The sequence below is a fragment of the Cynocephalus volans genome, chromosome 3, assembly GCF_027409185.1.
Source record: "Cynocephalus volans isolate mCynVol1 chromosome 3, mCynVol1.pri, whole genome shotgun sequence".
Classification (NCBI taxonomy): Eukaryota; Metazoa; Chordata; class Mammalia; order Dermoptera; family Cynocephalidae; genus Cynocephalus; species Cynocephalus volans.
In genome coordinates, this window is record NC_084462.1 from 15,432,711 (window position 1) to 15,554,606 (window position 121,896).

At 52.7% G+C, this 121,896-nt stretch overlaps 1 protein-coding gene across 5 annotated transcripts; it reads right to left on the bottom strand.

Moving 5' to 3' along the window:
* Nucleotides 1-62,220: 62,220 nt before the first annotated feature.
* On the bottom strand, nucleotides 62,221-121,445 carry PDGFA (platelet derived growth factor subunit A). Of its 5 annotated transcripts, XM_063089818.1 has the most exons (7): nucleotides 121,118-121,445; nucleotides 119,562-119,658; nucleotides 114,140-114,244; nucleotides 111,665-111,852; nucleotides 103,969-104,095; nucleotides 102,535-102,605; nucleotides 100,256-101,222 (listed from the first exon to the last, which is right to left on the bottom strand). In XM_063089818.1, the coding sequence occupies exons 1-6, from the start codon at nucleotides 121,178-121,180 to the stop codon at nucleotides 102,541-102,543; spliced, it is 645 nt and encodes a 214-aa protein (XP_062945888.1). In that variant the 5' UTR covers nucleotides 121,181-121,445; the 3' UTR covers nucleotides 100,256-101,222; nucleotides 102,535-102,540. The 5 variants fall into 5 exon arrangements, with proteins under 5 accessions (XP_062945894.1, XP_062945889.1, XP_062945890.1 ...); XM_063089824.1 differs by lacking the exons at nucleotides 100,256-101,222; nucleotides 102,535-102,605 and adding an exon at nucleotides 62,221-62,748; XM_063089819.1 differs by lacking the exons at nucleotides 100,256-101,222; nucleotides 102,535-102,605 and adding an exon at nucleotides 81,885-81,966.
* Between the last annotated feature and the right edge of the window lie 451 nt (nucleotides 121,446-121,896).

Below are 121,896 nucleotides of genomic sequence, written 5' to 3' on the forward strand. Positions count from 1 at the left end.
CAGTCCCACCAACAATGTATGAGAGTTCCTTTTTCTCCGCAGCCTCGCCAGCATTTATCGTTCATAGTCTTTTGGATTTTAGCCATCCTAACTGGGGTTAGATGGTATCTCAATGTGGTTTTGATTTGCATTTCCCGGATGCTGAGTGATGTTGAGCATTTTTTCATATGTCTGTTGGCCATTTGGATATCTTCCTTAGAGAAATGCCTACTTAGCTCTTTTGCCCATTTTTTAATTGGGTTGCTTGTTTTCTTCTTGTAAATTTGTTTGAGTTCCTTATATATTCTGGATATTAATCCTTTGTCAGATGTATATTTTGCAAATATTTTCTCCCACTCTGTTGGTTGTCTTTTAACTCTTTTAATTGTTTCTTTTGCTGTGCAGAAGCTTTTTAGTTTGATATAATCCCATTTGTTTATTTTTCCTTTGGTTGCCCGTGCTTTTGGGGTCGTATTCATGAAGTCTGTGCCCAGTCCTATTTCCTGAAGTGTTTCCCCTATGTTTTCTTTAAGAAGTTTTATTGTCTCAGGGTGTATATTTAAATCCTTAATCCATTTTGAGTTGATTTTAGTATACGGTGAGAGGTATGGATCTAGTTTCATTCTCCTGCATATCGATATCCAGTTATCCCAGCACCACTTGCTGAAGAGGCAGTCCCTTCCCCAGTGAATAGGTTTGGTGCCTTTGTCAAAGATCAGATGGCAGTAAGTGTGTGGGTTGATTTCTGGATTCTCTATTCTATTCCATTGGTCAGTGTGTCTGTTTTTATGCCAGTACCATACTGTTTTGGTTATTATAGCTTTGTAGTATAGCTTAAAGTCAGGTAGTGTTATGCCTCCAGCTTTATTTTTTTTGCTGAGCATTGCTTTGGCTATTCGTGGTCTTTTATTGTTCCATATAAATGTCTGAATAGTTTTTTCCATTTCTGAGAAAAATGTCTTTGGAATTTTGATGGGGATTGCATTGAATTTGTATATCACTTTGGGTAGTATGGACATTTTCACTATGTTGATTCTTCCAATCCAAGAGCATGGAATATCTTTCCATCTTCTTGTATCCTCTCTAATTTCTCTCAGCAGTGGTTTGTAGTTCTCATTATAGAGATTTTTCACCTCCTTGGTTAACTCAATTCCTAAGTATTTTATTTTTTTGGTGGCTATTGTAAATGGGCAGGCTTTCTTGATTTCTCCTTCTGCATGTTCACTATTGGAGAAAAGAAATGCTACTGATTTTTGTGTGTTGATTTTGTATCCTGCTACTGTGCTGAAATCATTTATCAATTCCAACAGTTTTTTTGTAGAGGTTTTAGGCTGTTCGATATATAGGATCATGTCATCTGCAAACAGGGACAGTTTGACTTCATCTTTTCCAATCTGGATGCCCTTTATTTCCTTCTCTTCTCTGATTGCTCTGGCTAGTACTTCCAACACTATGTTGAATAGGAGTGGTGAGAGTGGGCATCCTTGTCTAGTGCCTGTTCTTAAAGGAAAAGCTTTCAGCTTTTCCCCATTCAGGATGATATTGGCAGTGGGTTTGTCATATATGGCTTTAATTATGTTGAGATACTTTCCCTCTATACCTAACTTATTGAGGGTCTTTGTCATGAATGAGTGCTGAACTTTATCAAATGCTTTTTCAGCATCTATAGAGATGATCATATGGTCCTTGTGTTTGAGTTTATTAATATGGTGTATCACATTTATTGATTTGCGTATGTTGAACCAACCTTGCATCCCTGGGATGAATCCCACTTGATCGTGATGAATAATTTTTCGTATGTGTTGCTGTATTCTGTTTGCTAGTATTTTAGTGAGGATTTTTGCATCTATATTCATCAAGGATATCGGCCTGTAGTTTTCTTTTTTGGTTATATCTTTACCTGGTTTTGGTATCAGGATGATGTTTGCTTCATAGAATGAGTTTGGGAGATTTGCGTCCATTTCAATCTTTTGGAATAGTTTGTAAAGAATCGGTGTCAATTCCTCTTTGAATGTTTGGTAAAATTCTGCTGTGAATCCATCTGGTCCTGGGCTTTTCTTTGTTGGGAGCCTTCTGATAACAGCTTCAATCTCCTTTATTGTTATTGGTCTGTTCAGATTTTCTACGTCTTCACGGTTCAGTTTTGGGAGCTTGTGTGTGTCCAGAAATTTATCCATTTCCTCCAGATTTTCAAATTTGTTGGCGTACAGTTGTTTATAGTAGTCTCGAATGATTCCTTGTATTTCAGATGAATCAGTTGTAATATCGCCTTTTTCATTTCTAATTTTTGTTATTTGAGTCTTCTCTCTTCTTTTTTTTGTTAGCCATGCTAATGGTTTGTCAATTTTATTTATCTTTTCAAAAAACCAACTTTTTGATTCGTTGATCTTTTGAATTGTTTTTTGGTTTTCAATTTCATTCAGTTCTGCTCTGATCTTAATGATTTCTTTCCGTCTGCTAACTTTAGGATTGGATTGTTCTTGTTTTTCTAGTTCTTTAAGGTGAAGTGTTAGGTTGTTCACTTGCCATCTTTCCATTCTTCTGAAGTGAGCATTTAATGCAATAAATTTTCCCCTCAATACTGCTTTTGCAGTATCCCACAGGTTTTGGTATGATGTAACATTGTTTTCATTAGTTTCAATAAACTTTTTGATTTCCTGCTTGATTTCTTCTTGGACCCATATGTCATTAAGTAGAATGCTGTTTAATTTCCATGTGTTTGTATAGTTTCCAGAGTTTTGTTTGTTATTAATTTCTAGTTTTAATCCATTGTGGTCTGAGAAGATACATGGGATAATTCCAATTTTTTTGAATTTACTGAGACTTGATTTGTGACCTAATATGTGATCTATCCTGGAGAATGATCCATGTGCTGATGAGAAGAATGAATATTCTGAGGTTGTTGGGTGGAATGTTCTGTAGATATCTGCCAATTCCAATTGGTCTAGAGTCTTGTTTAGATCTTGTGTTTCTCTACTGATTCTTTGCCTAGATGATCTGTCTAATATTGACAGTGGAGTGTTCAGGTCCCCTGCTATTATGGTATTAGTGTCTATTTCCTTCTTTAGGTCTAATAGAGTTTGTTTTATAAATCTGGCTGCTCCAACATTGGGTGCGTACATATTTATGATTGTTATGTCTTCTTGATGGATCAGTCCTTTTATCATTAAGTAGTGTCCCTCATTGTCTCTTTTTATGGTTTTTAGTTTAAAGTCTATTTTGTCAGATATAAGAATAGCCACTCCAGCTCGTTTTTCTTTTCTGTTTGCATGGTAAATCTTTTTCCATCCTTTCACTCTTAGTCTGTGTGAATCTTTATGGGTGAGGTGGGTCTCTTGTAGGCAGCATATAGTTGGGTCCTGTTTTTTGATCCAGTCAGCCAGTCTGTGTCTTTTAATTGGGGAATTTAAGCCTTTAACATTAAGAGTTGTTATTGAAAGGTGTTGATTTATTCCTAGCATTTTATTGGTTGTTTGGTTGTCTTAGGTGTCTTTTGTTCCTTGCTTTCTGATTTACTGTTTGGTTTCTTTGTTTGTTGGTTCCTTAGGTTGTAGATAGTGTTTTTGTTAGCTTGTTTTCTCTTCATGAATGCCATTTTTATTGTACTAGCGGGTTTAGATTTTTCTTAGGTTTTTATGGCAGTGGTAGTTATTTTTCAGGAACCAAACCCAGTACTCCCTTGAGGATTTCTTGTAAGGGTGGTCTTGTGGTAGTGAACTCCCGCAGTTTTTGTTTGTCTGAGAAATATACTATTTGCCCCTCATTTCGGAAGGATAGCCTTGCAGGGTAGAGTATTCTTGGCTGGCAATCTTTGTCTTTTAGTATTTTGAAAATATCATCCCATTCCTTTCTAGCTTTTAGGGTTTGTGATGAAAAGTCTGATGTTAACCTGATTGGGGCTCCCTTATAGGTGATTTGACGCTTCTCTCTTGCAGCTTTTAAGATTCTCTCTTTGTCTCTGAGTTTTGCCAATTTGACTATGACATGTCTTGGAGAAGGCCTTTTTGGGTTGAATACGTTTGGAGATCGTTGAGCTTCCTGGATCTGAAGATCTGTGATTTTTCCTATACCTGGGAAGTTTTCTGCCACTATTTTTTTGAATATGTTTTCAATGGAATCTCCATTTTCTTCCCCTTCTGGAATACCCATGACTCGGATATTTGAGCGCTTGAGGTTGTCTGATATCTCTCTCAGATTTTCTTCCATGTCCTTGATTCTTTTTTCTTTCTTTTTGTCTGCTTGTGTTATTTCAAACAGCCCATCTTCAAGTTCAGAGGTTCTCTCTTCAACTTCGACAAGCCTGCTGGTTAAACTCTCCGTTGTGTTTTTTATTTCGCTGAATAACTTCTTCAGTTCAGCAAGTTCTGCTACATTTTTTTTCAGGACATTGAATTCCTTGTATATTTCCTCTTTCAGATCCTGTATACTTTTCCTCATTTCATCATGATGTCTAGCTGAGTTTTCTTGTATCTCATTCAGTTTCCTTAGAATTATCACTCGAAATTCCTTGTCAGTTATTTCAAGGGCTTCTTGTTCTATAGGATCTAGAGTATGAGATTTATTAACTTTTGGTGGTGTACTTTCTTGATTTTTTGTATTTCTGGTGTCTTTTTTTTGGTGTTTATTCATTGTTGCAGGGGGTTTCACAGTCCACCGGTTTAAGACTAATGACTAACTAGGATGTTGCTGTGGTTGCCAATTTGGTATGGCTCCCGCCGTGACTGCTCAGTTGGCCTCTAGTGTCTTGTGTGTGTGGTTGCCTCGGGTCTTGGGCTTCTCCGAGGATCCACCTTTCTGGTCAGCTTGTACTCTGCTGGGCTGGTGGATCACGTACCACAGGGTGTGTGATCTCTGTTGAGCTTTCACTTTCTGTACAGGACTTCTCCCCTTTCCGTGTGCTCTGGCCCAGGCTGTTAGATCGTGCAGTGGCGACCCCACCGGGTGTGTGGTTTCTGTCGAGACTCCGCCTCCCTGGCCGCACGTCTCCCCCCTCTGTGAACACTGTGCTGGGCTGGGGCGTGTCTTCTGCACCCCTCGTCTATCAGCTGGGCCTTCAAGACCCTGCTCAGCACCGCCTCGCCCAGGAAGTCTACCAGGTTTCTGCTAGGCACAGACGACCGGTCTCTTTGGGTGCCTTTGTAGCACTGTGTAGATCTTTCTCGGGACTTGTTCACCTTTGTATCCCCCCGGTATAAACCGAGTCTAGTGCCCGCCTGCAGCCTGCTCTCCGGCAGGTTCAAGCGGACCTGGGAACTCTCCTACCGCACTATTCCCAACCAGAAATTCGTTAGGCTTTTTTCCAAACTGGTGGTCGCAGAGATGGTATCTGCCTCCCAGTAACAGGAAGTTTACCGGGGCCGGAGTCCAGGGTGTGGTGGAGTGACAGTCGGCCCGCCCGTACTTCCTAGCCCTCCCAAAACTGGTCGGGACGCCCCACACCCCCAGTCCTGCCAGAGAACCGCGGAGGGAGTGGGAGAGGAGGTCGGCCCGCAGGGTCCGGAAAGCCCCGCGCCAGGCCAAGCAAATGGGCTCAGTGATGGCCGAGCAGGGCGGAGCTGCCCGCACCTGGGAAAATGGAGGCAGCACCGGGGTAGTGAGTGGCCTGGTGGTGCAGGCGGAAGCCGCGTGGGCATTCACCCCCCGAACAGAGCTGTGCCAGGGATCACTCACAGTGCTGTGCCAGGTCGGGCGCTCGCTCTGTCTCTGGTTTGTTGCCTTCCGTGTTCTCGGCGCTGCCGCCTCGGGCTGTTCAGTCGCGGCGCCGCTCGGGCGCTCCCAGGAATCTTCTTTAATGCCGGCCTGAAACCTCGAATCCTGAATAGGGCAGCTGGCCGCCTTCAGTGCGGCCCCAGCCTCCGGGATCCTGGCTGCATCCACAGCAGCCCTGGCGCCGTGTTCCCTGTTTCAAGACTCGCTTTTGCAGCTAAGAATCAGTTCTTTTCCTGCTCCACACTTCAAAGCTGTTGCCTGTAAATGAGGCAGCCTCTCCTGCCGGGGGCAAAGTGGCGTTGAGCCCCCACGACCGGCCAGCAGCAGCAGTCCTCCCTTAAGAGATGGCCAGAGAAAGGTCCACAAGTTTCCCGGCTGCCTGAGGCCCAGTGGCCACCTTTTCCACCTCAGCTACTCCGCGCCAGCCGCCGCAGCCGCCGCCATCTTGAAACCTCTTAATCACCTTTTAAAGAGATTTAAATAATAAGAGTAAGTCTTATAAATTTACCCTTGTGTTTGCCATTTATGCTGCTTTTAATTTCTTTTGTGCAGATACATATATATGAGGGTACTTCAAAAAGTTTGTGGAAAAATAGAATTAAAGTATAATGTAAATTTTTCCATAAACTTTTTGAAGTACCATCTTGTGTTTATATGTGTGTGTGCAATATCATTTTCCTTCTGCCTGAAAAGCTTTCTTTAACATTTTCTATCATACAGGCCTGCTGATAATAAATTCTTTCAGCTTTTGCATGTCTGAATAGTCTATTTCACCCTTTTTAAAAAAGATATTTTCCTTGGGTATAAAATTCGAGGTTTACAGAGTATTTTTTATCAATATTTAAAGATTGTGTTCTACTGTCTTCTAGCTTGCATTATTTCCAGTAAGAAATCTGCTGTCATTCTTCTATTCTTTCTCTACATATGATGCATCATTGTTTTTCCTCTGGCTGCTTTTAAGATCTTTTTATTTATCACTAGTTTTGAGCAATTTATGATGTTCTTTGGTGTGGTTTTCTTCATTGCTCTCGTGCTCAAGACTTTTTGTGCTTCTTGGATCTGTAGATTTATTATTATTCATCAAATTTGGAAATATTCAGCCATTATTTCTTCAAAATTTTGTCTGTTCCCTTCTCCCCATCTATCCTCTCCTTCAGAGACTCCAATTACACATGTACTAGGCCACATGTATATTATCCCAAAGTGCACTGATGCTTTGTTCATTTTAAAACTTTTCTCCCCAAGTATTTCAATTTGGATAGTTTTTATTGACATGTCCGTAAATTCACTAAGCTTTTCTTCCATAATGTCTAAACTGTCACTTTTTCTCTTCAATAATTTTTTTTTATCTCAGACATTGTAGTTTTTCATCTCTGACAATTCAGTTTGGCTTCCCCTGTCCCCCCCCATGTCTTCTATATTTGTAACTTTTTACACATATAAAAAGTGGAATAAAGTGTTAATAGCTATTCTAATGTCTTTGTCTGCTAATTTAACACCTGTGTCAGTTCTGCGTCAGTTTTAATTGATTAATTTTTCTCCTCATTATGAGTCATATTTTTGTGCTTCTTTGTATGACTGCTATTTTTTTTTTTTTTTTTTTTTGCATGCCAGACACTGTAAATGTATTTTGTTAGTAATATTTTCCACTCTTAGGACTAGAACTTCTGAATAATCTCTCCAATGCCATGAATACTGGAGTGTTCCAGTTTGGCTGGTAAAAACAAGTTTCATTTCTGACTCTGTGAGTGCTAGGTACTGTTCCCTCTAATCTTTCCAGGTAGTTCTTTTCCCTGCCTTAGGTAGTTTTCTTATGGCCGTGCACCAACCAGTCCTCTCCTGAATATTCAATGAAGACCATATGCAAATTTATGGAATTTTATCTTCTTGCAATTTTATGTCCTGAGAACTCTAGCCACCATTGTCTCCCCAAACTCTGCTTTATCCCCTCAATTTAGGGAATTCATTGGGTTCCATCTCAGTTCCTGCTCCCTGTGCCATGGCCCAGAAAGCCTCTCCAAGCAGTATGCTGGAGCTTCTACGGGGTTTACCCAATTTGCTTTCTTTCTCCTAATGATCATTGTGTTTCACTACCTGATGCCCAGTTTCTTGAAGACCATCATTTCATATATTTTGTCTGTCTTAGATTGTTTCTGGTAGAATAAATCTAGTCCCCTTTTTAATTCATCTTGGCAGAAGTCCTCATGCCTATATTTAGTTGTGCAGAAGAAATATGATTCCTCTATTTCTCTGTCATTAAATGATCTCAGAGCAGGGGGATGTTGTATATTTTTTCTCTCACCTTCCCAGCACCTACAACAGTACCTGCCATGTAGTAGATGCTCAGTAAATGATTGTCCCCACTGTGTGATTGGAAGTTGTTTTCCTCACTTAATTTTCTTCCATCTGTCTTGGTATTAATGTGTAATGGAGAGACTCCTCAGGGCAAGTGTGGATGTACAGAGGTGTCAAGGCTCCACCCTCAAGGAATAAACAACACAGGGGAGATAAGACAACTCACCACTAGCTGATGCAAATAAGGACCACAGCAGGGAGGGTGTGACTGGGAGCGAAGGGTTCTTTTGATAGAAATTGTGATCTCACTCTCAGGCCAGCGTAGAAGACACATAGAGAAGTCATCAATGGCTCATTGTGTCATGGGCCATGGGGCCAGAGGAGCCCAAAGGAAGAGACTAAACCCCATCCAGTTTTATGAGAGCGAGCGGGTCTTCTCAGGGGACTCCATGCTTGTGAGGAGAAGGAGGAGGACTCAGCCAGGGGGGCAAAAGAAGAGAAAGGAACAGAGGAAAAAGCACATACAAAGGTCAAGAGGCATCAGAGGGTTGAGCCATACAGGAAGCTATTAGGTTGAGCCATATGAAATTGCCACTTTTGTACACGAAAATTGTTGAATGCTGGCAATTTCATGTGCTTTGACCTCATAACAATTATTGTATATGAACTGCATGTACAAAAATATTTTGTTCTGTTTTGTGTTTTTTGAACTGTAATTTACAGTAAAGTGCACTAATCTTAGGTATACAGCTTTATGACTTTTTACATATATGTACAGTTGTGTTACCACCACCAAGATATGGGACACTTCCAGCACCAGAAGCATCTCATGCTCCTCCTAGTCAGTACCCTCCCTCCAGATAACCTCTCTTCTGAGGATTGGCACCAGGAAAAATTGTTGCCTACCTTTGAAATTCATAAAAATAGAATCATAGGGTATTTTCTTTTGTGTCTGGCTTCTTTCAACACTATGTTTGTGAGATCCATCCCTGGTGTTGCAAGTAGTATGCAATATTTAGTGGGTTTTTGCTTCATGTCTGCTTCCCACCAATTGGCAATCTCCCCAAGGACTGGGACAATATCTGTCTTTTCTCTGCTGCACCCTCTGTGTCTAGAGGTTGGAATAGAGGAGGTGATCAATAAGTGTTTGCAGGATGGATGGATGGATGGATGGAAGAAATAAGCAAAAGGTGAACCCCAAGCCAGGTCACAGACACTCTCACATGATCCTCTAAAGGAACTGGACATTACACAGGATGGTGAGGAGTTGCTGTGCCCTTAAATCCAGGACCCATGGTCTAAACATTTTTTAGTGGACATCTCCAGCAAAGATTTTGAAAAAGCATGAGTCCCTTGTACATATCAAAGTTGATCTCTAAAACATTTTATCATAACTTTAATTTTTTATTAATCCAGGGGCTGGCCCATGGCTCACTTGGGAGAGTGTGGTGCTGACAACACTAAGTCAAAGGCTAAGATCCCCTTACCAGTTATCTTTAGAAAAAAATTTTTTTTATTAATCCATAGCTTTTATGAACAATTCAACTTTTTATAAAGTGAAATAAGATTCAAGTTCAACACAACCTGAATTAATATTTTGTGCATAATTTGATTAAATTGATTTTAATGAAGATGCTGGAATAGACAGTCCCCAGCATCAATCTCCCACAAATCAACCAGTTTACAACTGTTAAAAAGCATCAATAGCCAAGCTGGAGCTGCTAGAGCTCAAGGGAAGAGGAGGAGAGGCCTACGGAGTTCTTGAAGGGAGAGAAGCCATGATAAGAGAAAGAAAAAACCACTCCAACCATTTCGTGCCATGGCAACTGTAAGGCTGGAGCTGCTGAGTGCATGGAGCAGGAGCTGGCAAAAGCTGTAGCTGTACCCTTTGGATGAAGTTGCTTGGAGGCAGCAGGGGAGGAGAAACTTGGTGGCCCCCAGGCCAGCAAGACCACTAATAGGGTTCCCGTGGACCCACATAGGAGCAAGGAGCCACAACAACTGAAAAAAAGGAGCCATTCAGAGGCTGGTGAGTCATCACAAGGGACTAGCACACGGCCAGTCACATGGGAAGTGTTTGGAGCACAGGCAGTGGGAGAGACGGGCCCACCAGGAGAACACTGGGGCACAGCAAGGACAGCTGACCAGCACCCCAGTCAGCACAGGACCACTCAGAGGAGACGGGTCAGGAATGCAGAATTGCATGGGGTGCAGTCGGATGAAAAGACTCAGGCCCAGATCAGAGTTTCTACACAACCCAGGTGCACCGGGTCTCTGGAGAGCCGGAAGTACCTATAAAGTCAACCATTAAAACCTGAGCTGCACAAAAAGCCTTCCCTAGGGAATCAGCAGCAAAGCAGAAATTTAGCTCAACTACACAGCTCAAATACTGGTCCCCACAGGAAGTCCCCCCATTTTAGAAGTAAGCAAAGGACAAAAAATTAGATCCGGCCCAGGCATACTGCCAGTGACTCAAGGCCACCCAAGTCCAGAGGCATGGAACCGAGGACGGGACCCCACCACAAACAAGAACACCGCCAGTGCTAAGGAGCTTGCCAAAAACATCACCTCCATGTGGGTGGCCCACCACAGCCACCACAATAACCATGGCTGCTGCCAAAGCAGCTAGATGCCACAACACCTGTGCAGATGGCCCACCAGCCACTCAAGTGCATTGACACAAGGAGAGTCACCAGCAGAGACTAAAGAAAAGAAGAGGATGTCTCTCTTCACAAAGCCCATTCCAGAGTGACAGAAGAAGCATCTGCTCTATGTTAATACTGAGGGACCTGAACACACCTCTCAGCATTGGACAGATCATCTAGGCAACAAATCAACAGAGTAACCATTACTCTTTCAGAAGGAGAGAAGAAATCTAGTTTATGGGGGGGGTGAGGGAGGGGGGATAGGGAGAGAATGGACAAGGGGCATAAAGAATAAGTACAATTTGTAACAATATATATGCTAGTAATATTGACTTGATCAACATATGTCAACGTTGAGCTCCAAAAATATGTATAATCAATTATGGTTCAATAAAAAAATTTTTAAAAATTGATTTTAACCACCTTAATGATTAACACACACCATTTCTGGAAGAAATCATAAACAAAATGTTAACCATGGGTGTTGTCAATTATGTTTTGGAAGCCAAGGAGAACCAGGAATCATTCTAGTGGAGAACAGAACCTGCGGCTCTGGTTTACCCAAGAACAGCCTAGGTGAGGGCCTGGCATGTGGGAGGGCTCCATGGGCCACGTAGGCCCTAGGGAGGCAGCAAGCAGGGCAGCCTGGGGGAGGTCACTGGAAGCATCTGAGCAGACCACAGCGTCGTTACTGGACAGCTACACACTGAGGGTGATAGTGAGCTTCAGAGACCACACACTATGAACACTCTCTGCATCATGGGAGAAGTGTCGTGGACCACCAACTGCAAGGATTCTGGGGCAAGTGTTTCCTCTTGATTCCAAAGTTTGGAAAAGTGGCCCCGTAAATGGTGCGTGCCATAGTTGTGGGACAAGGAGAGCCCGTATTCTGCTTCCCAGCCTTCCAGAATAGCTGAAACTGGCTGAGCATCTCCACACATACATGAACGTTCCCATGTACACATGTGTACACATGTGCACGTGCACATGCTTGCCAACCAAGGGACCGGTCTAATTTCTGGGATTTATTTCTCCTACTCCTCTACTTCAGACAGCCTTATTACATAAATAAAGCCATGTGTTCGATTCAGGGCATTGGTCTATGGGGAAACGGAAGCTATTTGCTCAAGTCTTGGTTTTCACCCCTGAAAACCAAGCACCAACAAAAACCTAGGTATTCATTTCCTTTCAAACTGTCTATCCGAGGGAGAAGGGAGGGAGGTTTTGGTGATGGGGAGCATTAATCAGCTACAATGTATATCGACAAAATAAAATTTAAAAAAAAAAAAAAAAAAAAAAAAAATTGTTATTAAAGCCAAAAAAAAAAAAAAAAAAAAAACTGTCTATCCATTTATCATGCATTTAAATATTGTATTAAATTATTTCTAATAACATTAGTAATACTGATGGTAAAACAATTTAAGCAATACAGGAATGTGTAAAATAAAAAGTGGAAGCCCCTTGTAAGAAACACATACATGGCCTACTTTATAAGGGTACTTCAAAAACTTCATGGAAAAATAAAATTAAAAGATAATATGACTCTTTCCATGAACTTTTTTTTTTTTTTTTTTTTTTTTTTTTTTAATTTTTTTTTTTTTTTGTCTTTTTCGTGACCGGCACTCAGCCAGTGAGTGCATCGGCCATTCCTATATAGGATCCGAACCCGCGGCGGGAGCGTCACCGCGCTGCTAGCGCAGCACGCTACCGAGTGCGCCACGGGCTCGGCCCTCCATGAACTTTTTGAAGATCTCTCATATATATATTAAACTACACATGTACATACATATACACATAAACTACATATAGATCAACTACAGTTGGTTGGTTTTAATAAAGTGGAGATAAAACTACATCTATAGTCCTGCACCTGGCTTACTCTTTTTTTTTTTTTTCCTTTTTAATGAAGTATAACTTACACAGAACAAAGTGCACAAACCTCAAGTGTCAGAGATGTCAGAATAAGGCCACATCAGTCTGGGCAGGAGGAGGGGAGCCCGCCAACACCTACAGCTGACCTGAAACTTCTAGACCCTTCCATCTAACCTTGACCACAGCCTGGCCCAGAAGCCTCTGTGTCCAGACCCCACTGGTCTGACCCAGTGAAGGTCTATCCACCACCCTCAGGCAGACTGTTTTTGGGTTAAAATCACTGTCTTTCTGCCTTATAAAAGAGCACTCTGGCTGGACAAATAGAGGGCCAGAAAAAGGCTTATCTCCCAGCAAAGGTCATAACAATAATAGTAATAATAATAACTGAGAAGACAACAACAAAAAGAAGGCACCGAAAGCACATGGAGAATGGGGGACCCTCCCAGTGGCTGAGGCCACAGGCCGTAGTAAGAGACAATAAGTAGAACCAGACTCGGGCAACCCACCGCCCCAGCTGCCAAGATGCTGGTCACTTTCTGGGTTCAGACAGCAACTCCACTGGCAGAGCTATAAGGAAATGCTTTGACTGACAAAATTGGAGATCCCTGCAGCAGGCTCGGCTTTCAGGCATGGCTAGATCCAGGGGCCCAGATGGCGTCCTGGGTTCTCCATTTTTCTCTGCAGGTCTCAGCTCTCTTTGATGATGACTTCATCCTCAGCCAGCCTCTGCCTAGTGGTGGGAATGGCTACTCACCTGCAGGTCCAGGTTGACCCACCATCCCAGAGGCAGGGGGACCATCCTCCCCAGTTGCTCTGACCAGAGTCCCCGAGAGGTCACTGATGGCCTGCCCGATGCTTCACCCCTGAACCAATCCTGTAGCCAAGAATATGGAGAACTCGGCCTCGCCAACCCTGAGTCAAGGGCTTATGCCTGGGTTGAAGGGAGGAGGAGTCAGACTGTCCCAAAATCAGACCCCCTTCACCCTGCAAAGAAAACTCATGCAGAATGAGAGAGCGATGTCGGAGACGGGTGGCTGTGCTTTCTCCAGGAAGTGTGCGGGGCAGACAGGTGCCTATTGTCACCTCTGCTGCTTGAAGCAAGTCTTATGGCCTCTCTGGGGCTCAGTTTCCCTTTCTGCAGGAGACTGACGGTGAGGCTGCCCCGTATTCCTCACAAAGGACATTGCAGATGAGCAGTGCCTGGAATGGCCTGCAGGATGAACAAGGGTGGGCAGGATGGTGGGTCTCACTCTCCAAAGTCTTGGACGCTGACCTTCGGGCCCCACACACGACCCCTCCCACCAAGGGACCTGAAAACATTAACGCAGAAACATCTGAGCAGTTTAAGAAAAATGGTGGTGGCTGGGAGCAGGGGGCAGAGGCAAGGAGACCTAACAACATCTGAGAAATAACAAAGCCACTGCAGGAAGCAGGTCTTCATGCCTGCAGAGGAGGGAAACAGACACACTGAGCTTCTGAGGAAACAGCACCCTGTGCTGTCGGCAGCAGCCAACTGGCATCCAGACTGTACCTGAGACCCTCGGCCTAGCGGGCCCTCACTGTGGTGTGAGGTTCAGGACAGTTTTACATTAGAAATAGGCCTGGGGGTGGGGGGTGGGGTGCAAAATGATGCAGCGACTTTGGGAAACCATTAGTTGATTTCATAAAAAGTTAAATACACATCTGCCCTCCAGTCCCTAAATCCCGCTCCTGCATATTTAACCAAGAAAAATATAAAGACAAATGGCCACAAAAACTCTTGCACGAGAACGCTTGCAGTAGCTTCATTTATAAGAGCCCAAACGAGGAGGCAACACAGATGCCCAACAACAGAATGAATCAGTAAACTGCAGTGTATCAGGAGACTGGAATACTACGCAGCAGGAGAAAGCAGCGAGCCACTGGCACGTGCAATGGATACAGGACTCCCAAGAACATCACGCCACACGGAGGAGGCCACATGCATTGACGTCAAACTCTAGAATAAGCAAAACCAACTGACCTAGGAATCAGCTCAGTGGTTGCTTTGGGAGGGGGTGGTGACCAGGAAGGGTCACCAGGGAACCTTTGGGGATGACGTAAGTGTTCTGTCTTGACATGCTTTTGTCAAAACCAATTGAACGGTTCAGTTAAGATCTGAACACTTCACCACATCTAAATTACACTTCAAGAAAAGACTTCCAAGCCAGCGGAAAAAAATCAGGCCTCACTAAATTAATTAGCAGGATTAGAAGTCAGGATAGAGGCTACCCTTTTACAGTGGTGGGGGGTGTTTCTGGGTGTTGCTCATGTTCTGTTTTCTGACCTGGGGTGCTGGCTCCTCAGATGGGTTTACTTTGTAAAAAATGATCATTCATACACTTAAGATGTGTGCACTTTTCTGTGTGCATGTGATACATGGATAAAAATGCCTTAGGCTGGGAGCCACTTATGTCCAGGGCAAAAGACATTTCCAACTCCTGCCCACAGCACCTCCTGAGCCGCCATTGGCCACCATCATGGCCACTGTCATGGCTACCCCATTGTCACCACCCCAGATCTGTGATCTAGCCACTCCATCTACTGGGGGGGCTCCCCACAGGTGTGAGGGGTGAGCCCCAGCTTTTGAGGGGAGTGAGGGGTCTGAGGGGCAGTGGACACCCACATCTCCAAGACCTACTTTCCTGTCCCCTCCTTTTTGGCACTCTGCCCAAACTCCAACCTCTCCCACCCTGCGGAGGGGCCACTCCCCTTAGGGGCTGTGCCTGCCCCACCCAGAGCATCTGTCTCCTTGTCTGTGCCTGTCCCTCCATGAAGCTGAAGCCCAGACATCTTTGAAGCCCCCACACCCCCCTCACTCAGGGAGGGCCAGGGCCCAAGATGGGCAAGAACCAGCTGTCTGAGTTTCTGGAACCCAGCAGGAGAGGGGGAAAGAGGTTGGACTACCAGCTGGTGTTTTGAAAGGATGAAGACCCACAGATCCCAGGAGGAGGGGCCGGCTGGGCCAGCTGCCAAGCTACCACCCCCTCACCCAGGAACCCCATGGGCTGCAGGCCTCCCTCGCAGAATCTCCCTCCCACCTCCAGACCACCCAGCATTCACCCAACCTGCCTTTGCCCAACAGCTGGGGGGTGACTCTCACGGGACTGGCCCTGGGCCTCCCCCAGGAAAAACCGGCACCCAACACCTGAATCCTCCCTTCAATAGTGGGGATGAAACAGTCTCATAACAGGTCTTCAGAGAGAGCAGTGTGGCAAAGGCCTGCTTTGAATATCAAGGTCTTCCAAAGATCAAAAAAGAAAGGAAGGTATTTTGGAAACATCTAATGTGCCAACTAATTAAGTGTCTGATTATTAGCAAGCTCCCTCACAGAGGAAGAGAGAAACAGCCGGGATCCTCAGCCATCCTTGATAAAAGTCAGATGAAGAAAGAGTTTCTCACACCAAAAGCACAGGCAACAAAAACAAAAATACAAATGGGACTACATCAAACTTAAAAACTCCTCTACGGCACCGGAAACAATCAATAAAGTGTAAAGGCAACCTACAGAGTGGGAGAAAATATTTGCAAATCATATATCTCAAAAGGGGTTAATCTCCAGACTATATCAGGAACTCCTACAACTCAGTAACAACAATTTGATTTAAAAATGGGCAAAGGACTTGCGCTGACATTTCTCCAAAGAAGATATATAAATAGTCAACAAACATGAAAAGATTCTCAACATCACTAATCCAATGCAAATCAGAACCACAATGAGATACCACTTCGTACCTGTTGGGACAGCTACTACCCAAAACACAGAACATAACAAGTGTTGGCGAGGATGTGGGGAAACTGGAAACTTGTACGCTGCTGGCAGGAATATACAATGGAGGATCCGCTATGGAAAACAATGTGGAAGTTCCTCAGAAATTAAAAATAGAATTGCCCCGGGATCCAACAACCCCACCTCCAGGTACACATCCCAAAGTAGAAATATTTGTACATCCATGTTCATCACAGCGTTATTCACAATAACCAAGAGGTGGAAGCAACCCAAGTGTCCACGGATGGATGAATGGAAAAAGAAAGTGTGGTTCGTCCATACAATGGAATGTGATTCAGCCTTTAAAAGGAAGGAAATTCTGACACATGCTCCAACGTGGGTGAACCTTGAGGACACTATACTAAGTGAAATAAGCCAGTCACGAAAGAGCAAATTCTGTATTATCATATTTATATGAGGCCCCTAGAGTAGGCAAATTCCTAGAGGTAGAAAGTAAGATGGTGGTTGCCAGGGGCTGAGGGGAGGGGACATGGGGAGTTGTTATTTAATGGGTGCAGAGTTTCAGTTTGGAATGAGAAAAATGTTCTAGAGATCTGTTGCACAACCATGTGAATATAGTTAACACTACTGAACCCTACACTTAAAAATGGCTAAGATAGTAAATTTTATGATGTGTCTTTAACCACAAAAATGAAAAAAAGAGTTTCTCCTTCTCCCACATCCTGAAACCTAAACCCCCTGCAAAGGGTCCTGACTGCCACTAATGTCAGTAGTGTCACTCGTGGCACTCACAGCTGCTCTGTTGACCTGGGTGGGCTGCAAAGTGAGCAGTCCCAAGGGCACAGGCTGTGACAGGGACGTTGTGCTCAGGACCCCTGCACCCAGAGCTGTGGCCGTCCCTCTCTGGGCCTCTTCATCCCTTCTCTAGAACATGACACTGTTCCCTCCTTCTTCACAGGGGACAATCAACAAGAAGCTCCTGGGAAGGGGCTCTCCGACTTGTGGGCTCAGGATGACAATAGAGGACACTGAGGTCAGAGAGAAGAAACCCCATGATCCCAGTGATCCAGTGCTTGTTACTGACAGAACCACAGCTAGAGATCAAGTCTTAGGAAAGCTGACAAACATTCATCCATTTCCCCATCCATACACCTGCCCACACATTCATCCATCCGTCCATCCATTCAGCCTCCCACCCATTCACCTATCCATCCATCCGTCCATTCACCCATCCATCCATCATCCACCCACCTACCCATCCAGCCATCCACCTACCCACCCATCCATCCATCCATCCATCCACCCATTTCTCCACTCATCCATCCTTTCGTCCACCCACCCATCCACCCATCCATCCACCCATCTACTCACCCTTTCATTCATCCATGCATTTGACAAATATTCGACAAATGCTTATTCTGTACTGGGAGCATAGAGAGGAGAAGGCAGAAAAAAAAAAGTCCCTGGAGCTCACAGCCCAGGTTCAGAAGAGAGACAGATGATGGACAGATATATAACAGATAGATAAGAGGGAGAGAGAAAGAGAGAGATGATAGATAGGTAGACAGATAGATAGATAGATAGACAGACAGACAGACAGATAGACAGTTGCACAAACGACAATAAACAGGCTACCAGGATCAAGGGTGAAGGCTGCAGTGGTTTTACAAAAGCAAAGCAGGGTAAAGGGGTGGCGAGGGGTGGGGGAGACTCTTAGGGGGAGGGGACCCTGGAACTGCTACCTGAAACAGCTGTGGGGGCTCAAGATCGAGGGAGGAAGCTTCCAGCCAGTGACATGGGAGGCGGGGCCAAGTCTGAGGTGCAGGAGACGCCCGGGTGGCTGGAACAACAAGGGGGTGACAGACCTTGGAGAGTGAACGGGGCTGTGTAAGTCATAGAGGGTAAAAAGGAGGTGTCTCGACGCCCTGCTCAGGGCCACACCTGGGGACGAGGGAGGGGAACTGCCCCTTCATCTAAGCCCTGATGCAATGCATAACCCAGCTCAGCTCAAAGCTCAGTCTGGACTTCCTGTCCTCGAGGGCACCTCCTGCACCCTGTCTGGAGTCTGTCCAGCTGGACTCAGGGAGGCTCTCTGGGGTCTTCCTGCCAAGCTGGAAGAGGCACGGAGGCAGCCTGAGGCCTTTGAAGGCCCCCAGAGATAAATCTCTTTGCCTGGACTAATTCAGTCTCAGAGGAGGCCTAACACTTAGAGGTGGCCCCGGCATGGTGGCAAGGGCACTTACCTGGAGGAGGGGGCCACTGGGGCCCAGCTAATCCCCACCAGGCAATTAGGGGCCTGATCAGGTTTCCCAACCGCTCAAGCCAGCTTCCCCCGGGGCCTGAGTGTGCTCAGGACCTTTGAAGACCTCACCAAGGTGCTTTCAGGATTGTTCCGATCACGCTAAGTGCAGAGAAAAGGGAGAAAGCTCTCATCCCCAAGCTCTGGCTGGCAATTATCTAGGATTAGCCACAGCGTCCCTGGCGAGCAGGCCCGCCGCTCACTCATGCGTGCCCTGGGGAGGGCAGGGAGGGATGCCTGCCCTGCCCAGCCCCACCAGTCGCTCTGGTTGGGGGGCCCTGGTGTCCCCTGGATGCCTCCCGCCTCCTTCCTCATCCTTGTCTCGGATGGACAAGCGTGTCCCTTCCCAGGATCCAGCATGTAAGCCGTACACTCTGTTTTTGAAACTGTCAAGCAATCTCCTCTTTGGCGTCAGATAAAACAGGAGAAGGGACTGTCCTTGTTTTCATCTCAAGAGGCCTGGCTTCACACTTGACTGACTCTGGTTCGGGGTTTTCAAGGCGCTTGTCTGGTCAGCTGGAGGTGGCATCCCAGGAGGGTCAGGGGGCTGAGGAAACAGCCCATGTTTGTACACGAGCTGGTGGGGCTGAGTCCACGGGTACTGAGAAACTCACCCACAGGAGCCCCTCAGCACAACTGACCCCACTGGGGGTCTAGGGCTCTGTTCTGGAGACTCAGTGTGCCACCGTCATCATCACATCATTGTCACCACCATCCATGGCCTGGAGGGGCTGCCTCAGCAGCCCTAGCTCTGAACCCACACTGCCCAGTCCTGCACTGTGGGTCTGTTCAGCCTTGTGGGTGAAGCTGACCCCCTAGCTGTCCCTGCAGCTGTAGGCTCATCCAGACCTGTACACAGGCAGGGCCAGCTGCAGGCACTGGGGGACCACAGCTCACGGGTGGATAGGGACCTTGGTGTAAGGCAGGTAGAGAACAGACAATTTGCAGGCCCCTCCCCCCCCATTTGATGAAGGTTCTGGGGAGGGAAGCCAAGGGGCTCGAAGGCAAGTACCTGCTCAGAGAGGCAGCTTCTGCCCACACTGCAGCCCAGAAAGCAGCGCCAAGCAGGGCGTGAAAACCCCATGTCCACTTCCTGGAGGAATGAGGCACTGGGTGGCTGATCCTGCAATGATCTGAGGCCTGCCCTGGCATAATCATTGAAAATCACCAATTTCTGCTGCAAAGCAGTCGCAGAGAGCTTCAGAATTGCAACTTCTTAGTCTTCAGGAGGCTCAGCGAGGGGCCGGCTCACCCAGGACCTACAGCCCTTCCAGTGCCCATGTCACACTCACATGTTTCCTGCCATGACAGGACAAGACATGCCACAACATGCCACGATGTGCTATGACACACCACATGACATGCCATGACATAACATGACAAGACACACCGTAGCAAACCATGATACACCGTGACATGCTGCATCCCTGTAGACATACCTAGGCTGAAGCAGGACATAGATTTCCTGAGGAACTCCCATGTCCCACCAGGTCATCAAGTTCAACAAGAACATGACCTGGCCGCCATAGCTGGGTCCTGTACAGATCAAGTTTGCCCATTACCTGCTCTTAATGCCACCAAAACAGCTCTTGCCACTCCCCAAATTTAGCGGAGATTTGGAGGACTATTTGGAAGACCCAGAGTTTAAGCAGTTTTCCTGGAAATTTGAGCTTCTACCTTCCTTTTTTCTCTCTAACCTCCACTGCAGCAAGCAAACACACTCTCGATCTTTCCATCTCTTTTTCTGAACTAGCCCAGCATCGGCAGGGAATCAGTTAAGGGCTTCACTCTTTAAACATTAGCCAGACACTAGCAGCCTGCAGTCTGCTCAGAGGGTCTGGGGAACGAGGGATTTGGAAGGAAGAGCAGCCAGGAGCCCTTAGGTGACTGTCCCCCAGGACACCTTGTTTTGAAAGATCTTGTCTACTAAGCACACTGTGCTAGTTCAACAATAGTTTATTCATGTCCCCACTTTTTGTTAACCAACAACAGCAAAAAATCAGGAGCCCCAATCCACATGAGAGTCTCCTCACCCCACACACAACACACTCTCGAAGCAGAGAAATCGATGCTTTGGTTGGTCAGGGGCCTCATCTGAAAGATCCTCAAAACACCAGCAACCTCAAGAAAGCACAGTCATTGAAGGGCTGAAAGGCTCGTTGTGTTTGTCCAAAGGCTGTAACAGATACTCATTTTGGAGCCCCTAACCCGGGGTATGTAATCTTTCAGCTATGTAAACATGGGCACGTTATTTCACCTCCCCGTGCCTCAGTTTCCTCAGCTGTGAAATGGAGCTTGCAAGTCTACCGTGTAAGGCTGTTGAAGTTTCACAGATTGTTGGTCCAGATGTTCCAGGAACCATTGCCACAAGGAGAGCTACTGAGTGGGCAGGTGGGTTTTGTTCTTGTGTTTAAACCACGGAAGACCCCTCCTCCTTATCCTTCCCACTGTCGGATGCCCACCAGCTCCCCCCACCACCTGTACCCAGAGGCCCATTTCTAACCCACAGGGAGGTGAACTCTTGGGCGAGAAGGAGTTACTGGAGCAGCTGCTGGGATTTCAGGAACACCAGGCTATGTTTTTAGGATAATTGCCCAAGGACTAGGTGCTACCTCACCTTTCCATTGGGCTGAGGGTGCTTGGGGGTTATTTTTAAACCACGTTTGACTGTGGGATGGAACTTTCTCCTCCTTGGTGAGTTCTGTCCAAACCCCTCAGGAGCCAGGCCCTGCCAGGAAGAGCCAAGCCCAAGGGAAGCCAAGGGAAATACAAGGCCACAGCTGTCCCACATAGCCAGAGCGGCCCCCAGCCCAGGCACTCCCTCTCAGAGGGCCCCGGCTGAGCAGCCCAAGCAGCTCAGGGGCAAAAAGGAGCCGCAGGTTGTGCAGCTCCCAGTGGGCTCCCACTTGAGCATCTCAGAGCTGGTGGAGGCCCAGACTCAGGGAGCCCCCACTGGCCTGAGTCAGCCCGCACCTGTGAAAGCACGCCAGGAAGAGCCAGTCCATCTGGATCACTGAGCCTGGCTGCCCCGCAGGGAGACCCCAAGGCAGGTTCTCAAAGTGCAGCCCTTCCCAGGCCACCTGCACCAGAATCTTGGGGATGCCCACCCCAGACCTACAAAACCAGAGTCTGGGGGTAGAGGGACCCGGAACTGGCATTTACCCAGAGTCAGGCTCTCTTGTTAGTGTGGAAGAGGCCTGGGGCTGACTGCAACTGGACTGAGGCTGGTCTGGAGCCAAACCTCACCCTTCCCTTCTCAGGGTGCATGGGAACCCCAGGCTTACCAGCCCCCACATTCACCTCCTTTACCACTCGGCTGTCCAAGCGGTGTTGCCCAAAGGCCCTTCAGAAGGCCCTGGCTGCCCCCCTCAATTCACACCAGCCAGCACTTATTGAGCACTGACTGTATGCCAGGAGCTGTGCTAGGTGCTATGGTAACTAGAAAGACTGTCTATTTACTGCCTATGTGCAGAGGAATCTGAAAGACATAGCCCTCTCCAGCCAGTCATGCCCCTCCCCATGAGCCGAGATCATGAGGGGCTGCTGACTTGATTCTCTGCACAGTTAGAGCCCAGAGGCCATGGCGGCGCACAGTGCAGAGAGCAGCATCCAGCACTGGGTCAGGTAAAACTGGCTTTGAGGCTCACTTGGGCCTTTGCTTCTGGGTGACTGTGGGCGAGTTACTTAAACCTTCTTGACCTCAGTTTCCCCATCTGTGAAGCGGGAATGCTGGTCATGGCTGTATCCCAGGCTTGAGGAGAGGATTGGTAGGCACAGAGTTGGGCCAATAGGTGTCTGTCACCAACATGGTCCGGTCACCAAGTGCCCTCCCTGTGTGCAAGTTGCACTCAGTATTTGGTGGTGGGGCTCCGATGACTCATGCCCCCCCACCCGCCATCCCTTGCAGTGGCCCTGGCGAGAAAGGAGCTGATCAAACACTTTCCACAGACAAAGGTGATCCAAAGTCATTTCAACACTTTATAACCACGCGGGCACAAGCCAGCAAACTTGTGCAATCTTGACCACACAGGCATTGCTGTGATGTCTGTGAGTCTGGAAGCTTGGAGGGAATTAGCAAACCTAGAATAATGGAGATTTTCTCTGCTCCTAGAATGGGGGTCCTGTGCACTGACAAATGCTCAGATTTTGTGGGCACTTGCTCTGCAGCAGGCATTGGCCTGAGCACTTTATGTATATTACCTAAACCAGCTGCAGGGTCTGTTTCTATCTCCACTTCACAGATGAGAAAACCAGGGCGCAGAGAGGTTGTGCAGCTCGCCCTTGATCACACAGCCAGCACGCAGGGGCAGCAGAACCCTGTGAGTGTGATGGAACGAGGTGTCTGTGACAGGAATGAGACCTTGAGCAACTGTGGGGGGAACTGGGGAGGAAGATCCAGGAGAGGAACTGGGGATCAGAGAAAGGCACTAGCCGACTCTTATGGTGAACTGTGTCCCCAAAAATAGATATGTTGGAGTCCCAACCCCAGCAGCTCAGAATGTGACCTTATTTGGAAACAGGGTCTCACAGAGGTAGGCAAGTTAAGATGAGGTCATTAGGGTGGATCCTAATTCACTATGACTCGTGTCCTTATAAAAAGGGAAAATTTGGACACAGACACGCACACAGAGAGAACACCGTGTGACGACTGCAGTGATGCTGCTATAAGCCAAGGAACTACCAGGAGAGGCCTGGAACCTTCTGGAAAGATTCCTTGTGCTGATTTCTGGGGACACAGAGGTGGGCCAACAGGTGCCTGCTCTGGAGAGGCACCCAGCAGGGGAGAGAAGAAAAGAGCAGAAATCAGTCAGAGAACCACACCCACACCAGAGGATCAGACAGGTTGTTTCTTGCTACACCAGGAGACACGGGTTTTGAAAGCCAGAGAGGTGGCAAAATGCTTCAGCAAGCTCAGCTGAGCCTACGGGCAGCCCAGCACAAAGATCGCGGAAGTATTAACCCCGGAGGCCTCGAGGGAGAGGAGGCATTTGATGCCTGAAGGGGGTGAATGAAGCGCTGTAAACAGCCCCACCGGAGCATGGCTGGGTCTCCCCTGCGTCTGTGTCTCAGCATGGGTAGGAGGGACCTGGAGCTTGTCCAGGGAAAGCCAGCAGCTTCCGTGTGGGGACCAAGCCGTGGCCAGCATGGCACAGAGGCTCACTTCCACGCCTACCTTCCGACCAGCCCCACAGGGATCCCTCTGAAGGTAAGCACTGGAAAGCCCATCTCCTGCCTGGAAAGCTCCCCTCCCCCCCCACCTCACCCACTTTCTCATGTGATAAAAAAGCATGTAAAGGAAATTGGGACTGAGGTCTGGGGGCAAGAGGGGAGCTAACACTCAAGGAAGGACACTGAGCAAAAGGGAAATGATTACCCATTCATTTTGATGGGAAGAAAATAGCTGGTAATAAGAGAACGATTTAGGTTAGCTGGTGGGAAGGATGTCCTAGACTTTGAACAGTCGAGATGGCCCAGTCGTGAAACAAACCGAGATGTCCCCAGACTAGAGCCAGTCTTACTCTGTTGTGTCATTTCTACCCTAGGGGCATATTATTGCCCTGGGGGACTGGACCACTGCGGACCCATATGCTGATCTACTGAGAAATCTGCAGAATGGATTGTTCTGAGGACTGTAAGGACCGTGAGTGGTGTTGTAGGGGTGGGAGGAGGGAACGGGGTGGTCCCCATGGAGCCTGTTGGCTCCCCCATCTTCCCCTCAGCCCTCCTTGTGGTAAGTAAAAGACCCTGGAATCTGTTCCTGGCACTCCTGAGTCAACCTGAAATCGACAGGAAATCCCTCTGGCTTCAGGAAAAGTTAGCAGCCACTGCTGAAATGCCATCCCACAATTATATACCCCTCAGACTTCCTCAAAGGACTGAACTACAACCCAGGCTGCAAAATGTCCCTCTGTGAAAACCAGTAGAAATCCTCTCCTTAGAATCCCAGTCGGTGCCTTGGCCCTGACCTGTTTGCCTGGGTACAGCCAGCCTCAGAGCCCCACTCTCACCCAGGAGCCTTGCCCACCTCCCTGGACCACTCCTGTTCCTGAGATCCTCCTAGCAGTTATCTGACAGGTGGCATTTGCCCATTCTACAGATGGGGAAACAGAGGCTCAGTTGGCTGAACTCAGCCACATCCCTCAGAGGTGGGCAGGCTGGGCCTCACAGCCAAATCTTTAGCTACCAAGCCTGGAGCAGTATCCCCTCCCCCATGCCACGGTTTTCTAACAACCTAGTGCTCTGGTTGACAGCTTCATGAACATCACATGTGAGATGGGCTGGTGTCCTCAAACCAGGAATGTCTGGGCTCAGTGCATCTGCTCACTTCCCATTTGGGGCCTCCCAGCTCCACTGTTGAGTCTCAGTTTCTCCATCTGTGAAATGGAGCATGTGGGATGTTCTAGATAAATGCTGTGACCCATCCCTATCAAATTAGGTAGGGCCTCATCACATGCTCATAGAATCACCTAAAGTGAGCCCAGTTTGCACATCCGTGCATTCTCTGAGATGAGGATAAAAACCTTAAGGTCCAACTCTCAGTGGGCTTGGGAAGACTGAGAGAGGTAGAGGCCTGCCATGAGAAGAAACCCAACAAACAGAAGGAAGAAAGTCTCTGAGCCCAGCTTGTAACCACCCACTTGACCATGAATTCTCAAGAGTATAGACCATATTTGTATCATCTTTATCTCCCCAAGACATGATCAGGGCAAAGCATACAAGGGCTCAAAATTCATTTAAGGTAAAAACATTAGGGGAGAGCACACCTTTCTAAAGACATTGTCTCCAGCCACACACTGTGACTCCTGACATTCCACTGTTAAAGTGTTTCCTTTCCCCATAGGCAGGGCAGGGCACAAGTGTTTAGTCCATTTACATTTATTGTAAATACCAATACAGCTGGATTTAAGTGTGCCATTTTGCTACCTGTTTTCCATCTGTTCCATACATTTTTTGTTCTTCTGGTGTTTTTTTGTTTGTTTGTTTTTTCTTTTTTCCTGCCTTCTTTGTTGTTAATCAGATATTTTATAGCAGCAGTTCTCAAAGTGTGGTCCAGGGACTCCTGGGGCATCCTGAGACCTTTTCAGGAGATCCATGGAGTTGAAACTATCACATGGGTATGTCTTTTGGACTCTCATTTTCTCATGCATGTACAGTGTAATTTTCCAGGGGCTACATGACATGTGATATCACAACAGAGTGAATGCAAAAGCAGGTACTAGAATCCATCTGCTTTATTTTAAGCACAAACATTAAAGAAATTTGCAAAAATATAAAACGATGCTATTCTTCTCACTGTATTTTTTATTTTGGAGACTATAGTTAATTTTTTTTAAAAATACTATCTGTGTATATGTATAATGGGTTTGTTATTGTTAATAATAGTTTTACAGAGTTGGCCATTAGGGTTTTTATTCCCACCTCTGGGACAAGCAAGTAGCAGGTCCCATCCTTCACCTTGGTGTGACCTTGGGCTGAGCTGCTGTCAGCCCTGGCCTCAGTCCTTGACCCAGGACAGAAGTGTTGTCTCTTCCCCCCTTGGCCACTTCTTGGTCTTGGCAGTAAAAGTCTTTGCTGGCCCCTCACCACCCCACCCACCCAGTCTGTAGGAGGCCAAGTGGGCAGTCCAGTTGAGGCAGGAAAGAGAGCAGGATGTTTTTTGGAATCCTATTCCAATTGGCCAGGGCCAACTCCAGTTTGTCCAGGGAACCCTTGGCTCCATCCTCCTGGAATCCTGCCCCTCTCCATAGTTTGCGTCCAGGCCTAGAGGGGCAGCCAGGAGTGAGTGGGAAGGCTCTGCGCCAGGCGCGTGGCCTGGGAGGGGCCACCAGAGCTGACTCTGGAAGCCTGGATGCCCAGGGGCTCCCTCCTCACAGGTTTGTTTCCCAACTTCTAGTAGCCCCAGGAGAGCCCTTCCCATCCCCATCCTGTGGACAAGCCTGGGGTGTCCAAGCCCTGGCACTGGAAGCACGACCCCACCCAGGGCCTCCATGGCCGCCCTCCCAGTCCTATTTCTCTCTAGCTGTCCAGGGTGGCCCCAGGCTCAGTTGATTTCAAAGGCCAGAAGTGAGAGCTGCGGGGACCCCCAGGACTAGCCCAGTCAGCACAAACACACAGGCTGCCCACTGCTGTCAAGGTCTGTGATCAATGCCCTCTCTACCCAGGGGGCTGCAGCCCATCCCTCACTGCAGATCCAAAAAAAAAAAGGTGTGCCCTGTGTCCCTGCCAGCGGCTGTGGACCATTGTCTCAGCAGCTATTTTTGAGAACAAGGTGGGTCTCCACACCTCACAGGACACCATCTGAGCCCTTGGTGTTTATCCTCAAGTTTCTGCTTTGAAAGTGCTGCCCACCATTGCTATAAACCAAGACAGAAGGAACCCAGAAGCCAAAGCCTCCAGGTGGCTGCAGGTTGAGCTGCCACTTGAAAAGGGTTAGGGCATCCTCACCGAATGGGGGCACCAGGGGAGGAGCAGCACTGTGTGCAAGGCCCACCCACCCACTCTCCCCCACGGCCCCCCATTCCCTCCAAAGTCTCAGTGGGTATCCACAGTGCATGTCAGGGGGACCACTGGAGGCTAGACCAAGAAACAGCCACCCCTTTCCCCATAGAGAAACACCAAACAGTGAGACCCCCAGGTACAGGCTTTCCTGAAACAATCTACAGTCAAACGACCCCTACCCCCAGGGGCCTAAAGGCCACCAGGTGGTGACCACCCTACAAACAGCTCATAGGAAAACAATGTACTCCAATGTGCCTGGGCCCAGTGAGGCACCATCAGTAGGAATCTCTGAGTCCTCCTGCTTTAGTACCTGCCAATGTACCTGGAGGACTTTCAGAGCCTCCTGCCCCACCTTCTTTGCAAAGGACCCCTAGAGGTTCTTAGTGTTCTCTGGGTGGTCACCTCTTCTCAGAGGCCTGTGCTCTGGGTCCTCACGGATTCAGGCGCTTGTGGCTCCCTTGGCAACACTGGGAACCCTCTGCAAGATCAACGGCTCCCTGCCAATGGAACAGCAGCAGTAGCACCACTCTGCTGCTTATGGCACTTTTCAGTCTCCATACAGTGTTTTATTGCATTAGTAATTTGACCCCACGGCAACCTAGTCATTAAGGCATGTGTACCATCCCCATCGTCACAGGTGAGAAAACTGAGGCCCAGGGACCTGGGGTGTTTCTCCCAGGGTCCCAAAGGTAGGTAGTGGAGGAGCGGGGATTGGACCCTTTTCTGTCTGATTCTAAGGACAAACTGTCACCACCCCAGCTTCCCACCCATCCCTCCTGGGCCTCTAATCACTAAAGTAGTTCCTCATCAAAGTAAGCTTGGAAAAGAGACAATATCTCAAGACAGTGTGGTATCAGCGTAGACAATAGATAGATAGGTGGATCATGGAACAGAGGACAGATGAGAGGCATAACTGAATGCATAGTCAAATGGCAAGGGCACCAAAGCAGTTCAGTGGGGAAGGAAACTCTTTTCAACAAATGGCACTGGAAAAACTAGATATCCACATACAGACTTGATATAGAATGGAGGTGGATGGAGGCGGAGGTGGATGGAGATGGAAGTGGATGGAGGTGGATGGAGGTGGACGTGGAGGTGGATGGAGGTGGATGGAGGTGGAGGTGGAGGTGGATGGAGGTGGAGGTGGATGAAGGTGGATAGAGGTGGATGGAGGTGGATGGAGGTGGAGGTGGAAGGAAGTGGATGGAGGTGAAGGTGGAAGGAGGTGGATGGAGGTGGATGGAGGTGGATGGAGGTGGAGGTAGATGGAGGTGGATGGAGGTGGATGGAGGTAGATGGAGGTGGATGGAGGTGGATGGAGGTGGTTGGAGGTGGAGGTGGATAGAGGTAGATGGAGGTGGATGGAGGTGGATGGAGGTGGATGGAGGTGGATGGAGGTAGAGGTGGATGGAGGTGGATGGAGGTGGATGGAGGTGGATGGAGGTGGATGAAGGTGGATGAAGGTGGATGGAGGTGGATGGAGGTGGAGGTGGAGGTGGATGGAGGTGGAGGTGGATGAAGGTGGATGGAGGTGGATGGAGGTGGATGAACGTGGATGGAGGTGGATGGAGATGGATGGAGGTGGATGGAGGTGGATGGAGGTGGGTGGAGGTGGATGGAGGTGGAGGTGGATGGAGGTGGATGGAGATGGATGGAGGTGGAAGTGGATGGAGGTTGGTGGAGGTGGCAGTGGATGGAGATGGATGGAGGTGGATGGAGGTGGAGTTGGATGGAGGTGGAGGTGGATGGAGGTGGATGGAGGTGGAGGTGGAGGTGGATGGAGGTAGAGGTGGATGGAGGTGGAGGTGGATGGAGGTGGATGGAGGTGGATGGAGGTGGATGGAGGTAGAGGTGGATGGAGGTGGATGGAGGTGGATGGAGGTGGATGGAGGTGGATGAAGGTGGATGAAGGTGGATGGAGGTGGATGGAGGTGGAGGTGGAGGTGGATGGAGGTGGAGGTGGATGAAGGTGGATGGAGGTGGATGGAGGTGGATGAACGTGGATGGAGGTGGATGGAGATGGATGGAGGTGGAGGTGGGTGGAGGTGGATGGAGGTGGAGGTGGATGGAGGTGGATGGAGATGGATGGAGGTGGAGGTGGATGGAGGTTGGTGGAGGTGGCAGTGGATGGAGATGGATGGAGGTGGATGGAGGTGGAGGTGGATGGAGGTGGAGGTGGATGGAGGTGGATGGAGGTGGAGGTGGAGGTGGATGGAGGTGGGTGGAGGTGGATGGAGGTGGAGGTGGATGGAGGTGGGTGGAGGTGGAAGTGGATGGAGATGGATGGAGGTGGAGGTGGATGGAGGTGGGTGGAGGTGGAAGTGGATGGAGATGGATGGAGGTGGATGGAGGTGGAGGTGGATGGAGGTGGAGGTGGAGGTGGAGTTGGATGGAGGTGGATGGAGGTGGATGGAGGTGGATGGAGGTGGGTGGAGGTGGATGGAGGTGCATGGAGGTGGATGAAGGTGGAGGTGGAGGTGGATGGAGGTGGAGGTGGATGGAGGTAGATGGAGGTGGATGGAGGTGGAGGTGGATGGAGGTGGAGGAGGATAGATGTGGATGGAGGTGGATGGAGGTGGAGGTGGATGGAGGTGGAGGTGGATGGAGGTGGAGGTGGATGGAGGTGGAGGTGGATGGAGGTGGAGGTGTATAGAGGTGGAGGTGGATGGAGTTGGATGGAGGTGGATGGAGGTAGATGGAGGTGGATGGAGGTGGAGGTGGATGAAGGTGGATGGAGATGGATGGAGGTGGATGGAGGTGGAGGTGGAGGTGGATGGAGGTGGAGGTGGATGAAGGTGGATTGAGGTGGATGGAGGTGGATGGAGGTGGATGGAGGTGGATGGAGGTGGATGGAGGTGGATGGAGGTGGAGGTGGATCGAGGTGGATGGAGGTGGAGGTGGGGGTGGATCGAGGTGGAGGTGGGACGTTGGACAGCCAGTCGGGTCCGTGTCCAGGTGCTGGGATCACCACTTGCTAGCAACCAAAGGAACAACTTCAACAGGCACTCCACCAGCTCTGCCAGGGCGGGTGAGGTTCTTGCAAGGGGCTGTTCCTGGCTCCCAGTGTTTGGCTCTAAGCACACATGTGGGAGAAGGAAGAGAAAAGCTCAGAAGAGCTCAGAAGCTTCCATGAATGGAGGTGAGTGCCCTGGAGCCACCTGCTGGGGGTAGGGGGGAGCCTCTGCACGCTTCCAGGGACTTCCAGCCTGCTCTTCCGCCCCAAGGGAGAGGCTGAGTCCATGCAGAAATCTGTACATGTTGGACAAATATCGGCCAGGTTCTTGGTAGGGGCTAGGCCTCTTCCAGCTGTTTACAAAATAGGAGCTCACCTAAAGTTCAGATAACCCAGTGACCAAGCGCTCTGCTCCACTCTCCCTCCCATCTCACAGATGCAGCTGCTGAGGCCAGAGAGCCTCCATGACTCCCCCAAACATTCCCAGGGGGCAAGGGTCAGAGATGGGGCTGGAGCCCAGGTTTGACCTGGGGTCCCTGCTTTGTCCACTGCACAGCTCTGCACACTCAGCCCCTCTCATTCCTCCCATTCCCATGCTCCATGAGTGGCAGCCCCAGTCTGTGGGAATAATGAGAACTTTGGCATTCACCCCCAAGACCATTGCGGACCCTACACGTCCCTATGGGGCCTAGGCCACCCCAGGTGAGGAGATGGTGCCACGGTGAGGCCAATGGGAAATCCAGGGGTGAAGGGCACACCCAATCGAGGCTCCAGGCTTGGATTTGAGCCCCTGTGGGCCCACCTGTTCTTTAGGAGAAACATGCAGGGGTGGGGGCATCTCTTCCTGTTCTTAAGAGACTCTTTGAGGGTTCAGCAGATCACTGCTCTGTGGCCCCACATGACCAGCTGCATAGGACCAGCCCACCCCCGCAGCAAGAAAGCAGAGTGGGACCAGCCACTGAGGATCTTCAGGGTGCCATAGACTAAATATTTGTGTCCCCCAAAACTCATGTGTTGAAACCCTCCCTCCCAAGGTGATGGTAATAGGAGGTGGGGCCTTTGGGAGACCCCAGACAGCTGCCTCTCCCCTTCCCGCATGTGAGAACACAGAGAGAAGGCACCATCTGTGAACCAGGAACAGGCCCCACCAGACCCAGAATCCACCTTGATCTTGGGCTTCCGGCCTCCAGAACTGTGAGAAGCAAGTTTCTGTTGTTTATAAGCTGCCCAGTCTATGGTATTCTGTTATAGCAGCCTAAACAGACTGAGACAGGGGTGACACGGAGCTGGTGATGAGATGATCCAGTGGGGGCTGTGGGGCCTCTTCTGGTCCCAGCATCCACTCCCTGCCTGGGCGACAGTCCTCCAGCGTTCCTCTGGGAAATCCTCCTCAGCCGCGCGTCCATGCATCTCAGGAGGGCTGATCGTGCTGCCTGTCTCCAGGGCAAGGGCCTCAGCAGATCTGCCCAATCAGAGGCCCAGTGATGGCTGACTATGGACGTGACCCATCAGGGCCAGCCCAGGCTGTCCACCAGGAATCCTGGGAGAGCCACCGGCTCTTGAAGCCCAGCGGTGGGAAGAGAGGTCAGCTTTGCACACAGAGCCAGAGCGCCTTCCTGTGGCTGCAGCATCCAGAGAGCAGCACAACAGAGGGGTGGGGAGTTGTTGAGTCCTTGGATCTCGACTTTGCAGTCATGTGGCCGGGGTGTTTACATTTAGCCTGAGTTGAGTTTCTGTCACTTGCAACCCCAAGATCCCTGACATCTGAGAGCTGGAGGATTCTCATGGCTGATCCTCAGAACTGTAAGACAATAAAAGTGTTTTGTTTTAAGCCACTGAATTTGTTACACTGAATTTGGGGGGAGCTGCCAAATGCCTCCCACCCTCCAAGGGGGAGGGGCACAGAGTTTCAGACCCTGCCTCATGGGCTCAACAAAGTTTCCATGAGAATTCTCCCCTTCTTGAAGAGAGAGCCCAGAAACGTCTTCAGGCTGGGCAGCAGGGTCCTCCTTCCTTCCGGGCTTGACTCAGGTGCAGAAAGCCACCCAGATGACGTTATGATAGACGGGGCTTCTTCCTGGCCTGGCAAGGTCAAGCTTCAGACCCCCACAGGGTGTGGAGGAATGTCACCTTCTCTGCATCTACACCTACTTTCTTCCCTGCCACACTGGTGGAAAAGAGAACCTGGGTCGTCCTTTCTCCCCACGTTTCCCTGGAGTCTGTACAGTATTCTGATTTTATGCAAAGCCGAGGCCTTGGGGAGAGACAGGAAGGTTCCAATCCCTGCTCTTTGGTCCTCTCCATTGGGTTCCTCCCACCTGGGGAGACTTGGCTGAGGCCCGGGACCTGGACTGGGGTGTCCACCCCAGGGACACCTCATTCTGGGACTTTTCTGCTTTATGGAGGGCTCCCAGGACGCCAGAACAGCACTCTGCTCCAGAACACTCTCTATTTTTTTTCTAACCAGGAAAATGTCTTCCTAGTATGGCAGGGAGACCCCCCTCCTGCTGCCAACCTCTATAGGACCCTGAGTCTCCACTGCAGACCCCTCTTCCCTCTGCTGCTCCTCTGAGCTTGGGTTTGCTTTCCCGCCTGCCGAGGCACCCACTCTGCCAGAACAGGGAGAAGCAGGATCTGCAGCTCCACAGAGTCAGCCTCCCCACTTCGTAGGCCTCTGTGATTTTCTCCTCAACAACACTTCTAAGAGCCCTGCAGGGAGATACCCCAGGGCCACCCCCACCCCGGCCTCCTCAGCTGACCTGCTCAAAGGCTCTGACCGGGCTATGGGAGCAACCACCCTCTGAGCCAAGGAGGATCCCCAGGTCTGGGGATCTGGCTTTCCCGCTCCTCCAGGGGCACTTGAAGGATAGGAGGGCACTTCTCTGAACTTGTCCCTGAGTCTTTACAGGTGATATCAGAGGACCTGGAGCCTCCTTCCACCCCAGACCTGGGAATGGACCAAGGACAAGGCTGGAAGACATCCCCCCCCACCCCGCCGCCATGCAGGGTGGGCAGGAGCAGAGGCCGGGGTGGGGGAGGCTTGTGGGGCTCCAGGCTTGACCTCTGGCCAGCATGGCACCAAGGCCTCAAGTTCCAGGAGATGTGCACCTGCAGCACCCCCAGCAGTGGGAGGTAAGATGTCCAATCCAATCCCCAGGGGCCTCAGAAGAAGGGAGCCAAACCAGAGGTGGGCAGGAATCACAAAGCCCTCTGGCCCTGTGAGACTTCGGCTCCAGCCGGGAGTCACCCAGGAAGCAAGTCGAGGTCGGCCTCCTTCCTCCTCCCATCGTGGGCTCACTGGCTCAGGGCTGGGGGAGGCAGAGGGGGTCTGTGAGGAGGCAGCGTGCTGTGCCAGAGCCTGATCCTCGCATTGGGACCGCCTGATGGAGTCAGGGAACCTGAGCGCACGTCAGCACATTTTGTCAACAGGATGCAATTTTGCTCTGAGCACTCAACAGCCAGGCGGACAGGGCCCACGCATTCCCTGGAAGCAGCGCACCTGGAGGCAGCTCTGACCACGAGGAAGGGGTGGCAAGGATGCAAAGTCCTCTCACAGTGGAGCTGTGCTGAGGGTGGAGAGAGATCACCACCCCAAGTCCACACCCTCTCCCCACGTCAGAGCCCCCCACCCGGCCCCGTGGAGTCTGAAGGAAGCAGGAAAATGTTCCCAACAGTGGACGAGTTAGGGTGGCAAAGATCTCAGGGGGATAGGGCCCCAGGAGAATCTCACAAAGCCTGAGACATCCCATGGGCGCACATGTAAGCTGACCTGCAATCCCAGAGTGATGGACCGAAGCTGCCCACGTGAGTGGAGAAACTGAGGCCCGGGAAGGCAGCCAGTGCCTGAGTCTCTGCTGGGCTGGAGCAAGCCTCTTGGCCCCTTTCTCTGCCCATGACTCAGTGTCCCCTGGCACAGTCTCCCCACAGCCTGGTCTCCTGCTCCCTGGGTAAGTGGCCGCCTGCTTCCTTCTTGGCCCTGGCTCGGTTCATAAACCCCTTTCAGCATGTACCCAGCCCTCAACCAACAAGGGCTTATTCAGCACAGGCCCCATGTCCCCCGTGCTGGGGAGGGCGGGGTGGGGGGCGGGGCAGGGCAGGGAGAACAGTTTCTAAAAGTGTAAGTCACGCTTGTCTCAAAGGGCAAGAACAGGCACTTCCCAGAAAAGGAAGCACAGACTGGCAGCACGTATGTGAGGAGATATCTAACCTCACCCATAGTTGAGGACGTTCAAATCAAAATCCCAACAAGATGTTACTCTGACCCATCAGACTGGCAGGGCATGAAGGCTTCATGATGCCAGTCTTGGCCTGGACACAGGAAACAGGCTCTCAGCCCCTCGGGGTGTGGGTGGGGCAGAGGCTCATTAAATGTGAGTCCCCAGTTCCATCCGTCCAGCTCGGGACAGAGGAAATGGGGGCCCAGGAGCCACAGGTGGGGCTGTGCTGAGTGTAGTAGCCTCACAATCGGCCTTGAGGGTGGGACCACCAGGTGCCAGGGCTGGGGTGTGGGTACGACGTGGCAAACACCTGCAACAGGTAACGGGCAGTGTTCCAGCAGACAGGTGTGTGTGTGTCGACAGGAAGACAGGAGCTGTGAAAGGTGAAATGAGTAAGTGCAGACAGAATGCACACAAACCACTTTATCTAAACAATGTGCACATGCATGAGCGCGAGGGTGCAAGAGTGTGCGGGGTGTGCATGTTCGAGGGTGAGTGGGGGGTGCGTGCATGCGTGCGTGTGACCGTGGTGCTGCTGTGTACACACACTTCCGTCGAGCCCAGGCCACGTTACCACACAGTCACCTCTGGAAAGTGACTGGAACTTTCCATTCTTCCTTGTACATCATTTGGGTTTTCACCTGAGCCTGTCTGACTTTGTGACCGTTAATTTTTAGGGGAAAGCCTCCCCAGCACGTGTGAGTGTGCTGATCAAGTGCGGCATCCCTTGCGATGTGTCCCCTCTGCAGCCTCAGTTTCCCCCCCTGTTCAGTACTTGCTGTGGATGCAGCCGGACCAGGTGGGCAGAGCCAGTGGCCTGAATGTCCACATCTCCCTCTCCCTGGCCAGGTTGGCTTTCTGCTTGCTCCTCCCACGGACGGCCAGGCAGCTCCCACCCCGTCCTGCACACTCTCTGAGCAGATGATGGAGCCAGCAGGCTGTCCTCTCAGAAAGACGGAGCTGGGACCTGGGGTCAGTGTGGGGAGGAGAGTCCCCAGTACCGCCCTGCAGTCAGTCAGGTAAGGGGGAGACAGCTGTCTTCTAGCAACTCCTGAAAGAAGGGCCTGCATCCCCCTCAGGAGCACTCTCCTCAAGAAACCAACTACCCTGGAGGGAAACAAGCTCTGGGAGCCACAGGGAAGCCAAGGCAGGTGCCCACGGTCAGCTGCAAGGCAGCCCGATGCTGGCAGCCAATGGCACCGGATCAGCCCCAGGTGGGTGCTCCCCCTGAGGTGAGGAGCTGGCTGGCCCAGCCACATAAATCATTCTAATCCAGTGTCTGAGACTCCTAAAAATAGGTCCAGGTCTTCCCGGGGGTCCAGAAGACCCATGTGCGCCCTGACCCTCACGCAAGCCCAGGGGCGCCTCACTCAGCATCTTCCAGGCTCAGGTGCAGAGGAAGGCCGGGCTCACCTGCCTCTGCCGTGGGAATGTCCAGAAGGGAATTGGGGGCACATGGGAAAGGCTGGCTGGCTCTCTGCCCCACACTCAGGCCTGGAGGACCCCTGAGGCCACATGAGCGGGCCTGTCAGGGTGTTGTCCATAGGCTCCGAGTGCCCCCAGCACCTGGACTCACACTCCCTCCCGGCTCTCTCCGCCCTGGAGGTGGAGGGAGAGCATCCACGTTAGCAGGCAGGCCTGGGACGCCGTGCCTGGCACGAGTGGGGCAGGCCCCCCTAGTGATGGCTCTGCAGGTGCACTTTTAACAAAGGACTTAAGACCCTGGCTGGGTGCACGGAGTGGGCAGCTGTTTCCCAGATGTGGGGGCAGAGCCAGGTTGCCAGGGAGCATGAAGCTCTGAACCACTTGCCCACACTGGCTCTGCTCCTGCCTACATGCAATAAGGCGCTCACATGGCAGAAGAGAGGGCCCCCAGACCCGTCACAGCCTGCGGGGGTGAGGGCAGCCTCGAGATGCGAAGGGAAGCAAAGGACTGAAACCACAGCTCCAGGGAGCCCAACGGTCAGGACAGAAGTGGACGCTCCTCCCCATGGCCCGCTGGCGAACTGGAGCCCAGCGGACACATTACTGCTTCCAGGATTTGTCTTAAATGCTCAGGGAATAGTGAATTGGCTTGAGGGTGGCCGCTAGGGGCAAAGGTCATCCCGAGCTGCTCACATGGAAGACAAAGGAAGAAACGAGTTTGGCCACCTGCTCCTCCTGGGTAGCTGAGGACATGTCCCTTCTGGGTCTGCAGAAGAGGAAGCAAACTGTAGAGGATGGTGAGCTGATTTGCAAATGGCCATTGCTACAAAGCAGATGCCCTTGAGTCATGTGCTGAATGACTGGCCCTTCAGCCGCTGTCCCTCAGCTGGTGGGTCGGGGGCTCAGAAGCAACAGTGACTCGGTCTAGGAACAAGTGCAGTCTTCTGTAGAGGGCAGAGAAGGCGGGAGGAGAAGGGGCACCCCAGTCTAGGCCTGGACACTACAATACACCTGGAACCCCCTCACCCACTCCGACCCCAGGCTAGCCTCTCTCCTCTCCTCCACCCTTCCTCACATGCACTGTCCTGGACCTGTCCTATCCCACACCAAGTCCACAGTCAAGGCTGCCCACCCACTCTGTGCCGGGCCTCGCACCAGGTGCCAGGCATCTCATAGGAATCCATGCAATCCCTGTTCCCAGAGACTTAGGGGATGTTAAACTGGTATCTTCCTGCCACTTGCCAGTGGTGTGCTGGTAGATGTTTAACACCAGCAATCCAGGGGGGAGGCTGTGATTTGTAGTGACTGCCAACCCCCGCAGTGTGAATACTCTCACCGTGGCCAATTTCAGGCTGCCCACAGGATGTCACTGATTGTGAAGTTGGGGAAAGAGCCCAGTGGCTGGGATGAGCTGGTGAGAGCTGGCTCCACACGCCATGGCTCCTCTCATGTTTCTTTCCAGATTCTCCTAATGGGGGAGATTTACTTCCCCCTCCCCCTCCCCACAAGAGTAATAAGAGAACACTATCTCTGACCACATTTGGAGTTCTTTTCAACAATTTATCATGAAACTCTACATCCACTACCTAGATTCTGCAGTTGACATTGGCTGTATTTTCTTTACCACAGATGCACTTGTCTATCAATCCTCTACCCGTCCATCAACCCATCTTCATTTATTGGGTACATTTCAAAGTAAGTTGTAGACATCGTTATACTTTAATCCAAGTTTTCATTAACTCGAGTTCCACATCTGTTTACAGTTGTCTTGTTTTAGGTAAAATTTACTCACAGTGAAATTCACAAATCTTAAAGGTACCAGGAGATGAATTTGGACAAATGCATACACCTGTGTAGCCCGAAGCTTATCAAGAATGTTGCAATTAGCATAGACTCGCACTGTCCAGTATGGTAGCCACTAGCCACATGTGGTACCTAAGTTTAAATTTAAATTAGTTAAAATTAAATAAAATTTAAAAGTCAGTTTCTCAGTTGTACTAATCACATTTGAAGTATTTCATAGAAACATATAGTGGCTACTGTATTAGACAGACATAGGGTATTTCCATCAGCACAGAAACTTCTACTGGACCATGTGCCCTAGAAAGTTTCTTCAGACCACATTCAGCTGTTAACACTGGGGTTTCTTGCTTCATTTTGCTCAAAGCCTTCTTAAAAGGCTCTCCATGGGGTTCCCTGAGCACCCCATGCCAGGTAACTCCCCTCACTGCCTACAGTTGAAGGCAGAGTCAAGCGGCAGCTCTCGGAACCTTGAAGCAGAACAAGGTCCCAGTTTCCTTGTTCCCCTGAGAAGGGTTCAAAGTGTCTGCACCCTGTCTGAGGCACCTCACACAAGGGAGGGCCTGCCTTTCCACTGGCGACGTGGCACTGGGTATATCGCATTAAAACCCAGCCCACGGTGTGTGGACTCGTGCCTGGGCACTGTGCAAACTTCTCAGCTGTTTCCCAACACCGTTATGCATTTTTCATGCAGGGCAAATGGTTCTTTGAACATTAGTCTTCCTAGATGGGGCTCGATCCTGACACAGCAGCTACGGGACCTTTGAAGTACTTCAGCCCAATATTAATAAATCATGGGGCACAGATTGCAAGGAGACCGTTAATGTTACAGGCAGCACCAGAGCACTGCACTCGTGCAGAACTAGGGCTGCTGCTGCTGCTGCCAGGAAAAGAGAGGAAGGGAGCTGGCTTCTGTCCTCAGGCACAAGCGGACCCTACCCTAAACTCCCTTATGTGCTGTGTGGCCTCAGCTAGGCTGCCTGACTTCTCTGAGCACCAGAATCCTCCCCAGATCACAGGGAGAAGACAGCCTGTTGGCTCCCATCACCCTCAGGGACAGAGTCCAAATTCCTCAGCAGAACCCATCAAACCCTGCATGATCTGGATCTGCCAAAGCCTGGGTCCACCCCCTTCTTCACCCCGTGCCCTCAATCTGGACTCTTAGGAGACTCCGGGACAGGGAGAACTGTCTCTTCTCTCCTCCAGCCTTAACTCCTGTGTGATTTCCACTCGGAACACCCTTGCATTGGTCTGCATCTGACCTCAGCAGAGCCGGGAGTGCGGTACCTGCAGCAACATCACTCTGCTGAGTGTCATCTCAGCTCAGCACGGTGGCGTCCCATTGGTAGCTTGAAGTCAGCCGTGGTGGGAGGATTCACACCACACAAATTGGCATCACTGTCCACCAGGGCTTTTTCTTCCAAAGCGCCAGTTGTCAAAGTCAGCTGCACACACAGAGCTGTGCGGGCCTCCTGAGCTACCTGCAGACAGACTAAACCGTGTCCCCCCCATTTGTCTGCCTTTCCGAGGAAGACACTCTTCTGACGACGAGAGTGCATCCTCCTTGAAATCATTACTTGAATACAGGAAATATTAGTTCTTAAGAGATCCCCTGAGCTAACAGGGAGGAAAGCTGGAGCATCCTTTGTGTAGTTGTGTACTTTCCTAAGTTCTTCTGTGAGAGCTAGGAAGAGGCTGGGCACTGGCCTTTGAGGGGTCCTCAGCTTGCCCAGTGCTCCCTGTGGCCACTCGCCTTTGACAGAGAAGGCTGCAGTCAGCAAATGTCCCAGGGAAAGGACCTGGGATCAGGCCAGCTGCCGTGAGGTCAGGAGAGGCCTTGTGGCCACAATGGACATTTTCCTCCAGCCTCGAGTTGGTCAGAGAGTTTTGCTGAGAAGGCCAGCCCCATACAGTCAGGGGTGTGGGGGGGGACCTCAAACAAAGGAGCAGCTGGGCTGGACAGCCTTGGCCTCATGGCCAATGGCTTCCAGACACATCCCTGTCCCTGCATTTGAGTGCTGTGTGGCCTTCAAGGGAGGCCGGCGCCCGCTGCCTCAGACTGGGCAGCCGCTCCTGGTCCCGTGGTCCTCGGGAAAGAAAGGCTTGGGCTGAGGACACAGAGAGAGCCACAGAATTGAAAAGAGACACAGGCCCCCAGGAGCAGCTGCGGGGTGGAGGCAGGGGGTGGGGGGCTCGAGGCCAGCAGTCAGGGGATCGGGGAAACAGAGGGTTAGGTCCTGGGGGGTTGGGGGCTGGAAGATAGACAGAGATAAACAGTGGGGGTTAGCATCAGCTGGAGAGCCAAGGGCCAGAGGTCTTGGGGGCTGTTCAAGCCATCAGGTTGTGCAGCCAGGAAGCTAGAGGTTGAGGGTATGGGGCAGAGAGCCAGCAGTCCAAGGGACTGAGGGACAGTGGGCCCCAGGGCCTGCACGTAGGAAGCTGGCCAGAGCAGCCATCCACAAGCAGGTGTGTGCAGGTGGCTCAGCCTGTGGGCATGGAGGCTCCAGTCAGCCTAGGCCATGGGGACCCGGCACAGCGACACGTAAGCTGCACCCTGTGTGTGCTCAGGTGCCCACACCAGGCTTTGGAGGAGCTGGGGTCCTCCCACACAGAATGAAGGCATAAGACCAGCTTCTTCCTCCATTTCCTGGAGCTCCTCCCACCCGGGTCCAAGCCCTGGGCCTCTGACAGGATCTCTTGTGGCCCTGTGCATCCTCCATAGCAGGTGGCATGAATTCCACAGTGCGGGTGGTCAAGGATAGACCGCTGGTTTTGCAAAGGAGGCAAGTGCTGCTTGTCCCCACACAGGTGGCCTCAGCACGCGTAGGGCTCAAGGATCCCAGGGGAGGCTGGTGTCTGACCAGTGCCTACAGACAGTGTCCTTGTCCATAAACTGGGGCAACAGGAGCCCCTGCCAAGTAAGGAGAGGGCCCGCAATGGAAAAAGCCTCCTTGGAGGTGACGAGCTCCCATCGCAGGAGGTAAGTAAGTGGAGCTTCTTATCTGGCTGTGGTGTCTGCTCACCAAGCTCCCACTTCTCCTTCAGCTGGCCCTCTCTGATTTTCCTTTGGGAAAACCCCCACTCTCAACCCATGTGGTTTGGGGGACTCCCTCACCCTTGGGCATCCAGTGAACCCATGACCCAGGGCTGGCCCAGACCCCAGGGACTTTCTCAGAGTTGGGCAGGGGACCCAGATGAAGTCACAGACTCAGTGATGTCCACACGCTCAGAAGGAGGCTCTCCACTGCTGAGCAGGGCCGTCTGCTGAGAATCTCAGCAGTGTGGGGGGGGACCGGCCTGGCGGTGAAGCCAGCACAGAGGAAGCACAGCCGGAGGACGCAGGGACCATGCCCTGAAGGCGTTGTCAGAGCACCTGAATCCAACCGTACCCAAAGCCCATAACCCTGTGCTTTTTGGTATGAGCCAGTAATATCCCCCTTGACCTAAATTGATTTGAGTGGAGTTTCTGTCACTTGGAACCGAAGAGTCCCTGCTAATGCCCCCTCTGTCCAGGTTGCTGTCCCAGCCCCTCTGCAGCTCCCATGGTCAGCCTCCTGATGTGCCCTTCGGCAGCTGTGAGCGAGCAGAGCCTAGGGTGTGTTTCTTTTTCTTTGTACCTGTTTTCCCTTTGTCTCACATTTTTTTAGCATGGGCTCCTCCTGCCTTTCTTCCCTCCCCAAATCCTTCTCACCCTCTGCAGTCACCTCCCAAGGTCACAGCACCCCCACTGTAGTGATTGAGGAAACAAACCCAGAGACCACACAATTAACCCAAAGGAAGGGGCCTACAAGGTGCAGAGCTCTTTCCACCAGGGGAGGACGTTCCCACCTCTCCCCTGTCTTGCCACCACAGAGGGAGGTAGGACGGGGAGAAGAGAATCACACACAGACCTGAGGTCAAACCCCTTCTCTCTTGTTTCTAGCTGTGTGACCTCAGGCAAGTCACTTAACTTCTCTGAGCCTCATGGGTTAAAAATGGGGCCAAAATACCCACCTCCTAAGGTTGTCGAGGAAACACAGGAAGGTGGAAATAACAAACCAGCACAGGCAGGCCCGGTGCCTGGGCTGCCTTCCCGGCCTGCTCTCAGGCAGGGGGTGCTAGGCAGGGTCCCAGGGGCTCTTTGGGCCAGGGGTTGGGCTCAGCTCTGCCTCGTGATGCAGCCTGGTGTTCCAGACAGCTCTGTCCTTCGAACCGACTCCATAAAACCCACTAAGAAAAACCATGCACTGGCACCTCCCATATGCACAACTGTTTAATAATTTCTCACACTATAGCATCCAACCCAGGAAGTGAAGGGAAGGAAGGAAAGAGGAAGGAAGGGAGGAAGGGCCCCCAGCTGGGGCAGGGGGGGTATGGAGGTGGGGACAGGGTATCCTAAATCCCAGCAGGGGGTGGCAGGATGTGGGCACCAACCTGGAGCCAGCTCTCTGGGAGGAACCTGGCTCTCCCACTGCAGTGAAACACGAGGCGCTGCTTCCTCCCCAGGTCACCCAGTCCTGGGCATAAATCATCCATCCAGGCAATAGATGGGCTCACCTACACTCCTGCCTGGGTCAGCTGCAGGTCAGCGGGGTCCACAGGTCTGCAGAGAGTGGCAGGTTTGGTGCCTGCCGGGTGGGCCTTGAGCCTCGGCATCCCTGGAGGGGGGAGGGCAGCAAGGAACCAAGGTGGGGGTTGGCCTCTCGGTGGGAGGCCAGGGGTACATCTGGTGTGGAGCCCCAAATCTTGGCATGCCCTTGGTGGTTCTGGGCACTGCCCAGATGGGTGGACCAAGAGACACTTCATCTCTGTTGTGCATAGCGGGTGCCAGAGCTGTCCTCACGGGACCTGGGCACACAGTAGGCCTTCCCCACGTGTTCATTCCCTCCACCTGCCGGGGAATCTGGCTTGGGGCCAGCAGCCTCCCTGAGGCTTCCTGCACCTGGCTCCCTGGGTATTTGTGCTGAGGGACACCTGCAGGTGATAGATCCAGCCTCCTGGACCAGGCCTGCACAGAGGCTGAGGGGCAGGCAGGGCCTTGCTCAGCGGAACCGCTTGGGGTGGCCCAGCCCCTCACTGAAATGAGAGGCACCCAGGTTTCCCTTTCTAGGCATCTAATCCAGCTGGACGAATGCCCCCAGGAAAGCAGAGCAGCAACCCTCACCAGGGTGCGTGGAGCTCTGACTCCAAGCGGAGTCTCAAGTTGCTGGGTCACATATTTTCCAAATGACAGCTGCTGCCGGCACAGGCCAGCACAGGTAAAGGAGCAGCCAGGCTCTGCACCGTGTGGAAGAGCCTCCCCCTCCAGACACCCCAGGACCGCCCGAGCCTGCCCACTCCTCCCAGCCCAGGCAGCCAAGGAGTGGGGACAGAGAATGTCCAAGGACAGCACATTCATGCAACAAATCTTCACCGAGCGCCTCTGCCACAATGCTCTGCAGTGCTGGAGGAAAGACAGATCCAGTGCAAGTGGCTCTGCCTACATTACCTGGAACCAGGGATCATGGGCCCCACGTGTGGGGTTGGGGGAGACTCCGTTGGCCACACACCCTCTCGCACCCACACCCCAGCCCTGGCGTGTGGCTGGACCCTCTTCCCAATCCCACATGCAGGGACGTGAGTCCCTCCAAGAGCCCCCAGCGGCTGTTTGTGGGGCGGAGGGGAGCTCGAGGGGGAGGGGTAGTGGAGGCGGCTCCCCCACCCTCCAGGACATGGGCATCTGGGAAAGGCCCTCTCTGCTCTTGGTTCTGGTGGTCACGTAGCCCAGAGCTGGACACCCAGCAGCCCTCGCAAGAGTTCTGGGTGGACTCCTCCAGCCCCACCCTGGCCATCCCACACAGACCCCCAGAACAGGTACCACCTCTCAGAAGGCCCCAGAGGTCCCAATTCCCAATATTCTTCCCCCACTGTCTTTCCATTTAAGTAGATTTCCAAATCTCTGCCTGCAGCCCACTCTTCCCCCAGACAAACAGTGCACTCACTCATCCACGGATAAGGCAGCCAATTTTCTGAGTGGGAACTGGGTGTTGGGGTCAGCTGAGAGTCACCTCGGTGCACAGGTTGAGGGGCCAGGCTTTGGGTCTACAGAAGCACCTTTGAGATCTCTCTGCCCCGGCTGAAGGTGCAGCCTCGGGCAGGCTGCTCCTCCACAGGGTCGTCATTGCGACTGTGATACCTACTTTTGGGGATTGTAAGAATTAAATACAAGAAGTATCATAAGATGCTTTCCCCGGGGGCTTCACTCAATAAAGGCCATCTGTTATTGTTATTCTTATGATTATTATTAGTGTTATTGTCACCTCACAAAAGGCGCCTCACACCTGCTGCTCCCTTGTGAATTCGGGGCTCTTCTTATAGCCCCCAAAACACTGGCTGGAGGCGGACAGCACCTAGACAGAGGGGAGCAGCCATTTGGTGACAGTGTCAATGATAAATCGAATGCTGCCACCCAGGGAATTAGAAGCTGCCGAGGCAGCAGCTGCTTTTCTGGGCTTTGTCATCCTGCGGATCCTGGAGAGATCGGCCAGGGTTGGCCTCCACCTTCCGGAAGAAGGCCCGGGGCAAGGGATGTGTTGAAGGGGGAGACAGGGAAGAATGTTGACCAACGAAGGAAGAAAAACAAGCTTCAGACAGAATCCAGCAAAGCCGCCGCCACCAGAGCAGGGAGGCGGGATTTTGCAATGTGTGCTCTGTGCAGGTCGAGCCGGCCCAGGGGGCTCACAAAGGCCCTGGCTGCTCCATGAATTGATTTAAGGCTCCGCTCCTGATCTCTGGTGACATGTTATTTGTGTAACCTGCAGTTTTCTATTCACATAGTAATTTTCACCTCCCTCCCTGTCAAACAGAAGACAAGTTTTCACCTTAAGTCGTAGCTGATGAGCAACCAAAATAGCAGGAGAGCCTGTCTGAATGAAAGTCACTTCACAAAGAGGCTTGAGTGACGTGTGAGCACAATGAACGGCGGCACGACGTCCGGGTTATCACAGCAGAACCAGGTGGGCAGGCGAGAACGGGCTTGTTCCCCAGGCAGGCCGTGGGGCTGCCTTCCCACCTCAGAAAGACCCAGAAGCATGAATTAACAGGCACGGTGCTCATTGGCCCGGCACATTTCTCTGTAAAGACTTTCTAAATCCTAACAGAAGTTTGATTACAGTTTCATTGAGATGGAAAATGAGAGGAAAGAACTACAATATTCAGCAATTAGAATCACCTTCCTCCATGAACAATCATTTTTCACTCCTTTGCTTCTGCCCTTTCACCATGGATCCTGACTCATGTCTGGCAGCTCGTGAACAAGATGCCCCTTCACGGTGACGGCGAATGCTAATGCAAAGCATGACCCCAGGTGTCAGGCCCGCAGCTCCAAGGCTTATTTGCTGTGCCGCCTTGGCCAAAAGAGCCACGTTTTTCTGAAGCGCTGTTTCCTTGCCTATAAGGGAAAGCATTGAACCTACTTGCAAGACTTGTGTGAACCCATGAGAGAATTCTGCTGCACAAGCACAAAGTGACAATCATGAGTGAGCATCTGTAGCACTGTGTGGAACAATATACCTTGCACCGGCAGCTCAGAGACAACCACACAGAAGAGCCCAGAGCCCTCAAAACCCCCCAGATCCGGCCTCTCTGTCTGGCCCTCTATGAGGGGGGCCCACCTCCTTGCTCCTCCAAGCCACATTCCTGCATTGGGGATCTCAAGGGGAAGAGAATGGGGGGGGGGGGCTTGCTGGGTGGCCTAGCAATAAATCCTGAACAATGAGGTGGCTCAGTTTCCCTCCTACAAAATGGACCGAGCTACCTCCCCAGGCCGTGGGAGGTTAATGAGTCAGTGTTTATAAAATGCTTTGCACTTTGCGGATCAAATGAAAGAGCTCCAGGAGGGGGGCTGCCATCATGAGTGCACATGCCCACACCCCAACGAATGGGAGGCCTGGGGCACGGAGGAAGCCACAGCCAGACCTGTCTGAGCCACCTGCTCCCAGCACAGAGCTGGAAGGGACAAAGGTCCTGGGGGCTGCTGCAGCAGGAGCTTGGAGGCCCTTGGGCACATCTGTTCAGTGACCACTGCCCCTGGCAGGTTGGCCAGAGGGAAATAAGGCAGAAGGTAGCAGTGCCCAAAGGGTGGTGCTGGGTTTGAACACGCACACACACCCACTTGAACTCCCCATGTTATCCTCCTTCCCCGAGTCTCAGCATCCTCATTTATAAACAGGCAGCCTGCCAACAAGGGAAATCTATGAATCTGAGGACATGGACACACTCTCATGCAACCTACACCTGCTCCATTCCAGAGCCATGCCTGAGAGTGGACGAGGGATGCCACCCCACCACAGCCCTGGGGGAGCATGGCTTGCCCAGACCACATAGCCCAGGGGACAGAACCAGATGAGAGGCTAGACCCCCTCCCTGGCCTCCGGACATTGGGGAGCACAGAGCCCATTGACTAAGGGCCCCTTCACTGTGCATTCAGGAGAGCCCCCAACCCCAGCTCTGCTCCCGCCCCAGGCCCCCTCTCATCTGTAGCTCCAGTCCTGGAGATCTCTGCTCTCTCTGGCCAGGCCTCCACTGCACCACCTCGGAGACTGAGTAAGACCTTTTAGAGATGCAAAGATTCTTACAGAAGGTCAAGGGCTATGCTGTCCAGAACAGTGGCCACAGGCCCAGTGTGGCTACCGAGCACCTGAAGTAGGTGAAGCCCAGCTGAGACTAGCCATAAGTGTAAAACACACACAGATTTCAAAGGCTTAGTGCCAACCCAGTGAAATGTCTCATTAACCGTGTTTATATGGACTGCATGTTGAAATGACAGTGTTTGAATTATTGGGTTAAAATATACAATCCAAATTAAATTTCACTTGTTTCATCTTACACATTTTCATACAGACACTAGCAGATTTAAAATGACGTATGTGGCTCACGTTCTGTTGTCATTGCACAGCTCTGACCCGAACAAAAACCTTATTTCACTAGTGAGGATACAAGTGCTGAAGAAGAAAATGCCCCGGCCTCTGCAGGGGCTGAATGAATGAATGAATGAATGAATGAGGGAATGATTGAGTTCCTTGGGAGAATCAAATTCTGAAGGCAGGTGACCTGTGGGGCAGGTTACAAGTGCCCAAGGGGCAGGAAATGGCAGTCTTCAGGTTTAGGGTTTTTATTTAAACTGTGCTAACCCAGTCCTTCCATTCTCAGGAGACTTCACCATCATCCATGAGGGAGGCCAGTGGGAGCAGACTGGCCATTAGCAGGCACAGCAGTGCCCAAAGCTTGTTCTCTTTCTCAGCAGGACCCGGGGTGAGGGCAGAGGCATGCCAGTCACTCACTGAAAGAACTACAGAAACGCCAGACTCAGCAGAAACATCCACCTGCCCAGGCGCTGCTCCGGAACTCCCTTGTCCAGGACACGGGGCTGAGTCCAGCTTCTCCCATGGCCTGAGTAAAACCAGCTCACCCCTCACCCTGCAGTAACCCAGAGTCCCTCGCTCATTCATCTCAGTCAGGGTCCAAGACCAGCCTGGCCACAGCCACTTCTACCACACACAAGGAAAGAAAAGGGGCATCTGAATGGGGCCAGTGCCAGCAAAGGTGTCCAGGTCAGGCTGGAGGGTGCCCGGCCCAGTGCACACTCACAGGCCTGCTCTGGCTGGAAGCCTTGCCTCCTTCTGGGGGTCACATGGCCAGACAGAGGCTTGCTGAGTAAGGGGGATCTTCTCTCTGTCCAGCCTCAGCCAGATGGAAGTGACTGGTGACCAGAGCCAGCCCTGAGCACCCACTGAGGGCAGGACTCAGGGATATGTGGTGGGCACCGGCCCCCAAGACCTCATTTGAGAGTTTTCTCTGTGTCCTTTGTCGCTGTGCTGGCCAGAGCTGCAGGAAGCCCTGCCAGGGGAGCTCCCAGACACACTTCTCTATGAGTGTCTGCTGCCCTCTGAGCCTGCTCCCTCCTTGGAACCCAGCAAGCAGGAGGTGGTCAGGGTGGGAGCCACACCTCCCCTGCCTTCACCTGGGGTCATGTTTATTCCTTCGTCTAGTTGAGTGTGTCTGCCCTCGAGTTATGAAGCTCGTCCTCCACAGGGGCCTCACTGCTCCCGGCTGCAAGCACAGAGCCCTGTGCTCAGAGACCAGGAGGGGGTGGTGTGTGCTTCCCCTGGCGGGCAGCTCCCACATCTTCTCAAGTGTCCACAAAAGGCTGCAAGGCTGAGGGAGGCTGTCCCATCCCTGGACGGAGAGAGGCAGCCCTTGTGTTAGGTTGGGAGCGGGGGGGCTGCCCCCAAGGGCTCCTTCACCTCCCCTTTCTTCTATAAACTCTTTTCTCCTTCAGAGTTGTCTTGGTCTAGGGCCCCCCACAAATAGACCCTGAGTAATAGGTTTATTTGGGAGGCGATCCAAGGAACCTCTGGTAGGGAATTGTGGGGGAGGGGGAAGGACAGTGAGGCAGGGAAGGGGCAGGCATTACCACCATGGAAGATTAGAGCCCAGCCCCACCAGGAACTTTGGGACAGCATCAGACCCTCAGAGTCGTCTCACCCACCCAAGGGGAAGACAGCTAGGTTAGAGTTCACCTGCTTTCTGAAGTCAAAGGCTACTCCTGGGGCTGCTAGTTCTCCAGAAAGAGCCCTTGGCCAACAATTTGCAGATGCCAGCAGCTGGAAATCAGGCCGGTATTCTCACCACAGTGGGAAACAGAAGACAGCCTGGGCACCGTGTCAACTCGGCCAAGCCATGATGCCCACTTGTTTGGTCTGACGCCTGTCCAGGTGTTGCCATGAGGGTATTGGTCTGACGCCTGTCCAGGTGTTGCCATGAGGGTATTTTGTAGATGTGACCAACATGTACCATCTGTTGACACTGTGAAAAGCAGATCACTTCCACCATGTGGGTGGGTCTCATCTGGGAGCTGAAGGTCTTAAGAGCAAAAACCGAGGATTCCCAGAGAAGGAATTCTGCCGCGACTGCAATGTAAAAATCCTGCCTGAGTTTCTAGCCTGCCCTACAGATTTCAGACTTTCCAGTCCCCACAATTCCCTGAAGTCAATCTCTCGGTGTCTCTGTCTCTGTCTCCCTGGAGAGCCCTGAGTCATACAGGCACCCACAGCATTTACCACCAGGGCCAGGCTCCAGCCCTGACAGCCCTAAACAGCTCTGCCTCTTTACCAGCATCAGCAGCCCTGCCTGACATGAGGATCCTCCCTGCTCTTGGTTCTGTCCATGTTATGAGCTTATATGACTGTGCCCCTAGGACTGGACCCAAAGGTCTCAGAAACAATGCCTTGTCTTTCTGCCACCCCCAAGCATTCTTGGGGGAACAGCACACATACTCAAGACCATTTACTGAACGAAGCTTGAAGGAAACCCATGGATGATGGCAAATCTCCTTGCAAGTGAACCTCAAACCCTAATGATCTCAGAGGGACCCTGGCAATGTTCTCATCTGATGGCCCATTCTACAGATGGAGAAACTAGGCCTAAAGAAGGCCTTGGGCTCTAGGACATGCCCTCAATTCCTGACCTAAACAGAAGCGGAGGGCTGGATTTCATCTCCCTAAGATATAGAGGAGAGAGGTCCATGATATCCAGGCAAAGGTGACTGTGCTAAGAACTTCAGCCGAGCAGTCTGGAATTTGGCAGTACTGAGTCTCTTCTGCACACACCAGGAGCAACCATCTTAGGGACAGCAGTCACTCAAAGTCAACCTTCATTTGAGCCCATTGGGCATTCTCTATGGGTCACAGTGCCCCTCAAACCCCAGGAATGTAATGGAGAGAAGAGGGTGAAAGAGGATGTCAGGTCATCCCTTTTTTATGGTCCAGGACCCAGCTTGGATCTCCTCATGTACCTGGCCTTGTTCTGTGCCTTGAGATTATACTGCTGTCCTCACCAAGACCAAGAAGCTAGAGAGGGTCTGGCACGGAGGAGCTCATATAGATCATTCAGTCCAATGTCCCCATCTTATGGTAGGGAAATGTAGGCCCCAGGAGCAAAAGAGACTTGTTCAAGGTCACGCAGTCATCCAGGGGCCCAGGTAGGCCTAGGATGTCCAGCTCTGGACTCTCCACAGCCCCCCCTTTCATTCCCCTGCTCCTCAAAAGCAACATGAAACATAGCTCACATTGCCAGGGGATTTAGAGAGTGTTTTAGTGTACTAGAGCTGTCATAACAAAATGCCACAAACTGGGCAGCTTAAACAACACAAATTTATTTCTCACAGTTCTGGATGCCAGAAGTCCAAGATCAAGGTTCCCTCAGAGTTGGTTTCTGCTGAGGCTTTTAGACGGCGGCCTTCTCCCTTCATCCACACATGGCCTTTCCTCTGTGCATGCACAGAGAGATTCCTGGTGTGTCTTCCTCGTCTTATAAGAACACCAGTCCTATCAGATGAGAGGCCCACCCTTTGACCTCATTATACTCTAATTGCCTCCTTAAAGGCCCTATCTCCAAATACAGTCACATTGGAGATTAGGGCTTTAACCTATGAATTTGGTAGGATACAACTCCATCCATACAGAGTCAAATGCTGGAATGGAACTACTCTATAGAAGAGCTCCAGTGTATCCAGCCTGCAGTGCATAACAGGGTGGGGAGAGTGGGAGAAGGCCCCGCTGGCCACGGGAGCTACCTGTCTGCTTTGCTGACAGTTCACCAACACATGAGCCCCTGAGAACCCAGCACCGACCTGCATGTTGTGTCTGCCCATAACCAGGATGGGCCTGGCCATGTCCCCAGCGGAGGGCCCATCCTGCCTCTGGATTGCTGAGGGAGAAAGGAAGTGGGAAGAAGGAGAGACAATGCTAGTGAGCTCTACCTATGTGCCAAGGCCTCTGTACCTACCAGTGTTCTCCTCACTGAACCCCACCATGATCCATGTTGAGGCCTCATTGGCCCATTTTTCAAAGAAAAGTTTGCCTGAGTTATACTGACTTGTCTGATTTGCACCCAGGGCGTTCTGACTCCAGGTCCCATGCTCTTCTGTCCCCCGACCTTTGCCAGCCCCACCCAGGCTGCCAGCCACAAGGAGGAGGGGCAAGCCCCTCCCAGAGCTGGTGGGGCGATGAGAGGCCCCTGGCTCCTGCTGTCGGCTGTTCCCGTGGCTGATACTTGAGCCTTGGACTTAGTTATTTTTTATCCATTAAGTAATCCTGGCAGAAGCTTGAAGGAAATTGAGACCCACCTCAGGCCTGGGCCAGAAGGACTGCTGAGATAAGGTCACACTAAGTGTGACTGCCCTATCCTGCTGTTATCCCAAGCCAACTTCTGAATGAAACCAGGACTCAGGGAGACAGACGCTCAGGTGTTTGAGCTAGACGCGTTGCCACCTCCCACCCCTTGAGGCAGGTCCTTGTTGAGAAAGGCCCCCAGGGAGATAGACCACCCAGGTGCAGACCCCTGATGGCCTCTCCCCAGCCCCCAAGCTCTTTTCTTATCTGCAAAATGGAATCTCCCTTTAGGTGAGATCATCACTATGTGAGGAGCCTAGAAGGTGCTGGGCACACAGCAGGTGCTCAATAAATGTCGCTCCCAGCCTGGTGCCTACTGAAGGCCTGAGGGCTCTGTGGGAAATGTCTGGCTCTCAGAAACTCCTGCTGTCAGGGCCTCTGAGACCCGCCTAACAGAGGCCTCTCCCCTGCCAGTGCACCCAGCTGGATAGAGCTCCCAAGGCACGTGGACATGGGGGCCCTTTACTTCTCTAGAAACTCCTAGTTGAGCATGAAACCAAAGCAGCGGCCAGGGGTGGCTCTTTGATCTATCCCCATGCTCCCTGGAGGCTCCTTCCTGTGGAGACACCCATAGCCACTCAGCCATGCCCCAGAGGGGAACTCCAGGGGCAAATGACTTTGTGAGCTCTGGTGTTTCTGCCCTCTGTTTTCCCCACACCTCAAAGTACTAGAATGTTAGTTTCATAAGGACAGGCTGTGTCCCCTCACCTAGAGCCACATCTGACCCAGAGAAGGTAACAACAGCTATTTGTTGGATGGATGGATGGGTGGATGGATAGATGGATGGATGAATGAGTAGTTACATGGATGAATGGATGGATAGAAGGATGAGTGGATGAATGAACAGAAGGGTAGGTGGATGGATGGATGATTACATGGGTGGATGGGGATGGATGAAGGGATGGGTGGATGGACAGATGGATGGATGGTTACATGTGTGGATGGATGGATGGATGGTTACATGGGTGGATAGAGATAGATGGACAGATGGATGAACAGATAGGTGGATGGGTGGATAGGGATGGATGGATGGATGTGTGGATGGACAGATGGTTACATGGGTGGATGGGGATAAATAGATAGATGGATGTGAACAGACTGGCACAGCCCAGATGGGCTCTGGGCACTGACGCAGCTGACCCTTCACCTGAGCACCTGGAGTGAATATCTCAGCCAGGGGATCCTAGCCTCAGTTTCACTGATGAGTCCCATGTCCTCTCTTGTAGTTGGGAAAGTCAATTCCCCAAGACCCTCCTCCTCCAGTATCTAAACTGAGCTGAGTCCCCTTGAGGGAAAAAGGCCCCAGGTGATGCAGACATCTCCCGTCCCTCTACACTCTTTCCAGTGGCTCCACCTCCCCCGCTCAGCTATAGGAGGGAATTCCACACACACTCCCTAGGCGCCTGCTGGGTGCTGGCCATGCCACAGGAGTTGGTGCATTATGCTCCTGCAGGGGCTCGTGATTATCTCGTTTACAGGGTGGAGGTTGAGTCCATCCCACAGCCACCGCCTACCTCCTTGGCCACTGGATTAGGGGTTGGGGCAACTCAGAGGCACTCCCCAGACTCCCTCAACTTTGAAACAGGGTCTTTAGGCCACTCGTGGGCTCCAAGAGACATCTCCCCCCTTCCCTACACCTAATCCTGCCAGAGCCCTGTAACATTATACGGACATTCAGTGCTCCTTTTCATCTGAGAGAGACCAAGAAGCTTATGAGGCCTGAGCTGTCAGCCAAGGGTCAACTCAGAGCTCCCCATAGAGCCTGTGTCCCAGACCCCCACCAGGTCCCTGGCCCCCCAGCCCTGATGCAGGGGTCCAGAGTCTGAGCCCATGCCCCAGCCTTCCCCATACACCAGGGTCAAAGCCAGACCCTGACCCAGGAGGGCCTCCCCTGGCTTCACGGCCTCCGAGCTCCAGCTCTGCAGAGCCACGGTGCAGCCAGCATGAGCCATGAGCGGGGTGTGTCTTTACCCTTCCTGGCAACTTTCAGGAAACATGCCCCAGGATTAAGAAGGCACTGAGGCCTTGTCAATTTTCTCCCTTTTCTATCTTCAAAATGCAGTCCACTAGCTTTCACATCCAGCAGCCTTTTCTGAGTTACAAGGTATTTTTCCCTCAGCCAGCTCAGACTGTGTGTCTTGGCCCCCAGAAAGGGAACGTGTCTCAGTCCTTCTTCCTGAGGCCCCCCCCTGGAATCCGAGGTATGTGACCCCCAGCCAGGGTCCCCAGGGTCCTGACGCCACCCACCGTACACAGATGCACAGACTTTCAGCAGGGAAACAAGGCCCCACATGCCTCCGGGGGCAGCAGCCACTTGTTTGGGGAGAGCTTCGGGTCCGCAGAGGAGGGCAGGGTCACCCACCCCCTGTCCAACTGGCCTGGAATCCAGGAGCAAAGCACGTCGGGACTAGAACAAGCTTCAAAGAGAGGCGGCAATGTCCACTTCCCCCTGCCCAGCTGCAGGCTGCGGACAGAGTGCGGCAGGCGCGAGCTCCTACTGTGTGCTGAAGAAAGACTGGTCAGAGAGAGACAGCTCATCCCACCAGTCAGCACCAACATCGCTCTGGGTCCCCTAACAAACCCTAACACTCTGTCCCCTTAGGACCCTCGCCACTCCACATACAAGATGAGCTTTCAAATTCACGAATGGTTCCCTTCACATTTAGAATGACATTCCCACCTCACCCAGCCAGCCAGACCCGCCATCATCCTGGTCACCACTCTCTTCCCTCCTGCTTGCCCCTCTGCCCCCCACGCTGTCCTGGTCACACCCTGGAACCCTAGTCCCCAACGCTCACAACCCATGTCCTCCTCGTGCTCCGGCCTCAGCTCAGATGTCCTCAGGAAGCCCCACCCCCACCCCCTTAATATGTTTGTGCTGCTGTAAGAATTTCCACAGGCTGGGTAATTCTGAAAGTTACAGTTCTGGAGTCTGGGAAGTCCAATATTAAGGTGCTGGCATCTGGTGAGGGTCTTCGTGCTGTAGCCATCATCCATGCAAAAGGTGGAAGGGCAAAAACCAAGAGAGGTCAAACTCGCTTTGATAACAAGCCCCCTCTCATGATAATGAACTCACTCCCATGATAATGACATTAATACACTCATGAGGGCAGAGCCCTCGTAACCTGCTCACCTCTTATTAGGCCCCACCTCCTGACATGTTACACTGGGAATTAAGTTTCCAACACATGAACTTTGGAAGACACATTCAGACCTAGCATGGCTCGCTCCCTTCCTGGCAGGGCTTGATTTGTATACTTGCTTATTGAGTGGCCACTTCTGTCATGGCCACACTGTGGCCCAGTGTCCAACATACCACACAGCAGGAATGTAGTCTGCCCATGGGTGCAGAAAAGAATGAGTATTAATGTCAAGGAACGAAAAGGGGAGTGGGAAGGGAGGACTAGTCCAACAGAGGAGGCGCCTCTCTTCCCAAGGGAGCCAGGGGACAGCTCAGCTAGGGGAATCCGAAGTGGCTGGAGGGGGAGGCCCCACCGGTGGTAGGAACAGCCCTGGCACAGGAGCAGAGCAGGGACAGTGATATCCCTGCCTCAGTGTGCCTGGATGTGCAGGGAGGAGTCTGAGGCCCGCTCACCCCAGGATGCACAAGCCTCTTGAGCAAAACAGATCCCTTGCCCAGGCACCTCCCTGACCTCCAGGTCAATTGGAATGTTGGACCTGAGAGGGACCTAAAGACCAGCTGTCCACCTGGTTCTCCCCTTCTCAGGACACTACCTGGTTCCCCATTGTCCTCACAAAATCTCCAGCCCCTTGGTGAGGTAGGGATGTCTCCACACCACAGCCTCTGCCTCCGTCCACCCCAAGTCCAACCACCCCCGGTACTCCAGCCTTGCTCACACCCCCTCTGCCACGAGCACCTCATCCCGATTGTCTCAGTTGTATAGTTTCAGCCAGATAATGTCCCCCTCAGAAGCCTTCCCTACCCAGCCACCCCTACCCTGCACTAGCAGAGGAGCCCAAACTCCACCAGCCCAGCATCCGCCTAGCAGCCCCATCACTGTGTGGTCACTGTGTGTGTCTGCCCGGCAGGCACCAGCTCCCTGAACACTCAGTGAGGCCCAGTGTCACCCAGTTCAAGCTGGGCACAAAAGAGCCACTGCCCCAGGACTGAGTAAGTGACGGGTGAGCCTGATGAGCACCCCGAATGAGCCCAGGCTCAGACAGTCTGGCTTCTTCCTCCTCGTGGGGCTCCTCCCCCACCTGTCCCCATACTGGCCCTGTGGCCTGATAGTTTATAAGGTTTTGGAGGAGAACTGCCCGGGATGGCTGCCACAGCTGCACGCAGCTACTGAGCTGTGGAAATGTGGCTGGAGCTAATGAGGAGCTGCACTTTTAATTTTAGTTAATTTTAATGAATTTTAATTTAAATGTAAAAACTTAAGCAGCTATGAACATCCGTGAAGTCTTTGTATGGATGTATAAAGACCTGTACACAAATGTTTGTCAGAGATTTTTTTTGTAGTAGCCAGAAACCAGAGCCAACCCAAATTCCCACCAGTGGGTGGGTGGATGGACCGTGCTATGGCCATACCGGGGACCATCACTCAGCCATGAAAAGGACAGACTGCTGATATGCTGAGTAAAGAAGCTGGACAGGAATATGATTCTATTTGCAGAAAATAATTTTTTAAAATGTCAACTAATGTAATGTGACAGGCCGAGAAGAGATTGCCTTCGGATGAAGAGGTGGGTGGGAAGGCGGGAAGGATTATGAACGGCGTGAGGACACTTTCAGGGGGGGACGAGCATGTTCATTATCTTGATTTTAGTGATGGTTTCACGGGTGTATACTTATGTCAAAACTTATCAAATTATAGTCTTCAAATATGTGCAGATTGTGGTTTGTCAATTTCACCTCAATGAAGCTGACTTTTTAGTAAGAAAGAAATGTGATATTGGGATAAGAAGCTAGCCATATAAAAAAAGATTAAATCAAATTTATTCCTTACACTTTACACCAGAAATAAACTAAAAATGGAGCAGAGATATAAATGTAAAAGAAAAAAAAAAAAGAAAGCCATAATGAGGGAGAACGTTGTGGGGGTGACAGTCCTGTATCTTGATTCTGTGGTGCTTACGGGAACCCGCACAGAAGATACAATGGCACAGAACTACACACTTACTGTACCAGTGACAATTTCCTCATTTTGACATCGCTCTATAGTCACATAAGATACAACAGTCGGGGAATGGCATAAAGGCACAAGGGAGCTCCCCATACTCTTCGCAACTTCCCAGGAATCTATAACCATTTCCAAATAAAGAGTATTTGAAAGAAAGAAAGAAATAAATCATAAAGGCCTAGAAGAAACATAGATGGGTTTCTCTATAATTTCTATATTTTTTTAAAAAAAAAACCTTTTGCTTTGCAAAAAAATAATAATAATAATTAAATAAACAACAAAGTGGGAAAATATTTTCAAATTATACCATCAGCAGCAAAGGGTTAATAGCCCTGATATATAAATAGCTTCTACAAATAAAGAAAAAGGCAAATGCTATAGAAAAAATGGACCAAAGAAATGAATACAGAACAGAAAAAGGAAATGCCAATGTCCTTTAATCATATGAACAAACACTCAGAAAATAGCAAGCAGAAGAATGTAACACTGAAGCAGTTTTGTCAATGGAAATGTAAATATCGAATAAAAATGAATTTTGTGGGGCTCGAATCAATTAAAACACTTTTAAGTATGCTTCAGGCAACCCAGCTAAGTGATCTGCTTTTCAACTGCAAATTTTATGAAATCTAAATACAGAGAAAGTATTTCCTGTGAAAAATGTATTGTAAAAATTTGGATTTTCTGTACACGTAAAATACACATCAGATTTCAAAGACTTTGTATTAAAAAATGAAAATATCTCATTAATAAAATTTTTATTGATTACATGTTGAAATAATAACATTTTGGCTATATTGGGTTAAATAAATATATTACTAAAATTAACTTTACTCATTTCTTTTTACTCCTTTTAATGTGACTACTACAAGATTTAAAATACCCTATGTGACTCGTATTTTATTTCTATAGGATGGCACCAACCTAGGTCTTCTCTCTCATTTTTCCAGGTAAGAAAACTGGAGCCCAGAGAGGGTGGGGTATCAGCAGTTATTTGTGAAAGGAAGGACGCAGAGGCCCCCCTTTGTCCCCTGCCCTGAAGCACCCAGCATCCCAAGCTGTCACGTCCACACCCATCTCCCATGTCCCCCACACTGGCACTTTGGGGACAGAGCAGCTGCTTCTAGAACCTGCAGGTATCAGCCCTTGTGAGAAGTAACACTCACCACTCACTCGCTGCACGGTCCCTGTGCTCCTACTGTGAGCTCCCCCTGTCCCTGCCCTCCTGCTATGTGCTCCTTCTACTGTGTGCTCCCTGGTGCCTGTCCTCCTGCTGTGAGCTGCCCCTGATTCCTGTGCTCCTAGTGTGACCTTAGCTCATGCTGGGTGATGCTAGGACTCTGGGAAGAATCAGCCTGGATCTTTGCATTTGAGGAGTGACCAGACTGGTAGGGTAGGAGGACAGGGACAGGCAGGGCCAACCACAACAGTCTGGAGTGATCTGCAGAGTAGGGACGAGGCCAGCAGTGGGAAGATACTGGGGTCCTGCCTGACCCTGGGAGTGTGTTTGCCTGAACTCCCTTCAGCGAGTGCTCGGCCCATGCCTGCCTGCTCACCTTCCGCAGCAGAGTCATCCTGAGGCCTGTTCCATCTTGGAAGATGAGAGGAAGAACGGCAGCCCCTGTGGCCCAGGCTTTGAAAAGTCAGGCCTCTGTGGCCCTCTGCCCGGTGGCCAGGAGGGCATAGCATTGTCACAGTCTCAGGGGGAGGTCTGAGGACATCAACCCCAGCCAGACCACAGCCCCAGGAACCCCCGCCTGTGACTCAGGTGCCCCTAGTAGCTCCTGGGCCTCAGGGGCAGGCTCTCTGAGCACCTGGATCAGTCATCTATTGCTGTGTAACAGACTGTCCCAACCTCAAAGGCATGAACCACAGCAGTCGTTACTGTTAGTATCAGCCATGGTTCTGGGGGTAGGAACTGAGCTCGGCCCAGCAGTTCTTGCTCAGGATCTCCTAGGCAGTATCGAATGGTGGCTGGGGCCGGAGGCCCCTCTAACGTGCCATTTGGAGTCCTGGGGCTGTCCCGCTCAGCCCACCCTCAGCCTCTGCTGTGGCTTGGGCTTCTGGACTTCCTCACAGCATGGCGGCAGGGAGCCCAGGAGAGGGAGCCCAGCAGAACCTGAGTCGCCCTGTGCCCCGGCCTTGTGAGTCCTCCAGCATCTCTTCCAGCACATTCTTCTGATGGTGACAGTCACAAAGATCTGTCCCATTTTCAGGGAGAGAGACATGGACTCTGCCTCCTAATGGGCAAGGTCATATGGCAAGGGGAGAACATGGGTAGGAGAGATTGCTGCTCCATCCTGGGAAAACACAAACTTCCACAGCATCCTTGGCCTCCTGGGCTGGAAGAGGTCTAGGGTCAGAGACTCACCTTTGACTCCAAAGAGCAGCACTGGCTTCATGGCCTGTGTCCTTTAGTGGATGGACTTCCAACTATTGATCCAGATCCAATCAGCCTGTTGATACAGAACCAATCAACTTGTTTTAATTCAGACCTAGTCATTCTGAGGAGAGAGACTTATCTTCCGAGCTTGGGGAGAGGGGACCCTTTCTCTTGCACATTCTTCTGCTAAACTCAAATATGGAGTCATGTACCACCAATTGCCATCACTGCTGTTTTGTGGAAGGCAAAGCAGAGAGAAGGACTGTCATGGGTCTTTGATGAGACCGTTGGGAGCTGACCCCCTGGAGCCCACTCCATCTCTGGATTCTTCTTTCCTTACTTAACAGTCTTCTTTATTTGGCATTGGATTAGCTCATTTTGGTTCCTGCAGTCAAAGCACTGTCTCTGATCCCCAGTAATTCTCACAATTAGAGAGGGACCTGATTGGGGGTTGAAAGATGATTTTAGGAGGTACAAAGATAGAGCGAGAGTGAGAAAGTCATTCCCTTTCTAACTCTCTTTCATGGTTCTTATTCAAGGAAAAAGTCCCCATCTGGTGTTAATCGGCCACTTTAACACTTGCTAATCTCTGGAACAGAAAGTACAGAGTTCAAGCTCAGAGGCCCTGCCAAACAAAGGTAGCTAGCTAGAATTTGCTGCTGTTGTTTCATTCTGTCTGTGGGTATTGTTCAGGTTAACATCAATTTAGGGCCAGCGATACTAGTTTTTTAATTGGAGATATCATTTCTTTTCCATTATATAAGTTTGTAAAAAGTGATCTGATTTTATACTCAGAGGGAAAATGCAATTAAAATGTAGTCTTACAAAAAAAGAAAAGGAAAAGTGAGTTGATTTGAAGAAAAATACCAAGTAAACGGCAAGGCAGTGGAAGATCAGGGAAACAAAAATCATGCTGGCACTAGGTCACAGTGGAATTCAGGGACCCCCAAACAGGGCAAATGCCTTCATTGCACAGTGGGGTAAACTGAGGCCCAGCATGGAGAGGCATCTCTCCCAAAGGCACACAGATGGGAATGCCCAGCCCCAGCCCATCTCTATCAAGCCCCCGTCTTGCAGCCTCTCCCCTCCCTGCTGGACCCTTCTTCTCCCTAAAGCACCTCTGCCTTCGGCCCTTTTCATCAGACGCCAGAATTCCCACATGGTCCTCTCACCCCAAGGGCCCCAGCACCTTCCTACTCTGAGCCCCCTGCTCTGCCCACTCCACTTCCCCATGTCAAGCCCACTCGTAGCTGCTGTGTTCCTCCTGCGGGGCCCAACTGGGGAGGTGAAGCCAGACAGTCCTCTCTCCTGCCAAGTGTCAACAGTTGACGGGATTCCTCCCCCACCCCCACCCACTCTGCATGCAGAGAACACTGGCAGGTGCCAGCTGCCGGCCTGGCACTGGGCCGCGTAGGCGAGCTGCATGGTAACAGGAGTTTTCTGTACCATGACCCCACAGGGACGGAAAGGGAGTTTCACATCCATTGGGGACAGAGGCTGGAGGCTGCGTCCAGTGCCCAGCCCACAGCAGCCGGCTGCTCAGGGGATGTTTGGTGAATGAATGAGTGAGCACGCTGTGCTTCGTGGGCACCGGCTAAGGGGCCGGCTTTCGTCCTCTTTCCTGCCTGTTCTGAGTCTGGAGGGCCTCTTGTTGCTGTGGGACCCCCTTCATGGGTGAGAGGGTCCTGAGGCCACAGGTCCCTGTCTCCAGTGCTGTCTCTGAGGGGCCTTTGCTCACGCTCTCTGCTTCCTTCCCTCTGTTGTCTACCTCTGCTTTTGGTTCTCTCAAGCTCTCTCAGTCTTTTGCTTTCTTCCTTCTTCCTCTCTATTTCTCTGTCTCTGTTTCTCTCTCCCTCTCTCTCCCCGTCCTCTTCACCCCTGTCTCAGGAGGAAAGCTCAGGGGCCCTTCACCTCATCTCAGTCCCCAGCTGAAGCTCGGCTGCTCCTGTGGGAGTTGAGTGAGATTTCCGAGCTGCTGGAGCCCAGCTGGGGCCCTGAGCTGCTGCTTTGTTCTGCCCCTGGGGGTGGGTCACAGTCTCAGGGACAGGCCAGGAGGTGCCATTTACAGCATCACTCAGCGGGGGCAGCCGGGGGTCTCCTCCGAGCTTTGTCTGGGGGCTAATTAAGAGCTTGGATTACCCAGTCTCAGGGGCCAGGATGGGACCTGCCACCCTACCCCTCAGCTTCCTCCACCTGTGTGGGGGGGGGGCTGCTTAACCCCCTCCCTTCTGGGCTGCAGCAGAGGTCACCTGCTGGGCTGGGCAGGGCTGGGGCCTCCCTGGAAATGACAAAGGCTGATTTAGTCATATCCCTGGAATGAGAGCCACATCCAGCTGCCCCCATCCTAAAGAAACAAACATTTTGCCCAGAGTTTCTGATTTTCCCAGATGCACACTGTAGCCTGAGTGGCTGCAAGGTCTCTGGAGGGAGCTCTGAGCCCAGAGCCCAGGAGACAGGTGATGGGCCTGGGGTATCCCAGACCCCAGCAGGGCACTCAGGGCCATGCCCTCTGACTACTCAGCCCCACCCAACAGAGCCCCTGTAATTTGGGAGTGACATCACCCCCTCCTCAGCCATGTGTGATCAAAGTCCCCATTCAAAGGAGGGTGAGATTTGTGGTGATCCTGAAATAGCCCCAAAGAGCTGCCTGCCACGCCAGGAATGCCCAGAAACCACGCCCAGCCAAGGACAGAGGTCACCAGGCTCCAAGGCCTTTGATGCTCAAGGGGGTATAAAGGAGGTTCAAGAAGAGCAGCGGGGTCACGGCACCTCCATGGCTGCACAGGAGCCCCAGGAGAACTCCAGCTCAGAGAGAGACAGAGAAAAAGGGAGCAGATCCTCTCCTAGAGCCTGCAGAGGGTACACAGCCCTGAGGACACTTCCAGCCTCCAGAGGTGAGAGAACACATTTCTGTCCCTGTAAGCCCCCTGGTTTGTGGCACTTCATTACGGCACACAGCGAGCCTCTATTAGATCATGGCTGTTGTTACCACTGGGTGCACTACTCAGCAGGGCCCATCTCCGAGTCCTGCCGAGCCCCTTCAGGAGTTAGCAGGCCTCGGCACAGCCATGGCCAGAAGGTTTGGGGCTCCATCCCTCCCTCTTCCTTCTTTCCTGAGCTGGGCCCTGCCCTGGAGCCTGGAAAGAAGATTCGGGGTTGAAGGTCCCTCCCCTCTGCCTTCCAGGACTGGAGGCGAAGGCTGAGCCCAGGGTCGCATCAAGTCAGGACGGAATTCCCACCAGCAGCGGCTTCACCCTGAGGAAGGAGGGCATGGAGAGGCTCAGGAAATGCCTGGGCAGCGGGAGGAGGGCAGGTGGTGGTTGGGATAAGGCTCCAATCCCTTTCTGAGGGCCTGCAGCTATGGTCACTTACTTTCCAGGTAGGCAGAGAGAGGACCTGGGGGGGTTGGGGGCCGGAGCGCCGTTCCATGGGGAAGGCGTGTTTGCAGCCCCCAGGGACCACTGGAAAGCATAGGGTCTCAGGGGCCTCAGGGGGTCCTGGGATGCCTCTAAGGACATCATGCAGTCCCTCCCCCAGTGACATGTGATGCCTCCCCTCTGGACTGAACAAGGCTCTCGTGCGTGTGCAAGGGATGGAAAAAAATGCCCTGGGGGGCCCAGGTGTGGCCCTGCCCCTGGGTCCACCCCAGGATCCTGGAGAGGAGGAGGCCCCAGCGCCCAGGACATATGGTCCTGCCAAGTCCATTAAGGCACAGCAGGTGCCTCGTACCAGGACCGGCCTCACAGTCTCAGGTGGGTGTCATCAGGGTGGCTACTGTGCACAGGCCATGCTCTCCTGGCAGGATGGGAAAGGGACAGCAGGTGACCCCAGTCCTTGGTCTTATTACTGCTGCACTGAATCTGCAGCCAGCACTAACCCTCTGCCCACATGCCTGTGTTCATTCATCCAGCCAGAGCCCTGGAGGGAGGCTGCAGAGGTGGCACAGATCGTCACCTGATCGGCAGATCCAGGGTACATGTGGGCACAAACACACAGAGACACACAAGAAACACCAAAACCCCAGAAAGAACCTATTGCAATTTCAGAAGACTTGTAGGTTGTGCATTATGTTCAAAGAGAATAAAATTTATTTATTGCACATTTAAGGTAATGCCAGACATTGCTCTATGGGCTTGATATCGATTAACTCATTAATGCTCGCGCTACACCCTCCAAAGAGGTTATGTGATCACTCCATTTCATAGATAAAGTAACTGAGGAACAGATAGATGTAGGCAATGTTCCCAAGGTCACATGGCTGGTAAAGAAAGACTCAGAAGGGCCCCAGGCAGCCCGACTCTTCATCCCACGTTAGGCTCTGTAGTTGTTTAAATTATAAATTTTAATTTTATGGCCTCCTGTTGTTCTCATTTTGAGTTAGTTATGGAAGGCCAGGGATGGGGGTGGATGGTCCGGGCACATAGTCTTCTGGGGACCTGGGCCTCTAAGGTCGTGATCCAGCAGGAGGTGACAGAACCACGTGGAGTCTCCAGCATCTTCCCAAGGAAGGGCACTTCTGAGTGGCATTGCTGTTCCCAGAATAATGACGCTTGTCCAGTATGTCCATGCCCAAGGCAAGCCTTCCTCAGGCTCCTGTGGGAAGGAAGAAAAGAGGGGCAGGAGGACAGCACCACCTCCTTCCTGCCCCCACCCAGCATAGCAGCCATCTACAGCCCCTCTTGGTTCTAAGGCCCCCTTTCCCGACTTCCTGCAGTGATAAATCTTTGACATTCCCTTCGCCCTGTCACCAACTAGGGGGAGCATGTACTCTCATGCCCATTCCACAGCTGAGCGGACCAAAGCCCAGGAGGGTGAAGCAGTGTTCCAAAGTAGGTGTGGAGCCTGGCTTAGTCCCACAGACCCTGTCTGAATTCTAACCACTAGGCAACATGGTGACCTAATAACGCTGAAGGAATTCCTGGACCTGGCAGCTTCCTTTCACCCAAAAAAAGCCTCCCTCTCCCTGCATCTCCCAGCTCCTTGGTCTTTCTGCCCTGGGCCTTGCCTTCCAGCCATGCTGGAAGGAAACTGTGTGGCCTCTAGATGCCCAGGCGACAGTGCCAGCTGGGCCTACCGGGAGAAGGAGGTGGGTGGTCTTGAGTCTCCTGCACCTGGGGCTCCTGGCCCCACAGGCTGAGCCAGAGACTCTGTAGGTTGCAGGAAAATGAAAACTTCAGAAGATTCAGCTTTGGGTTCTCAGTGCCTAAAATGGGAACTCAGAAATGTGGCTCCCCAGACTCATGGCCTGGAAGGCCACAGCGACTGGGACAGCGCAGCCTCTAGCTCTGGACACGCTTCCTTCCACCAAAGAGACTTTTGTGAAGGGTCCCTCCAGAGCTCATTTTGTCATGTTGCAGGCAGGCCTGCGTTTCCCTGCTTGTAAAAGAACAGGAGAGAAATGCCGGACGACCTCTGATGGTCTTTCCAAGGCCAATGTCCCCCTCCCAGCTTCCTGCCCTGTAGAACATCAGCTCCTAGGTGCTTGGATTTGGCCAGGTGCTAAATCCTTGCCTCCCACCCCAGACGGCCCCCCCAGATGGCCTCCACAGACAGCCAGAGGTCACTGAACCAGGGCCACAGTGCCAGGGAGAGGAGACCCTTCCTGGTGGAGCAGCCCACTGGTCCTATGTCCAGTGAGGTTTGGGCCTGCCAATTCATCTGTCTGTCCCTCTGAACCCCGAGGTCAAGACCTCTTCTCCGGGGCTGGGTCGGCATCTGCAGGACGGTATCTGCTGTCTTCCATTGACCTTCTGTCTGGTCCTGCCCAGGGAGGCAGGACCTCACAGCAGCCAGGAGCAGAGGGCATGAGCCCAGATCAAGCATCCTGATCAAACATCTCTGGCGTCAGTTTCCACACCAATAAAATCGGGGCAATAGCCATGTTAACTCAGAGAGCTATTGATATAAAGTTTCACAAGAAGTGCTTTTCACACAGTGAGCTTTAGCCATTCCTTCCAGATGTGCTGGGCCTGGGCTACACTACAGGGGACAGATATGTCCCTGTCCCCAGGGAGTGCGTGTGTGATTGTAAATAAGATGTAATCATTGTTCCCTGCTCTGGGCCACAGTTTCCCCATCTCTGAGTGGGGCCCACATTAACATACCAAGACTCCTTCTGGCGTCACTAGCCCACTGCCTACTTCCACGCACGGTGGATGAACTGAGCTGGCTTTCCAGTGCAGTGGTGGGTTGAGGTCTAAAGGAAACTCCCCCGTGGGCTCCCAGGAAGGAGCCTGTTCCGTGGGCTCCCCGCCCGCCTGCACACCCACAGGGCAGCCGTAGGGACGCTTCCTGGCCACCGGCCAGCTCCCCGGCATGCCTGTGGGTGATTCCTGGAGCCTGGCCAAACACTGTCACACGCCCCAGGGGCCCCTCGACATTCTTGGCTTTTGTTTCCGATGACGCTGGGTCCATTGGGAAGGAAGAGTCCAGGGCAGAGAGGGGGCTCAGGGAGTCGCTCGTACCCACTGCAACAGCAGGACTCTTGGGCCTCCCCACCTACGCCTGGACCCCCACAGCCTCTGTGACAGTGAGGAGCAATGGCAGGCTGAGGCAGTGTGCAATTTCCAACAGGAAAGTGGTGTGTTGGGGGGAGCGCTTGTCCCACTGAAGATGCCCCAGGAAGCAGGGACGTTGGGTACTGCTGGGCACTCACTGGACGCAGGGGGAGCAAGATGGACATGGCGCCAGCCCTCAGAGGCACAGCAAGGGGCCAAGGGATAGCTAGCGCTGGGAGGGGGTGTCCTCGGACCTCCAGCCTGCTGGCCACAGCTGCTGGAAGGACCGGCAAGAGGCTTCCTCCCAATGTCGAAGTGAAGGTGGGTGGCCTTGTCCTCCTGCTGACTCCCAGATGGGAGAGGGTGAGGTTGAGAAGGCTGCAGGCGGGGGTCCCACCAGGCCCTCCCCGGCTGTGCGGCCCCTCTGCTGCCTGTGCAGACGGGGCCCATCTGGGTTAAGAGCAGCAACAACTGGCCCCTATTTATATCGTCCAGCTTCACCATCCACAGGCTGCAGCCACAGAACCCATCCAGGAATTCCACAGCGATCGGTTTACATTTAAAATAAATGTTTCCTTAACTCACATCGGATTGCCGGCAGTGAATTTCGGGAATCGGTGAGCATATGTCCAGATGCCAAAAAAGGACCTCACTGCTGGGCACTCGGGGCAGGGCCCAGCCCAAGCTGTCCATGGATGGCAGCACCTTGGCAAACAGGAGCAGAGAGAGCGAACTCCCACCCTCAGCTAACCCTGCAGCTTCCTGTGGGTTTGCCGTGCCTCAGTTTCCCACCTGACCAGGCAACCCTGAGGCAGGCCCATGTCCAGGGGCTGGCAGGTTCAGGACCTGGCTGTGGGCTGCCCTGGATCCCCTAGGAAGGAGCCTTTGGACAGAGCCTTAGAGTGTCAGCAGCTCCTGGCACAACGCCCCCCAGCTGTAGCCCCCGCACTTGACTCCTTCCACTCAGAGGCTCTCCTCCTCGTCCTTCAGATGGGAAGTCTCACCCAGCTCTGCCTGCCTTGCAGACTGCTCTGGGGACCCCCAAGACCAGCTACAGGAGCAGCACGAGCTGGACACAGGGGCCTTGGTTTCAGGGGCACCTGATAGATGTCAATGGGACGAAGTGTAATTCCACAAGTTACAGCTCTTGGGGGTTCTCGGAGACTCCCCTGACCTGCTCTTGAAGCAGGTGGGATTTTTAACAGAAAGAGATTTTCAAAGTTCTCTGAGGATACACAAAATCCAGATTCCTCACCTGTGGTGGCTGCAGCCAGCACTCACTGTCTCTCTGGGATCCAAGCCTCTCTTTCCCCCGAAGGCGGATGAGAAAGAGGGACTGGAAAGAGCCCTGGCCGGGGTCCCTAGCGAAGGCACATTCACACCTGTAAGAGGTTGTGAAGCTGCAGCCCCCCCATGGATCCAGAACCTAAACCTGCTCCTTTGAGCAAAGACCCCCAAGTAGGGAAACTCAAAGAGTCAGCCCTAGCCCAGGACTATCCACAAAAAAGCTATCCAAAAAACCCCTGCCCCAGACCCCATTAATAAAGGCCTTCAAAGGAGACTCATCAACCACCTCTCAGTCACAACCCAAAAAAGTGAAAAATTCTTCTTTTAAGCCAATCGAGGGCTCCTGGATGCTGGGGTCCCTCTGGGCCCGTGCTCAGAGGAAAGCAGGGAGGGGGTCATCATCCCCTGCCTTGGGAGCCAGAGCTGGGGGCGAAGAGAAGAGCCAGGAGCTGGATAAGACAAGGGAGCCTACCACGGTCCGAAGGCACTGCCCGCTGTCCATGCCCTGTGGCCCCGGAGGAGGCCAGCCAGCCACACTGTCCCCTCAGGGCCACCCAGCCCAGTCTGGGAGCCCAAACCTGACACATGTCAGAACGGCTTGGAGGTCAGTGTCAGGTGAGGGAGACGGGCCAGAGCTGCTGCAGTCCCGTGAGTGCCTGCCGGCCGGACACATCCCCTCACAGGGCCCTCACAACCACAGGAGTGGGCACCTGCCATCCCACTTAGAAGATGGGAGACAGAGGCTCACGGGGACTCACTCTGGGGCTATGGGGGCTGGAGCCAGAACATACGCTGCTTCCCTCCACACAACCTTGGCCATCCTGGCCCCTCCCATGAGCCGGCCCATGGCCCTGCTGCCCAGCCAGGTAGGAGGGAGAGGCAGGAACATGCCAGGTGGACAGAGAAGCTGGCCAGCCAGGCCAACAAGGCTGGACACAGGGCTGGAGGGAGGGGCCTCTTCCTCCTGAATTTGGGCAGGTTTCTTCTCAAAGAAATAACAGTCTTAATATGCACCAGAGACTGTGCCAGACACCCCCCCAAATCAAGTGCCCTGGGGTCTCTCTCAGAGCTCCCTTGGCGTCCCCACCATGGCACTGACGTGTCATCAATACATATGTAACTCTTTATTTATTGCTATCTTCTCCCCCAGAACATATGCTCCCTGAGGGCAAGTCAGCGCAGTATCCCACGTGCTAGGATGGGGCCGACCCACAGCAGACAGGAAATAAACACAAATGAATGAATGAATGAATGAATGAATGAATGAATGAATGTGATGTTTTGAGGAGGATTGCTTCCATCAGCTGAGCACCCACCCCCAGAGGAAATTTAGAAAAGAAATTCACGCTGAGCTGGCGCCTACCAACCAGGACAGCCACCATGCGTGGCTGGGGGTCCTGCAGGGAGCAGAGAAGCTTAGCTGGTTCTGGGGAGAGCTTGCGGAGGAGACAACTGATGCAGCGTGGCAGGCTCAGATTCACCCAGGGCCAACCACAGCGGGAAGCCCTGACCCCTAGTAAGAGGGGTCAGTGGGCAGGAGGTGATTCTTAGAGAGACAGCTGCTGTGGGAACCAAAGCTCCCGCAGCGACAGCAGAGGACGAAATACCCCAACCTCTCTCTCCTCCCGCCCTCCAGTCTCTGATCAGTGCCGCCTTTGGCCAGCCTCAAGAGGACAAGTGCGTCCCACTGGCTAGCCTCAGCAGGAAGCCAGCCCCTGTGCACCTGTGGAGAATGGGTCTGGGAGGCCCAAGGAGAACAGCCCGCACACCTGCCCTCCAGAAGTCACTGTCCACCTGGCTGTGCCTCTGGGCTGAACACCTGGGCTGTCAGAGGGCAGTCACCACCATCGCCCCAAGGGCCATTCCACAAGCAGGCCCACCCTGGAAGTACAAATGTGGCACCTAGGCAGGTGACCCCAGGGCCACCAACCTGAGCAAGCCTGTCTGTCCCACTGCATCCACCGGAAGAGGTTGCTGACTGTGGCTCCCACCTGGATTCTGCTGAATCCCTGGATCCCACCCAGACCCCACTGGATCCCACTGGCTCCTACCGGCTGCCTCCCGTACCCCTACTGCAGGTGACCTGAACTGCGATCAGGACTGAGTTATACCTAGCTGACCTCACCAGGCTCTGAGGGTGAACCAAACCACCCCGCCCCCCAACCACTCAAGGGCAGCCCTGCTGCCAAGCTGCCCTGAGGAGGACCAGCAGCTCCCACAGGAAAGGAAAAGCTGTACCCGTCCCCACTCACCAGAGCCAAGGGGCAAGGTCAAGGGTGGGTGGGGCTGGTGGGGGAGGCAGGAGGCTTTGGCTGGCCTGAGGAAGCCACTGAGCATCTGCGGGGTGACTCTAAGGAGCTTGCTGCTCTTCCAAGACTGGAATGCTAATTACCTCCCCCGCTGGGACAAAGCAATCCTGCAAAGAGGGCAGCCCAGGCCTAGAAATCTGACATCGCTCAGGGCTCCGTCTTTCTTCTCTGCAAGGCAAGAATGCCTCTGACGGGGTGGATGAGAAAAGATCGCGTGACTGAGCCCCTATTGGGTGCCAGGCTCTGCACTGAGGGATCTTCATCACTGTGTCTCCCACATCCCTCTGCAGTGGGTGTGTTATCATGCCCATTTTACAGAGGAGAAAGATGAGGCTTGGGGAGCTGAAATACAGAGCTGGCAGGTGGCAGAGCGGGGTTCAAACACAGGCTTCCTGACTTTTCATGCTACGGAGGAGAGCGTGATGTTAAGAGCAGCGGAGGTGTTGGGTGAAGACTGAGTCCACACAAACCCCCCAAGAGAGTGGAAAGTGCGCTCTGATCCCAGCGGCCATCCCTGGGCAGCTGAGGGGAAGTTCGCTGAAACTACGAGGGCTGCACTTCCAAGACTAGCAAATACTGGATGCCAACTGTGTGTCCCACTGAGTGCTGGGGTGTGCTAGGGACACAGTTAGACTGGGCCTCTGTCCTCAGACCCCACAGTCTAGTGGGGGAGATAAAGGAGTGGGTGGGCGGCCCCCAGTGCAGGGAGTCTAGGCTGTGAAACTGTGGGAGGGGAGGGGACATAGCACCTGTGAGGGTGGGATGCTTCAGGGACAGCTTGATCCAGGAGCTGCTGCCAGAGCTGGGTTTTGAAGACTGAATAGGAGTTTTCTATTGGAGAAAAGCATTACAAGGGGAGAAGACAGTACGTGCAAAAGCACATAGAGGGCTGGTGAGGTTGGCAGGACCAGTTCTCAAGGGCCTTGTGCACCCAGCACAGAAGCTGAGAGGGAGCCCCACAGGGGTGGTAGCAGAGGAAGGACCCCACCGTCCTGGCTCCAGTTCCCAGTTCCTCCACCGCCTCGTGGCTCCCTCTATTTCCAAACTTCCCCCTAAAAAGCCTCTAGCTGGGAACCGGAGGTGGCACTGGGCAGTCACCCACCCAGAGGAGGCAAAAGCTCCTCCGGCCAAGACACCAGGCACTTCCTGAGTCTGGGCTCAGATCTCGAGGGGGGGCACCGAGGGGGCGGCATTCCAGCTGGCATTCCAACTCCTCCTCGACAATTTGTCCATTTCCTGCCCTGGCTGCAAATTTCAACCATTTCCTTCTCAGGCCACCTCCGGCCTCTGCCCGCTGCCTGGCCCTGCCCTGACCCTGGCAGGGGACAGAGGACAGTCCTTGTCCCTGCCAGCTCGAAGTTTGGAACCAGCCCTGCCCTCACTTGAGCACCCTACCAAGAGGCCCAGGGGTGCAAGGACAGGGCACCCAGCATGGTGGGGCAACCTGGGGCCCAGCCCCGACCCTGCCATCCCCAGCCTAACCTTGGCAGGCACATATGCAGCACCTACTGTGTGCCTGTATAGGATGGTGCTAGAGAGCCTCTAAGACATGAGACATGGGCCAAAGGCAGGACACCAGCACACGCTGAGTGCCAAGGATGTGCTCTCCTGAAAACACTTAGAGCACAGACACACTCTCTTCTTGGGGGCTGGACCCACTGGGGGACTCAATGGAGAGGGAGGCTCCCAGGACATAAACGGGAAAGATACTCCAGGAAGAAGACAGTACAGGCAAAAAGCCTGGAGGTGGGACCCAGCCCAGATCTGAGGCACCGCCAGTTCCAGGTTCCCGTGCTCAGATGCCCAGCTCCCCACCCAGCCTGAGAAGGCCCTGGGAGGGGCTGGCAGGGGTCCCTTCCAAAAACTCCGCAGAGTACACGTTTTTCTTTGTAGGGAACCGTTCCAAAGTTTGGAGAATTTCCCACCTTATGAGAGCCGGGATCCCTGAGATGAGATGAGAGCTTCCCCAGCCTCCCTTGCAACTAAGGGGCCATGGTTCCTTCTGGGCTCTGCCAATCAGAAGTCCTGAGTGAGGCTCTCACAGGGAAGTAGGCGCAGGAATCTCACTCTGGTGAAGGTGGCAGCCCCAATGTCCCCTTCCTGAGGTTTATGAGAGTGTCCATGGCCGGGTGTTGGCTGTGCATGCTGTGGAGCTTCAGCCAAGCAGCCTACAGAGCACCCTGCAGGGTATTTAGGGTTGGTTCAAGCCCCATCCACAGAGTCTGGGGACTGCCCTTGACAAATGACCCTTAATAAATGTCCTTTCAGCTTTAACTGGCTGGAGTGGGGTCTGTTACTTGTAGCTAAGAATCCAGGCTGATGCTCAGGAGGAAGGTAGGCCCCCTGGTAAAGAGGCCTTCCAGCCCTGGGGCACCCAGCTTCTCAGGAGGGTGGTGGCCAAGTGCCCACCTGACCTGGGGCACCTTCTGCTCAGCTCTGCAAGTGCAGTACCCGGCCTGGGCCTGTGGGTGCTGAGAAGGACACTTCCCTGACATACAGATGAGGTTGAAATCTCTGCCCTAGGGGAACAGGAGCCCAGCTGAGTCCCAGGAGACGAGGAAGGAGACCCCCTGCCTCCCACACCCACAGACAGCACAGCAGGGCCTAGGAGCTTCCCAGGAACGTGCAGTGGACATGGCCTGTGACAAACCCCTGAAAAGGGCTTCCTCAGCCCAGATTGGGGCCCTAGACCTGGGCCAGAACTCCAGCCCTCATCAAATGCACTTCCCAGAGGCATGTTACCCCCTCCAAGCTTCAGGGGCCTGAGGAAAAGCTGTCAGAAGATGTCTCCTATCTGGGGACACTCCACCCTGTGGCCACCACGCAGTGCTGGCTAGGCCCACAGTCTCCTGGGGTTGGCCTCATGCTGAGGTTCACATGGGGAGCCCACAGGGCCCAGGGAGACATGGCCACATCTTTAAAAGAGGAATGCTATTGCCCTTCATGGAGTGTCTGTGGGTTTTGAACCCCCTACCATCAACCAGTGACCTTGTCCCAACCCAGCATCATGGCAACGCCTCTTCACGAGGTTAAGGAAGATGCCTAACTATGCAGAGGCCAGGGAGGGACGGGAGCCCCAGTTCACCCAGCAGCCACACCCAAGATGCACCCAGGCAGTCTGTTCTTCCTGCCGTAGCAGCGACTGAGCGCCAGGCCTGTGCCCTCCCTGCCCAGCTGAGTGGCGGCTTCGGGAAGAGCAGGGAATTTCCTGTGACCTGGCCCCACTGCGGGGGAGCCAGGAGAACACAGAGTGCAATGTGGGGCTGAGGCACATAAAGGACACGTTCATCAGCACACGGGGCGGGCGCCCTCCAGCAGAAGCGGTGAACCCAGGCGAACGAGCACGGGCACGGGAAGATTTTCCATGCTGGGGCCCAGTGGCCCGGCCAGCCAGCTTGTTAATAGAACTCGGGGAGGCTCACCCGGCGCCAGCTTGCAGAGACCAGGACAGCGCCTGACACATTCTCGCATTATGATTTAACAGCCGGAGCATTCGTGCAATATTTATGCAATAAATCCTTCCATTTGGGGGTTTTAATATGTCATAGGAAGTTCCTCCCAACCCCACCCCATCCCATCCCCCTGAAAAAAGAATCCTGAGAAAATCTCATTTCACAGTTTCCCATAAAACCAGGTGCACGGCAGCTGTGGCATGCGTGGAGGGAACAGTCCTAAGGAACATCCCCTGCTGGTGCCGCAGCCAGAGAGGGAGCGTGAAATGGAGGATTTCGGCAGGCCCGGCTGTGTTCAGGCAGGCAGGTGGGTGGCTGCTGCTCCCCGGGCTGGTGGGTCTCAGGTTCCTGGAGCCAAGAAGACTGTGGGGCCAGCTCGTCGGCGCCCTGAGGCCCGGGACACCACACCCTCTGCCCCCAACCCTAGGAAGGGCACCAGCTCCCCAGGGCCAAGGCCAAATCCAAACCAGAGGACGTCCAAATCCAGCTTGCTGAGTGGCATCCACGCACATGTGAAAGCAGATACTTCATGTAAAACTTAAAAATCCACTTCTGAGTTAAATATTCAAATAAGGTCCTTGGACCAAATTTCAACCCCAGTGTCAGAGCAAACTGTGCTAATTTGATGCCACCACCCAAACAGCCCACCTTCACCCCAACCTACCCTGGAAAATAAACCAAAGGGCTCCTAGTACTTGGTTTAGGGCTGGGGGGTGGCGGGAAGCATAAGGAAACATCCTCTTCAAAACCATCACAGATCAGTGTGCAGATCTGAGCAGACGCTTCCTCCAGATGTACGGAGGAAGCTGGGCTTGGAGCCTCCAGAAGGGGGCTCATCCCCCAAATCTCTGGCCAGGCCCTTGGCAGGCAGTAGGAGGTAGGGGTCCATCTATGGGTGGGTCCCTCCTGTCCACTGGCTGCTGTGACCTGCAGCTGGTTTAACGACTAAATACCTACTAGGTGACAGGCTTGTCACACACAGTGGCTCACCCCCATCCTGTGAGGTAGGAATGACCATTTCCTATGACAGATGAAGGCACAGGACCCTAGGAAGTAGCAGGATTTGACCAAAGCCCCCAGCCAGAAATGGAGACAGGGCATGGAACCAAGCTACCCCTGACAGCCCAGCACCCCACTCCCTGCCCCCTGAAGCCTTAAGGGCCCTGCCTCCTCTACCATTGCCCTGCAGAGACGATGCAAGTCATTGACAAGGGGTAAGGGGTGCCGGGTGGGGTGGGGAACAGCTTCCAGCAGATCCATCCCCTGGGCCAGCTATGTAGAAGAGACAGGCAGATGTAAGCCTGGCTCTGCCAATGACCAGCAAGGGCTGCCATGTGCCTGTCCCCAGGAGGCTGGACCAGGCCAGTTGGCTCTTTCTAGAACCCCCATTTGGCTCAGCCCTGAGCTGGGCTGACCGGCCACAGTGCACCAGTAGCCCAATGCCCCAACCATCCATAAGTACAGAAAGAATAAACCAGCTGAGGCCGTAGACGGTTTCCAGGAGTCCACCTCCCTAGGGCCCCAGGGCTGTCAGTCGGTAGCAAATACGACTCTCCTCTAATAAAACAAATCATCTGAGGCTGTGGAAGCCACAAGAGGAAACAGCTGTGAGCTGCTGGCTGCGAACACGTGTTTCTACGCCCATCTCCCAGCTCGCCCGCTCTCGCTCCTCGGAATTCTGCATTCCTGGCCATTTTCTGACAGTAGAATGCTCTGGGCTATGGAGAGGAGAGCTATGGAGCTTGGAACGTGTGCACGTTGTCACGCATAAACACAGAAGTCACAAGTCAGTTCAGCAGACCACCACTCAGCAGCCACTCTGTGCCAGAGACCATGACGGGGGCATAAAATGAGTCCTAGATCCTCACACAATCCTAACCCTCCCAGGACCTTCACAACCGAGATGGGAAAAAGATCAGAGGTGTAATGACTTACATCCAAAACAGACTGATGCAAGAATATTCCTATCAGCCCTACTTATAATGGTCCAAAACGCCAAATGTCCATCAGGAGGTGTGTGGGTTTTTTAAAAAGGTATACAATGGAACACTATACCACAATGAAAAAGACTAAACTATTGATAAGTGCAACAACATGGATGACTGTCAAAAGCATTATGGTGAATGAAAAGTGCCCAGACCAAAAGAGTAGACACATATAATGCTATTGCTGTGACATTCTAGAATAGGTCATTGTGATCTACAGTGACTGAAATCAGAATAGTCGTTTCCTTTGGGTGGAGGGGTGGTTATAAGGGATGAGGAAACTCTCCGGGCACTAGGACATGTCTATAGTTGATCTGGGCAGGTGGTTACCCAGGTGAATACATGTGTGAGAAGTGGGAGCCACACACGTGGATTCACGAATTTCACTATGTGTAAAATCATGTCTCAATATCATGTCTCAATAAAGTACCAGGAAAAAAAAAAAAGTAAATGCTGAGGAACGTCGGCACCTTCCCTCACTCTGATCCCTCCCCCTGTTGAACTTTAAATCATAGGAAAGCAGGAGGCAGAGGCGGGTCTTAGAATAAATGGTGGTCTCTTGCCTATGGAAGCAGAGGGGTGAAGCAGGTGTCTCCCCAGGCCAAGTGCAAATGGGTGTCTACCTTGGGCCCCAGGCTTAGTGTGTTGTGGTGGGTCTTTAAATACTGAGGCCCACCAAGATCTGATCCCAGCTCTCTCTGGCCTTGTGATGTTTGGGGAAAAAAAAATACTAGGCCCATCTTACCAGATGGGTTCCCCCAGGCTGTTGCTGACACTGGAAAAACAAATAGAAAAGTCTAAAATATCACCAAGGACCTTGTCCCTACTTTGTGATCACCAACATCTACTCAGGACCACCACCTCCTCACAACCACACCTCCGTCATCCCCACCCCTGTCGTATGACCACTGACACACCACCATCATCACCACTATCACCCCCTCTCGGCTCATTTCCTTCAGCAGTAAGATGTGGGTACATTGTTCTAGTATCTGGGGACCCCAGGCAAGTGGCAGACCCGGGACTCAAACCCAGGTCTTTCAACTCCTACTGCATGCTCTTTCCCCTCTGCCCTGGGTCCCAAAGCCCCACCAGGCCCCTGGCCAAAGGCTCCATGCCCGTTTGCTGAGGCCTGGTCACTGAAAGCCCAGCGAAAAATCAGTTCTGAAATTCTGTTTTCAAACCTTTGCACAAACCACATGTATCTGGAACCTCCTTGCTTTTCCTAATGAACCCAAAGGTGTCAACTTTATAGTAATGACGTGACTCTAGCAAAGCACCCTGGCTCCCCACAGAGCCAACATAGAGGCATTTCCCACTCCCAGAACCCCAAACTCACTCTTATGTAACCCTTGGAGGAAGTCTGACCTGATGAGCGGCCCGCCGAAGAATGACTACACCAATAAAACTTTTTATGGGGTTGGTGGTAGAGTCTATATTTAAAACAATTCTGTTAATCCCTGGGAAGTGAATACTCACTACGCTCTGGGGCAGCTTGCAAAGTAAAGACGGAGGTTTCAGCAAAGCCCTGGGGTATTATAATCTGAAGAAAGAAAAAACTGGATGTCAAGGAAGCTAGATCACTTCCACAAAGCCCAGCCGAGGACTTTTTCTGTCCTAGACACTGCCTGAGCCTGAAGCACAGATATTATCACAAAGGCCAGCCTGGGGGAAGCTCCCAGCCTGCCCCACTTACCAGCACACACAGTGACAAGTGCTGTAGAGAATGGAAGTCCCCAGCACCACGTACCCTTCCCATGTGGGCACCTCGCAAGCCTCAGGGGGCTGACTTCCCTGCACAAGTGTGTCTCTCAGAAGAGAGACTATCTCCCAGAGACTCAGCAGCCACAGAGGACTCTAGAGCTGCCTGGTCCAATGTGGTAGCCACTAGCCACACATGGGCACTTCAATTTAAATTAAAATCAAATGAAATGTTTAACATTCAGACCCTCAGCTGTACCAACCACATTTCAAGTGCCAGTAGACACACATGGCCAGTGGCTATCTTATTGGACAGCACAGATATAGAAGACACTGCAGAAAGTTCTATGGGACAGCACTGGTCTGGAGGCAGGGAGCCCAACCAGGGATTGTCATGGGGTCCAGGACTGAAGGTCTGGCAGCTATATCAATCTGCTTGTGCTGCCTTAACAAAGTACTGCAGGTTGGGTGGGTTAAAAAATAGACATGTATTCTCTTATGGTTCAGGAGGCTTAAAGTCTGAGATCAAGGTGTCAGCAGGGCTGGTTCCTTCTGGAGAATCTGCAGAAGAATCTGCTCCAGGCCTCTCTCTGGCTTCTGATGGTGGCTGGTGATCCTTGGCTTATAGACAGCTCTGCCTCTGTCTTCACATATCCCTTGTGTGTGTGTATCTTTTCTGTGTCTTAAAAGGACACCAGTCATCGGATCAGGGTCCACTGTAACCCAGGATGATTTTATCTAAGACCTCACCTTAATTGATTACATCTGCAAAGACCCTATTTCCAAATAAGGCCATATTCACAGGTTCTGGGTGAACATGAATTTGGGGGGAACTACTCGACCCAGCACGCCCCCCTCCCCCATCACCCTGTAGCTCCCTCATGCTCCTTACTACCATCTGTGTGGTTTTGTAGCACGTCCATTAGTTAACTGTCTGTCTCCACCTCCAGGATGTAAGCTCCTTAGGGTGGGGTGCATGGCCTTGCTCCTGCTGCACACACAGAGCCTGACCTGTGATACACTCAGCGGACCCTGGACGGATGGATGGATGGATGGATGGACGGATGGATGGACGGACGGACGGACAGACATACGGATGGATGGATGGATGGACAGATGGATGGATGGACAGATGGATGGATGGACGGACGGACGGACGGACGGACAGACGGATGGATGGATGGGTAAATGGATGGATGGATGGATAAATGGATGGATGGACAGATGGATGGATGGAAGGATGGATGAATGGATGGATGGATGAGTAAACACAGGGCCACAGTGGGTCTGACTTCTACATCTCTAGGAAACCTAAGTCATATTGTCAAGTTCTGGATCCAAGTAGATGACATAGAATAGGATCTGCCTGGAGTCAAGGCCTGGTTTCACATGGTGACCAGGGTCAGGCTGTTCACACATTTAAGCCCCCACTTTCTCATCTGTGCAAGGGGGGAGGGGAGGCTCACCTGCCACCTTCTCCTTCCCTTCACCTTTCCAAGCTGGACTGGGTGGGGGCTGGAATGTTGATGGCCAGGATCTAATGGGGTATCTCAGGTTTCCAAGATGGCCTCAGACAAGGACAGGTATGCAAGAAGGGGGGACAGAGGAGCTTTGGGCCCACCTTCACCCAGCAGCCCCTGAGAGCTGCATCAATCACGTGGTGCTCCCATATTGAGCAACACTGGGGAGCCCGTTGCCTGAGCCGTTTGTCCTTCATGGCAGCCTGGCCAGCTCAGCACGGGGTTTAATTCTAGGGACCTCATTGCTCTTGCCTGTCCCCCAGGGGCTTTCTGGGTGGCTGGAATGGAAGGGAGCCCAACAGAGGGGGCAGCTGACTTCCCAGGAAGCTTTGGAAGGCAATCACACTGGAGCGGGTGCCAGGGCCTGTATTCCTCCCTCAGAGAGGAGGAAGGCCAGAGGGCTGGTGCAAAATCTGTCCTGGAAGCTCCCCAGGGGCTCCCGGGACAGGCTCAAGTTTCCAAGTAGCGTAAACTATGTCGTACAAATTAGGATAGTGACTTCGGTGACTGAAAACATCAAAAATAGCTCTGCTGACTCAGTCCCTCCTCAAAGTTCTGTGGGAAAGAGTCTGTCGGCCAGAGCACTGACCCCTCGGGCCTCATGCTAACCCAGGGCGCTGGCAGCCCACAGAGATAGCGTGGGAGTTCCGGGGGGTAGGGACCCTACAGTTGGTGACCAGCCATGGGGCCCACCCTGGGACTATCCCTTGGTGACAAGGAAGGGACGCCACTCAAAGGCGCCCTGCCCTGGGGGTTCAGGAACTAACCATAGGTTCTCTGGCCCCCTTATTCTGATACCTCTTCTCCTCAATCTGCCTTTTCCCAACCTTCTCTGTGCACAAGGAACAACCTTTGTCCCCATTTTGATGTTAAAAAGGGAAAACTTAATACACAAGCATACGCATATGCACACAGAAGTTATGAATCAGTCAGGCTGCTTTAGGCTGCGAGTGTGGAAGAACCATCTCGCAGTGGCTTTAAACTAAGGCAGTGTATCATTATGTCACATGACAAGAAGTTCAGGTCGGTGCATTCAGTGATTATCTGACCTTACAGGAGTTGGGATCCCCCCTTCACTCTGCTCTGACATCCTTGCTTGGCCTCAAACCTCAGAATTGTCCCTCATGATTGCAAAATGACTATGACTGCCACAGCTCCGGACATCACATCCGCATCCACCAATCTCTGGAAGCACCCCTGCCTTGTGCTTTTTTTAAGAGCCAGGAAGAAGATCCCAGGAGGCCTCAGCAGTTTTCCTGTTAGTCCCATTGCCAGAATTATCTCTTGCTCACATCTGAGTCAGTGGCAGACAAGGAAAATTACTGTGATTGCTTCTTTGGACTGCCCAGCATTTATTCCATGGGGCTATGCAGGTGCCCAGGCTGCCTGAGCACATCCCAGGCAGACTCTGAGATGGAGCTCAGCATACAGGAGGTTTGTTAGGAGGTGCCCCTGATTGACACCTGTGGAGAGGAGAGAGGTGGGAAGAGGAGAAGTTGGGCTGTGGTGTGGCCTGACCACAAGAAGCCCTGGAACTAAGAGTGGTCAGAGGTGTCTCACATGGGACAGAATAGTTGGGCTGTACACCCCTGTCCTAAGAAGGGCGGAAGCTCTCTGCAGCCGAGGTGGTCCCCGGAGGTGCTAATACCAGACAGCAGCCGGGACAACAGGTCCTTCCTTGAACGGGGCATCAGGAGTCTGTCAGCAAGCAAGGAGGAGGGTTGTAGGACTTCAGGGTCAACCAGCAATGTCTGAAACAGACATAGAGACACAGAGACAAACATAGAAAAAAGACTGGAAGAAAATGCCCAAAAATGTTTACAATAGTGATTTCTGGGTGGAAGCATTAAAGGAAACTTGTCTTTTTCCCTTTGTGCTATTCTCTCCAAAGTGAATATGAATTTCCTTTGTAATAAGAAAAACATTGATTTTTCTAAAGAAACCCTCCTGTCAGTAGAGCACAGGATTTGGAATCCAAAAATGTTGGTTCAGTCCTTTCCAGGGCAATCCCAGGGTTTGCTGGAAAAATCCAGGACAGAAGGCTGTGCAGGCTGCCGGCGGCTTCAGGGCTCCTCACCGTCTCCTCCCTCCTGCCCACGCTCCAGCACCCTGAGGATTAGGTATCGCCTTCCCAACTAATTAGCTGTGTGATATTTCTTGAAAACAAGAATTGTCATATTGCCAGATTCTTCATCCATGAAATGGATTCTGCCCTTAGCTAGCTTACAAGTTTTATTTGTCAAAGTAAGTAACTCTAGCTACTCTCATAAACCCCCAAAATCTCAGGGACAGAAGAATTTGTTTCTCACTCACATAAAGCCCAGCATGGATGTTCAGTGGGCAGCAGTCCACATGATCACGCAGGGATCCAGGCTCTATCTGACTACAGGCTTGCTGTCTCTGGTTCCTCAGAATTCTCTCCATTCAGCCAGCAAGGGGCAAGGTTGGGGACAGTTTTAGGGGCCAGGCCTGGAAAAATCACATATATCACTTCTACCCATGTCCCATTGGCTGGAGCCCACTGACATGGCCATGCTGAGGCCAGGAAGCACAGCGTGGCAGGGAAGGTGCAAGGTCTACTACACAGGTGTAGATTTCCGGGGTGGGTTTTTGGGGTCTTGGCCTCTGTCCCAGATGAGGAGCATCCCTCTCTCTGCAATGGGCAATCACACGATTCTTCCCAGGGTCGGACAAAGGCAATAGGGACACTTTAGAAATCATTCACAGCACCAGCAGCACTGAAAGCATTGTCCTAACAGATTTCCCAGAAGTGTGACTCGTCCCTGGTGGCATCACATAGTTCTGCTGCATCTCCAGCCTTCCCACCAGTCATTCCTTTTTTCACAACACCAGCCTCATCTACTTCCGTGGTTTGCAACCAAAAGCCCCAACTGATACAACCAGGTCAACGATGTGATACTGGACCCTTAACTCTTCCAGAAGCTTCAGGATAAAATGCTCTGGCCCTTGCTTTGCTGAGGTTTCTCAGTGAGGTTAGAAAGGATGCGGCTCTGTTGGGTCACCTGAGATCCAGTAGAAGAGTCAAGATGCACAGGAATTTGCATGCCCTCGGTAAGGAAAACATGGCATCCATGTGCTGTGACAAAGTAGCAAAACCGGAACTGTGTTTCTCAGAAGCCCCGTCCTGGTGTAGTCTTGCATCAGGGTTGGCCACAGGAGAACATGGCTTGGGCTTGGGAGAAGGAGCCACCACGTCGTCATCTGGTAACCAGTGTGGGCCTCACCTGGTGATCTGCTGGTCACTTGGGTGGTGTGGGAGAGGAACCAGCTCCACCAACTCCTGCCAGACCTCACCCTTCGGCTCTTCCAAGTCCTGGCTCAACGCATGTGTGCTCCACAGTGAAGGGCCATGGCTCGTCCTGCAGGTGGCCCCTCACTTAGATGGGAGGTAGCAAGAGAGAGATGGGGTGGTTACAGAGTGTTCTAGAGAGTTCCAGCATGACTCTGATCTCCCCCACTTCACAATTTTTGTGGCCCCAAAAATTCATACGTCAAAGTCCTAAGCCCCAGTATCTAGAATTTAACCTTATTTGGAGACAGGACCTTTGTAGATGGAATCAAGGTAAGACAAGATCACTGGAGTGGGCCCTAACCCAATATGACTGGTGTCCTCATAAAAAGGAGAAATTTGGACACAGAGACACACATAGAGAGAAGATCATGCAAAGAGACACAGGGAGACACAGCCATCTACAAGCCAAGGGCCAGGAACAGATCTTCCCTCCCAACGCTCAGTAGGAACCAGCCCTGATGACACCTTGATCCCAGACTTCCAGCCTCCAGAACTGCGAGAGAACTGGTTTCTGTGGTTTAAGTCTCCCAGTCTGTGATGTTGTAACAACAGGCCTAGGAGACTGACATAACATCCATGTTCCATCTTAACCTTCTCAGCCCTTGGCCCAGCCGGACGCAGAGGCAGCGTATCCATCCCAGAGCCTGGGTCACCTGTCCCGCACAGTTTGTTAGGAATTTCAGGTCTTCCTAACAAACCCGCCACCTTCATTGATCGGCAGGCGTCTGTCTTCCCTTGGAACCCCAATGATACGGATACAAGAGCTTTCACGACTTGCAGTCCAAGCACTCAGAGGGCGACGGGAAGCACCTTAAGCCTCTCCATGGTTCTTTTAGAAGAGTAACACCAACAGCCACTGCGGGTTTGTAAGAAAACCAGGAACAAGTGGAGCTGTTTCCCTGGAATCTGGTCTGCGCCGCCACCTGCGTGTTTCTGCAGCTTCCTCCCCCGGGGGCTCTGTCTCAGGTGCCCCACCGGCCACTCCAGGTGCCAGGGGAGGCTCTTTGTCCCCGGCCCCCTGCCACAGCCACTGTCAAGCCTTTGTCATGATTGGGGGGAGGGAGACTAAAGCACCATAGTGTTGTTGATTTTATCACATTACAACACAAAATTTATTCAGCCATTTCTCCCGACCCCAAAATATCCGAGGAATAGAGCAAGTAGAGAGATGAATTATTCATATCTTTGGAATCCTTTCTACCAAACATGCGCAAAAATAAATTGGGTTTCCTCCTAAAATGAGGCTGTTTCACCTGAGGGGCTGTGAGCTGAGAAATGAGGCTTTACAGGCAGAAACCACAGGTTCCTTTCGGTGGCCCAAGACGTTCAAGTGAAAGGCAGCTCCGTGGACGGGCTGGCGTCCCACACTGAGACCACAGGAGGTGATGCCGTCACATCTTGTATGCTGGGAAGAGAGTGGCCCAGGGACCAGTAGACATGGCTCAGTCTGGGAGTGAGGACTGGACACTCCCTAGGCCTGGACCTGCTGTGTGGCCCGAGCAATTCATTCACTGTCCTCCCTGCCTGACTTCTCTCTTCTGTGACATGGGTTTGCTGAAACAGATGATGACTTACGTGCTCCTAAGGGCCCAGCATCGACCTCTGTGGCTCTAAATCAGAACGTGCCATGTGGTTTTCCCTACATTCTTCTGGAGATGAAGGTCTGGATCTCTCACGCACAAATCTCACCCCAGGCGGGAAGTCTTTGCCTCCTCTGGTCAGGCTGGCCTTCCCGCTGGACACCACCCTGCAGGGTCACGGAAGGCCCAGGTTATCCAAGAGCTTTTACAACTGAGGGAAGGAAAGAAGGAAGGAAGGGGGGAGGGAGGATTTGGTAGTGTCAGTATTTTTTATTGCAGTCATTCTGATAGCTGTGCAGTGGTGTCTCATTGTGGTCTTTGTTTGCATCTCCCTAATGGCAGAATATCTTTTCATGTACTTAGCTGCCATCCATAGATCTTCTTTGATGAAATGTTAAATGATATTTGGACACCTACTCTGTGCAAGGCTCTGTACTAGGCTCTGAAAGTCTACCACAAAGCCAAATAAGACATCCTTCCTTTCCTCAGGGAGTTCGCGGTCTCATGGGAAAGGCACATGCAAAGAAGCATGACGCTATTTAGTAAATAGAGCGACAGAGCTTTGGTCGGGGCTGGGGTGGGCATTTTCTTCCTTATGACCCTGTGTTACGAGAGACCTAGCAAAGTTCCTGAAGTTCTACAAGCCCTGAATTCCTCATTTGTTGACTGAAGATGGTAACAGCACCTACCCTGAGTCAATTGCTTAGTCCACAGAACCAGGGACATAGTGGGTGCTGCAGAATGTTAGCTTGTCCTTGTCACTATCACTGTTTCCATCACATCACTGAAGGGTCATGGAAGGCTTCCCAGAGCCAGAGCTGGAGCTGAACCTCAGTGATGAGTCAACATTTGCCAGCTCTGGAGGTGAGGACCCCCAAAGAGGATGCCCCTCCCAGCCACGATTCCCACGCAGCCCGGCATGGAGATGGCAACACCGGGGACCAATTTCCAAAGATTTCAAGTTTGCTTTGTTTTCCAGAAAGCCAGCATAGGGGCCAAGTAGGCTCTAAGAGGGCAGGTTCTCCGGAGGCCAAGAAGACTGCTGGGAGGTGAAGCATGGCCGGGACAGGGAAGGCCCCCTGGACTTCCCATCCTAGAAGACCATGACCCCATCTGAGAGCAGCCTTGAAATCAGTGAGTCAGGAACCAAGTTTGGGGTTCAGCCCAGGATGTCTTGTTGGCCTCAGTGGGGAGGGAACCACCTAGAAGGCTCTCTGCCTCCCTGACTCTTCTGGGGGGTTTTAATCACCAGCTGTTTGTCCAGCACCTTCAAATGCTCAGATGGAAGGGGCTGCTAGGGGTCAGGCCACAGTGGGGAGATCTGCTTTCAACTCCTGGAGGATGAGGCCACAGGATGTGGGTCTCCCTGTGCTAAGGCCTGGAGATAAGGATGGGGCATGGGGAACAGGTAACCAGTCAGGGCAGCCAGAGTGCGCAGATAAAGAAATTTCCTCCCGCAAACCTAGGAAACAACATTTTGGGGTGCGATCAACCGGGTAATTAAAAGAAGAGCCTGAGGGAGGTCCCAGCGCTGGTCCCATGCCTGACGTGTGCTTTTCCAAGGAAAGGCTGCCTGGTCCTGAGGCAGGAATTAGGCCAGGCCTGGACAACCTGGGGAGCTGAGACACGGGGACTGTCCAGGCCCATGCGGGGCCCAGCACGAACCACTGGGAACACAGGCCGAGAAGCAGGATGGGGCAGTGATGGGGGATAAGGGGCCTCAGGTGCCCCAGGCAAGAGCTGCACTCTCAACTAGGACAGGGAGAGCATTGTGAGGCCCATAGGGCTACTGACCACAAGGCTGTCCCTTCCTTACACATCTGCTGGCAGTGACAGGGCTCTGGAACTGCTGGCCTCCCAGGAGCCCCAAATCGAAGTCCTGGCCCACCCCATCCCCTCATGGCCCTGAACCAGCTCCTCACCCCAGACTGAGCCCTTCTCTGCTCAGACACCTGGCTCCAGGCCAAACCCCAGACACATGGGCGGGCCCAGAGCCTTCTCCCAGCCAGGTGTCGATCCCCTACCCCAAGGTCACTGTTTTAAGCTGGACAAAGAGGACCAGGCCGGCCCCAGCTGGAGGGCAGGAAGGAGCCCTGGTCAGAACCACAGGATAGGGACATCCAGCTGCCAGTGTTCCAGGGACCCTGAGAAGAAAACAGCCCCTCTCCAAAGAATCTTCCTATCCTCAGGCCACTGAAGGCAGCCATGGCTTCCCACAGTGGGAGGCCCCACCACAGATTTCATGTGAACCCAGCAGGTGGGGCAGGCTGGGGACAGGTCCTGTGAGCTGCAGGAGCTGGCCCATCTCCAAGCGAAGCCTCTCATACCCTGGACCAGGCCAGGCAGGAGCTCGCGACACCAGCCCCGCCTCCAGCACGGAGCAGAACAGCCTGACGTGGGGCCGGCACCTGATCCTGCTAATTAATTGCTTCAAACAGGCTCTGAAGAGCAGCCCAGGCCAGGAACGTCTGGCCTCCAGACAGTGGCGTCTCCTCGGGAGACTGACTTTGTCTAACTTTTTTTTTTAATGTTTGGAAACTGAAGGCTAACCTCTCCTAATCTCTCTATCTCCTCTTTCTGTTCATACTCAGCTCATTAGCAGCGCTTGATAAGGGGAGTGGGGGCAGAGAAGAGGGGCCTGGGCGGTGGGCGGCCCTCCCTCTCCCCCTCCCCGCCCTGCTGGGCCAGTCCTGCGTCTGTGCTAGCGGCAGAAGCTTGCTGCACTGCAAGAACACTGCCCACGGCTGCTCCTTCTGCCCAGTGCACTGCCCCGCGCTGCACCCCCCGATCCTCCTTGGGTCTTAGTTCAACAGCACTGACCCCACCAGACTGCCCCTCAATAGGCCCTCCCCGTCCCCCAGAAAGGCAGGTACCTTAGGGGTTAAAACCGAGACTGGCCCTAGTTCATTTTCTGACTCCTCCACTTACCAGCTTTGGGGCAAGTTCCTTACTGAACCTGTGCCTTGATTTCCCCATCTGTAAAGCAGAGATTTTTCGTAGTACCTACCCCATGGGGGCATCCAACAGCATCACTAGCCACTGCTGTCATTTTCCTTCAAGCACTTAACTTCAGTCTACAATTATGTGTTCTTTTGAGTAATTATGTGATTAATGCCCGACTTTCCCCCTCAGTGGTTACCTCCTTGAAGGCAAGGACTCAATGGTGACTAGCAAAGTGACAAGCCACTGATAGATGCTCAAAAAACTTATGATGGATGGATGGATGGATGGATGGATGGATGGATGGATGGATGGATGGATGAAGGTTCATGGGACCAGAGGGCAGCTCCACTCTGATGTCCAACTAAGGTCCCTGCAAGGGGCACCCAGCCTGTGTCTGACAAGAGGAACTATCTCTCTGCCAGAACTGACCACTGTTTGTCCCCTCACTGTGGAATTCAGGGAAGCTGCGCCACAGCTATGCCTAGAGGGATTTCCAGCCTTGAATTCCTAAAGGCTGCCAGAGAGCGTGTCCTGTGTTTTCCTGGAACAGCAGACCTCCTCCATGCCCCATGCCCATTTCTCAGGAGAGGTAGATGAAGCACAATGTATGCTTTGGCAGGTGGCTGGGAAAGCCAGACTCTAAGGTGTGCAGGGGCCCTGACCAGGATTGACACAGGATACTTGCTCAGGGGCCTCGGGGGCAGCCTGGGGTCATGTTTGGTCAGGAGGAAGGGGTTAAGTGCTGACTGCTCTTTAAAAGCCAGACAAGATCAATGCAAGACTTCCTCCCTCAGACCCTCAACCTTGGTGGGCTTTGTTCCCCCCACACACAAGGTTCCTCCTTCTGTCCCCTCACCCTTCACATCCTTAATCCCCCCTCCCTAGACTGCAGAGAGAGGCCTGTTCATGCCAGAGTCACTCTTAGCTGTTTTGTGAAAAATCCATTTATTGTCTTCATTGGTTGGGAAGTTATAATCTCGAGGCTGCAGCTTCCTAAGGCGTTGCCATGGAGATGAATTTTCTGTCATAAATAAAAGTATTCTGGGGTCAGGAGATCTCAAGCATAACTAGGACAGATTTTGAGGGGGAAAATGCCAGAATTTTTGAAACACATGAGATGATGATTTGGGCTGCTTTTTTCCGGAGGGTGTTTTTCAGGCTGGGATGGATTTGGCACAGGAGCCCAGCCTGCCCTACTCTATCTCCCCACCCCCACCCCCAGGCCAGCACACAGCTCTCCTGAACCTCCCCTCGTCCACCTGCCCAGGGCCAGAGCCCCAGGGGAGCCCAGGGTGAGGTCTGGGGGAACTCCCAAGATGGGTTGTCTCCCAAGGGTCCCACAGGCCAAGTGGAGAACCTGTGCTTTTGCTGTGTGTCCTCAGATAAGTCCCTTTCTGTGTCTGACCACAGACCATGCCTGGGAACCAAGGCCTGGGCTTGCTCACCCTGGGATTCTTGGAACATTCCTCACACGCCTCCCCTACAGGGCCAAGAGTGGCTCAAGTATTTCCCTTTGAGCATGAAGCAGGGCAAGGAGACACTCCAGCCACTTCCCAGTCCCCATGCCCACAGAAGCTCGCTTCCCACCCGCCCGGTGGAAGTTAGCTTTAGGGATTTCCTTTCGTTGAGGGTCACCAGAGGTCAGCGTTTAAGAAGGTGGGGCGAGGGAGCAGAGCTCTGAGGGAAGGTATACAGGGCCAAGGGGCCCTTGGACACTACCCAGACCGACAGCAGCAGCCAAGAGTTGGTTGCCAACCCCACCCCCCACCCCCCACACACCAGGCATTAGGTAAACAGAGCCCTCTGCCCTGCAGGGCCCAACGTCATCCTTGCACAAAAGACCCAGGTCCTGGGGAGTCCTAGGACCCCCCAAGATCCCAAGACTGGGATGCTGCACCCTGGGACCTCCTCCTGGCCCTGAGGCTCTGTCTGGGAGGACTCGGTCTTCCCAAGGCAGCTCCAGCCCCAGGCACCAATGTGCTACAAGAAAATAAATGGGGAGGTGGGGAGGGAGAGAAAAAAAGGAAGGGGGGAAGGAGTGTAGGTGGGCTGCTCTGTGTCTGATCCCTTTGGCATTTGGACCCAAGACTGTAGTCCACATTCCCATTTCCCCTGGATGGGCACCTCCCTCCCGTTCCCCACCTAGGAGGGTCCACTCCACTGTGAGAATGCCCGGCTGAGCAGCCATTGGGAAGATCCTGCAGAAAGCCCTCCTTCACCTGCAAACACTCTGTACAGCATGGCCCTCGATTATTGGTCAACACAGAGCCCTTGCCCAGGGTCACAGGCCAGCAAACAGGGGCAGATCCTGGCTGGGCACTACTGTCCAGCCTCCTCCAGACTTGCTTCAGCCCAGGGTTCTTTGCCTCCTGATAACTGTGACACTTTATCTGCTCAAACCCCTTGCTGAGGAACAAAATCAGCACAGGGCAGGCCATGACTCACGAGGCGTGTGGAGCTGTTGGGACGCACACCACCGTGGCTGTCTGTGGGGCTGCTCCCCCGCAGGAGGGAGATGTGGCCACAGAGCCAGAGGCCAGGCTGGAACCATCCTCAGGGCCGGCTCATACGCCATCTCACCCTCGTGTTTTGTCTCCATGAGCCTGTATAGCCCACGCCTGCCACCCTAAGAGGCGTCAGGGGTGCATGTCAGGGCAGGGTGGGGCAGGGACTTCGCTACAGGGGTGGGGGGTGGAAGGGAGGCTGTATGGCATGATGTGACAAAGGCCTTTGAAAGTGTGGCTCCATATCTAGACTGTCCAGAGAGCAGGGGCAACAGGGCACAGAAGGACACTGTCAGATGGTGGTGTCCTCTCACCCAATGGGTTCCAGGGAGACCTACAGAAGTCATGGTTTTGAAGAATATTTAATAACCTGGGAAAATGTTCTTTTCATGAGTAGGAAAAAAATAGAACTGTATATTCCAATGTTATCTAGATTGAAAAATGGATATAGATACAGATATCAGTAAGTCTCCTTCAGTGAATTTTGAGATTCCTGATTTGGAATCACTGAAGCACACCTCCTGTGTATCTGTGAGTTTGTGGCTCATTGTATGAGTCTGCATGTGTGTCTGTGTAACTGCCCATGTGCTTCTAAGTGTGTCTGTGTGCATCTATAACTGTGTGCTTGTGTGTGTCTGTATGTGATGTTCTGTGTGTCTTTGTGTCTGTGTGTTTTTCTTTGTGTGTCTATGGTTATGACTGTTTGTGTCTCTCTGAATATTACCCTAATCCAAAACCAAAGACATCACAAGAAAAGAGAACTACAGACCAACATCCATCATGAACACAGACACAAAAATCCTTAACAAACTATTACCAAATAGAGTTAATAATATACAAATAGTAATACATAAGGACTGAGGGGGGGGTTATCTCAAGAATGCAAGGTTAATTTAACATCTGAAAGAACAATCAACATAATTCACGATATTAATAGAATAATATAGGGGGAAAATCACGATAATTTTAATAGATGCAGAAATTATACAATGAATTTCAACAGACCTAGAGAACACATATGACAAAATTCAATATTCTTTCATGATTAAAAGAAAAAACTCTCAGCAAACTAATAATAGAAGCATACTTCCTCAACTTGATTAAAGACATTTACAAAAAAACCCTGCAGCTAACATCATACTCAGTGCTGAAAGGCCCGATGCATTCTACCTGAGAACAGAAACAAGGCAAGGATATCCTTTATATTGTCATTTCTATTTGTACTGAAGATTCTAGCCAGTACAATAAGGCAGGAAAAAGAAAAGAAAAAGATATACAGAATGGAAAGGAAGAAATAAAATTGTTCTTATTTCCAGATAACACGATCATGTACATAGAAAACTTGAAAGAATCTCCAAAAAAAATCTATTAGAACCAGTAAGTTAACTTAGCACAGTTGCAGGATACAAGGACAATATACAAAAATAAATTGAAATAGAACTAGGCAAAAGATCAACAAGGAAACAGAAGATCAAAACAACTTGTCCTAACAGACATCCACAGAACACTCCACTCAACCACAGAAGAACACGTTTTCAGGTGACATGGAATATTCTCCGGGAAAGACCATATGTTAGGCCATGAAACAAGTCTTAATAAATTCAAAGGAATTAAAGTCATACAAAGTACATTCTCTGACTATAATGGAATTAAATTAGACATCACTAATAGATGGAAATTTTAAAAATTCACCAATATGTGGAAATTAAACAACACACTCCTAAATGATCAATGAGTTAAAGAATAAATCTCAAGGAAAACTAAAAAAAAACTTTGAGGCAAATAAAAACACACATACCAAAATTTGTGGGATGTAGCTAAGGCAGTGCTTAGAGGCAAATTTATAGCTGTAATCTCCTATACAGTAATTTTTTTAAATGAAAGAAATTTCTCAAATCAATAACTTAACCTTCCATCTCAAGAAACTTGAAAACAAAGAGCAAAAATAAACCCAAAATAAGCAGAATAATGAAATAATAAAGATTAGAGGGGAAATAAGTAAAATAGAGAACAGAAAAACAACAGAGGATATTAACAAAATCAAAAGTTGGTTCTTGAAAAGATCAGCAAAACTGACAAACCTTTGGCAACACTGACCAAGAAAAAAATAGAGAAGTATCAAATTACTAAAATCAGCATGAAAAGAGGAAACATTACTACCAACCTTACAGGAATAAAATAATTATAAATAAATATTGTGAATGACTTTGTGCCAAGAAATTAGACGACCTAGATGAAATTAATAAATTCCTAGAAACACACAAACTGACTCAAGAAGAAACGGCTCCAAGAAAAATGAAGACCTATAACCAGCAAAGAGATTAAATTTCTAATCAAAAAATGTCTCACAAAGGGCGGTGCAGGGCTGAGGGCCTCAGCCATGCCCCCCAATGTCTGCATCCAGCCCAGAGACGACCATTGAACTACCACCAGAGGCACCCCAGGCTCCTGAGTGAGGACAGTGGGGGGCCAAGGGTCTCAGCCACAACCCCCAGAAGTCTGCATCCAGCCCAGCCATGACTGAGATGCCACTGGAAGCCCCCGGGGTTCCCCTGCCAGAATGAGGGGGTGCCACAGGTCTCAACCATGCCCCCCTCCTTCTTCTTCCTCCCACCCTATCCCCCTCCCCTTTCTCCTTTCTCCCTCCCCTTAACTGCTCCACAACATCTTAGAATGTAAAATAATAATAATAAGCAAATAAATAACACACACACACACACACACACACACACACACACACATGAAAAAAGAATTCTCATAAAGAAAAGTCCAGGACCAAATGACTTCAGTAAATTCTACCAAATATTTAAAAAGGAATTAACAACAAAGCTTCACAAACTCTTCCAAAAAAATAGAAGAGGGAGGAACTCATTCTATGAGGGCAGTAGTACCCGACACTGAAGCCAAAGGCATCACAAGAAAAGAAAACTACAGACCATTATTTCTCATGCATAGACACAAAAAGTTTCAATAAAGTATTAGCAAACCAAATCCAACAACAAATAAAAATAATGATTGTATCCCATGACCAAGTGGGATGCACCCCAGGAATGCAAAGGTAGTTATAAAAAAAAAATCAATGTAATACACCATATTAATAGAATAAAGATAAAAACCACAGGATCATCTCAACTGCTGCAGAAAAAGCATTTGACAAAAATCCAATACACTTTCATGATGAAAAAATAAATAAATAAAATAAAAACACTCCACAAACAAGGACTAGAAGGGAACTTCCATAACGTGATAAAAAGCATCTACATAAAACCCACAGCTGGCAGCATCTTTAATGGTGAAGACTTAAAATTCTGCCCCTAAGATCAGGAGCAATACAAGGACATTTGCTCTATGTAACTGGAGGTTTTAGCCAGAGCAATTAAACAAGAAAAATAAAAGCATACAGATTAGAAACAAAGAAGTAAAACTACTCCTTTTTGCAGATGATTTGATCCTGGGTATAGGAAATCCTAAAGAATCCAAACTTACACACACACGAAAAATTAGAACTAATAAACAAGTTCAGCACAGATGTAAGATACAACATCAACATATGAAAATCAATTATATTTTTATCAATATACACTAGCAGTGAACAACCCAAAAATGAAATTAAGAAAACAATTCCATTTACAATAGCATCTGAAGGAACAAAACATGAATAAATTTAACAAAAGAAGTATAAGACTTGGTACACTGAAAACAAACTACCATTGTAACCTTTAACAAATGGAAAGATATCCTGTGTTTATGGATTGGAAGACTTAATATTAAGATGGCTGTTTTAGTCCGTTTTGTGTTGCTATGACAAAATTACCTGAGACTGGGTAATTTACAAAGAAGAGAGGTTTATTTGGCTTATGATTCTGGGACAGCTGCATCTGGTGTGGGCCTCAGGCTGCTTCTACTCATGGCCAAAAGTGGCAGGCAGCCGGTGGGTACAAGCAGATCACATGGCGAGAGGAAGCAAGAAAGAGGAAGCAAGAGAGAGAGAGAAGGTTCCAGGGTCTTTTCAAGCAACGAGCTCTTGTGGGAACTAATAAAGCTTGAACTCACTCATTAATCCATTTGTGAGGGATCTGCCCCCATGACTCAATCAGTTTCCAAGACTGCCACATTGGAGATCAAATTTCCACATGAGTTTTGGAGGGGACAACACATCCAAACTCCATCAATGGCAAATGGATCCCCCCAAATGGATCTACAGGTTCAGCACAATCCCTATTAAAATCCCAGCACATTTTTTGCAGAAATTGACAAGCTGATCCTAAAATTCAAATGGAAATACAATGCACCCAAAATAGCCAAAGTAATCTTCACAAAGAAAAATAAAACTGGAGTACTCACACTTCAAACTTAGTATAAACTTCAGTAATGAAGACACAAGGTGTAAGAACAGACATATGGATCAATGGAATAGAATTGATAGTCCATAAATAAAAGCATACATTTATTGTTGATTGACTTTTGTCAAGAGTGTCAAGACAATTCTAGGGGAAGAACAGTTTTTTCAACAAATAGAGCTGAGACAATTGGATCTCCATGTGCAAAAGAACAAAGGTGGACCCCTGCCTCACACCATATACAAAAATTAACTCAAAATGGATCAAAGATATAAATATAAGAGCTAAAACTATAAAACTCTTAGAAGAAAACACGGTCATAAATCTTCATTAGTGCATCTTGCATACAAAATTCTGGGCAACCCTGGTCTAACCCAACAGTTCAGCCACCTTACAGATGAGAAAACTAGAGGGTTGAGGTCCTGTCCAAGGTCACTGACCCGTCAGCAGCAGAGATGACCTTCAACCCACACTCCTTCCCCTTGTATTCCAGGTTGACCGAATGAGCCATCTTGGTATGATGGATGGATGGATGGATGGATGGATGGATGAACAAATAAACAAACTTTTTGAGACTGGTCAGCCACCAGCCACAGCCCTCCCTACTGTCCAGAATGCAGGGTTTGGCTTTTCCATCCATCAGCCCTGGAGTTGGGCGGGTTGGATGCTGCTGTGTAGATGATTCCTGGCTGCTGGCTCCTGGGAGAAGGGGTGTCAGAACGGGGGCCCATGGGAGCCAGGGAACAAGGCAGAGGGCCTGGACCAGTAGAGGATGGGGAAAGTAATTCTGAGGTCAGGCAGGGTTCACTGGTGTCGGTGGTACTGAGTGATGAGTCTCTGGCTTGACAAAGCAGGAGAAGCCTCCTGCTCCGGGCAGCAACCGGCTCTCTGGATCACAAGTCCTGGCAAGTCCATAGCAGCCTCTTTCTCTTTGGAAAAGTGGCTGTCGGGAAAGGCACAGAGCCTCAACAGCCTGACCCCTTCCTGGGGATCCAGCAAGACCTCAGAGCCCCAAGAGAGGATGCTGGGGCTGTGAGTGGGGGTACCTACCCTCCCCCTGCAGGTGCCACAGCCTCTGGGGACCTTCAGGGACTGAGCCAGAAGGAGGAAGCTGTGTGGCTGAGGGGCTCCTAAACAGAAAGGTCAGGGGCCCAGCATTGTTCCCAGCCAGGCCTCACCCGCAGGAAGGTGTATGCAAGCTAGTCCCAACCCCTCAGAGCACGAAGAGAAGCTGGCCATCCCTGCCCCTGCCCACAGTCCCATACCAACCTCCTCGCTGCCACAGGACACACCCATAACTGCAAGAGACCAGTGCATCTCAGAGGTGCAGCAGAAAGAGCTGGAATGGGGCTCTCAGCTCAGTCTCTGCCCTCCAGTGGGCTCCCAACACTCTCCCCAAGGGGCACCACAGACTGTCACTTGACAGCCAGCCCTAGCAGTGGGGACAAGGGCAGACCAGATCTGCGAGGCAGGCCCCAGGGCTCTTACCTCGTGATGATCAGGATGTCATGCAGTCTGGGAGATGGTCTCAAGGGCAAAGTCCCCCATGTGTGGGTGATCTATGGCCAGGGGGCCAGGTCTCTGTCAGCAGCTGTTCCCCACTTCAGGCTGGAACCTGCAGTAGGCTACCCCCACCCCCGCCCCACCCCAGCACTGCCCAGGAGGAACATGGAGGGAGGACAGCTTGTTTCTGTGTGTCTGTCCATCCTGCACACTGGATGACAGAGTGCCGTCAGGCAGCCCAGTGCTTAGTGAAGCCCCACTCCCAGGCCATGGGCCGCCTGGCTTCAGCTCACAGGGGTCACTTCCGCCACCGTGGTGGGGGCAGGGACCTGGGGCCACAGGCACTTTGGGGACAGATGCCGGTGCGTGGCAGGGCAGCCCTTTGGGTCAGTCCTCCAGGGAACACTGCCCACTAATCGCCCGGCCAGGGGCCAGATAATGAATACTACACATTTTTTGGCGACTCAAAAGCCTGGTTGGAAACAGTCACTGTTTTATTCTGCAGAAACCACACACTTTTCATCTTAGTGCCTGCAGGGAGTGGGGGTAGACTCCAGCAGTGGCAGTGGGGCGGGGGAACCGTAGGGCGGCAGGCCAGCCAGCTCCTGCACACTGCTGTCACCTCCGAGGCAAGGCTGGGCCATGCCTCCCACCCCAAGGAGAATCAGCGCATACTGAGAGCAAGGTCCCCAGGGCCCCCAGGAGCAGGAGGACCCTGCTCACACGAGCTCCTGGGTTCTGAGCAAACAGCCTACTGCCACCTTAGCCACCAGGCCTCCCTCAGTGCCCACTTGGGGCCAAGGTCTTTTCTGGGTGACACTGGGCAACCCAAGTAAGACATAGACTCTAGCCCTGTCCAGGAGTGTCCCAAGGCTGTTGGGGAACAGACAGGGACCCAGGAAGTCACAGCAGCACAGTCAGGCCTGAAGGAGGTGTGGGCAGGCAAGATGGCCCAGGAAGTACAGGGATACTCAGCCCTGGGGAGAGGGCACCAGGGAAGCTTCCAGAACCTCCTGTCTAGAGGCCACCCAGTCTGGCCCCTCCCTTTGTCTCAGTTCCTTGTAGAGCTGTGCTTCGGGGAAGGCCCCGCAATGAGCAAATGATGCTCTGTCTTTCCCATCAGGGAAGCCACATGGCGTGCACAGTAGGAACAGGTGTGAGTGTCAGACAGTCCTGGGCTCCAACCTCAGCCCACCCTCGTGCTCTGTGACCCTCACCGAGCCTCCCCCTTACTCCTCCCTCATGATTGGGGGACCCTAATAACGCCTTCTGGAGCTTCTGCACTGGGCCACTCCCCTTCCATACACCAAGGCCAACCAGGAGAGCCGTCCAGCCCAAAGTCACAGGGTGAGGTCACCCGTGGCCACACAGCCAGGCAGAGCCCATGGAGCCGAGTTCTCACACTCTTCTCCCCAGCTGCACTCGGGCGATGAGCACCTGTGTCTCCCAAACCAGCAAATCCCCAACTCCTCGGTCTGAATTAGGGTCAGGCCAGGCCTACCCAGGGCCCAAAGGCCCAGCTCACTCCACAGCAGTCACCAAGTGATCTCAGAGGCCTGGGGGTGGTGGGGCAGCTCCCAACAGGCTGCCATTTGTGGCTGCAAAGGGCCTGCAGACGTCCTCCTATAAATAGCCCTCCACAGCCGCGGGTTCAGGGCACCCACTCTGTTTTCCAGGCCGCGGCCCCACCAGACAGTGCCTGCCCATTGGGCCCAGCTCCGCCCACCCCGGCCGCCCACCTGCCAGGGACATAACCAGCACAGCTGGGGGTCATAAGGCAGGCGGATAGGGGAAGCAGGTGAGGTGGGGAACGGTTCCCAAGCCAGGCAGAGCCCGAATCCCCTCAAGGTTTTCAGCTTCACTCTAAGAGCCCCAAGATGCAGCAGTGGGATTCTAAGAGGGGCGGGGAGGATGGGAAGACATTGCATTTGGGAAGAAAACTCTCTGGCAGCTCTTTGGAAAACAGGTGGGGGCTGCAGATAGCACACAGGTGGAGGGACTAGAAAGTCGTCCAGGTGAAAGATGGCTGTGACGACGGCGTGGAGAGACTCACACAGGGCCCAGCGTGGTGGCTGCACAGCCATGCACACACGTGATTTTGCTGGCCACGGTCTCAGACAGCTCGTGGACACACTTCACCCTCCCAGCCCACCTCCGCTCAGTCCCCGCTGCAGCGGCAAGCACACACTTAGCAGCCCATCTTTGAATGGCACCCTTCTTTGGGGGGATCCTTCCCATTTTCTATCTAGTTCTTCCAGTGGAATTCCACCCTATAACAGAAACGGGACATGGGGCCCAAGCCCAACTGATCATCACAGCTAAACCCCTCAGTGGTTGACTCAGGGCTGGCAGGTGAGCTCACCTGGGTCCGTCAGGGGGCACCCCAGGATTCGGTGTGGGGGAGAAGAGGACACCAGAGTTTCGAGGTGGCGTGGCCATCTACCTTCTGGGAATGGGAGCTGCCGGGGGAAAGCCTGGCCTTGAGATGGACGGCAAGAAGCTAGGCCCAGTGGTAACACAAGGTTCGGGCAGATCCACCCTGACTTTCCCTTCATTTGCTTATACCAGTTTGAACCGCTTTTCCATCCCTTGACTGATAAGTGAAATAGAATTGCTGGGACTCAGTGATTAATGGAACATGGAAGTTGGGGGATTTGAGGGGGCAGGCAGGACCCTGGCGTATGCACCTGGACAGTGGTGGAACTAATCCCTGAGGCCAGGGCCGGAGAGGGGAGCTTTGTGGTTCTCAGGCTGGACACACAAGTCTGAGGTACCATGGTGACATCAGGTGGAAAGGCCCCATGGGCAGGGGCATATATGAGTCTGCAGAAGTGCAGAGCTGTGGGGCACCAAGATAGAAGGTTGGAGTGAAACTGGGGGCTGGGGTTGGATTGACCCTACCCAAGGCAGGGCACTGGCCCCTGGCACTGTCACGAGAGAGGAGAAGCCACCGCGGTCCCACCACTCCCCAAGTGACCCCTAGAACTCCAAACAAGCTGGCTCTTCTCATCACCCCCAGAATCTCCTTCCAGGACTGCATGCCTGAAGAGGGCTGATCTGAGCTCAAAGAGTAGGAAGACCACATCCCCCAGCCATGGCACCAGACACAGGGAATAACACACCCTTGACAGACTGGTACTGGCCTCGAACGGCCAGACAGGAAGGAGGGTCTGATGCTGGCACATCCATATCCCAGTGCCATTCGGTGCCACTCACAGAGCATTTACTAGGAATAGATCGCCCCTCGCTCACACAATTCACCCACCCTCATTCCAGACTACAGATAGGTAAACTGAGGCTCTAAGCAGTCAAGATGTGCTGATGGGTGTTTAGGTGCTTAAGTAACAAAACCGGGCCTGCCTGGAGTCCTGCCAGAACCTGCAGCACATCCCAGGGGGCAGCTCCCCTCAGTTCTGGGGATGCTGGGTGAGTATAGGAAGGACGCCAGCCTTGGCTTGGAGGCTGTGGGGCCTCGGGCCTGCTGCTCCCTTACTGAGCATCCACTTACAGGAAGCCACATTGGCCAAACCTCAGCCACTGACTCAGCCTCCACCCTTATCTCTGTGCTATGTTAATTTGTGTTTCATTTAAATCAATGTTCTTTTAAAAAATTAAATAAAACTATTTTAAACTTCATATCATAGCCAGAAATGAAATACCACAGCATCAGAGCTAGTCATGTTTTTAATCCATAGCTCAGTTTAATACCGAGACCATCTCACATGCCTGCTGGGGAACACAAGCCTCTTAATATGGACATCCCCGTGGGGCAGCAAGGACTAAATGACCACATGTGGAGCATACTTTAGTGCAGGCCTGGCATGAGGTAAACAGGAACTGTTATGTTATTTCACCATCATTTCCAGAATTGGGGAGTGACCCCTCCTCCCGCCCCAGCACCCATCTTAGCCTTCCCCATCCCTGGCACCCAGAGCCCCGGGACAGGAACCAACTTGGAACAGCTAGGTACGCAGCTAGTGGGTGGCCAGACCTGAACAGCAACGGGCTTTTCAGGGGAGCTGCAGCCCACGAGGAGGCACGTTGGAGGCAGGGCAGGGCTGGGCTCAGATCCCACCTCAGACTGCATGAGAGCGGCCTTGGCAGTGCCTGAACTTGAAGCCCCTCGGCCCCCTCGCCTGTACAGTGGGGACACGGGGAGGGAGGAGATGTGAGATCCCCCTCCACTTGCTGGAAAGCTGACCCTAGGATGCTCATGCTGGTCTGGGCTTTGTTCTGGGAGCATTTCAGGGAGCTGGAGGAGAGTTCTCTACAAAGGTGACACCGCCTCCAGAGTCATTCAGACTGCCTGGGTTAAAACTGATTCCCTCGGGACTGTCCCTGAGCTTCTGTGTGCCTCAGTTTCTCAACTGTGACGCAGAGCGCAAACGGTAATCCCCTCAGTAGCGGGGATGGGTAGAGTGAGAGCTCCTGGAACTGCCGCCAGCAGGTGGTGTCCCATAAGCACCCGCCATGACAATGTTATGTTAGGGGCACTGGCAATGTCCCCAGCCAAGGGAGAGGTGGGCGAGGGCATCGAATCCTGGCTGCTTCCTCCTTTGACCTTGACCTCTCCTCCGGTCAGTGCTGTAGCTATTTTTGGCCCCATTTTACCCGCTGGAGGATCTGGACGTAAATCTCTTTGAATTCGGACCATTTGGTTTTAAGCTCACAGTGAAGTGCCCCAGGATAGCCACCAGCACCTGCCAAGGTGCAACCCCAGGAACAACCCAACCCTGCTGCCTCGAGGGGCTGGGGGTGTCAAAGCCCCAACACTGCACAGGGAGTCTCCCAGCCTAGCTCACCCCTGGGGTTGGGCGGGGGAGGAGGCCCAGGGAGATGGGACTCTGTAGACACTCCCAGCCTCACAGCACAATCCCTCCTGCCACACCCCACCCCACCCCAAGAACCATCCCTGTCTCTGGAATCATCTGCTCAGGGTCCCTCCAAGGAGCGATGCCCTAAAGTTCCCACCCCCAGAATCCCTGGAGAAACTGAGTGTGGGTCACAAAACCCACGATGGGCCATGTGAGGGTGTGTTGTTTCTACTGCCACATAGGAAAGCCATAACCAGAAGCGCCTCTCATCCAGAGGGGGGGTCTCTGAGCCTGGCCTTGACCATTCCTGCTGCTGGGAATCCCAGGGCCACTGAGAAGCCAGGGCCAAGCTGGAGAAGACCACCTGGGGACAGCAACTCTCCCAGCCAGGCCCAACCAACTTCCCAGACAAGGACACTGGCCTGGATGAAGAAAGGGAGATACCCCAAGCTAAAGGAAGAACCCAGCAAGGGCTGGAATCCAGATCTCATGACCCCTGGTAAGGACAAGATGAGCTCAGGTCTCCAGGCAGGTGTAGGAGCCTCATCTCAACAGGAGACACCACTGCTGCTCATCAGGGCCCAGGAACACCATGGACTGGTGTGACATGCTTCTAGGTCACAGCACAAGGAGGTGGAAGACACTGAGACCCACGCTAAGAGTCCCAGGTATGTCTCAATGGTGTGTGGTCCTTGTTCCACCCTGAGCTATGGCTCCACTTTGCAGATGTGCACACTGAAGTGCACACACAGGCCCCTCACTCAAGGTTACCAGGCTCATGGGAAGATGTAAAGAGCCAACCCTGAGTAGAAAACTGTCTTCTCGGGCCCACACCCAGGTACAGCCCAGGGTTATGGGCCAGGAAGGGACCCAGGCAGGAGTAGCAATGCCGGGAATGCAGGACAGATCCATAACAGAAGCTGCAGGCCCATGTGGGCAGCGCAGCTCAGAAACAATCCAGCCACAGACATAGTCTCTGCTGGGCTGGCAGCCCCTTCCCGGCTGGCAGGAAGGGGCAGGGCTGGGCACCATGGCAGCCCTCACCCGTGCAAATGAATGAATGAGAGAAGGCAGGCAGGTGAGTTCCCGCCACCACCAACATCCTCAGCAACCGCCCCTGGGCTCCTGGCCTCTCCTTGTGAAATTTTTCTCTTCCCCAAGAGCACACCAAGCTTTTCTGCTCCATTATTTTAATGGTCATAGCATTTCACCAGACAGCTTTGCACAAAAAAAAAAAAAAAAAAAAAAAAGGAAGAAAGAAAAACTGAGCAGTATTACCAGCATATCACGGAAACATAAATACATAAATTACATGTTCATACACCTAACGTCAGACGTACATTCACGGGCACAGCATTGTGAACAGCACAGTGCTAAGACAGCAGCACATGGGGCCTGGGTGTCCATCTGTCCATCCAAGGCGAGGGAGCCAGGGGACACGGCTGCCCTGGCCCTCCACCTCCAGGCCTCCAATCGCCCACTTGAAGAGTGTCCAACTGAAGCCCGAAAACTGTACCATGTAGATGAGCTGTGGATCTTCCAGAAGCACATGTACAACAGACGCCGGCTGGAGACAACTGCACAGGCCACACGGGGGTCAAGATCCAAAGGGATCTCGGCGGTCACAAGAGCCGAGGCGTTGGGAGGGAAGCTGCCAGCACGGCAGGGCTCCAGGCTGCTCGCATTTAGTGCCCAGTAAGTGGACACAGCCAGGTCAGCTCACTTCTCAGATAAAACTCATCGTCCCCTGGCTGCTCTGATGCAGTGGATGGTCTCCTCCTCCCCACGAGGCAGCAAACAGCCTGTAGGGTGGCGCTCTCTGGCCTGTTCCCAGTAGATTCTGGAGTCCCAAGCAGCATAGGCTCCGCATTCCTCAAGTTCTCATCGGGGGGCAGGTTGGGGGCACCAGCCCAGAAAGCTCTAATCTCCCAGTCTTCACCCAACTGACCATGTGACCAGGGAATGGGGGTCTAGACTTGGTTAAGCAACTAGAAAAATGTGACCACAAAATGCTTTTCATGTGCATGAGTTTTGTTGGTGGGTTTCTTTTTAATTTTTGGATTAAAAAAAACACAAAAAAACATAGCAGGCTCGCAAGTATATAAAACTGGTAATATTAGATAAAAATACAAACTTCACCTTTACAAAAAACAAACAAACAAACAAACCACACACGCATTTCTGTTAATACACGTAAAGCATAACATCTTACCAAAAATAATTTCAGTTCTGTCCAAACACTGGAGGCAGCAGGGAGTGACTCCCAATGCCACAGTGCATTAACAATTCACAGGGAAGTAATGACGCACCTCACCCAGCCACACGTGGAAAATGACATTCTGCGGCGTGTGCTGTGGGGGGACATGGTACCACCCAGCCACAAACAGGAACTCCAGGGGCCAGAGCTGCAGGGATGGTATACGATTGATTGACGCATAGTTCTCTCAAAATGGCTTAAATTAAAAAATAAAGTGGGGTAAGGGAGAAACACATAAAGCCAGAAACATGTAGGAAATGATGCATAGGTAAGTATACCATGTTTATTTTAATACATCTCATTAGTTTGCATCCTGCTAGGAAAAATACCGTCGCATTGTCCTGACAGTTACAGCAGCCTTGTGTGTTATCGGTGTAAATGTCATCCGAGAGATAATTAAAAAAAAAAAAAAAAAAAAAAGCTAGGCAAAGAGTAAAAAGGAAAGCTTAATAATCACTTTATGGTGTAAAAAAAAAAATCCGCTTAAGGCTCTCAGGAAGGTTTCTGTATAGACTTAAACACTACAGCGAGGAGGTGTGGTTTCTAAAGTTCGCGTGGCGGTTTTCGAGACATTCCAGCTTCCTGCGTGCCGCTGCAGAGCCCGCTGGCATCCCTTTGGAGTCATTCCGAAAGCAGGCTGTGTCCTTGGCAAAAAGCACCTGTGACCACCCGGACAGAAATCCAGTCTGCTGAGACCTCCACACTGCACTGCCACCCTGCGGGGGGCGACCCTCCACTCCGTCGACTGTTTCGATATTTTTGTGAGTCCGTTTTGTTTCTGTCATGTTTTGTGGTTTTGTTTACTCTCCCTCTCTCTCTTTTTTTTGACAAGGAAGCTTCTTACTGTTTCACCGAGTGCTACAATACTTGCTTTGATGTCACATTAAACAAATGTACACTGTCTCTTTGTTCTCCAGAGTGTTCTTGGACACAGTTTTTCACGGAGGGGAACAAAGACCGCACGCTGGCAATAAAGCACCGTACATAGTAGGTTCAGGAATGTAACACGCCATGTACATCCATGTCCCAGGAAAGGGCTGCTGGCTCATCCTCACCTCACATCTGTGGGGAGAGGGGAGAGAGACAGACACTGAGAGGCTGGGACCACCGAGCACGCACATTGCTGCGTAGAAGGCAAATGGGATGAAACAATTTAACCCGATCTGAAGCACAAAGGGGTTTAACGTTTTCATGAAATTTTTGAAATCAAATTTGCCATGTAAGCCACATAGCAACATCCTGACCAGAATTGGGACTAGGCTCACAGCATCTCACAGAACACATCTTGAAAGCAAGCCCCATTCTCCCATTGTACAGATGGGGGAAACTGAGGCCCAGAAAGATTCTTTTGCCTTTCTCCCTACCTTCCTTTCTTCCAGCCTTGGGCTTGGATGTGATTTCTGGAGCTCTGGCAGCCATGTTGGCCAAGAGGCAATGCTGAGGATAGACATCACTAGCCACAGACAGAAGGGGTCCCTGTGACTGAGCAGATCTATGCTGACCTCTCTAAGAACAGCTCTCCAGAGTCCTCCATTCTGTCCATTGCACACTCCAACACACCACCCACAGGCCCACAGCCTGAACGCTAGCCAGGCCCAGGGCATCGGAATGCCTGCCTCTTATTCTTGGGTCTCTATCATCAGCTGGCCCTTAGAGGTCAGAGCCTAGCACTCAGTAGACACTAAATGCACAGGCAAGCACAAAAACAACCCCCCGCACCACACCCGGGGCCCACAAAGCCAAGTCTGAGCCATCATTTGGGACTGCTTCAGACACCCACCCAAGTGGATACTTTCCTCCTAAGAAGATCCTCGTGAATGGACCTGAGCTGAGGGGGCCTCAAAGTCACACACTACCCAGCAGAAGCCAGGGCTCTCAGACACCCTATCTCTGAGGAATCTACTCCATTCTAAAACAACTATTTGTATTGGATGCCATGGAGTCCCACATGCCAGAAGGAAGGGCCAGGCCAGACGGGCTCCAACTCTCCTGAGCCAGACAGGCCAATGCCAGGATGACTGCGGTTACCCAAATCCCATTTTCTTCTGGAAAGCAAGATGCCTCACTAAGAGACTATGGCCCTAGACTTTCTTGCAGCTGAGGGATAGCAGATGAGAAAAAAACAAAAGTCACCAGGTGGGATTTCTGGGAAGGCTCTCCAAGGGGGTTCTTCTGCTCTTCTCCCCACCTTTCACTTTCTTCCAGCCTAGAGCACAGATGTGATTTCTGGATCTTTAGCAGCCACTTTGGGCTATGAGGCAACTCTGAGGATAGATGCCACCAGCCCAAGATAGAAGGGGTCCCTGATGACACCTCAAGATTGTCATACCAGCTCTGGCCTCCCCATCTTTACATGAGAATAATGAATTCATACCTTATCTCAATCCCTGTTGTTTCTGGTGTTACTAGCAGCCAGACGCAATTTCCGATACAATAGCCAATAACCTGTATATTTATAAAACATTTTCAGATCTACTCAGCCTTCAACAATCCTTATTTTTTTTATTTTATTTTTTTTTTAAAAGATGACCAGTAAGGGGATCTCAACCCTTGGCTTGGTGTTGCACCACGCTCAGCCAGTGAGCAAACCAGCCATCCCTATATAGGATCCGAACCTGTGGCCTTGGTGTTATCAGTACCGCACTCTACCGAGTGAGCCACGGGCCGGCCTAACAATCCTTATTTGTAATCTCTGTTAAGCCTCAGTTTTTTCATCTGTCAAATGGGGTGGGCAACCCGCCCAAGGTGATCCCAGCTAGTAACCGTCAGAGCTACCACAGCTGCTCAAGAAATGCCATCCGTTCCATTTGTGTGTGATGCTTCTGTGCTCCCAATCAACGACAAAGACAAGAACAAAGCCAGAAGCGGGGGCTCCAGACCAGAAATGAGCCATGGATCGGGGCTTTCTGTAAGGCAGGAGGGGACGAGAGCGAGAAGACCCACAGCCCAGCAGACATGGGAAGCACGCAGAACCGTCAAGGCCAATCAGGGCCCCCGGGAGACGGGAAGCGTGATTCACGGGCATGATCAGTCAATTGCATCTCCCAGCCCTGCAGGGATTCAGCATGTCCAGCAACAGCTCCTACCTGGTTGGCTGCTTTAGGTGGGTTTTAACCTTTTTCTTTTCCGTTTTTTACCTGACTCCCTACGCCTTCCTGTTAACAAAAGGGCAGGGACGGTGAGTGGGCCTACGGGAAGGTTGTTGGGGTATAAAACTAAGGTAATAAATACCTGAGGTGTTTATCTTTCGGAAAGAAAACTTGACAGCCCTGGCACAGAGACACTTCCAGGCCCCTCCTCCTGCTCAGGGACTGGCCCCAACTCAGCGGGCCACACACACCGAGCTGTTCATGGGCAAAGTCTGCTCAGCAGGGTGAAGGTCAAGACCCTGATCGGCAACGCCGCGGCCGCAGTCCACTATCCACCTTCCCACCTGCTCTTCCCGGCCCACCTAGGTGGGGGCCCTTCTGTAGCCCCCTCTCACCTTACCCCACCAGCCCCTCAATCCAGGTGGATGGCTTCGGAAACACACCCAGCCCATCTCACTCCAGTTTGAACCTCCTCTCCTGCCAGCTCTGCGGCTCGGCCCATGCTCCCTGTCCCAATGTCCCGCAGATGGCAGATCTGCCTCCCAGCCAGGCCCCCAAGTGTGTGCTTGCCCCGTTAACAAGGAACCGATTCATTCAACTGCAGCCTCACGTGCTATCACCCATCGAGGGTCCCACTCCAGGGGACCACCTAAAAACCCAGAAGCAAGGCTTCAAGGATCCATTCTTGAATGATGAGCCCAACGCAGAGAGCCACTTACCCGTCTCCTCTTCCCGATAATCTGGATTCAAGCTGGAGGTCGTACACGCACACTCCAAGTGTTCCTCTAACCTCACCTGGACTTCTTTTAATTTTGGCTTCTTCCTGACATATTCCACCTTGGCCACCTGCCAGAGAGAAGAGCCCAGCCATGAGCACCTAAATAGAGCTTCAGACGTCCCAACTGGCTAGGAGCCAGGGACGCACTTGACCCCACCACCCCAGACCAGGAGGGAGGTGGGAGCAGCCTGACCTCTGACCTCCAACCTCCTCCCCCACTCTCCCTCATGGAGAGGAGGGCAGGAGCACCAGATGAAAAAACGAGCCGCAGCATAGTATCTTGTGGGTTGGTTCTATTTCTGTTTAAAATAACCCCAAAGGCTCATGTGTGCCTGGGAGGCCTGAGGGATACACACACAGCAAAGGGAGAGTTCTGAGGCACAGGTGGCCAGGGAAGGTGTCTGCTTGTATGTTTACACACAGCTGGGAAATGTTTTTGAATGTGTACTGCTGAGCTTGGTTCCTGGCTGGACCCTCGCTCAGAGAAGCTCTCGTATCCCCGCCTTCTTCCCACCATCCACGGGAAAACAACAAACGTGGCCCCACGGGTCCCCACAAGGAGGCCAGTGGGTTTGTGTTGGATTCTGGCTGTTGTGGACTCAAAAGTCCAGATGATGACCCCACGTGCTCCTGGTCACACTGCTGGCCTGATGAGGACCCCTTCCCTCCCAAGTGCCCAGGCCAGGCAAACCCACGGCCACCTGGTGGGCTCAGTCCCAGGCATGAAGCCTCCTCGTGGCTCCCCCTGGGCTCAGAGGAAACCTGGCCTTCTTGGAAATGTGGGTTGGAGTCCCCAGACCATCCCAGGGGCCACACAAGACGGATCCAAGAGGAGGATCAGGCTGCCAGACTGTGGCTTTGATGAGCCGGGCACCTCCTCTTCCAATACCACGCCAGCCCTCAATTCTCTGGGCACAGAACCACAATGCAGTGACCCACCTCTACAGCCCCCTCCCAGCCCCTGGGGAGCCACAGAGAGGAAATGGCCCAGTCCAGGCCCAAGAGGGCCAATACACAACCTCCAGGTGTTCAAGAATGGAAAACAAGAAAACAAATCCCTGGCCCTACAGGGCAGGCATCTTGGACATCCATGGTCCCCACATGGGTGACCAGGACACTCTGTCATGAGAAAGCAACTCCACCCCCCCATACACACACATGCACATACACACAGAATGCACACACATGCAACTGCACACTCCCTCACACACACACACACAAACACTGCATGTACATGCCTGGCATCATAGATACTTAATACATACACCCTGAGGCAGTGTGTGCTGGGCACCATGCTGAAGAAACCCACGTGCCCACACTTCATCCCAGAGTACAGACTAGGGATCACGTGGTTAGAGAAGTTGCTCTCCAGTCCACCTTCCTTTCGAGAGTCCAAATATCAACATTCACTTAATCCTCCTAGCAACTCTATAAGTAGGCAGGATTATCTCCTCCATTAACAGCAAAGGAAACTGAGGTACATACAGGCAAGCCACTTCCCCATGAGTGGCAGGCTGTCCCTAACCACAAGGCTGTCTCATCTGTCACCTGGAACATATGCGGGGGAACCGCCACCATCTTCTTGTCCTTCCCAGACCCAGTACACAGTAGGCACCCCCTCTGTGCCAAGGGAACCAACCGTGCAGGCTTCCCCAGGGTCTAAGTCCCAGGAACGGCCCTCAGGGATCACTCACTTCACCCCTCACTGTTCACTGGAAACTGAGGGTGGAAAAGGAGCAGATTCCGCCTTGGGTTACCCCCTGAACACATGGAGGTCGGGGAAGCTCCTGGGCCAGCATTGGCACCAGGTGAATGAGACCCCGGGCTGAGACAAGATGCCCCCAGCCCAGTGGTTCCTGACTCCCAGTGGGCAGTCAGGAGGGTGAAGGCAGGAAGGCACTTTCCAACCTCCTTTCCCAGGAGTCAAGAGCCAGGAGAACACCCAGACAGGGGGTCTGCCCTGCACCCTGAATCCAGAAGCCCACCCACAGGTTAGCCAGTCCCCAAGGCACTGGGGTCCAGGCCTGTCCAGACCCTGCCGTGGCTGCCGCCACCTCAGCTGCATTAATGGTTAACCTGCAGTGCAAAGGCCCGGCAGGCGTGTGAAGTGGTGTGGGCTGCCCCGGGTGTGAACACAAGCCGCCAGGTATGAGCTGGGCAGGTGTGGGGCGTGGGCGGCCAGGGTCAGGAGCCCGTCCAGGAGTGGGGCCTCACTTGGGAGGTTTCACTACCGTCAGGAAGCATGAGAGAACCTGGCCTGGGGCACAGCAGCACAGGCCTTTCCCCCGTGGAGCTGCTTTCTGGCAGGGCTCTGTCCCACCAGGCACTTGCTAGTCAGGGAGGTCTTGGAACAGTGCCCCCCACCACAGGCAATCTGCCTCTTCCCCCAGGGACAGTGAGCCCAAAGAGCCCAGGGCAGTGCAGTCAGACACCTCCGCCTCCCCATCTGTAGAATGGGAGCATCTATCACCCCTGCAACCCACAATCGGTCGTGATGAGGAACGAATAAGCTCACATCATAGAAGCACCCAGAACTTGGGACAGAGCCAACCTCCAGGAGTGGGCTACTACTGCTGTCAATATTTTAACACAGGGCCCACCTAACGAAAACCAGTCCCCAGACTCCCAAGTCAGAGAGAAGCTAAGCCTGGAGGCTCCCGGGGGCTCCTGCACAGCTCACTTACAAGTCCCCAAGATGAGCATGGTGGCTGCCCCCCTCCGCTGCCCCCACCAGGCAGAGTGTGGGATCCCAGAGTGACCCTCCCTTTAAAAACCCTGGGCTGGGGAAGGCCCACCCTGAGGATAAGCAAGTCCCAAGAGGAACAGCAGAGGCCCACCCCAGGTCTCCAACAATCAGGAACTCCAAGTCTGTCTAGGTAGTAACTAGGGACCCGACCGCACAAAACAGGGCCCAGTCCCCTCCTGCCTCTATGAGTGCCGAGCAACCTCCTCCCCTGCCCCACTCCACCCCATTCCCCAGCCTGCGACACAACACCAGCCTCACACCCTGCAATCAGCCCGGCTGAACACCCGTGCTCCCTCCCACCCCTAACCTCTGCAGTGGAGACCAGGGACAGGCCAGTGGGCTCTGATTTCTTGAGTCCATGGGGCTGGGCATGGGCAGGGCACTTGTCCGCTCTTGGCCCCGGCCCCCTGGGCGGCACGGCCTCTTTGGTCAACAAGCAGCCTCACCTAGTTCCCTCTGCAGGGCAGATACTAGGGCTGGGGCTCGGCCAAGACCACAGGGCCTGAATGGCCAGACACAGGACTTCCAGGGACGTCTCTCTCCAAGGCAGGTGGGTCACTGTGGGGAAGGTGGGCTCTCAGGACACAACAGAAACACTGTCCCTCCCAGTCCACGTGCAAAGGGCACACAACACAGGCCTCTCCAGACTGGGAACCCACTTTCTCTTCAGACAGGCCCATTTTTATCAAAGAAAAACAAACAGTGATTTATGATTGCACCTGCTTCTGAGTATGCAAGGATTCCAGGCCATTCCACCACCTCTGTCTGGCCAGGAAATGGCTACATTTTTTCCAAAAAAACATGTTATGAATATTAAATTCTCAAAAACCTCCTCTATGAGAAGCCAAGTCTGAAGAACAGAGACTATTAAATCCTTGGACCCCCATTCTTGTCTCCTCGGACCCCAGACCCTGTACTGGAGCCCCAGGAGGGGGTCCCCATGTTCCTCCCCACACTTCTCCCTTTGCAAAGGGGTCAAAGCCCGGAGGGCAGCAGGTGAGCACAAGGCATCCTTACCCACCAAGCCTAACACCCAGCCTCTTCGGGCCCCCAAGTTCTCTCACGATGGGGAGGGACACTGAGACCTCCTCATTCCAGACTAATGCTGCCATGGTCACCACCTTCTTCCAGAGACCTGTGCACCAGACCACCAGACAGTGACCAATGGGGTCCCCAGCTTGGAAATTCTCACCCAGGACGCCCCTCCCAACTTCATTACAGGGTGCAGAGGCCCATCCTAGGCAGCCCAGGGGAGCATGTACCTTCCCGAAGCCTGAGGTCCCGCAAAGCAGAGCCACAGCCAACAACCCTCAGTACGGTTCAGAGCTGGGAACTAGCTTTCTAGAGACTTGGGGGAGGCAGACCAAGTTAATTTACTGATGCACATTGGTTCACACCTACAAGGCTGCCTTGAAACAAACTTTCTTATGCAGTGATGGAGGCTGGGGGTTCAGGTGAGGTCACGTTAGACGGTGGCTCACAGCTGGCTCCTTCCCCCGACCTTGAGGCCCCATCCAATGCGAGGCCGGGAGAGGCATGAGCCAGGGGTGGACACCGCTAGGGGTCATGGCCATAGAGCTTCACTCTCACTCCGGACGAAAACCACTGGTGGCCATGGAGCCCACCCACCACTGTCCCTGCCCAGTTCCACTCCTCTCTCCTGAGCCCTACAGCTTGGTTCTGGAGAACAAGGTCAGGGGCATGCCGGGACCTGACACCAAGGGCTGACCAGGTCAAGCACAAAACAGGGAAAAGCAGCAGGGCTGGGGACCCCGGCCCCACCTCCCCCCAGGGGTGATGGTCAGCGGTGTCCTGGCCACTCCAGCAGGGCCTGCCTAGTGTTGGGTTCAGATGACGCTTCCTCTCCAGATGCCCCTGGAAGACAGAGGAGAGCCCGGCCGCAGGCGCTGACATCAGAACGCCCCACATCCGGGACCCCAGTGTTGACCTAGGGGCAGTGACTACAACATCGGGGTGGGTTCTGTCTGGATCCTCAGCAGAAGAACAGCTTCAAGCTGTCCTCACGGAAGGACTGGCCATTAACCCCAACATGTCCACCAGAAACCTAGGGCCTCAGTGGCTTCAAGGTAGCCTTTAGCTGAGCACACACTGGATAGGTCACCAGCCTGGGCCACGACAGAGTGACCACTCCTGGCCTGGCTGTTACCTTCTTTAATAAGAGAACTTTGAGTGTTAACCAAAAAGCCATAAAAACTGGAAAAACAGGAGATACCACTCCCAGCCTGGGTGGATGGGGCAGGGCGCCATGGCCTCCCCGCAGCCCAGCAACGACCCCCTGCTGACCCCTGCACCCACTCGCACGAGTGCTTGGCTGGAATTCTGGGAGCCCATCTTCCTCTCTCCAGGTCGACATCTGCCTCCATCTCAAATGGAACAGGACCAGCCTCCTGGCTTGGCCTCCACAATGGGCCTCCTGTTCCCGCTGACCTTTTGTCCCCTGTGCCAGAGCCCCCAATGTCTGGGGCCGGATGTTTTCCTCCAAAGCCTCTGATGGGTGGGCAGGGAGAAGACGCCTCACTGAAGAGGGAGGACCAGGGAGGTGCCTGGGTCTGAGAAGGCAGGAACCAGGCATCCTGGCTCCAGCTGCAGGACTCAGTCCCTCTGTGACCTAAGGCCTGTCCCCTCTCGGGATGACTAGGACCCTGTCTGGGCAGAGGAGGCCAATGGGGTAAAGCTCAGCTCCACCGGCCACACAAAGCAGAGAAGGGGCCCCTCCCAGGAAAGAGTACGTGCCCCCCACCCTCCCACAGTGCTGCTAGGAGATGGGAGCTAGGACCTCTGGCCTTGAGGCTCTGACGGCCTCTGGACCCTACCAAGCTTACTCAGGGGGACAGAGAAGGGAGGCATCACTGCGTGGCTGGGACCAGACGCCCTCCCACCCCACCCTGTCCTCACCCCATGGGAAACAAGGGAGGAAACACTGGGGGCTCCCAAAGGCTGGAGCCCACAGGCCAAGAACCATTACTGACTCGCTCACTCCACGCCAGTACCCCTGTACCTCCGAGCCCCTAGTCTTGCACACAGGAAGGACAGACAGCCCCTCAGTGCCAGAACTGACATATGGAAACATCTAATCTAGAGTACTGCCCCCCCAACCTTGAGAACAAGACCATGGGTATCCTGGAATCTTGGGGCTCAATGAGACCCCCCCCAATATACCAATGAGGACACCGAGGCACAAGGAAAGGCAGAGGCTATAGGTGAGGGTCACGCCCCAGGGGCTGGCAGCAATGGAGCCCCCAAGAAATGGAAAATTGGGGGGTGGACAGAGCTGGGCTTGGCACCTGGGTAAGTGGGGACCCCACCACTGGAGCCTGAAGGGCAGGGATGGCCCCCCCACCCCTCATACATAAGCAGCCTCTGAAGGCAGGAGGCCCCAGAAAAGCACCCCCAGGGCCCTAGGAAAACCTCAGGGCTTTTTAAGGGGAGTGTTTGGCCTTGGAGCTCCCTGCGCAGTAAGATGTGGAATTTGCTTACTCAATATCCTGAGCACCACAGAGGACCAAGTCCCCAGAGGTCAAGATAAGTCCCAGTTACGGGTCTAAAGTGCCCAGTCATGTGACAAACAAATGGCCTGGCTGGTTTTCTTCCTTAATGAAGAAAAAGCATCTCACCCCAGGGCCTGGACCATTGAGGAGTGGGCTCTAAGGCAGCCCCCAGAACAGAAATCCTCAAACCTAATTTCAGAGACTCTTTCCTTCTGCCAGAAAAAGTGGGTCCACCTGCCCTCCAAAGCTCAGCTGAGCCTGCTCTGCATGAAAGGCACATCCAACCAGACAGAACTTTCAAAGCAACACACCACAGCCTCCTGGACTGGGGGTCCATGCCCACCCACACCCCTGAGGGTCCTGTGGTATCATAATAGTGCCTAACCCAACTGAAGCAAGTTTCTAGGGAGAGAAGCCCTAAGAGAGCCCACCTCCCCTAGCCAGGGCCCTGGGGGAGGCTCCAGCCTCAGCCGTGGCTCATGAAAGTCAAGAGACACCTCCCCCTCCAACCCTGTCCTTCTGAAAATGAGAGGCCAAAGACCAGACAGGGACCGAGCACCCAGAAAGCAGGACAATCCCCCTTCCAAGCAGAAAGGCCAGCAGCCTCAGCTCTCTCCGGAGTACACAGTCCCTGCCTCAGACCCACTGCACAGATGGAGCCACCCAGGCCCTGAAGGCAAGCCATCAGCCGAATGCCACAGACCCCAATTTGGCTGCCTGGAGGAATCCAAAGAAGCAGAACTGTCCCCAAGGACTCAAGTGGCGAGAATAAGAAACCCCCACAGGCATAATCTAAGCATGGCCTGAACCCCCCAATGCTGCCTCTGGAAATCACCAGTCCCCCACCTGGGAGAGGGCTTGGTGGCAAGTGACCAGCTGTGTGCCAGCCCCTAGTGACCACAGGTTAGCGGCAGAGATGTCAACTCACACCACTGGATCCCACAAGTCTCTGAGAGCAGGAGGAAGGGGTTGGCCCTGAAACCCTGGCCCAAGACTTCAGCAACCCCAGAAAGACCCTTCCTGAGAGGCACTCAACAAGCCATTTGGGAGCCATTTCTCTCCCACAGTGTCTCTATGGCGTAGGGGGACTGCTATGGTCTGAATGTCTGTGTCCCTCCCAAGTTCATATGTTGGAATCCTCACCCTCATGGTGATGGTATTAGGAGGTAGGGTCTTCGAGAGGTGATTAAGTCATAAAGGTCATTATAATCAGGAAGCAGGCCCCCATCAGACATCAAATCTGCCAGTGCCCTGATCTTGGACTTCCAACCTCTGGAACTGTGAGAAGGGAATTTCTGTTGTTTATTGACCACCCAGTCTATGCTATTCTGTTACATCAACCTGAACAGACTTGGGGGTGTGGGGCACGAGGGGGAGCTCACCTTGACACTCCGGTGGTGGATGCGTGAGGGCTGGCACTTGACACTGCTGGTGTTGCAGCAGCCAGTACAGCGCTTCACCTCCACACATGGGGGCCAGATCAGAAAGTTGGCAGACGTGGGGTCAACCTGGCTCCGAGGTATCTCATAAATGACCGTCCTGGTCTTGCAGACTGCAGGAATGGCTTCCTCTGCAGAGGCAAGAGCATGTGAATGCACAGACCACGCCCATCCTACAAGCACCATGCCCACCCTCCTCCTGTAACTCTCTGCCCCACCCAGGGCTGCAGGGACACTGGCTGGGCCTAGGGACAACTGGGAGCCCAGCCCAGGCAGGGGCTGTAACCACACGGCTCCTGCCACTTCCAATGTGACCAAACATGCTGGGGATATGCCACAGGATGAAACCCCTCTTTATCAGGGTGCAGATGAGCTGGCCAAAGCACACAAAGGAGCTCTGGGGCTGGACAGGGAGGAGAGTTCTCCTAGCAAAGGGAACTGCATGACACCAAAGATTCAAGAGGCCCAGTGTGGCCCCTGGGGGTGTGGAGCTCTGCAAGCCTGGGAGGTGGTGGTATGTGCCTGGCAGGAGACCCTCCCATCAAAGTAGGTCTGTGAACTAAGAGAGGACAGGGGACACAGTCCTGACTTCCCCAGGGCCCAGGGACCTGCTCACGAAGGTCCTCAAGAGGCCACCCCGGACAGCCAGGAGGGAGGAGGCAGTTCTATTTTCTGTCTGTTCCTCGGCACAGGCCAATCACAGCCCTGAGAAACTCCGACTACACGCCAGCAATTGACACAAACTGAGGAATCCCCCTGCGAACCCAAGGGCACACACCTTCCTCCCCGGCTACTGCTTTACTAGTGCCGCCTCCAGCTGGTCATTGTGTAATGGATGCCTGGCAATGTCCAGCCACAGGGACTGGCTAGCAGAGGCCCTGCTGCCTAGACAGGGGGCTGCGGAGTCCAGGCAGACTCTGGGGGCCACCCACAGGGCTGCTCCCTGATGCCCCCAGGAACACTGTGGGTCTACCTGGACCCCAGACCCAGAGCTAGAGGGAGCTGGAGGTGGTCACAGAGCCCATAAAGCAAGGCAGAGGTTCAGCCCAGAAAAACAGCCGGGGAGGGGCCCAGCACCACCCAAAGATGCATAACCTACATGCACACCCGACAGCCCCAGCGCGAGCAGGGCCTTGCCCTCTGCACACTCCCACAGGTCGATGCAAGAGTCTGCACTGGAATCAAAGGACCTAACCTGAGTCCTGGGGAACAGCGTTAGCTCCTCTGCATCCACAGAGGTGTGAAGACCTCCCACGGGCCCTATGGGACACCGCAGGCACTAGCATCCTCACTGGGCCTCAGCAAGTCTCTGGACAAGGGGCCTTCCAGTCCCTCTGAGAATAATAAAGATAAAGAGCAGCCCCTCGACCCCAACACACCAGGCCCACAGCATGCTGCACACTGCTCAGGCCCCACAGCCCCTGACCAGGTAGGGCAAGAGGATGGAGCCAAGGAAGGGCCTTCAGTCCAACCACCTTGCTCGTGGACAGCTCCCTCCCATCTGGACTTTGTAAAGGATTCTGCAGCACTCACAGGAGTGTCCTGGCCATTGAGATTGGTCGGAATGATGTGAAGTGTATGATCCCCACAGTCGTCTGGGGAGGTCCTGCTTGCATTAACTAGGGGTTGTTTACCCACACACCACCCTCAGAGATAGAAGACATAAAATCCATCTTCTTGAAGGAAACTAATGCAATGAGCAGTAACCAGGGTTCAAACCCAGTCAGCTCTACAATAAGCAGGTGGAAACCCCAGATGGCATGGAACTGGGTGGGCCACACCTCCCAACCCTGCCCCCAGGCAAGAAAGCACAGACCAAGCCCAGGAGTCCTCTGCTAGCTAGTTCCCCCTCAAGGGGGCCAGATGGACATGGGATGCTCTGAGAGGCGACAAGAACCAAAATATCCCCCAAACCAATGCCCAGGTGAAGTCCTAGAGACAAATGTGAGTGGGGTGGGGGCTATGGTAGCTGCCCCCCAGCCACAGCACACACAGCTGCACCCAGCTATGCAGCTTGTAGCCAGGAGCATGCTGCTGTTCCATATTATGAATTGGAAATTAAGCACGACCACGTTTTCCAGAAAGGCCTCCTCAAGGACAGGTCCCAACAAGATCGAGCACTTAAGGAATTTATGACAGTTCTTCTCTCCTGGAAACTCTCTTGGCCCAGATCACAACTGCAGTGAGGAGCAGGCGGGCTGGGGCGGGAGACACAGCCGCGGAGGAGGGAGGCCTCCAGGGACAGCAGGGGCCAAGCCTTTGTTTTACAGAGGAGGGGGATGAGGGGATGAGTGGGATGGAGTGGCTTGCCTGAGGCCACAGGGTCAGGGGAGGGCCCAGCCAGCCCCTCCCCACCTGACACTGCCCCTCCTGCGGTCCTGCCCGCCCGGACCACGCAGCCTCCCTCCTGGGACTTACCGATGCTTCTTTTCCTTCGAATGGGCACAGGCCGCTTCTCGGGTGCATGCTTAGTGGCGTGGACCCCATGGGCTCTCAGGCTGGTTTCCAGAGCATCCTCAGCCCCTGTAGGTAGAAAGAGAAGATGGCAACCAGCCCGCCCATACCTGCATGGTGCACCCCTGGGACTGTCCAGCAGCACTTCCCACAGATCAGTTTTCAGAGCCACCTGGGGACAAAGAGCAAGGCAGCTCAGCCCCACCCTCCCACCCCAAGATGGGAGGGGGCCCCGTGGAAGACCCTCTATTCCCACACAGGGCTTTTTAGACGTGCAGCGGATGAAACACTTGCCACTACCAAATATATCCCATCCACACAGAGATCCCCAAGATGTACCAGTCTTTGCTGGGCCCCTGGCAAAGCTGAGGACCCTCTGGGGAAGAGGCTGCAGGTGGTCTCCCCCATGGCACCTCCTCCAGTGAAACCCAGGTGAGGGCTGAACTGGGTCAGGAAGGCCTGGAGGCTGTCCATCCCAGAACCAAAAGGCCTGTTGCCTCCCAGCCCGGGCGATCTCTCTAAGGGGGCACAGGGCTACCCCAGGCTACACAGCCATCTGGGGTGCTGAACCGAAGGACAAGCAGAGGCCACTGAGATTTCCAGTGGTGCACGTGGGTTTCTCCTTCCTTCTCACTGACGTCTCCTAACCTTTGAGGGGCATCGGAAGAAATGCCAGACTGGGCCGTAAGCCAGACCCCACTTGTTCCTGAAATAAGTCTACTCTGAGTGCAAGAGGCCATGAGAAAAAGCAAGAGGGTAAGTGTGACCTCTTATGGAGCATAAAGTGAGAAGTGGCTGCAGGCCTGAGTCAGAAGACCCCAGTGTCTGCAGTAAAAAAGGTAGAAAAAAGCCCAAGTATCTGCAAGCCATATTTATAGCAAGGGTGGGGAGGTGCTGAGAGGGGACAAGCCCTCTTAGCCACAGAGCAATAGCCCAGACAGAGCTAGGATCAGAACCAGACTCCAGGTCAGCACCAAGAACTCTAGCCCCCCAGTACACACAACACCTTACTTAGAGGGGATGACAACTGGGACATACAACCCTCTCCTCTGCCAGTGCCTCCAGACAAGCTGGGGGTATCTCAGGTCTCTCAGATTCCTGGGGTGGGGGAAGGGCACACACAGCCACCTGGATGTGGCCTGACCCAGCCCGCTGACACCACCTATACCTGGATAAAGTGGAGCGAACCTGGCCTCCCTGCCCGGGCCCTCTGAACCTAGCAGGGGGGGGTCTCTTCTCATCTCGCCCATCCTGACTCCCCAGTATATAACCAGGTACTGAGAAGGTGTACCAACAAACAGCCAGGCACTCTCACAGACCCACCAAGACCCCTGGGTCCTGCTGCCTCCCCTCCTGAGAAGCTCATGTGGTGTCCTGGACACCAGCCCAGGTCAGAAGAAGCCCCCTCCTCAGTCTCTTTTTGCCCAGCCCACCCAGGTAGCAATGACCATCCACAAACCAGCTAGAGAAATCTCGGTTTCCTCCACTCCCCTCAGAAGTCTGAAACCTGCACATTTAAAATAAAAACCAAAAACCTCACATAAGGTGTGAATGGCAAAGACAAAGTCTGAGCAGAGCCCCACTTTTTACTTAAAATGACTCAATGTTCCAGTGCCACTAATTTTTTTTTTAAAGACCCAAAATAAGATCAGAACAGAACTACTCATGCAATAAGAATTTCCCATCAACCAACTGTTACAATAAGCATTTTTTTCACCAAAAAGTGACACTTATGAGTCATGTCCTGGTGGTGGCCATCTTGCCACCGCCAAACCAAAGAGCAACTGGTCCATTCTCGGCTTCTAGAAAATTTACTAACAGCATCAGCTACCACGTATTGATGCCCTACTATCGCCGTGCTTGCATGCATTGTTTTAGTGATGACTTAAATTTTACGTGAATGCAGTAGGTACTACCAACTTTCTGCATCCAAGGAAACTGAGGCCCAGAGAAATGGAAGAGGACGAGAACAGACGGCTACTGAAGGAACCCTCCAAGGCCTGTGTCCACCATGCTCGCCGCCCCCCGCCCTCTTGCCCTTGCTTGATGAACAGAGAAGACAACAGGTCTGCCAGTTCATCAACCTTGCTCAAGTCTTAGTTGGCAAATTTCTTTGGAGACAAGACACAAAGAGTGGGAACAGCTCCTAGTCAAACAAGTTCACCTTTCACTCGCAGATCAAGATGGGTGGTCACAAAGCAAGAGTTAGTTGACCCACACTAATGGGAGAAGTGGCCGTTCTGATTTATGCTGGTTGAGAAGTTAACTCACTCCAGCAGTAATTTCACAAGACACGATCTCGCGCAGCCAGGCCCAGGCCGCCGGGCATGAATCATTCCCTAAAAGTGCTCACAGGACAGTTAATCAAGTGGTTTTCCCTTTGTCTTCTGTGCACAGATGTCCGAATGACAACTCGGAGGATGGGAGAATCCTCCAACCATCAGTCCAGGTCCAAGCGTTAATGGTCCCAGATGGGGATATTTATGTATTAGTTACTTGATGACCTATGGGCGACTGGCCAGACTGCTTTGGAGAACAAAGCTTCTCCGCTGCTACGCCACTGAATGGTCTGTTCTCTTCACACACGACAAATAGGCCCCCAACTCCATGGCTACTGGTCATTAAGAGACCACATGCTGGTCTCTGAGCCCAAAAGCTACACTGCTCCTGCTCTTCACTCATGTATGTACACGCCGTCAGAATACTCAGGGCTCAGGGGCATCCTCATCACTAATATAGAAATCCCATTGCCCCTGGACCTTCCAGCCACACAGCCAAAGATGGAAGTGCCTTGCTCAGTTTCTTCATCTGTAAAATGGGGATGGGGCCAGCCCACTGAGAGGAGCTACATGCCAATCACAAAGCTCTATCCACTCCAGGGAGGAGTCGGCTTATTAGGGGCGCACCTGGGATACCTCAAGGTGTCTTCTCTACTTCCTATAGCATTAGCCTTTCACCTAGAGGGACCCAACACCAACAATGTCAACCTGCAAGAGCCCACCCCTTGGACTTATAAAAGTGGATAAAGGAACTCCCAAGGGGGAATGAGTCAAATTGTGTTTCTCCCAGCACCCTGACCCCTTCCTTCATCACTAATCTCCTGAATTGTCATTGGCTCTGGCCAGACCAGGGTGCCCTAACAAACCAAGCATTCCCCTGACTAGACCTAAAGGGGAGTCCAGGGCCCAGAGGGCAGCTTACTCTCAAAAGAACTGACCACCACAGCTGTTTACAACCTTCCCCAGCAGCCTGATCCATTTCAACTCTTCACTTCCGGCAGGAACAGGAGTTGGGGGAAAAGACACCCTCATACAAGCTGGAGAAGCAAACCGTGCCACTACTGTCCTCAGGCTAGAGACTGTGGGCTCCTCTGGTTTTCAGTTTCCACACCATTGATAGGGGGGCTGGAAGGTGACCCACTTTGGGGTTTGTGTCACAAAGGGTCCCCTCCAGGGGCAAGGCTGGGGAACAAGGAAGGTGCTACAGGTCCTTCCTTTGTTCTTATACCCAAAGTTCCCAAACACTAAGAGATTCACATTCAGATCCCAAAGTCTGACATGTAGACAGAAGAGCTGAGATCCACCCTCTGCATTCCCTGGGGCAGGAAGGAGAGGCACTCCCCAGGACATTTTTATAGGGGGCAATTTGAAACCAGCCAGGAAGACTGGCTGGTGTATCCTTGCTTTTTCTGTTTGGACCCTTTAGAGGCTCCAGCCCAGAAGCCTGCAGGTCAGGAATGCTATCAGCATAACCCCACTGAGCTGCAATGCTAAAAGCATTAATGACAGTGGGGGGGGGGGGGGCAGGGTTGCAGAGACCAGAATAAGAATGGTCCCAGCAGAAAGTGAATGGCCCATTTCCCTGCAGCAAGGCCAGGTCCCACACCAAGGCCCAGCCCTCCAAAGGCCTCACTTCTACAAGCCGGGGGGGAGGAGGGGGAGCCCTGGAACTTTCTCTGGGAGGCAGTCTCTCCACTTTTCCAAATCTATCAGAGACCAGCAAAATACAGGCAAGTGTTTTCCCAGCTTACCAAAGGCAAATCCTTCTCCCCAGGATTACACATCAAGGGACCAGATCAAAATCCCCCCGCCACCCCCCACGCCCCCCACCCCGGCCCAACTCTGATCTCCAAGTGAAATTCTACCCCCTTCCTGATAAGGATCAGCCAAAGGATTTCCTGGGTCAAGAAACTACAGAAACCGTCGGCCTTGTTAGAAAATGGTTTTGGCATGAAATGAAAATAGTTCAGGCCTCTCCACCACCATAATTAGGTACAAATTTCCAAATGACTAGACCATGTGATTTTACTTAATTCCCCCCACCACCTCCCTCTTTTCAGAGTAGTTTGCAGAGAGGAAAAAAAATCTTCATTTCACTTAAAATTCTTCTAATTCTCCTGCTTTCAGTTACTCTTTTTGACAAGTTCATCTTAGGCCTTCTTTTTTAATGCAGTCAATAAGAAGTTTTCCCATAAAAGTATTTTCCTAGTTAATTCTCACGTTGGAGTTCCAGGCTTAATTTTTCAAGTGTTAATTTTGAAAAGGGCGCCGCAAACATGTGGACTCTAGGAAGGGGCTCTCTAGCCCTCAGGAGCAGGGCACGCACCCAACACCACTGCCACTCCCACCCCACGGCCTGCCTGGTCAACCCGGGTCCCTTTAACCCTTGCCGACCCGGGGAGCAACTCTGCAACTGACACTCCTGCGTCTCAAAACTCTGTGTTTACAAATAAACTGTTTTCTGAAGTGGCTCGGCTCCAGGTCCTGAGGGTGAGCCCCCAAAATAGCCCCCAAGCAGAATGTGTCCAAAGGCACTCCTTTTTATTGGGTCCTGAAAAGAGAAAAGGACCGGCCTCCTGCAGCCACGAAGGCCCTGCCGCAAGAACGCAGCACCAGCTCTCAACGATTACGAAGGGGCCCTGACCCAGGGGACACGGCTACTCCTGCGCGCCTGCCCTCGGGGCCTCTGTATGCGGACAGCGGGCCCGGCGCGCGGGCCAGGGCTCTGCGCCCAGGGCCTGGGCCGGCTCCCGCCGCTCCTCCGGACCCGAGGGCAGGCGCGGGGCCGGCACACCTGGCGGGGACGCCGGCGCCCCCTATTCGGTTGAACTTTCTGTGACACACGCGGCATTTTCCTTAAATACGAAAACAATCCCTGGGCGAGTGAGCGAGCAGCCTTCGGCTGCCGCTGGGAGAGAAAGTGGCGATTGGAAGAGAAACTCCTGACTCATCCGCCTGGGCGTTTATGGCCGGGGATTGGATTCTGACCTTTCGGTGCGCTCCTGCGCGGCGCACCGCCCGGCCCGAGGTGGGAGGCGGCGCGGGGCGCATAGACTCCCCGCCCGTCCGCGCCCTCCCCGCGCGCCAAGGGAAGGGGCGCGATTTACCTACGGAGTCTATCTCCAGGAGTCGCTGGAGGTCCCGGATGCTGTGGATCTGACTGCGAGCCAGCCTCTCAATCACCTCGCGGGGGATCTCGGCTTCCTGCAAGCAGAGGCCACAAGGTCAGCGCCCGCGGCCCCGGCCGCACAGGCTCGCGCCCCCGGCCGCCGAGAGCGCCTCTTCCCCGGGCTCGAGGTGACCCGGTGAGCATCTGCCGCAGCCCCCGCCCCGGGCCACGCGGACCTCCCGCCGGGGCCCTGGAGCCGGCCGGAGACCAGGGGTGGAGCTGGATGAGACCCCAAATTCTCCGCCTCCATCCTTGTCTGCTGTTTGCAAAAATAAAGTCCCCTCCCACCTTTAAATTTTCAAACAATAGCTCCCGTACTCTGGCCCCACCGCCCGGGGTGTCAGTTACTGGAGGTCTGTGGGCAGCGAGGGGGCCGGGGAGTTCCTGATTTAATAGTGAAATCGACATCTAGAAAGATCAAGTTGAAAATGCGTCACGGATCGACGACGAAAGTCACGGCAGCCCTAACAGTTTAATGTAGCTAGAGGCTTAAATTTCACGCCCCGGAATCCCGGGCCGAACCCGCGGAGGAGAGGTTTCTCGTCTCACAAACACACGCACGCGTGCGCGCGCGCGCTCACACACACACACGCACACACACACAACACACACTCGCCCCACCCCGGGCTCCGGCCCAGCCGCGGCCCTAGCGCCGACTGAGACGCCCAAATCCAGCCGGCAGCTGGGAGAGGCTGCCAGGGAAAGAGAGGGTTAACTATCCACCTCTCACCGCTCTCAGGTCCCTGCCCAGACCACCCTCACCACTCGGCCTCCCCAACTCTCCTTCCTGATTTTTAAAAGGAGTCAGGGGTCGCTGGGGGAGACTCAAACACTAAGTTCCCACGACGGGGGGCTGTAGAAAGTCATTCATCACTACAAAGCTCCCGGGGATTTGGGATTCAGGGGGGTGGGGACGCCGCGGTGGGAGGGCGCGGGCGCCTGGCCCGGCCCCAGCTCGCCTAGCTCAGCCACCTGTAAGCAGGCCCCGGGCGAGCGGGACTGCGCCGGCCCTGCGCCCCGCCGGGCTTGGGGACCGAGAACCGGGGGCTGCGAGGCTCGTCGCTGCCCGTTGTGCCCGGCCGGGGTCTTCCGCCGCAACCGCCTCTACCTGTTTATCGGCCGCCTTTCTCCCCTCTCCCGGCTCCGCCAGCTCACACACACCCCCTTCCACGCACCCCGTTACTGCATTGCCTGCCGCGCCCCAGCTACCCCTCCCTGGAGAGACGCCCGTGCCCCCCGAAGTTTCTCCCCACTCGTCCACCTCGCCGCTCCCTCGTCCCTCCCAGGCAGAGCGACGCAACACGCTGGAAACTCACCAGACACACTTAGGCATGGCAAAAAATAGAACCCAGTTGGGAAAATTTTTAAATGAACTACCCCAGCAGGAATCAAAATGCTCTCTGCAGAACCTGGGGCGCCCCGGCCCGCGGGCGGCTGCGGAGGGCGTGCGCCGGGGTAGCCGGAGAGGGGACGGGGCACGGGGGCGGCACCCACCTCAGCCAGGGCATGGGCGAGGTATCCGCAGCCGAGGAGCAGCAGGCAAGCCCAAGTCCTCATCGCGTCCAGAGGCGCTGGCGGCTCGGCGGGGAGGCGAGGCCGCGGGGCGGGCGCTCCAGCCGGGCTCCTGTGGCGGCGAAATTCAGTACCATCCCTCAGGGAGCGCGGCCCGGAGGAGGGTGGCGCGGAGAGCAGGGAGCCGGCGGAGCGCGCCTGGCGCGAGCAGTGTGTGCGGAGAGGCAGGCAGCGCCAGCGAGGAGGAGGAGGAACAGGGAGTGCGCGCCCGCCGCGCCCGCCGCGCCGGGAGCCTCCTGGGCCGCCGGGTAGGGGGTGGGGACGGAAGGGGCGGAGGGCGGGGGCTGGGCTTCTTCCTTGGTGCGTTCCCGGTGCTGGCCGCTGCCGCGCTCGCTCCCCGGCGCTGGCTCTAGGAGCGACCCGGCCGGTAATTCTGCATATTTGTGGGCATCAGCCCCAACAGGGACCCCGGAGCGAGGCTGGAACCGCTGCCGCCGCACCACAGATCACCTGTCTGGACGCCGGGCCCGGCCCGGCTCCGGGCTCGCGCTCTCCCTGCGGGCTGCGGACTGCGAGCGGCCCTGCGCCCACCGCCGGCCCTGCGCTCGCCTCCGGCCTTCTCTCGTCGCCGCCGCCCGGCCGGGCACAGCGCGGCCCAGCACGGCGCGGCCCGGAGGCCTGCGTGCGCCCCTCCGCGGCGCGGCCGCGCCGCCTGGCAGCCGCCGCCCGCCCGGGGCCTCGCTGCACCGCCCGCGCGGGCC

Coding starts and splice junctions, on each gene's coding strand:
- PDGFA (XM_063089818.1), bottom strand. CDS start 121,180: ATGAGGACTTGGGCTTGCCTGCTGCTCCTCGGCTGCGGATACCTCGCC. Junction 119,659..121,117: donor TCGCCCATGCCCTGGCTGAG/GTGGGTGCCGCC, acceptor CTCTGCTTGCAG/GAAGCCGAGATCCCCCGCGA. Junction 104,096..111,664: donor TCCACCACCGGAGTGTCAAG/GTGAGCTCCCCC, acceptor TCTCTCTGGCAG/GTGGCCAAGGTGGAATATGT.